At 45.2% G+C, this 142330-nt stretch overlaps 6 protein-coding genes, 3 long non-coding RNA genes and 1 pseudogene across 10 annotated transcripts in view; 6 read left to right on the forward strand and 4 right to left on the reverse strand.

The window, feature by feature from the left end:
• Nucleotides 1-8936, reverse strand: part of LOC121835030 (serine/threonine-protein kinase ULK3-like) — a 26306-nt gene extending 17370 nt beyond the window's left edge. Inside the window, exons 1-6 of the mRNA XM_042288935.1 lie at nucleotides 8775-8936; nucleotides 8502-8642; nucleotides 7567-7687; nucleotides 4480-4584; nucleotides 2778-2921; nucleotides 2055-2137 (exon numbers count right to left, since the gene is read on the reverse strand). Coding sequence (XP_042144869.1) covers nucleotides 2055-2137; nucleotides 2778-2921; nucleotides 4480-4584; nucleotides 7567-7687; nucleotides 8502-8642; nucleotides 8775-8870 — 690 coding nt within the window. The 5' untranslated portion in view covers nucleotides 8871-8936. The remainder of the gene's footprint in view (nucleotides 1-2054; nucleotides 2138-2777; nucleotides 2922-4479; nucleotides 4585-7566; nucleotides 7688-8501; nucleotides 8643-8774) is intronic.
• A 373-nt stretch (nucleotides 8937-9309) lies between these two features.
• LOC121835029 (elongation factor Tu 1-like) lies at nucleotides 9310-11418 on the forward strand. Its single transcript, XM_042288933.1, has one exon. The coding sequence runs from the start codon at nucleotides 9339-9341 to the stop codon at nucleotides 10725-10727; it is 1389 nt and encodes a 462-aa protein (XP_042144867.1). The 5' UTR covers nucleotides 9310-9338; the 3' UTR covers nucleotides 10728-11418.
• A 1981-nt stretch (nucleotides 11419-13399) lies between these two features.
• LOC121835031 (mortality factor 4-like protein 1) lies at nucleotides 13400-34433 on the forward strand. 2 transcript variants are annotated; one of them, XM_042288936.1, is made up of 13 exons: nucleotides 13400-13442; nucleotides 14712-14758; nucleotides 14840-14907; nucleotides 20612-20698; nucleotides 22775-22804; nucleotides 24948-25042; nucleotides 25650-25771; nucleotides 27002-27103; nucleotides 27662-27753; nucleotides 28071-28173; nucleotides 28727-28796; nucleotides 30567-30651; nucleotides 33852-34433. In XM_042288936.1, the coding sequence occupies exons 1-13, from the start codon at nucleotides 13415-13417 to the stop codon at nucleotides 33931-33933; spliced, it is 1011 nt and encodes a 336-aa protein (XP_042144870.1). In that variant the 5' UTR covers nucleotides 13400-13414; the 3' UTR covers nucleotides 33934-34433. The 2 variants fall into 2 exon arrangements, with proteins under 2 accessions (XP_042144870.1, XP_042144871.1); XM_042288937.1 differs by lacking the exon at nucleotides 22775-22804 and having other exon boundaries at nucleotides 13406-13442.
• Nucleotides 34434-38899: 4466 nt separating this feature from the next.
• Nucleotides 38900-90384, reverse strand: LOC115308870 (peptidylglycine alpha-hydroxylating monooxygenase-like). The gene is made up of 11 exons (XM_042289010.1): nucleotides 90292-90384; nucleotides 86995-87052; nucleotides 80698-80919; nucleotides 77966-78049; nucleotides 68617-68677; nucleotides 63516-63580; nucleotides 62415-62495; nucleotides 57803-57879; nucleotides 57648-57698; nucleotides 56799-56848; nucleotides 38900-39232 (listed from the first exon to the last, which is right to left on the reverse strand). Exons 1-11 carry the CDS (start codon nucleotides 90382-90384, stop codon nucleotides 39052-39054), a joined length of 1023 nt encoding a protein of 340 aa, XP_042144944.1. The 3' UTR covers nucleotides 38900-39051.
• Nucleotides 42137-45818, reverse strand: LOC120849501. The gene is made up of 3 exons (XR_006077453.1): nucleotides 45734-45818; nucleotides 44259-44386; nucleotides 42137-42374 (listed from the first exon to the last, which is right to left on the reverse strand). It is a non-coding gene; the product is annotated as an uncharacterized LOC120849501 (long non-coding RNA).
• Nucleotides 90385-94719: 4335 nt separating the features above from the next.
• On the forward strand, nucleotides 94720-103044 carry LOC121832939 (annotated as a pseudogene).
• A 342-nt stretch (nucleotides 103045-103386) lies between these two features.
• On the forward strand, nucleotides 103387-104111 carry LOC121835139. The gene is made up of 3 exons (XR_006077490.1): nucleotides 103387-103467; nucleotides 103525-103593; nucleotides 104053-104111. It is a non-coding gene; the product is annotated as an uncharacterized LOC121835139 (long non-coding RNA).
• A 216-nt stretch (nucleotides 104112-104327) lies between these two features.
• LOC121835140 lies at nucleotides 104328-104671 on the forward strand. The gene is made up of 3 exons (XR_006077491.1): nucleotides 104328-104408; nucleotides 104466-104540; nucleotides 104597-104671. It is a non-coding gene; the product is annotated as an uncharacterized LOC121835140 (long non-coding RNA).
• An 849-nt stretch (nucleotides 104672-105520) lies between these two features.
• LOC121835074 lies at nucleotides 105521-106286 on the forward strand. Its single transcript, XM_042289011.1, has 3 exons — nucleotides 105521-105707; nucleotides 105811-105919; nucleotides 106145-106286. Exons 1-3 carry the CDS (start codon nucleotides 105521-105523, stop codon nucleotides 106209-106211), a joined length of 363 nt encoding a protein of 120 aa, XP_042144945.1. The 3' UTR covers nucleotides 106212-106286.
• A 15024-nt stretch (nucleotides 106287-121310) lies between these two features.
• LOC115308867 (peptidylglycine alpha-hydroxylating monooxygenase-like) overlaps nucleotides 121311-142330 on the reverse strand; it is a 30895-nt gene continuing 9875 nt past the window's right edge. The window contains exons 5-11 of the mRNA XM_029966973.4: nucleotides 139123-139183; nucleotides 128295-128359; nucleotides 127216-127296; nucleotides 124849-124925; nucleotides 124694-124744; nucleotides 123763-123812; nucleotides 121311-121491 (exon numbers count right to left, since the gene is read on the reverse strand). Coding sequence (XP_029822833.2) covers nucleotides 121311-121491; nucleotides 123763-123812; nucleotides 124694-124744; nucleotides 124849-124925; nucleotides 127216-127296; nucleotides 128295-128359; nucleotides 139123-139183 — 566 coding nt within the window. The remainder of the gene's footprint in view (nucleotides 121492-123762; nucleotides 123813-124693; nucleotides 124745-124848; nucleotides 124926-127215; nucleotides 127297-128294; nucleotides 128360-139122; nucleotides 139184-142330) is intronic.

Consider the following 142330-nt stretch of genomic DNA (forward strand, 5'->3'; position numbering starts at 1 on the left):
GATCTAGCAAAATGCCAAGATGCGTTGACAACAACATTGTCATTTTTTTCTCTCGTCTACTTAACCTGTACCTAGATATATCTCATTCATCATTTTTAGATGTTTGTGTTCATATTGTTTTGCAGTCATACTTATACATTATTTACTTTCTGTATTCTTATGCACACCCCCCCTTTCCTCCTATGTAATATTCTCTCTAGGAGTGCCATTAGGAGTAGGTATTCTGAATAAATAAACAACATTAACATTACACTAAAATATACTATATCTATAGTTTTTTTTTTCTTCTAGGGAATGTTTATTTTCTGTGATGCGTCCCATCCCGATGCCTAAAAAAAACGCTTTTCTTTAGTTCCGCATTTCTTTTGGGGCTCATAACGAACCAGCGCAAAGGTAGACAGTTACTCAAAATCCAAACACGCAGAAAGATACACTCACACAGCGCTGAACTATCAACCCCCCTGATTTGTATTTCAAACTTCCTCTTCTTCGACCCCAAGGAATAGGTTGCCAAGGAAGAAAAGGGGAAAGACAAGGCAAAGGGAGGAACGCAAAAGAAGAACAGAGATGAATAGAAAAACGAAAATAGAAGACAAAGAAAAGGAAAATAAAGGAGAAAAGCAGAAAGGAATCATCTCTGTTTTTCTTCTTCTTTCGCCTTCCTCCCTTTGCCTTGTCTTTCCTCTTTTCTTCCTTGGCACAAAGAAACTTGAATGTCACTGGGTTAACTACACTAGTCTTGTCAGCTTTCAAGGATCCTGGTGGATGCCGCCGGAAAGTATCACTCCCGTAACTGAAGTATATTTTTTTTCTTTCCGGGATAAATTATTTTTGACATGCCGGCACCACCTAAAGTGCAGCTTTCTGAACTTCCAAACGCATTTATCTCAGTTTCACATATCTGCATCGTCTTAGTTCAGGAAAACAATCCTTTGATAATGAATTGATCTGTGGAGCCACTCTGAGCTTACTTTCTGCATTTCCATGGTCTTTTGTCATAAACACCTGCAACACCTTCAACCTAATGCATATAAAAATAAGATTTTTTTGTCACTTTTTTTTAAAATTATAACTGGTATAATTTCTGTGATTTCTTTTCAAAACTGCCGCGCGACACGGTTGTTATAATGAATGTTTCCCCAAAATACCTCGCCATTTCCATTACCTTTCTTAAATGATAGATTTCCCTCGTGGTTGCAGTGTTTATTTGATGTGCCTTTACGTTACTCTTTGAAAGATAAACCTATGAACTTAAAACTCTGCATGTCAATCTCTTTCCCAGCTATGAATATGGCCTGAAAATTTCATACCAATAAGACCGGTGGTTCAAAAGTTTGCCTTCCTAAGTGGGGATCCTCCGTAAACCTTAATTAATATAATTAAATTGCATATTAATAATATTGTTAATAAGCAATATACTAGGCAAAATTTAATAGGACGAATGGGGCAAATTTAAACGCTTGCATTTTTGTTTTTTTATTATGGACGATTTTTTGGGGAAACGAAGGCCTCCAGTTACAAGGGACGACAGTACCGATTGAGCAAGCGAGGCAGCGGAGGCGACCTCGAATTCAGCACCCAAGCCTCCTGCAGTACTGCACGGGGAACAGGAAGCATAAAACTTTCAGCCTTTTTACTTTGGTGAAGAACGAAGAGCAGCGGAGCTGTAGCTCCTGTTCTCGAAGGTGGCTTTCCAGGCGAGCGATCTGCTCTTCTTTCGCAAGGTAGTCTGAAGCGCTCGATGCAGTGAAACTTAATTAGATAACGGCCTCGCAGTGGTTGCGGAACCATTCGCGCTGCTGCGCACATCGCCACTCGTTCCGCTCCCTTTCTTTTTCCTCTGAAGAAAGGTTGCCACCATCTATAAGCGACGGCAGCAACCAATTGTCTGGTTGCCGCCATCACTCATAGATGGCGGTAGCTGTCCAGAGTTCGCGGTGTCATCATTTCTTTGCTGGTAGACACGATCCTCGGGAACCTAGCCCCTAACAGCTCCACTGTAAAGATGCTTAAAGACCCAACGAGATCAAGAGGAGAATGCTATCAGTGCTTGCCTTAATGGGCTCGTTGGTGCGGATCTTTGCGGCAACCTCTTCGAACGTGGGGGACGAATAAGGGGCACTTCCAAAAAGGCATTCTGTAAAGCAGAGGAGAAATCAATTGGGGTTCCTTGGAATCGGGCAACACATGCCTCTCTCCAGAATACTGGCTGTACATATATGTATGCAACACGCACAGGGAGAAACTAATATACGAAAAGGCCCGTTTGTTTCCGGCGTTTGAAGTGAATTCCCTCGTTCTAACTCGTCGAAAATCGATGAGCCTTTTCGTCCCATACCCTTTCCAGGCTGTGCCTTTTTTATGGTTGTGGCTTTCATTGTGCCATATTGATGAGAGTGCAATTATCAAGCAAAACAAAAGTGACCCATAGTGAGATCCATATTACGAACCAAACTACATCTAGCTATTCCCAAACAGACACATAACTTGCGGTGCAGAGGCGAGTTTTGGCGTCCAAGGCTGCGCTCGCACCCGCGAACAACGAAGCATGAAAACATGCGCCGTCATTCTCCAGAAGACGTACCAATTCATCCGTAAAAAAACCCATTGAGTCGATTCACAAACTTCGAAATTGACAATGTCGTAATAAGTGGGAACATCCACAAAAATATCCAACACACACTCGTAGGAAGCCCATCAAGCCGTCTCACATGCCTCGCAAAACTGGCACGGTCGTCGTAAATGGGCGTTGTAGTAGAGAAAGCTTTGCCACTCACCATACATGATGATGCCGACCGACCACAGATCCACCTTGTTGTCGTAGTGGTCGCTAAGGAGCATCTCGGGAGCCATGTAAAGCGGTGATCCCCTCAAAGAACTCGCGAAGTCGCCCGCTCGCAGGTACTGGGCAAAGCCGAAATCTGCAGAGGAGAGTCGTTCCGGAAGAAAAAAATGACCGCATCTCCACGTGGTGAATGATGTTGATTGGGGCGAAACTCTGGTGGTGCTGATGATACTGATTTTGTTCATAGGCAGTGCTGATGGTGCTGATTTTTTTTTTTATAGCTCATAGGTAGTGCTGAGTTCTGGGTTGCGTTTCGACTTCATTATTACTGCTTTATGGTCGGTGAAATGCAAAGCCAGTGGTTCTTCTAGCGGATCAGCTTGGATCCGCTAGAAGCCATGGGAAAGCATTTCCACCGCTTAAGTCGACGGTCCATGTCAGAAAGAGAATGTGTGGTATGGATCGTGGTTATAACTACGATCCATACCACGCATATATATATATATATATACGCAGTTGAGCATTTGACCGCAGCGCCCTCTTGTCTATAAACGTTGAGCCAATGCGTGCAAAGTTTAATGCGACTATATATGCATTTGACCGCGGCGCCCTCTCCTGTATAGACGTTGAGCGGCCACATGCAACGTTTCATCCATGACATCCGCAGCTCTTGGGTTACTACCACATCTCAGAGCCCTCTACTCGTCCCGCAGTCGTGGCCGAGTGGTTAAGGTGATGGACTAGAAATTCATTGAGGTCTCCCCGCACAGGTTCAAATCCTGTCGACTGTGCAAACATTTTTTCGTTTTTTTTAAGAAGACAGATGGGGTGGCAATCGATGTGAGCACGGGCGCTGAACGAAGAAGGCTAGACCCTGAGGAGCTTCGCCCCTAAAAGGTGACTGCATTTAGATTTTCACATCATCATCACACCGTTTGTGCAAAATCTGATGCATGAATGTTTAAATAGCTGGAAGTTAGCCTGTCTCCTCGCTATCTCAACCTCTGTGCAACACAGTTGCTCAATAACAACTTACCGAAGCTGTTTCAGTTAAAATAGAAAAAAGCTGACGAGCGTCTGACAGCTGCAGAAATGCGAAAAGCGAGAGCGACCTTGAACCCTGTACTAGACAGATTTCAAAAACAGTCACCATATCGTTTGGGTATGTCTCCTATAGGCAAACTTTAAGAATTTATAATAAAATGCGGTAAATGCATGTACAGTAGCAGACAAAAGACACTTTAATGTACGAGCAAGCAAATGAAGACAGGTAAACCTTTCGCACCAGGTTGCGGCCTACACTATGTGGCGAGAGTTTTGAAGTCTTAAACCTTTCACAGGGTAAAAAAAAAGTTATGCCTTATAATGAAAGTTTTGTCTTTTACAGAATACATGTTATTCACGGTGAATAATGTTATCAAAGGCCATTTTTGCCGTCTTTATAATTCTAGCATTTTTTTTTTTAATCCATATATTACTTGTATACAAATATAGCATGTTTTTTTTTTAAATAAATATAGCCAGCAAAACAACACGGAATATCCGCACTGTTGTTTTGCAATCAAAGAATGCCCTATCATGCTGGTTTAGTTTCACATTTGGTCCGTGGACTAAAGGCAACCTGATCTCCAAGGAAGCTCGGAAGAAAACAAGAGCCATGCAGGATCCGGAAATACCAAAATCGTGAAACTGACCAGCCAACTTCAAGAGGGGAGTTCGCACAGACGACAAGAGTATGTTCTGGGGCTTGAGATCCATGTGGGCAATGTTGTGTTCCTGCAGAACCTGGAGGGCCTTTGCTGAAACAGGCACGATAGAATGCACCACTAACGTATGAGCTGTACAAAATGCGTTTGCTTAAGAACTTTGCATGGGGGGGGGGGGGGGGTAGTTTTTTCCTTCTGCCCCACCCAGCTCGATGGAGTCGCTGTGACCCTACCCTTCCTACGGAACTTCAAATCCTACTGAGGAGGCACCTCAACCCTTCCGAGTTGGCCTCTTCACTCCGGGATCAAGTTGGAAGACAATTCCAGACTAGACCGCAGGTCATGAGGCCAACTGCCAGCAAAAACTTGCGCAGAACGCCTCTTCCTCTTGTCAGTAAATTACTTTCTATCAACGAGCGTTTATTTATTTATTAATACTGCAATTTCTCGATGGGATTTTTGCAGGTGGGTACAGCGGTAAGGAAAATACAACAAACTGGTAAAAAGAACAAGAATGAAAACAAGTTGTAGTATGCACTAGAGCAAATATGGTACAAAAAGGAGATAATTTAAATTAGATATAAATAATGACAACGATGGCTGCATAACAACACGCTCAGCAAGGTCATTCCATTCATTTATTGTTTGTGGGAAAAAAGAACACTTAACCTTTAGGGGTCATGTGAGTTTACTCATTCTAGGCCCCCTCTGGTCAAAATTGAAGAATCAGAATTAGCGAGAATAGATCAAATCAATGAGTGATCTCAAATTCAACATCATAACATTCTACGATCAATATGTTCAGTTCGAAATAACTCTGCATTCTCCTGGATATTTTCATTTGAATTACTAAACTATACTAGCGGTATTTGTGCCACATATGACACTTCTGAAGCAAATGCCCGGGTGCAAGGCAGAATGTCGAGTGCAGGTCTTAAAGCTGAAAACAGTGCCACATTTTTGCCCTTCGACTTTCCTGTCACTGCAGACTGCACAGTCTATAAAACGCGGACGAAGTAAAGGCTGCCATGATGAACACCCAAAGCGGGAGCAAAATACCCACTCGTGAATCTAGCAAAACAAAACAAAAAAAGTTTCGCGCCTCTTACAGTATTTATTAGAGGGACAAAAAAAAAACTAAGTATGCATACCCGACAAGAGATGGCGCAAGTTGAAATTGTCAGGAGGTGTCCGACACTTAACCACAAAGGACAAATGGGCCTGTCAGAAGAGCCCCAACACTTCTCCAGAACGGGAATATTTATTTGACGGGAGATCTCCGATAGATGACCCCGAAGGATTAAAGCAAATATTATACGATTGAAATGGAAATATTGCTAAAGCATGCCCTTGTCGAGTAGCATATCCTGACGAGAAAGTGATTAATTCGGACAGGTCTATCCTATAATACCCATTAGATAATTGGTACAAATATTTTAGCCGAGAATGCCGATTTCATTCAGAGACAGTAAATTAGCTGTAGTTAAAAGTTTGGTTACGGAGGCTTGTGCAAAGTTATCATAATTAAAGCGAGCGGCCTTTTTCCATACTTCATCAAATTTATTAATGTTAATCTTAGTGAAAGGATCCCGAACGATTGCAGCATAACCTAATGTTACGACTGCAGTTCTATGTGCGAGAAGATGCTAGGAAGGGGGAGAAAGCTTTAACGTTTTCCTAAGGAAGAACAGCTTCCGTAGGGCATTAGACGTTACATAGCCAATTTGTTTTGTCCAAATAAGATTATTAGTGATACATAGTCCAAGGTATCTATATTGTGTGACCTCTGACAGGAAGTTATCAATAAGATTGTAAACAAACTTGAAAGGACGTTTTCTGTTAGTAATTCTCATAAAAATTTGTTTGCAAAGTTAATGGTCATTTGCCAATCTGCGCACCCTGACGCAATATTTTGAAATGCCTCGTTTAACAAAAGTTGATTTGAGTAAATTCTTTAGTCATCAGCATATAATTTGATTTTTACAGGAACATCCTCGACTATGTCATTAAAATACAGCAAAAAAAGAAGAGGGCCCAGCACAGATTCTTGGGGAACGCCAGAGTCAAGAGAAAGTCGGTTAGAACAATGCTCATCAAAAACTATGCACTGTTGACGGTTTGAGAGATAAGCTGAAATCCATTTTACTAACTTTGTGTTCTTACATATTTGGTCTAATTTTTATATTAGTTTCTTATGGAAAACCTTATCGACTGCTTTCAAGAAATCTATAAAAATACTCGTATCAATGTTTTTTGTTGTTAATTGCCGAGGAAAAATCGTGAACTGTCTTAATTAGTTGAGTACTTTTGGAGAAACTTTTTCCGAAGCCATGCTGATGCTTAGACAAAACGTTATGTTCATCCAGGAATGCTGATCAATGAGTATATGCTCATTAAAGAAGTTTACATGCAGTTGAAGTCAATAAAATTGGATGGCAGTTCCCTATGCACTGTCTGTTTCCGTTCTTATGAAGTGGTTTGACTCAGCCAGTTCTCCAGTTGTATGGAACCTGGCCTTCGTACATTGATTTTGAAAACTAAACGAACAGATATTTTGAGACCCATTCAGCATACCTTGATAAAAATGCACTGGGAATATTGTCGGGCCCAGAAGACTTTTTAACATCAAGAAATTTCAAAAGCATATTCAATATACCGTGTTCCGTAATTACAATATTAGGCATAGGAAAGTAGTGTGCATGAAAACTTGGTAACACATCATTGTCTTGTGTACCCAGGTATATTTGTGAACTATTGAGGACAGCAATAGGAGACCTAGCAGGTCTATAAAAAGCCCTGACAGTAACCCCAAAATCGTTTTGAATCAACCTACCACTGTTGGTTTCAATGGGTACACTGGCAAACCTTTTCGGTTGTGGAGGTCAGAACAGTTGTTCAGGGTAGCTCAGGCAGAACTGGGAAGGGTAGCATGATCGTGCTCGCATGCAGCTAGGAAAGTTCTCAACGCTCGTAGGCGAGAGCAAAGGTTGCGAAGAAGATGGCTCTCTACCCTGACCGAGGCTGAATGCACAGCTCCAACTTGACGACCGGTGAAATATATATATTCATACGCACCGAGCTGCTGCAGGAATTTGCGGACGATCGACTCTCGGAGACGTTTGTTTGCCCGGATGTAACGGTGAAGGTCTCCGCCCGAGCAGTATTCCATGATGAGGTAAATGAAATGTTGGTTCCACTGGAATTAGATTGCGCACAAAACAGTGACCATGAGAATACGACACAGTCTTTTATTTCATCCCTTGTCTAAAGTTCTCTATCAGATTGAACCAATGAACGCCAAGTATTCAACATTTACTGGGACGATCGGTTCTACCGAGCCAGCATTATGCAGAAGCATGGGTGTAATTATCTATAGTGAAGGTGCCCCAGTATTAAATTTTACCTTTTGCTTTTGCAAGGTTAGTGTTCTTTTCTCTCCTGCGAGCAGGAAAATGAAAACCAAAAACAAGGAAGCGGATACCAAGACGTGAACTTTATTAAAACAAAGAATGTAAAGAGATGAAGGGCAAGGTATGCATCCCTTGTTTACATGTCTATATCAACAAACCGGATTTTGGGCCAGCTTCTTTTTCCCACCCGAAATAATTAAAAAAAAAAAAATTATCCTCAAATAAGATTTTGAAATGCTGGCTATGCCTGACGCCATACAAGAAAATTTTTATTTGCTCATAGCTCCTGAACTAATATCAGATTTGCAACCACATCCTTGTGTGTTCTGTTTGATATATGATAATATGGTTACAAGGAAAAAGTTGCCAATAGATAGCTATTGCAGTATGCCTTGGGAATAAATCCACCACATGGAGGATGTCAAGAACGCAGAACTGCCTGGAAAAATAAGCAGCTGGATGCAGCAAGCTAAAACTCTCTCAAATGTGATTTTTGCCTATTCAACTGCCACTAAAATTTCGAGTATCAACTCATTCTCGTAAGCTTGCTTTAAAGGCGTTAGTCGGACCTCTGGGTGAAACATCCAGCGCCCTTGTTACCTGAAAGTCGATGAGTTCTACAATGTGTTCGTTTTTTATCTTCTTTAAAATAGCGATTTCCGTCAGCAGGTTTTCCGTGGCAGACTTGGTCAGGGAACTCTTGGAGATGCATTTTATGGCCACTACCCGCCTAGCACCCGTCTGGGGAGGGAAAGAGCACAACGTGTCTGTTTATTATATACATATGTTTTATAGCTGCTGCACAATTTTTACGAAATAGCAAACCCGCAGCAGCCTTCAGCTAATAGCTCAATGAATGGTCCGTCAGCTTACTTTGTGGTAGGCTTTAAAGACGGTGGCGTACGTCCCTTGGCCGAGTTTTTCGGTAAACACGTATTCTGGAAGTTTGTGATCATACAGCTGAGCCATTACATCTGAAACATCCGAAAGCGAAAAGGAAGACCAACGTTAAAGAAGACAGCCGCCTGCTATTTCAGCTGTATCCTGCTGTTTACTTACTGCTGTTGTTTCATAGTAACCACCTAGCGGTGTCTTTCTGAACGCCACATAATAATAAAAAAAAAAAACCTTAACGCAATATTTAGTCATTTATATTAGAAAATTCAAAGCAACTCGTTATGAAGTAATAACATATCTAAAACTAAATTTTTAAGCATTAATTTACTCAAATTTACAATTAAAAAAAAAGAGAAAGCTAAAAAGAAACTGCTTTCATAAAATCAAGATTTGCTTATCACTTTTTGTTTTGTATTTAACTCTAATGAAATAACTTTAAAGAGATCTAAAACCCTAATTTAATCATTTTTAGATGTCTGACACTCGTGGTCTGACATACGGCACTGTCAGTTGTTTACCAAACACATAGCAGCCGACAAAATGGCGGCGGCCATGTTTATGTTCCGCCACTTGCAGCGTGCAACAGCTATTCATTCCAGTTTCTCGCAATCCCTCGGTCTACTGGGCCGAAATGGGACCGAAGTCGTCGCGAGACGCGCCGCCACTCAAAGCCAAAATGTGGAAAAGGCCGCGAAGGTATCTACGGACGATAGGCCTTACGTGAACGTCGGCACGATCGGTCACATTGACCACGGCAAAACCACCCTCACGTCCGCTATCACCCGCGCCTTGTCCCTGGACGGCAACGCCAAGTTCATCAAGTACGACCAGATAGACCGCGCACCCGAAGAAAAACTACGCGGCATCACCATCAACGCCACGCACCTCGAGTACAGCACCCCGACACGCCACTACGCGCACACCGACTGCCCGGGCCACGCGGACTTTATCAAAAACATGATCTGCGGGACCAGTCAGATGGACGGCGCCATCTTAGTGGTCGCAGCAGACGACGGCTGCATGCCGCAGACGCGGGAGCACTTGGCCATCTGCAAGCAGCTCGGCGTCTCCCGTATCATCGCGTTCGTCAACAAAGCCGATATCGCGGACGCGGACACGTTAGAACTGGTCGAACTCGAGCTGCGCGACTTGCTCGATAGCTACAAGTTTCCGAACGTGTCCACCATGCCGGTTATTTGGGGATCGGCCTTGCTGGCCATGGAAGGCGACGAGACACACGAGTACGGGTTGCAGTCCGTCCGAAAACTGATCAAAACAATGGACACCTACTTCGAGCCTCCACAGCGTGACGTCACTGGACCTGTCTTGGTACCCCTAGAGGGTGCCCTGAACGTAAAAGGCCGCGGAACGGTTCTGATTGGCACCCTCTACCGCGGCACGCTCAAGAAAGCAGACGCTGTAGAACTCGTCGGCTTCGACAAAACCTTCAAGACCGTCGTGACGGAAATACAGCGGTTCGGTAAGACCATCGATGAGTGCCAGGCCGGAGACCATGTCGGACTGCTTGTCCGTGGCGTGAAGACCACCGCGGTTGAGCGAGGAATGAGCCTTGTCGCGCCGGGCACGGCCTCTTTGGGGAATCGTTTTCGGGCTCAGCTTTATCTCCTAGCCGAAGCCGAAGGTGGACGGTCGAAGCCGATATCCAAGAAGTACATCATGCCCATCTTCTGTCGTACCTGGAACATGCCCTGCCGGGTTGATGTCGTTGGCGGCGGCATGCTGATGCCTGGGGACTATGCTGACGTGGAGCTGACATTACCCAAGAAGATGATCATGACGCCCGGACAAAGTTTCTCGATCCGAGAGGAGAAACGGACTGTGGCCACGGGTGTGGTCAGCGAGATTTTGCCGAGCATCGTGATTACGACGACCCAAGTGGGGAAGGTGGACCTTCCGAGCTCGCAGTAGATCGATGGTCAGTTTTGTTTGTGAACACAGTGTTGCATCGGCAACAGAGATGCGTGCCGACTGGACGTTTTCGGCTGTGCAACAGAACCATCACAGTCATTATAGCCAAGACTGCGATAACTCACAGTCTTGGCTCTATGAAGTCAAATAGGACCGTGTGAATGGTCCTCTAGATTTTATGTGGTTACCTGCCATGCTAGGGTAGATATTGCAATGAGATCAAACAACTGATAATGATCCACTAAAGCTTAATGTAACCAGAAACATTGTGTTTCATGTGGCTCCGAGGTTCATCAAATTAAATAATACATAGAATAGAATAGCCTTATTTGCAGCATATAGCTCTTTACAACCTACACTAACGAGCTGGTTTAATTAAGTCTCGGGGGCTCCTGGCTTAGCAGGTGGCAAAACAAAAACAATGCAAAGGTGACATGTATGCTGAAACTACTTAGTACATAAAAAATTTACGCAATCACAAAGTGACACCATAGATAGGTCATGGATAGATTAAAAACAACAGTAGCAAAAATAAAAAAAAACAGTGAGTGTGCAGTCAAGCTGGTGATATCATAATGTAAAACACGAGACTGTGGTGCGGAAACATCAAGGAACTTTCAAGTCGAAGGAGAAAACAACAGAGGAGAATGTCTCTTATTGTTAATACAACCTCTGGTCATTATGTTAACCATCCCTAGCTCTAAAGTGCATATTATTTTATGTGCATTATCTTTATGTCCCAACACACTCACATTACTACGACATATCTTTCTGCTAATTGAGTTCTGATTGTAAAGCCCTGCTACCCATGCCATGACTTCAATCTCGCACATACCCTGCATTTACCAACCAGGAGTAGTGAAAGCAAGGAGCTAAGGAGCTCGATGAAAAAATTCTGCAGACTAGTCCCCCACCTCTCTTAGGTTTTTAGCCAACACAGCAACAATTAAGAGCAGGCCTTTGATGTTGCAGCAAATGCTGAACTAGTTTATCTTGATGCCACTTGCATTATGCTCCTCCAAAGCAATGAGGATGACTGTTCTTGAGGAAGTGGCATCGCGATGGGGAATGAATGGGTGTTGCTCTTGCCTTGGTGTTCTGGCAGCTATGAAGCAGCAACTCTGAATGCCATCAGTTAACAGTATCGCCATATTCTTGGCAATGTCGTTAACTGGTGGCATCCAGGTCAAGGGTGTCGTCGATAGAAGGGAGTGGATAGACATTGTTCATTGTAATCTTGTTTAGTTGCCTGTAGCTAGTCCACACAAAATCACAGGGTTTCCATCCTTCTCGACCAACACCGCTGGGGATCGTTCGAAGCCAGGATGACTGAGCATTTTTTGTACCTGCTGTCATCGTTGGTGATGATACGATGTTGGCAGTTGTAGTCTGCTGAACCCCTGATGCTGCAGCAAAGCAGTCATGGAACTTGCGAAGTAGCTCGAGGAGTTTGTGCCTTTGCTCCGATGACAGCCTCAGGTTAGCGTTGTAATACATGGATTGCTGAAACTAGTGCCACTAAATAAGCTACGCTTCAGAGTAACGACACTTGGCCATATTGTGGCTTAAAATCATGGTTGCCAGTTATCTGAAGCTTTATCTGAAATCACAGGAAACGCTTTTCCGTCCTGCGAAAATGGTTAAACAGTCCCCGACAGAGAAAAGCAATATTACATGAGCTTCCTAACACCGAATCGAATGCTGAGGAAGTCGCATTTTTTAATCATGAGGATCTGCAGTTGCGTCTGCTCTGCACAAGCCCCAATATGGCGGCGCCCACAACAGTGTCGGGGAACGGAGTGCCGGTACTCTAAGCGCAGCTCATTTAGTGGCTCTAGCTGAAACCTTACGTTTGTACTCTGTGTGCTTGGCCACAGCGGCCAAGGCAGCTTTATACAGTGTCTGGTAGTGTCATGCTGCAGGGACTGACAAACCCCCTACTAGATTACAAACAGTTCAGTACCTCGTAATGGCGGCCGGTAAGCGGGAATAGGAGAAGTGACGTCACGTGAAAACTATGTATAAAGTTATCTATCTCGGCTGGTGTCACACGCCTGCAAGCACGTGTAACCTATACACCCACGCATGGAAGTATTTAGCAGGCTTGCAAGACCCCTATAATTACAATGTAGCGCAAAGACAACACAGGAAGGAGACAGAGATAGGAAATAAACCAAAACGACGCACGCTCGCACACCTCCCACGCAAGTGTAGACACATGGCGGCGGCCATTGCCTTCCCTAACTACCGAATAGTTATTACTCTATTTGTAAGCATCAAGTTTGCACCGTGCACGTATTTTCGCCCATTGGGAGAGTTACAAGCGTTACTAGGGTGACAGTAGGGTTGGTAGAGTCAGTAGGGTTGGTAGGGTCAGTAGAGAGTAGAGAGAGTAGAGTGCGCAGCTTGCGCAGTGTGGCTTTCGTGGCTTTGGAGTGGTAGAGTCAGTGGCCGTGTTCCAAAATTTACTCGATCTTACTCCAGGGTAAGAGTTTAGAACCTTGGCGTTTCAAAAACTACCCGCGTCCAGCGTTCTTCAATCTGTGTTGTCACGTGACACCACCCGCCGGAGTAACTCGGGTCCATTTGGGTAAGATTTGGAACACAGCCAGTAAAGTTCGTAGCGTTCGTAGAGTCAAAGCCGCCTGTATACAGGCGGCTTTGGTAGAGTCGACATAGTAAACAACATGGCGCCGAAGGCGAGGTTTCAAGACGGTAAGCGGCCAAATTTCGTTAATATTTGGCGATAAAGGTCGCTTCCCAATATTCTGATCAGTTTGAGAACCGATAAAGGATAGGAGAACTATTCTACGGAACAAAATATGTTATAAGCAGCGTAGTAGTCTTCGAATAAACAGAATTCGTGGAAGCCGGTTACCTTTGACAATGGTGGAAAAGAAGCCGCGAAACGCCGCCGATATTTCCAGAAGGGTCGCGAAAAATAAATACGCAACATCGAATTTAATATTTTTGGACGGCGTAAAAACGGTACGTGATTTACATTTGGTCAAACTTCAACCGCATAATGTTATTCGCGTGCTTTCGATATGAACACCTCCTCCTTCGTACTAAAATGCACTTGTATCTCTTTTTTTTTTTTTTTTTTATTCGAAATTCGTGGGAAGTTTATTGCTCGTTTAAAAACAACGCAGAGAGCAGTAATAATCCAGTTAGGTGTCGATATCTGATGGTTGCATACTGAGTTGTGTGATGCACTGGCTTAAAGGGGTCATGAAACGCTTTTCCAACTTTTTCCTGTTTCGCTTTCCTCCTCAACTCATAAATCGCGTATTCCACCAAACAGTTAAAGAAGACGAAAAGGGGGAGTCCCCTCTTGCTCGCACTCTCGTTTATGTAATCCCGGACACATCCATTCTCCCCCTAGAAGATTAGCCCGTCGCTCAAAATTCAGACAAAAGTTGCTTTCCCCACCCCGTTCATTCCGAAGCTGACAGTGCTGTTGAAGCTACGTGCTCGTTGGGCCAGCCACACTTGCCACGTGAGCGTGGCAAATGTGGCTGCGGAGAATGAAGTCAGGTGATGAAAGGGAGGCGGCTGATTGGTCCGGCAAGCACGTAGCTTCCACCACAATGTCAGCTTAGGGGTGAAGGGAATAAGTGAGGTCCGGTTGCGTGTGACGTCAGTTTGGACCCGATAACGCGCTTTTGGGACCGCGGTTGTATCACAGTGAAAAGGCAGAGAGGTTGCGAAGGGGAGGAGGTACGAAATAGTCCGCTCTGTTTTCAAATTTTCGCACTGAAAGTCAGGCTTTTGACTTTCTACCTTTTTCTTTTGGTCCACTGAACGATGTGCTATTAGTAAAATCCCAATCTAAAATGATTTATCCCAACCCAAAAATCGTTTCATGGGCCCTTTAATGATATGAGCGTCCCTTGCTTGCGTAGGTTTAGATTAGGTTATCATCTAAACTTCTAAAGTATGATTTAAATATGATTATGTTCGTTGCTTATATTCTCTTTGTAGGAGAGAAAGTTCTGTGCTTCCACGGTCCACTGCTCTACGAGGCCAAGGTAACCATCAACCTTGTTATTTAACCTGAGCAATCCTCGGATGCAAACCAAACAAAGACGACCTTTCTTCCTTTAACAAAGTGCATCAAGGCCCAGGTGAAGGATAAGCAAACCAAGTACTTCATTCACTACAGCGGATGGAACAAGAAGTAAGTCGCCCGCTCTTCTTTATAGCAAGAAAAATCTTAACATGTTTTTCATGTGACCACCTTTCAAGCTTGCAAAAGCTCGCCATCATATCTGGGTCTAGACCGAAAGTTCTGGATGGTGACCTGTGACATTTAAAGCTTCCTTGGCGGCTCCGAGGCAAAGCACCCGGCTACAGACCCCCTGGGCCGGTTTGCTCATCTTGCGGCTGCGGACGCGGCCGCGGCCAGGAGGGATTTTTACGTCACGTGACCAGCTCCATGGGGGACAAGGAAGTACCTAGCGTCCCTGCCTAATGGCGGAGAGATCCGCATCGCTTCAAGCACAAAAGCCTAATTTCGTTCGCAGAAACTGATTGGAGGGACTTTCAACTGGAACCTAATTGACCGCCCCTTTATACTGTAGGAGCGACAGGTAAAGTTATGGCCAGGTAGGGCAAATAGGAGCCAAAATAAAGAAAAACCCACACGAGATAAAAGCGGTAGCAGTATTTTTATATACCTCCGCCGGCGCCGCGCCTCCGCGCCTTCTGTTGTGGTCGAGAGGTTAAAGCGCCGGTACTTGTCGTCGCAGCGTGAAAGTTCCAAGTTCAAACCGCGCGAGGGACTTTTTTTTTTTTTTTTTTTGTATTTTGCGCGTGTTTTACTTTTGAACTGTGATCCTTTTCTTGGAAATCATCCACTTGCACTACTGCGCCTTACACACTTTTACTGTTAGTCCCACCTGTTCAATCGAAACACCGGGAAGAAGAAAAAAAAGATCAACGCAAGTTAACGCGCTAGTGCAATCATTTCGTAATGTTCATTAAAAGGAAACCAAGCTAATAGCATCAGTATGGCTTTCACACAAGCGGAGCCGAAGCAAGCATCCTTTCCCCAGCGTTTACAATTTTATCTGTTTTCAAATAACGCTCTTGCTACGATTCGTTTCAATAACAAGAGACGCCTATTTAGGACTAATAAAAACTGCAGTTGTAGCAATTAAAAAAAAAATAAATAAAACAAGCAAAAAAAAAAAAAGACTAGCAGCTGTGGATACATTGATTGAGCAAAATCCTACAGGCAAGGCAGCAGGTCAAACGTCTGAGAAAGTAGTAAAACTGAACTAAAAGAGATCATACTTTTACTTGCATGGAATGAGATAAAAAGTAGATTTATACTCTTTACATTTTGTTGTGGCAATCGTTTTGTAATATTAACACATTGTTGAATTTTAGTTAGACTAGCAGACGATCACAACCAAATGCAAAAATGAATCAGGCATCGACCATCGCAAACCCTCTCTCTCATGCAAACACCTAAAATGACTTTGGATCAACAAATGGAATTAATTAATTAATTCCATTTGTTGATCCAAAGTCATTTTAGGTGTTTGCATGAGAGAGAGGGTTTGCGATGGTCGATGCCTGATTCATTTTTGCATTTGGTTGTGATCGTCTGCTAGTCTAACTAAAATTCAACAATGTGTTAATATTACAAAACGATTGCCACAACAAAATGTAAAGAGTATAAATCTACTTTTTATCTCATTCCATGCAAGTAAAAGTATGATCTCTTTTAGTTCAGTTTTACTACTTTCTCAGACGTTTGACCTGCTGCCTTGCCTGTAGGATTTCGCTCAATCAATGTATCCACAGCTGCTAGTCTTTTTTTTTTTTTTGCTTGTTTTATTTTTTTTTTTTTGAATTGCTACAACTGCAGTTTTTATTAGTCCTAAATAGGCGTCTCTTGTTATTGAAACGAATCGTAGCAAGAGCGTTATTTGAAAACAGATAAAATTGTAAACGCTGGGGAAAGGATGCTTGCTTCGGCTCCGCTTGTGTGAAAGCCATACTGATGCTGTTAGCTTGGTTTCCTTTTAATGAACATTACGAAATGATTGCACTAGCGCGTTAACTTGCGTTGATCTTTTTTTTCTTCTTCCCGGTGTTTCGATTGAACAGGTGGGACTAACAGTAAAAGTGTGTAAGGCGCAGTAGTGCAAGTGGATGATTTCCAAAAAAAGGATCACAGTTCAAAAGTAAAACACGCGCAAAATACAAAAAAAAAAAAAAAAAAAGTCCCTCGCGCGGTTTGAACTTGGAACTTTCACGCTGCGACGACAAGTACCGGCGCTTTAACCTCTCGACCACAACAGAAGGCGCGGAGGCGCGGCGCCGGCGGAGGTATATAAAAATACTGCTACCGCTTTTATCTCGTGTGGTTTTTTCTTTATTTTGGCTCCTATTTGCCCTCCCTGGCCGTAACTTTACCTGTCGCTCCTACAGTATAAAGGGGCGGTCAATTAGGTTCCAGTTGAAAGTCCCTCCAATCAGTTTCTGCGAGCGAAATTAGGCTTTTGTGCTTGAAGCGATGCGGATCTCTCCGCCATTAGGCAGGGACGCTAGGTACTTCCTTGTCCCCATGGAGCTGGTCACGTGACGTAAAAATCCCTCCTGGCCGCGTCCGCGTCCGCAGCCGGAAGATGAGCAAACCGGCCCAGGTGTCGGGTTTGAATCCCTGCCGAGGTACCCGCAATTCGGCTGAGGCTTATTGCAAAGAAGCTGCCATGCAACCAAACTTTCGGTTGCACGTCCAAAAATCCCCGGGTTGTTGAAATGAATCCCAAGTCCTCCGCTGGGGGATGCGCAGATGTCTATCGTTGATCTGGCACGTAAAGACGTCAAATTTGGCTCGGCTTAAAGGGGCCCTGCAATGACTTTTTTACTAATTTTTGATTTGCACCGAACCCGAGCTCACTGAACGTAGTAATTAAACAAAATCTTTCTTTTCTCGAATTTTGCTTTATTTTCAAAGTTATAGGCAAATTAAAATTACAAAAACAAGCAAAAAATAACCTCCTTCATGACGTCCTTGGTTGCTTGAGTGGACCTGAACTAGAGGAGGGGTAGCGAGCTATGCGAGCGCTCACGGCTGCCGCACTCCGTGTCGACGGCGTGAGAGGGCGCCACTAAAGCATGTTCTGGATAGGCTGATTGCAGCGGGCAGCCAGGGCAGCTCACATTGCATTTGCTGCGCGATTAAACACTAATTCGGCATGACACTTCATTGGCCACAAACGACAGCAGATGCGGGGTAATGATCAGTTCAGAATGGGAGCCACTTCGCGCTGTCATACCGCGAAACGGCCAAACCGCCAGACAAAGCTGCTCGCCGAAGGCCTTCGGAACGCGCGGAGCAGGTCGGATCCTCCAGTCCCTACGACCGCAGCGCCGCCGCGTACAAGTGGTACCTTTCCGTTTCGGCGCCTGATCCCACTACTTTTTTCTAGTATGCGCCGCCTTTTTCACCGCTTGGTGGCGGGTATGTCGATGGGTCATTCCTTGTTTCCATACTTTATAAACTGCATTTGTTTTTTTTTCTGATCTAAAATACTGAACAAAAACTACTTTTATACATAATTAAAATGGTTCGCGCCACTTATATTTTGTATTTCGACTAAAAAGAAGCTTTTAGTGGCTCTGACCAGTAGTAAGCCCAGGACCAAAGACGTCACATGTCGTGCGCTTTCGGTACCGTGGGTCGCCCTCGTCGGTGGAGCAGGTTTCCGCGTTGTTCGGTTAAAATATGATGCACTGATATTTAGTTACTCTCCGTGCCCGCTGGCTTGCCCGAACCCCAAGAGACGTGGAAACCGCAAAAAAAGTAGACGCTTAAATATGATTGCAGGACCCCTTTAAGGTGCGCGGGGCGCGGCGAGCCCCACGTATCTTATTACCGCTCCGCAGTGAAGGAGAGTGCAACACTACACGATGAAAACACCGAAGAACCAATCGCGAAGCGAGAGTGAACGTGACACGGGTAGCAGGCCAGAGAAACGCCTAGCTTGTCACAAGCATGGCAATCCTAGGTAATCCTGACTTTGGACTTACCGTAATATCCCGAGTCATCGCCCATCCCCGAGCCATCGCCCACCCCATTTTTTGGGCCAATATTGATTTCCGAAAAAAACACCGAGTCATCGCCCACCCCTTCAAATACCCCAGCGCGGACTCTGCGATCCGCGAACACTCATCCTACCCGAATGACGCGGTCGCGGACCTTACAGTTGGAGGACGTCCGTGACAAAGTAAAACGAAGGAGGGAAAGACACTTCTTTTTGTTTACGCATTTCCTCCGTGAGCGACCCCAAAGTGGTCGTGTATCCGTGCGAAAAGAAAACGATGGAGATAACAAAATAAGAGTTTGTTAACGTAACCGCGGAGTGTTAGGTCAAAGTCTGTCTCCGCCGAAGGTCACCGCGAACCCGCTCCTTCTTCCTGCCCGTCGCGACCGCGGTTGTGCAATATTTTAGGCAAAGCCAAAGCGTAAACAAAGCTTTGCTGGAACGTCCTACACAGACGTTTGCAGAGCGTCCCAACCGTGCATTGATAGCCCGCTGTGGACGGACGCACGTATGTACGCACCAAACAAGTTGCGCAAGAACTTGCAATTGACAAGGCGCCCGACTTGGCCCGACGCCAAAGTATTTGCCAACGCGACCGCCGGCTTTCCCGCTTTCCCAGCATTGCTCTTGGTCGCTTCTTTGGTCCGCTCGCTCGCTTGCTCGCTCGCTCGTTGCGCCTGGTCGGTTTTTCTATTTGCTTGTAGACTTTTCTTTGTTTTTTACTAACTAGGAGAACATAATGGTGACATTCTTTCACGGAACAAACGTTCGCGCTATATGCAGATCGGCGGTGTTTCTAGCGCGTATGCAAGCAACGGACTTCGCTATAGTAAAATATTCTTTCGTGAGCATTTTTTCTATAAAACAATGAAACTAAATCGAGTTTTGAGTTTGATGTACCTCTTGTGCATCAGCGCTAGATACGCAGAGAAAAATAGGCGGTTTTTCCCGCTTTTTTTCAAGTGTTTGTGCTCACCCACCGAGACATGGCCCACCCCACTTTTTTAACGAATTTCAGGCGGTAGGGGGGTGGGCGATGACTCGGGATATTACGGTATGCATTATTTTGCTTTGAGAAAATAGACCCTTTCCGAAATTGTGAAATGATGCATAAATTATGCGCAGCCGCCATTAGTTGGTCTTATCACTTTCAGCGTGAAGCCCATGATTGGTTCCGAGTTTGCACCCAGTACTGACACAGCACTCGTGTGGAATGCGTTTTGATCCATGTACACTCCGAATGCTGACAAAGCGCTCGTGTCCAATGCATGCTCACAGCGCATGACCAACTAATGGCGGCCGCACATAATCTATAAATCATTTCGAAATTTTGAAAAGGGTCTATTGTTAGTGCCAAAAGACTTTCCTTTTGGGTTTTTATGGGTTTTTCCCTAATTCGCCACGCAATTTCCAAAGTGGCAGACTTGAGCCAAGGGTGCAGTGTATGAACCGAAGAGCCAGCGGTGAAGCCTAAACCTCGCATTTGTTTTGCAATTTAGGCCGAAAGTTGCCAGATGAAAACTGAGCCGGAAGTAAAGCCATCACTGGCACTTGTTTCGCAATTTAGACCCAAAAGATGCCGAATGACAGCCAAACGACCAGCAGTGAAGCTTGACTTTGGCACTTGTTATGGCCAAGGTGTCCAGACTGGCCTAGGAAGGTCAAATGTGATTCTACCTTGGGGTTTCTCTGGGCTTTTTATGGCTCAGAAAAAGACCATAGTAGCCATCTGAACTCGTAAAAGTAACCCACCTAAACCTAAAGGAAAGTGTTTCAACCTCGTAACATTTCACACTTTGTTTTTTCTTCTTCTTTTTGCAGTTGGGACGAATGGGTGCCTGAAAGCAGAGTGCTCAAATTCAATGATGTGAACCTTCAGAAGCAGAAGGAACTTGAAAAAGCGCACCTGTGAGTGTCATTCCACGTGTGTCGGGATGATTCCCGTGGGACTTGCACGCCCAAAACGTTGGTGCAATATGTCGGGGTGATGCGTGGTTGCAACGTAATCGTGACGTTTGCTCAAACGTTGTTGTAGAGTTACCGTCTTGTTGCCCCACACCTCCTTCTTAGCTGGTGTCCTGCCGTGACGTTTCCGCCACTTTCGGCTTTTTGCAAGTGATTTGCTTCATTCATCTTCCTTACGTTCCTCTCATTTCATTTCATTGAAAGTGACTGTTCATTTCATCTAATTTCACTTGAAGGGACCATGAAATGACATTCTCCTGTCTTGAGAGCATCAAGCCTTGTAAATGTCTTATTTTTTTATGAAATTAGACAGAGCAGCAGATGGACAAACTAATTTGTTGCAAGAACGTTTTTCAGTTGCTGTAGACCACTCCAATGATCACCTTCTGTATACAGCCATCTTCCTTTACTGGGCTGTGGAGTGCCCAGTGTCTCAGAATTTTTTAGCTGGGTGATGAATGCTGGAAAGGTGTATAGCAATAAAACTTTAGGAGTTTTCAGTTCAAATTTTGACTTGATAGTTTTAGCTCCTTTGGACAGGACATCGTCCAGTAGCTGTGTCGTAACCTGCAAAATTGACATAAAATTTGCAAAACACTCGACGAAAGAACAAAAGCCAGAAGTGAGGGCTGCAATAATTTTCTCGCGCTCCCTGCTCAATTTGTCAATGTATCAGACGAAAACCATTTCATGGTCTCTTTTAAACAAGCCGGCCGTTGCTCGAATCACACCATCATCCCAGTTAAACTGTATAAGACGCAGTCATCCCAGGCAGCATGCAATGAAATTTAAAATGGATGCAAACTGACTTTCAATATTTGCAACACCGGCGATGGTATGTTCTATTTTGTGGAAACATATTTCCATTGCTGAGCCGGGTTTGGACCAATCAAAGTCGTGTATCGGGCTTCTCGGGGGAAAGCAACGGTGTTTGCATCTTGGGCTTGCCGTATTAACTCCATTTTAGGAGTTTGATGCTTGCACCGACTGATAGTGAACTGTTTCGACGTGAAGGTAGCAGCTGGGAATCATGTGGTCCATGTCTTCACGTGCGACCGTCTCATCATGACGCGCCGAGAAGAAAACCGATTCACATTCTTAGCTTCACGAGTGTGAAGCACTTTCACAAGTACAACTGTAACGCAAGAAAAATTTGGCAAATTGCTAGATGCGAGTGTTTAGACAGCGCGAGGTCGGTCTACCTTCGAGGTATGGTGGCACTGGTTCACTCTGTAGACTGGCAATGCGGAGAGCAAGTCGTCTGCTTGCGCAGGAGTTGTGGTGACGTCAGAACGACGCCGAGCTCTTATCGGCTCTGATCAAAGAAAGCTTCCTTGAGATCTACCCCCATCCTTTATTCATAAACAATCGGAGCTTGGTGCTCTGACTTCACCACAACCCCTGCAAAAGAAGCAGACGAACGTGCGCTCCGCATACTGTCGCTATATTGTGACCGCAGATGCGGTGTCTCGAACATGCAACAGTAGCCATACACAACGCGTTTCGGTACAACGATCGCCCCGAACGAAACGCATATTTGCGGGGTTCGAAACCAGGAACACCGACTGGGTTTTGCAGCGTGAGCTTTCACTCCTCATGCTGCGAGCTGCGCCGCACTAATGTTCTATCGTGGCACTAAAATTGCATCATGAGCAAACGTGTTGTCTATCGATTTCAACACAGTATTTGATAGGTTCAGACTCTGGACTCGGTTTCACCCAAGACGAACTGCAGACGCCGCCGCTAGCCAGTGCAGCTAGTTCAATGTTGCACGAACGTCACGTGACCTCGAGGAGGGGTACATAGTCGCTCGATACGTTCGAAGTGTTGAACCGGCTAAAATGGCTTGTAGCGTTCGCCGTGGTCCATTGTAAGGTGAAACGGAGTAGAGCATCACCAGCGAGTTGGGTGCCGCCTGGCGACTGCGTCTTCTCGCGTGATCGCGTGGTTTTCGGAACCCCCTCTTTCGCGGGATTCTCTCATCTGCCCTGTGTTATGTTCTCGTTCCGTCCGGCTTAGGTCCTCAGCCTCGCAATCGCACTCTGCCCCGTAAGTACCGCCCCTCACCATTGTGACACCCTTCCCTTGCACCTGCACCCTTGGCACATTCTGATCGTTCTATGACAGGGGTGTGCCTGCCTGCCTGCCACCCCTCCTCCCCCCCTTGGCCCCCCTGCCCCACAATGCCGAAGGGAAAGGCTTTGGATTCATGAGCCCGGACCTTGTAAAGCTTGGAACATCCATGAAATCTATGTCTCTCAGTCTGTTAGCCTTTAAGTTGCTGCAGTCGAGCTCATGCTCGCCTGCAGAAACAAATAGTGAATCTCTCTGCAACACCGAAAGGCACGGCTGATGCTCCTGCTTTTGCGAAACTGCGTCATTTTAGGCATGCCGCTGCCACAAACGCCAGGCTTCTGGTGACGAGCCGAGGCAAACATTTCGCCGTTTTTCCCTCCCACATTGTTTGGGCTACGGCCTTTGTTTCTCCCTGCGCTCCCCCGTTGTTATCCCTCTGCATGCCTTCTTATACACTAACAGTCTCAATAAGAATTCGGTTTTCATCGTAATGCTTGTGCTTGCTGCAACATTTCCTCTACTGTAGGCTCACGTCAGTCATGACTTGTTCACTAACTGTGTTGCAATCCTACTTTTGTTCACGTTGAACTTTTTTTTATTGATTGTGACAGTGTTGCTTGTATTTTATTGCAAGGTTGTTCGTTGACCTCATCGACATTTGCCATAGTTGGTTGCTTGTGGATTTTCATCTCGCACAGGGATCCAATTAAACTGACCCACTTTAAATAAATCGCGATAATTCAGTTTTGCGTGCTACGACGCTCTAATAAACTATGGAGACATGGTTAGAGGATTAGTCTGTTACCTGGAAGTATCAAAGGAAATAATTGCCTCTATTGATGTTAAGAACGGTCCGAACAAGCTCGCAGTTTGTTCTCGGGGAGGCAGAAGTGTGCGACGTCGCCGGTGAGTTCTTGCATTTCAGGTTCTGCGGGCCAAAATCGGAGTTGGTTATATTTAAGCTTCCGAGTGCCTGCAATGACCATCCAGGAGCTGGAAGAATAAGGCACTTCTTGCTTCTCACGGACTCTACAAAAGGGCAAAGGGAAGGCTTAAGGAGCAGTTTGTTTTGTTCGACTTTACTCCTCAAAAGTTAGCTGGCCACTCAAAATTCTCACAATAGGAGCTTTTTTTTTTCCACTCTCCCACCCGTGGCCTGCATACCTGCATAGCACTGCACATTTTTCCTTACCTGATGCGGCCAGCACAATAGATAACACCTTTGACCCCCCCCCCCCCCCATTAATTTCCATTGGCCGTTGTTCTTGACATTACACACATTTTGATCGGCCTCCTGGAGAACATCTGTGATGTCACTTTCTTTGCTGCTCCGGCCGTCAGTGTGTTGGTTCGTCAACCAATCGCAAGCGCACACTTTCGGCCCGTATATAATAGCCATAAAAAAAATTTCCGTGCTCAGCTTTTGCTCAACTACATGCCGGAATCTTGTCTGGTTTGGACCGCCCTTTAGGCGTCATAAACAGAATTTTTATATTGGTCGATACGGACTTGAGCGTCGTTTGAGTTCCACTGAAAAGAATGTTGTTTGGGCCTTTGGAGCATTTGTTTGGAACAAAACGGAGAATGGCAATGGCTCAACTCGGCATCAGTCTACGGGAGAATTCTGGCACCTATTTTTTTTGAGGCAAGTTCTTTTTTCTTTGGTCTTTCCACAAAACAAATGCCCCACCTAGCTGGACCTTTGTGCAAAGTTACACTGGTTTAGTGTGCAGTACTGACTTGTAAATTTATTTGAAGTGGGCTAGGTTCATTGGGACTACGTTGTATATTTTCATCTTGTTGGATGCATATATTTTTTCCGTATGCTTGTCTTGGTCACCGTTGTACGAGCAGTCAGCTCTTTAAATGGCCAGGCTTTTCACCGCTAACTCTGTCGTACAGTGCTCATTGTTTGTAAAGGGCCATTGTACGACAAACTTTGCCAACAACCTATTTTAACGCATGGCTGAAACGCAGACCCCAGTTTTACTGACGAGGTTACTGTCACTGCATTCAACTTATTTCAATTGGTTTTGATTGAACGGTTGTGACACTAGCCTCATGGGCTGTCTGCTTCTCAAATTGCTTCTGTACAACCGATATCATTGTTTTACAGAAAAAACAAGAAAAATAAGGCAGTGAAACCTAAAAAGGAAGCAGAAAAGGAGCGGTCGTCGACTCCCTCCCAGGAGAAGCCCCAGAAGCAGAAGGGTGTGTCTGCCGAAAAAAATTCTGTTTCTTGAATAGGATTACAAGCAGCTGGTCGATTTGCAGTCAAATTTTTGACTGAAAATTGAATATGAATACTATTAAAAATCTGGCTGCAAATCAAACTTAAAGGTTTTAAAGATTTTCCTCGCGAATGTTGTGGATGTATGCAGTGGAACATTGTTGGCACAAACAAATGATCACGGGCTTTCCGCTTCTTTTTGAAATTAGACAGCTTTTAAAAGGCTACTTGTGTGCCATAAGGTCCCGATTCAGGGCAGTAACCCAAGCGGTGAAGTTGGCCGCTCGTGAATACTTTGTATAGAGTAAAACGCAGAAAAGTGCCAACATCGTGTTCACGCCGACGGCGTGGTGCAGCACACGTGAAGATGTTGTCTGGAAAAGGGGAAACTTGTAGATAGGTTGCTTCGTAGTAGCACTGTTTAGTTTGTACGGAGTGCCAACTCTATGAAAGATTGCGGTTGCCCAGATAGCTTTTAAAAGTGCTGTTACAACCAGAAAAATCTGTGTGATCAACTGTTATAGTTTGTTTCCTCACCTCCTAAAAAAACAGTAAAGCAGTCCCACTGTTTTCTCCTTTTTCATGCAGCAGCAGCAAGTGGAACGACGGGCACCTCGACTCAGTCGACCCCTGCTTCGAGCCAGACACAAGAAACGGGAACCGAGAGCCACCGGAAAAAACGCAGCCGACTCGACCCACACGTGGAGTCCGTGAGTTTGTGACGACAACCTCTTCGTCCTAAGCCAAGACAAAACGAACGCTGGAACCAGGGTCAAATTGTTCTCAAGTTTGGGAGACTCTGCATTATTTGCTTACATGGAAGTGGGTATTGCATAATGACGAGTAATCCTTTAGACTTGGGAGGATCAAGAGGTGGTTATTTCGGAAGTGTTTACGGGCTGTGTGGTTCGGTGATATCGTGGTATTTGTCATGTGCACACAGGCTGTCTCAAGAAAAAGAAGGCGGGTTTTGTGTGTAGTTCATGCGCTGTGCAACATAGTTCTTGAAAGATTTGATAGTTACAAGAAACGACAATGTCTTTTGTGTTGGAAGCGTCCTCAGTTTGATAAAGTAATGAATAACTGGTCCTAAATGCACATGCAAGCTCTTAGCAAAAAAAAAAAAAATGGTTAAAGTGCAGGCAAGCTGGTGTGTATCAGTCACAATGCACAAACCCTGAGACCGGGAAAGAAGCTTGAAGACAAAGTAGAAGGGAAACAAGGAAGTGTCTGTCCGCATTCTTCCGTCCCTTCTACACTTCGTACCTTGAGACATTGTCTGTCCACTTCTGTCTCTTCTACTTTGTCTTCAAATTTATTTCCCAATCTTGGAGTTTAAACATCGTGATTGATACAAGTCTCTTAGTTCACCACATAGGGACAGAAATTAAGAACACTCCACGGAAAGCCTGACTTTCCTCGAGGTGAAGATGAGTATAGCAGATTGTAAAAAAAAGGGGGGGGGGGGGGGGGGTGCCTTGAAGCAAGCAAGGGATTACTTTTGGACGACTGCGGGGGACATAAAGGCACAAGCATGGCCTGTTAATTAGCAAACATGTTACCTAGTAGTAGTTAGTAATTAACCTTTTAAATATTCCTCTTAGCCTGCATATTCCAGTCATATTCATAGCCCATTGTCGAAATAGGCTAGCAGTATCTAGATGGGATTATTTGGTGGTGAATTTCGACTTTCTAGTGCCCCCCTTACCTAGCCCGAGGAGAAAGAAAAGGGAAAAAGCAGTGACCCTGTGTTTGAAGGGACATCAGGGTATGACATGCTGTTTCTTCAAGCTCGTTACCGAGGCTTTTTTAATTCTTGGGCATCTTTAGATATTGACAGCTTGGCTTTCTACTGAATAGCCTTAAGTGTGATTTCATCCTCTATTTTATACTCCTTACTGATGCCATTGAAATGATTTCAATGATTGATTGATTTACAGGAAGAGGCCTTCCTCTCGAGGGTAGAGATCAAAGTCCGCATTCCGGATGAGCTCAAGCCGTGGCTCGTCGACGACTGGGACCTAATAACACGCCAGAAGAAGGTGCGCAGCTTTTGTGGCTGTTTTTACTTCGGGTCAGAGTTGTATGGTGTTTTTACGGTACTACCCCATTTTCCAGAATGTAGTCCGCGGGCTATGCGTATGTTTAAATCTGTCGCAGTGCAATCTATCTACACTCTCCGTGGGTTTTCTCTAGATCGTTTGTCATCGCAAGACATGACGGACTTTGCGAATAAAGGAGTATGTTGACTAGGTTTTATGTACGATACAAGCTTTGTGAGCTAATAAAGCAGGCACTTTTAAGGTGTGCTGTGATGAGAATTTTTATGTGCGAAATAGGCAACAAGTGTAGGCTATAAAATCTAGTGTGGACTATGCTTTAGGTGTGGACTGTGCGCCAGGTGGGGACTATGCAGAGAGTGTGACTATGTACTAGTAGGTGCTGACTATCTCTTTAGGACTTACTTTTTGCTAACCGAACTCTGCAAAATATGCACCAGTGCGGTCTGGAAAATACAGTACACATCACGCTATAGCCTGGTAGCATATGTGATGACAACTTTGCTGCACTAGTAATCTATGCCTTTGCATGTGTTCTAGCTGGTGCAGTTACCGTGCAATGTCACTGTGGACCACATCCTAGCTGATTACGTCAAACAAAAGACTTCTGTCAAAGGCATCTCCTCTAACAAGTGAGTCTTGCCATTATTATATCTTAACTGTCTCCTGCAGTCAACGTATTGGATTATCAGGAGACTAGTATACAAGGTGATCATCACCTTGTAGTAGTGCTAGCCCATCGATAAGGTTTTTCGGTCTCGAGTCGTTATGTGCTGAGCAAGGTGGTAAATGTGTGTTTTAGGGCTATTTCAGTAAAATAAAATGATGTCTCTCTGCAGTGTCCTGTGTAACAGTGTCAACTGCTTTGGGGGCTTTTGATTAGTTTGCTACATTGTTCACCTCGATACAGATGAAGTTGTTAAGAAATACTGCATGTTGTTGTTGACAGGGAAAGTGCTGTGATTGAAGTGACCAATGGCCTGAAAGAGTACTTCAATGTAATGCTGGGGAGCCAACTTCTCTACAAGTTTGAAAGGCCCCAGTATGCAGATGTGAGTGCCTCCCTCACCTTTGCGGGACAGTTATGGTAATGGGCTCTGACACCCTCATATTCCATTATTATATAGTGTTTCGGATGCTTCAAGAGGGTGTTATAGTATAACAAAAAAAGCTTGCAACGCAAAACAAGAGGTATTTAGTGTGCAAAATCACTTCTCAAACTTCCACGCCCTTCCGTTTTCAAATGCCGCTTTTCAGTAATTGCTATAGTAAAACATATTTTTTTATGGCTAATGCAACCACACTACAATACTCATTTATAATTGTATCAGAATTGGTCCAAAAAAGGAGCGCACCATTTCGTCATCAATGACATTGACTCGTTTAGAAACTTCAAATTTGCATTTTTTAAATTTATTTTATTTGGCCAAGGTGGCAGTCTTGTATTGTTTCCAGTCGTGTGGGATAATAATAGAAATTAATTTCGGCCTGTTAAGGCTGCTTCAACGTTAAGGGGGCAAAACCGAGTTGCAGTACTTGGCACCGTAACATTTGTCACGGCGCTGGCGCTTGACTGTGAAAATTTCGTGCTACCCCAACATGCAGGTCCTGAACGAACGCCCAGAAACCCCGATGTCACAGATCTACGGCGCAATCCATCTGCTAAGGCTCTTTGGTGAGACTCGCTGCATCGTTCTGTTTTACTTTGCACTGAAGCACTATATACCGTAATATACCGAGCGGGCGCCTACGCAAAAGATGGATAGAATCACAAAAGAATGACGATGTATGTGCTCAGTAGGTCCGAAAGCAGAAAAGCAGTAGTGGCGCGTGGCAAGGTAGGCCCTCGTTTAATTTAATGGATCTGCGCAGCTGCTTAATTCTTAATCCAGCTGCACAGATCTCATTGAACTTGCTTTGTGCCATCATTACTGCTTCGGGCTTTACTGCTTCGCGTTGACGCACGCAATTAAAGCTTCACCACTTCGCACCGGCTTCTTGGAGACGCAGCTAACGCAGAGAAACACCTCACTTTGCTCAACGGGCACTGAAGTTTGCTGGGGTGGGCCCTTGATGTGTCCTTTGCCCATGCTTCAAATGTTTCAAAAGCACATTGCGATGTGGATGTGTGCTCAGTATTTTATGGTGAGTGAGATTCCTGCATTACATTTTGTTTGAGTGGAAGCATCAACAGTAAACACAGTTGATGCTTCCATCAGTCTTTAAATGTGCATTAACACGTCAAAATCATTTTTTTTTATTATCCGAAACGATTGAAAACAATGCTTTTACATTACCCTCACAATTTGAAACTTGGAAATTCAGTATTTGCAAAGGGAAAAAACAATTTCCGATTGCCGAATCTGAAGTTCCCGCGCGATCCGCACCGGTGCAGTGATGTCAAATACTAAGGGCCAGTTCAGACACTTGCGTTTGAGTGCGTTTGACTGCATTGCGTCAAGAACCGAAAGCGAGTAACCGGCACATCTGTGCTTCGTATGAAGCGTGGAATCCAATGCAAGGAATCACTGTGGCATGTGATATAAGCAGCAGGGATGTCCTGGTTTCTCGCTGCCGTAACGCAGTCAAATGCAACTGTCTGAACCAGGCTTAAACGGTCCTGCAACTTGAGTTTCTCTGACGCCTCCGTACCGCCGCGACCCGAAGTCTCGTGTTTGCCAGCGTCCCATGAACAACTGGTTTCCTCTGAGCGTGACGCCTATCGCTGCGAGCAGACGACGATTGACTTTCGGGTTGGAAGTTCTTTTAGGGCCCTTTCAGCGATTTCGAATTCTTTGAAACGGTGTGAGGTTGAAGAGAATGTGCGATGGACTCTTGTGAGCGACGTGGAAGGCATGTTGCGCCGGTTCTGCGTGAAAGGCTGCCCCGACGGAGTCACCACCGAAACTACGGTGCACAGACACCAAACCCAGTTGTCGTGACAGTTTGACGATTTCCTTTTCGAAGACTGAGAGGTCGTCGGGACCCTAAAAGTGACCACTTCGTCCGATTCCCGGACTCACCGATCATCTTCTGCTACATGGGTCGAGCGCCGCCACGTTTTCCGAAGGAGGATAAAAAGCCAGGAGGTGACATCACTCCGGACTCTGATTTTCGGTATTCCAAAAAGAGGGGCCGTAGTGCGTTCGCAATCACGTGTGTTTTACGAATGCCGTTATTAGATGCCATAGAAATGTTGCTTACAAAGCTTCTAAATTTCATAATATTCGACGTCACAAATCAAAAGAAGCGAGGAGGTGAAAAGAGAAAGGTAACAAAAATGAAAAAAAATGGCGCGTGCGCGTGAGAAAGTTTTTTCGTTGTTGTCGTATTGTTTTGTGTGTCTATAGCTACAACTTTCAGTGCTTAAAAAAAAAATGAACGTTTAGGGTGTCAGTGCCCCTTTAACTGTTCCTTTTTTTTTTCTTTCCGTTCCGGTTTTCAGTAAAGCTGGGCAGCATGCTTGCCTACACCCCCCTGGATGAGAAGAGCACTCAGCTTCTCTTGAACCACATTCACGACTTCCTCAAGTGAGCCTCGACATTTCTGTTCCTTCCTTGAGTGCCGTAGAGTCACCGGATAGGTTGCAGAGTACCGACACCTACCTTTCTTGAGCAGTGCACAGCCATATTGGGTCCATTTCCAGCATAGTTTGTTTATGGCCTCTCTACTCAGAGTGAGCCAATCCAAACTCGCAATGACAGGCTGTTTTATAAACACAATTTCTTCTATGCAGACTTTCCTCACACCTGCATTTGATTCCTGTATCCAAGCACCAATCCTTCTTCATTGACCTCTAGCAACAAAGCTTATAATAATCTTCTTGCACTTTTGTTTTCAGACAAAAGAACGTTTTTTGAAAAGGTCATTTAAGTGGATTTTAGGAGTGTCTGTTTATGGTGATAACTCAATTTACAGGCTCTAAGCATCCTCGAAAACCCAAATTTACGCTCATTGGCTGCAAGTTTGTGACGTGGGGGGGCGCTGTCGAACGGAGTTTTCAAGCACGAATTGCTGTATCACTTCTCCTGCACCCAAGAATTTGACGTTTTTGTCAAAATATAATGCGTACAACGCGCCTAAAAAGAGAAATAATAGTAACGTTAAGAATCTCAGCGTAATTAGCTATTTTCATTGGTCAAATTTTATTGATGTAGTAGAGACCTCAGGATGCCCCCCCCCCCCCCCCCCCCCCCCCCCCCCCTTCCCCCTTCAAGAGAAAACAGTGCCCCTGTATTTCTGTCGTTGCGAGTTTACGAGGACGTTTTGTCATCTGGAACTGGTCATTTTTATAGACTGAAGCTAAACAAACAATATGCCATCAAAAATGAGCTTCTACAAAAAGCACTCGAGTGCCCCTTTAAACGATAAAGAGCTGGGCAAATGACCACACAGGCTCGCAGTGCCTCCACTGGATCCCACCACTTGCAACACTGCATTTTGTTGGTGCTAACAATATCGAAAAATAATGTTTGATGCCATAAAAAGGAATGAAACATAATTTCCTCTTTTGAGGTTGCTACAGATGAGAGATGTCTGTTGTCCGTTGCAACTCAAGGAGCTAGGGCGAAAGTAAGATGGGCCGGGGACGAGGAAGCAGACAAAATGATAAAGAGAGGAGGAGGTTTCCCCCTCTCTTCTCCAACGTTTTGTCTGCTTCCTCCTCCCCGGCCCATCTTACCCTCGCCCTACCTTCTTGAGTTGCAGCAAGCTATAAGCAGTTGACTGCACACACAGACTCAGAGACGCCGACGCCTACGAGAAACTCTCTTGGTGAGACGACGCGTCACCGCAATTCAGGTGTCGCCGCACCGCGTTTCACCTTACGGCGAACTGTGGAGGAGGCTCAAGCCGTCGGGAGCCGATCCAAAGCCGTGCAAGTGTCACATAACCTTTGGGAGGGGCGCAGCGGGGCACGGGGCACACGGTCACGTGATATGTGCACAGCGCTGGACTGATCTGCATATCTTTATAACTTGTAGCGCGACTGGGACAAGGACAGACAGAGGACAAAACATAGGACAAGCGCTGAACTAGCAACTGCTTTGAAGGTCCACACTCATCGGATAGCAGGACAAGGTGTGCAAAAACGGAATAGGCACATAGTGAGGGGGGGCCCATGGGGCCCAGGTCGCCCCCGAAATTATTTTGCTGGGGCCTCCTTTCACCCCTCCCCCTCATATAGCATTTTGTCATAGGCCCCCCCCCCCCCACACCCCCTGAATCAAAATCATGGCTACTTGCCTGGTACAGAAGTCCGGAGTATGCATAGGGTCGACAGTAGTCTCAGTGCTCAGTAACGTCTACCTAGGCAGGATTGATTGGGATCTAGAACCGTGCTTAGAGAAGAACACCAAAAAAGTGTTTAGGTACTCGGACGATTATTTAGTATTCGTTGAGAGGGCCGATTACCATCAGACGCTTGATGACGTGCTGAAAATATTCACGGAAAAAGAGGTACGACTTTGATTCACCTATGAAGCCCCAAGAAAGAACCTTATTCAGTTTTGGATCTCCTCGTCGAAGGGGGGGGGGGGGATCATGTTTGCTGGTCTTACAGTCCCAAAACAGCGAAGGGTCTTCTCAACTTTCAATCAGCCCACTCCAAACTCTTCAAACAAGGCATTGCTTTTTCCTGTCTGAGGACTGCTTTAACAACCACATGCATCTACAAATTGAATTCGAGCTTCAGGTCCCAAATTCAGTAGCTCAAGGATTTGGAATATCCCAATTCGGTCATCTCTTTAGCTTGTGAAAAAATGGTGGGACATTTTAAAACAGGTCCAAGGATCGAGCAACGTGACCCCGAGCAGAAAGAGAAGAAAGCTTCAGTCATACCGTACACCCGCCGCCTTTTCCACGACTCAAAAAAGTCGCCTCGAGATACAATGTGAATGCGTTTTTTTTCACCCGCCACAAGCTCAGCTCAGTATGCTGCGCTGTCAACAAACGCGCGAGAAAAGATGCTCCAATGTCTCGCAGTGGGTGCAGCATCAAACATGGAATGCAGTTTGTTGCCTGCGTAGGAGGCGTGGTATACAAGATTTCGTTTTCTTGCAGGCGTGCGTATGTAGGATAGACTGGGCGTTGCCTTAGTATACGAATATGAGAACACCACAGTTCTTTAAAAGGAACTGCTTACTCACCTTGCGATGCATTGCTGGGATTGCGGATTCCAACCCCTTTTCACCAACACGGCAGTGATGTTCTGACACAAGGACAATCTACCCCGGAAATGATGGAGACATGCTACATAACACAAGACGGATTCTCGTGTGTGAGCCACCCGACAGCGACTTTGACGAGCAGCGAGATCAGCTTTTTGGATCATGGATAACTCGGCCAGTTTTGTGTAAACTGAAAGAAGAAGCGCCAGGGCCGCGGAAGGGCATGCCTGCACGAGCAGCAGCAGCGTCATGTGTACTTTTTCGTTTCAATAGAATCAGTTTGCTAGTTCAACGCTTCTCCTGTGTTTTCTCCTCTATATGTCTTTGTCTCAGTTGTGCTGCAAATTATGATGAACTCGTACCTAATCTCCCAATTGTCCATTTTGATCTGAATATCTCATAGTGCCTGTTGCAGTCCATCGAAAAGTGAAAGAGTGTGAAATTCAGACTGGGTCTGAAATTTCATGACCCGTAATGGCGGTAGCTCTGCCAGTCGCAACAAAACAGAAACAAAAAGATTGTTGGCAAGGAGGAAAGGGATGTCTGTTTTCTCCTTCCAACAGGTACATGGCACGGAACTCCCAGCTCTTCAGTCTCAGTGACTACTCTGTTGCGCCCCCAGACTATCAACGAAAAGCCATCTAGGCAACAGCGCATTTAGGATGTGGCACAACCGACGTTTTAGATACCACGTAAAGTGCAGGTGACGGTACCCTGCAGATCACCGGTTGTGCGAGCCAACTGAGAAAATGCGGCTGTCGCCTCGACCATTCCCACATCATTTAGGCGTGCCTCAACCCGTAAGGGGTAGACGCCATTTCCGACGGATCTCGAAACGTTTGCCCCACAATTTCTGTAAGCTTTCTGTCGAAATTTATGTTCAGTGTAGAGTTGTGCAGACTCACACATCTGGAAAAATAGATTGTGCTATAGTGAAGGCGTTTAAAAAAGCTGGGTTAAGTCAAAAAAAAAAAAAAAAAAGTTGAGTGAGATCACCTTCTTTTTGTTTTGGTCATTGGGGTGACGATGTTGTGTGGTAATTTTTTCGTAGGACTTTTTGAATGAACAACTGAATATGGATGGTGACTCTCAGTTTCGACTGTACATGTGTTGGACAGTATGTAATAAAAAAAAATCCTTTTGTATTTTGTATAATTTTAATTTCATCTCAGACGTAATCTTCATTAAGATCGGACTACGGTACTGTAGAATAATTGAAAAAATAGAGGGACACCAAGGTGAATTTCCAGATCCTCTTTTCGTGGCACAAACTCGATCTACCCACCCGAAATATAACAAAAAAAACATTTTTACAATTGCACGTGGCCTTTTTCGCCCTTAAAAAATCGATCAAACACCAAGACATGTTTTAGATACCTCAGAAAAAGGGGCATGCTGCAGTGTTTGATCGCGTTTTTAAATGCCAAAAAGGCCATGCTCAATAGTAGTTTTTATATTTTCTATTATATGTAGGGTGCATAGATTGAGTTTGCACCATAAAGAGACAATCTCTAAATCAACTTTAGTGCCCCTCTTTAGTTAATTTCAGCTTTCAAATTGCATATTTGTAAAATTGTTAAAATTGTATAACCTCAAATATTGCAGGATTGCATAATGATTGTTTCATTGGAAGCCCAAACCTTGGGGAACTAACTAAACAGATGGACAGATAGAAATTTTAAATGCAGTTGAATGTTGAATAAGATATAAATACACAAGGTAAAATAGTCACGAAGCATCAAGATAGCCCCCCCAAGAAAAGACGGAACCTAACCCACCATATTTTTCCCAGGCTCTGGAGTTTCTTTTAAAGGGGCGAAGCCACGACTTGTGCGCTTTGCGCAATTATCACTTAGAACGGATCCGTGACTTATAATGACCTGTGAAACACCGCTTCTTTTTTCACCACATGCAATGGAAGTTGCAGAAAAAATAAAGAAAAACAAGCAGCGTTCGCCCCCTCAACTCGCAGCCAGAACAAGCGGCCACACGATCCGGAGCCGATTATATGCCGCCAATGTTGATCATAACCACGTGCTAAGGTTGGTAAAGCACAGGACACGCGCTGAGTTCCAGACATTGTTATGGTTCGGCTATTGTCGTCATTGCAGCGAATGGACACGGACCACTGCACGAATGCTTCTCGAGCTATTGATTATCATGACCCCAAATCGAGTGACCACGCAATGCTCGGGTCAGATCTATGAGCGGCATTCGAATATCGTCACTGTGCGGTACTGCTACCGCCCAGCTATGTCATCAAGTTTTGCGAAGGAGAGGTTAAATGAAAACGCTCACTTTTGTCCTCGAAATTATGCAGCAGCAATGGAGCTTTTTGGCCAGTGGCGTTGCATGCAAGTATCCTTGAGTCGCATTAGTGCCAGTAAGCTCTTGTAAAGTGAAAAAAACATTCCAATTGAATATTGTTGCACCGCTCATTTAAAAAGTGTAAAACATTTCTGCCATTTCGAACCGCTTGTTTTTCTCGATTTTTGTTAAGCAATCATAATATAGAATAATAACAATGTAACACCTAAAACTGTGGTGTGAAAACAAAACAAAAAACCTTTATGTCGAAAAGAACGACAACAATAGGAGAATGTACATATAGTCTTCGTTTTCTTCAACTTCAGACTCATATTTTTTTATGTGCCACAGTCTCGGGTGTTAGATTACGATTATCACCAGCTGACCTGCGCTCTCACTGTTATTTCATAAGGTAGAGCTGCTTCTTTGTGTCGTGGTTGGCAAGAGCGGCACTGTTTAGTCCTCGGCTGACGGTGCAATGGGAGCTACGTGTTACCGGATCAATCGGCCGCCTCCCTTTCACCACCTGACCCTGCCTTCTGCACGTGGGTTCGGGCAGGAGGTGTGATCAACGTGGGCAAGCGGTCACTCGTCCGAAGGGGCACGTAGCTCCCACTGCACTGCTACCTTGGGGGTGAGCGGAATACTGGCGACGTTGGCGAAATCTACGGCCCCTAGTGGCTAAGACAGAAAGCTCTGGCGGGAGGTTCGCTTTTGAGCCTTCTCGAGCGAATTGGGTATTCGCAGCGCCTGGTGGCCAAAACACACAGCCGTGAAAAGGTAGGTTAAAAAGCATGCGATGAAAGTCGCCAATCGTGTCCATACATCCTCAGATTGGCCTTTCCTTTCACCAGCTGCCAATCTCAAATGTGGAATTGGCACTTGAATTTTTTTATGGGACTGGCCATTGTTGAGTGTAGGCCGTTGCTGTTTCATGGGTCTTGAAAAACAAAAGATGCAGCAAAAAACACCTTTTTGCTGCATCTTGTGAAAGTGACATACAGTATTCGCGTCTCCAGCTCGACGCTGGCCCTCCCGCGGCGGAAACTGGAAGCGCTCTAGTGAGGGTCCCCCGATTCTCCTGCTCAGCGGGCATGGCGGAACTGCTCGCGATCATGGCTCGCGAAATGTCGTTTCCGAATGCAAACAACACTCTACACTGTCCCAACGTAGTGCTGCAGCCGAAATGGGATAGTACCTTACTGGAGAGTTTTAGTATTGCGCATAGAAGCAAACACAAGTGGTGTGCGTTTGCGTTAGAGTTGCGTGCCCCACGTTGTGCGTGCGCCTCATCGCCACGCGCCATCCAAGACCGCAATTTCAGGCTCCGCGCACGCGCAGTGTGTAACGCGCAAAGCTAACGCAAACACACAGGGCTTGAGTTCACATGTATGCGCAATATTAGAACTCACTACTGTTTCACCGGCTTCCAACGACAACGAAACGTGCTGCAGTGAGCAGACGTGCAAGCAGGTAGGCGTTCCTTCGATCTGGAAAGGCTGAGATTAGCAAAACGACGGCGAGCAAATACAAAAGTAAATAAATGTTATGAAAAAACTAGTAATTAAAAAAAGGCTCTTTTTAACTTTTGGGCATTTGGTCTGGAAGTATATTGGCGGAGACTTTGGACGTTTCGCCGATTGTCAAAAGTTGCGACTTTGATAGCACAATATACTTTACCCACAATTCATGTAATTTTACATGGATTTCTCACATTAGCTGGAATGTTTTCATTGATTTTAGACTATTTTTATTTTATTTGCAATTAAAATGCAGCAAGTGGAACCAGTGATGATAATTAGCACAGTTTTCATTGTCATATTTCTCCGCGCGTTTAAATTAGATCATAAGCAAAAAATTATATTGGAGCTTGAATAATTACTTATTCAAATAAGTGAATTTTAATATTATTATTATAATAAAAATCGCGGCAATGTATGCCTCTAATTAACGCCAAGATCACGAGAATACTCTATTTAACCATAGTAGTCTTTTCAGAAAGGTGTAATTCTGTTTTCTTTTTAGCATATGAAAAACTCTGACATAGTTATCAAGATAGACAAACAGTTAAACGCTGGATGTAATATGAAGTCCTACGCGTCACGCGGTGCTATAAAAACACACACACACACACACTTGAGCTGCCTGACTCTTAGGCTGTAGCAGTGAGAGCAGCGTTTATTAGTTTATGCGTTTCGTGGACATATTGTAAAAATTTGAATTATTCTCTTAGTCTTGTGCTGGGATAATTGTCATTATTTCCCATGACAATTATCTGAGCGAAAAGGCAACGAGAACGCTCAGATATCAGCACTGATTTTTTCAACAACGACGAATATCAGCCTGGATCGAACAGTATGTCACAAAATAAAGTTTCCGCGAACAACTTTCCTAAGTAAATAATTACGATGTGAGACACTTCTTGAGTCATGAAAGAATCCGAATTTAAGACACCTGTCGAGAAATTAAATTCAAAATAGAGGTAAGTTTCGGTTTCACTCCAGAATTAAAATGTGCATCCTTCCGTAATTAATACGCTAAACACCGTTCTTGTTTTCAGGTTAAAGAGGTGACCTGCGCTCATAAAACGTTAGCTTCCTCGTATTACCAGAAATAATTTATGTCGCTCAGTGAAGCCAGCACACTAGACAGGCTCAGCAGCGGCACGCATCTCCAACCCTCGCTAAACCCGCCATCTTGGAAAATGAGTGGCGCCACCTATAGTTAGTTGGAGTCGCGAATATGTTTTAATTACTATGCTTGGAAAGAGCACATTTATTTATTACATCGATTTAAAATTCCATATCCAGGTTGTTACGAGCAGGTTTTGGGAAGCTTTTCCCGATTTCAGAATTAACTTTTTCATTAAACTCGAAGATTTCTCCCGGTGTCTTTGAATTTTTAATTTGGACCTGAATACTTGTAGAGGGTCAGAGACCTCATAAATCAGAGTGCAACATGACTAAAATTTCTGGAAAACGTTGGCTACAAAACTTTCCAATTACCTAGGCGAAATAGTTATTGTCGCATTTTTAATTACCAGTAAAATATTTTATCAAGTAATAGCTTTTTTTTTTCTAGAATGCTGTTACAATTGTAATAGTACTTTTCTTCTACAGTTTGTAAACAAGCACGCATGGGGTGTATTACAAAAAAAAAGTTGGTTAGAAACATATGTCATAAAGTTGAAATGTTCTTGAGAACAACGTGTGTGTTTAGCACAACAAATTACATTAAGTGTCAGAATTTAATATAAATTGGACGAGAAACACCTTTATTACTCGGTCGAGTCAGTCCGCCAGAACATGTCCTGCATGAACAAAGTCATCATCTACACCCTCTCACCAGTTCAAAACGAGCAGACAAATAATACTGACACTTCCCACTATTGAATGGTAAAAAGGGACACTACACACAAGGAAGTCCTAGTTGTTGAAACCTGGTTAGTTCCCCGCTTCAGTCAGGGGTGCTGGCATCTTTGTCAATATCCGATGTGATCAGGTTCCTGAGCAAGGGGTCCTTTCGCCAGTAGTACGATGGGGGTCCCTGGGAGCGGCACTCTTCCATACTCGTTATCTCGTCCCCTTCCACGTAGTACATGAAATAAAAGGCGCACATCTCGTCGTCGTTGGTGGGGCTGGAGACAGGACCAGAGGGAGCTGGCGTAAGTGTATCTGGGAGGCACAGGGGCAGTTCAGACGGAAGAGGGAAAGGGGGGGGGGTATCTCTCTTTTGTCCGGACTTTCGAGCTATTTCTATGTAAACGTACGAGAAAAGGGGCGGAAATCCTCCTCTACAACTGCCGACCCCCCGCCTAAAGCCGACGGACTGGAGGCCCGTTCACACACTTGCATTTGACCACGACCACGGTGTAAGATAATACTCTTCAGGTGAGGATAGCGTGCTCCTTGCACAGTGCAGATAAAGTTCGCTTTTCACTCTCTTTCTCTCTCTCACTAAGGTTTCAAGCGGCGCCGGCAGATGACTCGTCGACCCGTGGGCACGGCATAGACGGCTCGTGCCGCCTCATGCTTCACACGCGCAGACCTTCAGCGAGGTTGTCGCTCGTGCTGAAGGGCCACAGTGTACCGGGGTGTCATGGCAAGGAGATAATTTTTTTCGCTCTCACACAGTTTCGCCGTTTGGCCACCGGCGACACTGTCAGCCGCGGGCATGGTAATGGCTAACAACAGGACAGAGTTGCAGGAATTAATGAGCATCTGTGGTAGGGAAGGAGAGGAATTAGGTTTAGAATTCAGTAGCGAAAAATCAGCAGTCATGATTTTTAACGAGGATGAAGTTGAGAGGCTGAAGATACAGAATATTACAGTTGAGAGAGCTAGTAAATACAAGTATCTAGGAGTATGGATATGTGATGGTGCAGAATATCTCAGAGAGCATGAAAAGTATATAATAGGTAAGGGCAACAGAAATGCAGCTGTAATGAAAAATAGAGCACTTTGGAATTACAACAGGTACGAGGTGGTGAGAGAGATTTGGAAAGGGGTCATGGTGCCTGGCTTGACTTTTGGAAACGCAGTGCTATGCATGAAATCCGAAGTGCATGCGAGACTAGAAATAAAACAGCGCGGAGTAGGTAGACTGGCTTTGGGGGCACATTGCAAAACGCCAAACCAGGGAGTGCAAGGAGACATGGGATGGGCGTCATTTGAGAGCAGGGAAGCGGTGAGCAAGATAGAATTCGAGGATAGGTTGAGGCAAATGGATGGGGAGCAACGGGCACGAAAGGTTTTCAGCTATTTATACATGAGGAGTGTAGACACAAAGTGGAGACAGCACACTAGGAAATTAAGAGGAAAGTTTTTGGGCTATAGCGAAGATACTGAAGAGCAAGTCTCAGTTAAGAAGAAAGTTAAGGCCACAGAAAGAGATCGGTGGCTAGAGGGAATGCAGAAAAAGACGGCTCTGGAAAGCTATAGATTAAACAAAAGAGTTATTGCCAAAGAAAGCATTTATGACAATTCTAGGGGAAGCTCATTCCCAAGTAGCACAAAATGTGGCTACAACGTTACTGGAATGTTGTCAGGTAACGTTGCCGAACGCTGCTAACGACCGCGGATTCTACACTCCAGTAACGTTACACCACAATGTTACAGTAACGTAACTGCATACGTTACCTGGACATTACCCAAATAACGTTACTGGAACGTTGTTAGATAACGTTGCCAAACGTTGCTAATGGCCACCAGTTCTACCTTCCAGTAACGTCACATCAAAATGTTGCAGTAACATAGCTCTCTATGTTACCTGGATGCTAGATCAGTGATGTTACTAGGACGTCGTCGCTAACGTTGCTAGTTGTTGTTAATGGCCACGAATTCTACCATCCAGTAATGTTACACCAAAATGTTGCACTGACATTACGGCTTACTTAAAAGTGAAGGAATAAAAATGTGAAGAACATACACAAACGACCACTCTTTTATTTCGCAACAACGTTTATTTTTTGAGGAGCAAAGAGTCGCATACAGGTCGAGATCAACTAGATACCGAAGGTGGAGTGTTACTGACTCATCCCTTATCTCCCTAAAGTTCCTTTGATCAAGCCTTCCTTTTGCAGTTAATCTTGACCTGTGCGCGAGTCTTTGCTTCCAAAAAACGAGCGTCGTAACTAAATGAAAGAGCGGTCATCTGTTTTTCCTCAGTGCTTTTATTCTGTCAACTTTCAGTAAACGTTTTTACAATATGCTGGCACTGGCCAGATATTACTGCATGTGTTACTTGGACATTACTGAACAATGTTATCCGAAAATACATTGACAAGCGCTGCCAGGAAACTGCATTTATGGTTGTCATGAAGTCATTTTTTGAGCTGGTGCCTGATATGAGTAAATGGATGTGCATTACAGGCCATTAATGAATCAGCATTTTGAAATCCTAGAAGCAGGACTCCGGAAGAAAACAAGAAGTTATTGGAATAAATTTATTTCAAAAACGAAACCAACATTACAAGTACCAGAGAATTCTTCTGTTTCTTACAAGCTATTAGATCTACAAAATTGTAAAGAACACACTAAATTACAAGGCTGATCTGCATAAAAATAAAAATGTAAAATATTAAAACTCCCAGTAACATAAAGCAAGTAGCCTAAAATAAAATTCTAAATATATCTCAAATTACACCCGATCTTGGGCTAGGACATATAAATAAATAACGGAGGCAATAAACCAAAAATGACTAGAAAAAGAACATAAATTTTAAATCTTCTAAAAATACCACACTAATGTGTACATAAATTAAATAAAAGAAACCACTAGCTGGGGCTAAAATGTATGCATGAATAGAAATTAAAGGTAACATATGCATATTACAAATTGACATAAAAAATTCAAACAACAGGGACTCTACTCATGGGATGGCTGTAAAAAAAGAGAAAGAAATCATTAGGAAAAAAAGCATTTTAAATGATTTAGAAAGCATGAATTTTTTTTTTTTTTTTTCAATTCTATGCATTTAGCACGGTTAACCAATTCCATGCTTCCAACTGGGATCAAAGTAACCAACTACTAACATTTAAAACTAACAGAAAAATCAAGGCAGAAACATGCTGAAAAACAGCGCAAAATGCACGGATAAGAAAACACACAGGACAAGGTACTGTGTGTTCTGTTTCCTTTGTCTGGTTTTCGCACCGTTTCTCAACATGAATTCTTACCAACTAGCCCAGCCCAACTGTCCATCCTTGTAATCAGAAACATGCTTGCCTTCTCCCCTTGTGGCAGCCCCTCAGTCACTCCTGAGAAGAGGCACACTGCTCCTGCAAAAAAATAACACAAAAAAGTTGGTTGCATTCAGAAAATGGGTGCCTATTTCAGGGCAAAGAGTGTCATCAAGATAAAAAAAGAAATGCCTACATCTGTCCTAGCAGTTTCACCACAGTTTCTTTGCATGCACAAGCCATTCTTTTCATCCAGTTTAGACTTTTACCGCAAAGTGTGACCTACCCACAGAAGACAGTGGATACGCGACTTATTCTTTTCTGGCAAGGTAGGCGGCTGTTCTCGGCCACTCACTTTTTCCCACTTCAACCTTCTATTTATTCATGCGTGAAAGGCACTTTCTTAAGAGGGAAACAGCTATTTTCCGCAGCGCCTTTTTTATTTTGTATTTGTAGATTTAACTTTGTTTTCATTTTATCCTAAGAGAATAGCTTTCTTTTTAAGAACATAGATGTGCTTAAAAAAGACGTGCCTGCCCTCTTTGTCAATTTTTTGTAACCGACAGAACCGTGGACCTGTCGGATCTTTGACATGCAGTATATTACTGTATGTCGAATATCCGGCAGGTCCACGGTTCTGTCGATTATAATAAATTAACAAAGAGAGGAGACACGTCTTTTCTTTTCCCCGTATCATGGGCCACGGAGACAGATCACTGCCTCAAGGATGGCTTCATCTTGAAGCAGAATAGGTCTCTTCAAGGATGAAGATATATACCGTATACGCTTTTGAATGGATGTGCATTCATCACTGCACCTGATGATCACAGCTTTTAAAAGTGTCGTTAGTGTTACCGTGTCTTATTGGCCTCATTAACAGAGGTCATCATTTACTAAAAAAAAAAGAATAGAAGGTGACAAAAAAAGGTTCCTTCCTTTTATAAATATATAAGTTTATAAGTTACAATAAATATTAAAACACTGCTATCCTCCCGGCACTAAAAAGAAAGAGTAAAGCTATACGCACTCCGGAGTGCGCTTCGCGCGGAAATGGCTATACGCACTCCTCCGAGAGATCATGCCGCTCGGGCCACCCTTTTCGAACGGCGCGCGAATCACTGGGGCGCTCGTTAACACAGCCCCCCGCCTGCGTTCACGCCGCTTCGCGGCGACAGTATCGGCTGCTAATTACAAAGCGTAACCAGTACACGCCGCTTCGCGGCGTCCAGCCGGCAATCCAAGCCCCGCTGTCCCCGATCGCACCTCCGGAAAGGGAGTCCGATACCATTTAGTTCTGCAAAGTTTCTCGACAACATTCCATTTTTTTTTATTTTTTTTTTATTGTTCATTGCAAAAAAGGAAATGTCGTAAATATCGCCAAATGTCTCGACAAAACAAAATGTTCGAGGAAAAAAAAAAAAAAAAAAAAAGTAGGCCCACCACGGATCGAACCCGCGTCTACGTGCGTATGAGGCGGACACCCTAACCCCTATGCCATGGCACCGCTTAGGAAACTCGTTGTGTCCACTCTTTTTATACGAGAAAAGCGGAGTGCGTATAGCCATTTCCGTCCGAAGCGCACTCCGGAGTGCGTATAGCTTTACTCAAAAAGAAAAATATTTCTACTGCTCAAATAAGCTACGTTCAATGAAACAACTTCGATGAAATGGCGTTCAATGAAACAGCGTTCGATAAAACTGTGTTCAATGAAACAGCTTCGATGAAACAATGTTCAATGAAACGGCGTTTGATGAACTGTCCGGACCCAGGGGCAATGTCAATGAGCATCATATTTTCTACAATGTCAAGCTCATTGCAGACGATGTCATAACATGGTGTTCTTTCATTGGCTAAATAAATTTCTTAATACTTAAAAATGTCTTTATGTAAAGTGGACTAATGCCTTTGTTTGAAATATGGGCTTGTTTTAGGATGCAAAAGTATTTTTCGGGAGTTTAAGCAAAATTAGAAATATCATATTACCATTTTCTTGGTCCTAGCTGGTGCATGCCTGACCGATTCAGCAGCAGCCCATTTGGCGTCGGCTTCCTGCACGATGATGGCTGGCTCATTGTTTTCTGCCTTCTGTTTAAAGCAGGTGCGCACAGCTCCTGTTTCAAAAGTATATAATTACAACACAACGTCAGCTACCACAGTGAAATATCGACAATTTCATGCCCTACGTCAGGGTATTGATGTCGCTGGCCTGTAATAAGGCGGAGCCTCCGGGGCAATAACGGGGGCGCGCGTTAACCCATCCGCCGCGCTGCGCTTTACGCCGCTTCGCGGCGACAGTCTGAGGCGGCTCATTACAAAAAATGTGAACCCACATGTCTGTTTGTATTGGCCCACACGTAAACGCCGCTTCGCGGCGCCCAACTATTCGCTAAAGTATCACTTGGTGAACCGCCCCCTCAGGAGGCTCCGCCTTATTACAGGCCAGCGACATCAACACCCTACTTCAGCATAACTAGAGCACTATATAGCTCCTTCGGAGCAGAGTAGCGCAATCTAGAACGCCGCCTCTCGGCGACTAGTGGCAAACGCCCAGAGGTTCCAACTGCGGTCAGAAATGCATGGAGAACGTGAGAAAATCGTTGTTTCTTCAGTATTGTGGGGATGTACGGAATGGCAATCGTTTTTGACATAATAATGGAACATTTTAGAATAATTTTCGCTAAGTTTTGTGCCCCGCAAGGACGTGACTTTTTTTTTAAAAATTGCCTGAGCGGCATCATGCAGCAGACGACACGGCGACGTCACACCATTCACGTGACCCGCTCCGGCCAACCCGAAAAGCCCATCTCCGCTGCGAGCAAAAATCGTCTGCTTCAAACGCTATTGACTTGGAAATAGCCTTCTCAAAATTTGCACACGCATCCGATATTATTAAAACTTTGATAAAATGTTTAGTGCTTTACTAAATTCACGACAGACTAGTTTTGAAAAGTGTGACCTTGGCGTTCATTTTTTAATCAGCCGTGTTGAGTCGATCTCCATGTATTCTCCCATAGGGCTGGCCGCCTCCTGGAACCCTGAGTACCACGTGACTCGCGCCGAGCCGCTCTGTCGGCCATGTTGTCGGCAAAACACGGAGTTCAAAGGAATGCGCTACTCTGCTCCGTAGGAGCTATATAGTGCTCTAAGCATAACTTGGCAGACATCGGTAACTATGAAATCAGCCAGGGTGTCTAGCAAATTCCTCCTTCTAAGTTCCCCAGCTTTTTCAGGTTTTAAATTCCCTCTCCATTACAGAAGTTTGGAGATGTGGTACGAACTGCTACTAAACACCTCAGTGTCCACCGACTCCTCACTGCTCGTACCGCAACTTTCAAGTTCCTTGCGAACACTTTCGGCTACTCTATGTCTTTTTTGGCGATCGGATAGCTCTGATAGCGAACGCTTCGCCCGCTCCATTGTTCAGCACAAGTAGTAACAACAACGAAAATGAAACATACCTTTGTTTACGTTTCCTCCACGCCGAGAGATCGGCAGAGCGGTCCGATGAAACAGGCCTTGACGGTCCGTTGACATACGGTGATACGGTCATCCGAATGCAGCTCCGGAGTTCCCGGTTGGGCCGATAGGGGCGCCGCGTCGCTGGCTTCTCTCTTGTACGTCCATCCAAAGAGCAGATTCGTAGGTCTACCCAGCCGACTCCGACCAAACTGTTATGCTCATATTCGCCGCTATGATTTTCAGCGCAGGCGACGTGTATATGATCTTCGCTACCGAAAGCGAAGCACTCTGGGCTCTTCCGACCAATCAGGAAGAGGGAAGGGAAACGACCGTTTTTGTCTTTTTTGTTTTGTTTGCGCTCGCTCGTCACTCCAAGCTTTCAAACCGTTCCGCGCGTGCTAAAATCGAAAGTGCGGTGCGACGCTGCTGCGCGCTTATAATAATTAGAGATGTACGTCTCTAATTTGACAGAGATTCTGTCGAGTGTTTTGCGTGCCTCATGACGGCGTATTACGGAGTCTACAGCGCGGCGAAGTAACCTCGGAGTGCTCATTCCGCTTTCCAACAGACGACAGGTGAACTTCTATATCAATTTTTTTTTTTTGTCAGCGTTCGAAACTCGACTTTTCCATCAGAGCATCGAAATGGATTGCGTATGCAAATCGCCAGGACTTTGGAAGCCTGCCCGGCTTGCCGACGAGCAAGCTGCGCCAGCGTCGTTTGTGCAGCGAGCACTTCGGTGCTACCGTGTTTGAAAGTTGTGGGAAGATACGTTTGTGGAAAAACGCGTGCCCCACCGTTCTTGTTACGAATCCGTTGCTGCAAGGACTTGCTCCTCTGGGTGAGTTGCTGTCAGAGCAATCTTCAGTTAATTTGACAGCTTCGTGTTTATATGTTAGGATAGAGTACCGATAAAGCACCTACAGTCAGAGATGTAGACACTCCAAAACAGTAGTTCTTTCTTTCTTAATTGCATTGCCTATTAGCGAGTTTGTTTATGGTTTATTCATCGTTTATTCTTATGCAGCTCACCTGCAAGCCTTTTCCTTTATTTCGGTGTTGATTTGTTTGTTTGGGTATTCAGAAGTTTAGTTTGTGGGAGTTGTTTATAGAGCATTTAGATAATTCGATGATAAGTGCTATTCTCTTAGTTTGTACATTAAAGTAATTAATTTCGTTTTACAACTTTACTGTGTTCACTGCCTACTACAGTTCTTGGTTCCCCTTTGAGGGCGGTGGACTGCCAACGGAGTTTGTAGATGCGTGTTTGAAGTACCGCAACTCATTTGAATGGGGTTCAATAAAAAAATACATTTCAATGAACGTGCTGTTTCTGTTTGATTGCACTGGTAATATCACGTGAAGCGCAGTTGTTGTGAAGTATATCGCGCGCGGCTCGTCTGCTAGACCGGTGCCGTGCTGGCCGCTCACAGCGGTCGGCGCGGCACCAGCCTCGCAAACAAACCAGAAAAATAAAAACAAAAATAAGAACCCCAGGGGGGGGGGGGGGGGGGGGGGGAGGGAGGGAGGGAGGGGGAGGAGGAGGACGGAGGGCGCACGCCAACGGCAGTGGTGGCGCCATCTGGCAGCCTTTGGAGACCGATTTTAATCTCCGACCAGACGTATGTTCGCCTTTCTGCCACTAGCGCCTCGTGGCGCTAGTTTTTCCTTACCATGGTGGAGGCTACAGCTGCACTCGGCTGATACGGTCACGTGGTCAACCTGGCTTCGACCTTGCTTGGCTTGAGCTACTTGCACTCTTGGCGTCTTGGCTTGTCAACAGTGTGCGTAAACGAGTAAACGACTAAACATGAAGTTTCAAGTAGGAATAAACCACTGTCATAGAGATCAGTGGAATAAACTGTGGAAATCTGTCTGACAGTACTAAAATAAGTTTTTTTTTAAGAGTTATAAAACATTACATCGATTGGAGAAATTGGAAATTGGTATAAGCCGTACAGCCATAACCGTGATGCCGTACTAGTGTGCAATCATGGCGGACGATGGCGATCTTGCAACGTCTTGCAGTCCTTGCAGTGATCAGTGGATGACCTCGACCGTAATATCGGTAACGATAGTGAACTGTTAACATCGAAACGGTAGTACCGTGGCTATGCGACTGTGCTGTGCCATTGTGATGTGTCCAGATAACAAATGTAGGCAAAGAGTGGTCCACGCAGAGCGAGCTTCGAAGCCTCAAGCTCAAATATGTTCTCGTGTCGACGGCTCTTTGGCGAGAAGTGAACGGGGGCTAACAATGTGTGTGCGATTATACTCGTTTCATTATAATTAGGGTCCATATTAGATGAGCGAATGACGTTTTAGCGAACAGCGGCATTTGAGCGAATCGACGTTTTAGCGAATAACGGGGGCGCGCGTTAACCCATCCGCCGCGCGGCGAGTCTGCGGCGGCTCATTACAAAAATGTGAACCCACTTGGCCCACCCGAGAACGCCGCTTCGCAGCGTCCGAATTTTCGCTAAAGTGTCATTCGGTGAAACGTGGACATTCGCTAACACGTCACTTGATAAAGTGAGTGCCTCCCCCCTTGGGGCCCTTCATTTTGAGTGGTCGGCGGAGTGCGTCCTTGTATCCGTGGCCCTTGATGCTAGATCTCCTTCCTACCTGCCCCTCCCCCCCCCCCCCCCCCCCCCTCTCACTCACTTTTCTTTAATCTCACCCCATTCCCGTCCCATCTCTCCTATGTTGCCTTTTCTAACCTTTCACTCCTCATTTCCTCGCATGATTTAATGTTTGTGGCCCCCCCTTCCCCACCTTCATAGGATTATATGTTCGTTGCCTTTGACCTTTGATCTCGACTTCGGACCCTTGACTGCTCCTCCTCGCCATCTCCCCTTCTATCTCCTCGGTCTCCTTATTCCTCCCTCCCCTCTTCCTCTACTCTCTTGTCCACCTTCCTCTTCCTGCTACCCATCCTACTCATCTTTCCTCCCCTCTTCCCCCTTCTCTCTCGTTTGAGTGATTCTATGTTCATGGCCTTTGACCTTTTCTTTTTGGTGGCAGCTGCATATGGCTCTTCATTTTGAGTGGTCGGGGAGGTGTGATCTTGTGTCCATGCAACAGGGGTGGAACGGCTGCGCCATTTGCGCCATTTTGCGCCAGACGCATTTGTCTGCGCCATCCTGCGCCATGTTTCGGAAACTGCGCCACAGCCAATACCTCGCGCCATTATGCACCAAATTGGAAAACGTGCGCCAAAAAAATTGTATTTTGTCTTGGTTTCGGTTTCTATCGACTCGATTGGCAACAATGATCGCGTTTAGCTTGGTCGGCCTTGCAATCCTTTTTTTCTCTTTATTCTCCCTGTGTATCCCGAGTAGGAAGTGTGCGAAAAAAATTCGGGGTTCGGATTCCAAGCGCTACACCATCTGCCTCTGGATTGTTATTCTTCAACCATAAGCGGTTAAACAAGTCGGTCGAGGTGAGGTCGAGTCGTTAAGCGTCAGATTGCCTGAGGCTCCGCAGCCCGGGATCCGGACGCCAGTCAGTTGAAAACAAATGAGCAAAAGATTCCTTCTAGCACTTCATCGTTAGAAGTTGGAACCGCATTCCTGCAAGATAAATCGTGATTTGATAGATCTGAAACGCAGTCCGATCCGAAACCTTGCCGGCCAGCAGCTCTCACGCGAGCGGTCGATCTGCTCGGCATTACCTTGCTCCTGCTTATCGCTTCGAATACGATAACTCCGTTAATCGTAGTCTGCTGCTTCGATATTGAGTTGCACAATAGGATAAACTCGAATTTTGTTGCGATATTGAGTTGCGCAATATGAGAAACTCGAAATTTGTTTCCCTGTTCTTCCGCGCAACTGCACGTCCGTTGCTTACGCACGTCACGTGGTTCGCACATAAAATCACTCTGTCGAGGACGTGTGGACTGTGCGATAAGCGGTGCTGGTTTGCATTTTGAGCAGCTGAAAGCCACTCGGAAAATATCAAGGCTCACAAAGTTCCAATTTTTCGCATCTGTTACACTGTTATCCCATCTGCCTAGGTCCCTAACCACTCATGTTTATCTGGGCTGCTAAGCACAACTGAAATTGCTCCCGTGCTTGTCTAAGACATAAGCTGGAGTGCAATGAAAACTGATTTGAGCTGCTCCTAGCCTGCTCCAGAGTGTAGTTTTAGCTGCTCCCAACCTGCTCCAAAACAGCTGTTTTAGCTGCTCCCGTGGCTGCTCCCAAGCACATTTCATGAGTTCCACCCCTGATGCAACCGAGGCCTATGACCTGCGATGTTTTACGTCTTACCTGGCCCCACCCCGTCCCATCTCCTCATTCCCCTCCACTCCTTCTCCCCCATTGGTCTCATATTCCCTCTGTGTGCTCTTCCTCCCCTCTTTCCTCTCTCCTCCCTCTGATCTTGCTCCTCCCTGCCCCACTTCTCTTCATCTTTCTCTTCATGCTCCCTCAGCCTCTCATCCTCATTCCCCTTTTCCTTTTGTCTCCTCTCTTCCTTGTGTGAGCATGTGTTTTTAGACTTCGAACTTCATACTTGACCTCTTTCTTCCTGCCTCTATTCTCCTTCCCATCTCATCGCTCACCTTCCCCCTCAACCGTCTCCCTTTTCCCCTCCTCTGTCTATGAGACAATGGCTACCGCCAGTCGTCTCACTTGCAGTGTGCTGCAATGAGCCGCCACTTTTTGAGTTTTCCGAATAGAGTGCTGAGCTGTAAATTGGACTGAAATATGAGCTTCTGCATGTAACTATTTCAAATTTTCAACCAGGGTGTATCTTATACTGCACGCTCCAAGATTTCTCTAAATCTCTATGGCAAGCACTGGCGCAGACAACCTAGACAGGGCGAGAGTAAGAACCACCCAGTCGCTCGATTTGACCCGAGTCCGTCGTGAAATTAGTCCTCGCTTCTATTTTAAATAGTAGAAATCATTTTGCAGCAAGCTCGGGTCGGATAGAGCAGTCGGTCGACCCCAAGAGCTCTCTGCGACCTGGCCGTAGGGTAATCATGTTCGTATTTTTCACAGAAACAGAGCTACGCTTCGAAAATAACGCAATAGAGCACACAACTAAAATACACTTTTGGTGATAATTTTAGCTAGCTACATGTTCCAAATTAATTTACAGGCTACGACTCTCATGCCATCCTATACATGTTCGGGAGGTCTTTGGGTCGTCGCGTCACCAGCGCGAGTTTTCCACCTTTGATAACACAATAACACCCCATGACTTCACCCTCTTGTTATCTTTAGCATGCGTTCCAAAAGCTGGACATTCGAATGACCTTAACCTAAAAGCTATGATGAGGGTGCATGCTAGCTCGTGAATATTGGAAGCAAGGAAATGCCATACACACAAATGAATTCAATTTTATCATAAACCTTTTGGACAGATATTTTTTTAATTTTCTGCAATCTTTCCAGGGTACATTTTGAACATTTGTTTCAAACACGCCCGTCACAAGCATTAGAGCGGTCTTTCTGTTTGTAAAAAAATAAAAATGTTTGAACAAGAGAATCAACATTGAACTATTATAAGTTTGGTATCTTCGTGTATCCTTGACCAGCCTCCGTGTGATGTGGTGATGCGTCACATTTCGTCACATTAGGCCAACATCGCTGCATAACATTGCCCGTATGTCAGGATGGAAATGTTACCAAGAGGTTATTTCTAAACGTTGCTCCAATGTTGCTTCTCTAACATTCCTGGAACGTTTGCCTATGTGATGTAACGTTACATGACGTTCAGTGACATTCAAACAATGTTACAGGAGAACGTTTCTGTTACGTTAGTTTTCAAACATTGCTATAACATACCCAAATGTGCCCCAACGTTACATTACATTTGTGACATTCCAGTTACGTTATGGCAACATATGGTGCTACTAGGGTTGCTGTTTGAGGCGAGGACGGGTGTTCTGCGAACCAGAACATACAGAGTGAAGTACCAGGAAATTGATACAGTGTGCACTGTTTGTGGAGAGGAGGACGAGACGGCTGAGCACTTGATACTCTACTGTAAAGGGCTTCACCCTATGCCTACCGAAGACAACATAGATTTAATAAAGTCATTGGGTTTTAGAGACAGCGAAGGGAGAGTGGATTTCAAGACTGTAGAGATTACCAAGCAAACATTAAGTGAATGGTGGCAGAAATCGAGAGAAAACTAGGTATTTTCTTATTCACTGATGGCAAGGGGGTTTCATAGCCTCACTTTCTTTGCACTGCGGAGTGAATATAGATTTCACATTTAAATATTCTAAGCTTAAATGGTAAAACAAAATGGCTAGGTGGCGTAAGCTACCGCCCGATCCAAAGGGCTCAGCCGTATTCATCCATCCATCATCCATCCATCCATCCACGGTGGCCGCGGAATAATGCAGCCTTTCGGATGCCCGTCGAATGAACACTATCTGATTCTTCGCACCGCGTGTCCAGCCCACGTCATGTCCTCACCTAAAGAGTGTATCTTACACCGTGACCACGACCGACTGAGACAAGACCGGTTTTTAATCCTCTTGTGACGGCTTACAACCAGCTCCGCAGCAGCGCATCCGGTCGTGAGCCGTCGCAGGAGAGGCGTAAAAACCGGTCTTGTCTAATACCCCATTTACACGGTCGTGAAGGTTCCTTTTGCTAAAGGACCCTTATAATGAGCGGTGAATCACTTCTCGATCTTCCGCGCGTGACAAGTGCTCGCGACCCAAGAGAGTGGGCTGATTCAGCGATTGCAAAGGGATCTATGTTAAAGGTATCTTTAGGCTGGCCGTGCGAATGGGGTATTAGTCGGTCGTACTCGGCTGCAAGTGTGTGAACGGGCCTCGAGACGAGACCAGTTTGGTGACTGCCTGCGATGCAGCAATGCAGCCGGTCGTAGGCTGCCCCACAAGGGGCTTAAAAAACAGGATTTTCGCATCGCGACTTCTGCAGCTCTTTAAATTTCACTTCATGGTACGCAGGGTGACCATGTCACACTGCTCAAACATCTTTGCAAAAGACACGGCCAAGCGTGTTTGATTCATACACATGCGTGTATGCTTCGGACATGTCTACGACACTATCTGTATAATCAATGTGACAGGTCTGTCGTACAAGGAAGAAATACGGCACAGAGAGTGTGTGCACACTGTCTCTTGTATGATGTATACATGACTCGCACATGGTGTCATTCAAAGAGCACTTCGATAACGACCAGAGAATAGGGGAAGAAGGAGCTCCCCTCTTATCAGGATTCTCCTTTGGGACTCCCGTATTTGTGCAGACGTCGCTATTTTCCTCCCAGAAGATTATACATGCCTTGCAAGTGACGTCACGCTAGCGAAGGGCCGTCGAGTCAACCACCAGCATGGTGGATACCGGTGTTCGACATCATCATGTGACGTAGGTGCAAGGCATGTATAGAAGATTAACCCGTCACTCAAAATTCTTACAAAGTAGCTTCCCTCTCCTCCTCTTACATGGTGGTCAAAAGTATGTGATGTGACGTCAGTGCAAGCCATCTATTGGCAGTGCAGTGACCTCTGGAGCGGCAAGGCCGGTAGTGCTGATGTTTTCGACGTCAGATAAAGAGGCCAACCCGGAGCACGGTTCGGCGACGAGTGCTGCGTCAGCGTTGTTCGGCTCAGACTCGGGTCCTCACTGATTAGACACGAGTTCCGGCCGAACGCTGACGTCACAGTCGCATCCGGTCCGTGTCTCGCGCTGGCCTCCAGTAGTTGACGTGGGAGAGTCAGCAGTATGGCCTTGTTGTGCAGGGTGTTTTAGAGCGCAGCTCTTAGGGGCCCGTTCCCGGCTTGAGCGGCGTCGCCGTCGGCGTCGGCGTAACCAAGGTCATCCCAAGGTCACGTGGCCCCAAGGTCATCCCAAGGTCACGTGACCCCCAAGGTCACCCTAAGGTCACGTGACACCCAAAGTCACGTGACCCCCCCGAGGTCACGTGACCCCCCCCCCGAAGTCACGTGACACCCCCAGGTCACGTGACTTCGGGGGGCATCCGCATCGTCATCATCACAGATGACGTCATCAGTGACGTCACTGATGACGTCACCGACATCCGCATCGTCATCATCGCTGATGACGTCATCGGAGACCGCATCGTCATCGTCACTGATGACGTCATCAGTGACGTCACTGATGACATCATCGGCATGGTCACGTGACTCCCCAAGGTCACGTGACCCCCCCCCCCAGGTCACTTCACCTCCCAGTACCCTTCCCTCCTCCTCCTCAAGAGCTGCGCTCTAATTCGGTGTTACAGGAAGTTCTAAACGGCTTTCACTTTTTTTTTTAGGCTATACAGATTTGTTTTTAAAATAATAGCCATAGAAGCTACACTGATGCGGTTTGTACAGATGAGTTTAGGGTGACCACCCGTCCCGTACTCGCGGCACTTTACCGCATTGAGGGCTCGTGTCCCGCGTCCCGCGAGAAATTCCCAAATCTTCTGAATGTCCCGCATTTCACAGTGTCATATAATTCACTCTGAAACTCGTGCTGCCGAAGAACGGCGCGGAGGTCGCTGGGTGATCGTGCGAATCGCAATGGTACGCCATTTTCTCTCCAAGCATTGCGGGAAGCGACCGTCGTTTTTGTAGGAGACCCGACGCGCATGCGCCGTTCTGCATCTCCCCTTGGTGGCAAAATATTTTAAAAAAGAAAATTGCTCGCTAAAAGTTTAAATATAAAATATTGTAATTATTTTCAAACCGCTGTGTAAAACGAAAGGAGGTGCTGCGTTTTTTTTTTTTTAAATATTGAACACAATTACACAAGGCAAAAAAGCCTGCAACTCACAACAGTCGAAAAGTAACAATGTTTAAAATTTGCATATGAACATGTTGATAAAAGTCAGCGTTTACAGGAAACAATAACCTGAAAAAGATTTACTGTCTTATTTCCATCTGCGTTGAGTTCTGCTACAGTCGATTTTTATGTTTTCGACTTTCAGCACATTTAATAACATATTTGGCATAGAATACATATCACTAGGAGTGCGAGGTACTTCAGCTTAATTGCTCCAATAGAATTAGTAGGTGTATGAACACCACATGATATTAAATGTGTTAACATAGGCTCGGTTCGTGGTGTGCGTGTTAATAAATTTCCTCTACCTTACCTCCCCCCCAGCCCCGCTTGTCCCGCATTTCGCTAGCATGAAGGTGGTCACCCTAGGTGAGTTATACGGCCACGAAAAGTCAAATAACTAGCTAAAATTTGTTAACTTTTAAGTAGGTGAAATTGAACTTTATGGTTAAAATTAGAAATTTGCTGAGCGTTGTCGATAACCACTCACTACGTCGGTGATTCGAAGACTTTGAGCTCGTGGGAAGCACGGGAGTTATACTCCTGCTGCGCGAGTGGTAACTTCAGCGCTCTACCGTGCTTACCACGTGCTCCAAGTCCCCCTACAAGTGAACAATTTAGTGGTTCTCGATAACGCTCAACAAGTTTATCTTTGGAACCATACGTATATTTTCACAAAATAAATTTATTTAACATATCTTAGTTAAATAGCCTACTTATCATGACAGTTAGAGCTCTACATTATGTTCCCCTGACCAGTGGCGTAGCCAGGGAAATAGACGTAATACGGGGTGTGGGAATTCGCGTACCGCCGCCGATTCGCCGTTTCCCACGTGGTCCGTCAACAACCCGAGTCCAGCCTGGTTCTTTCACGGGAGCGGGATTCCGCTCCCAGTTTATTGGTACAATAAAACACAACACTACAAAACACTCAATCTAAACTACAAATACAAGCTACATTACACAATTATTTACAAATGCACGTTAAGCCTAAAGCTAAACACAACGAAGGCCCTTAGGCCTCGCGTCCCGCGATATCCTAGAACCGGTCGCCACCCACTTGCCTGCCAGTGCCTGCGTCTCGGTCGCGTCCGGAGTTCTTAGAGGCCTCTCGCCCCCTGCCCCACCGAGTATATCTATCGATGGGCGAGGAGGTTTCTCCTCGTCTGCCACGGGGTAAAGTCCCTCGATGGATGGATGGATGGATGAATACGGCTGAGCCCTTTGGATCGGGCGGTAGCTTACGCCACCTAGCCATTTTGTTTTACCCTTTAAGCTTAGAATATTTAAATGTGAAATCTATATTCACTCCGCAGTGCAAAGAAAGTGAGGCTATGAAACCCCCTTGCCATCAGTGGATAAGAAAATACCTAGTTTTCTCTCGATTTCTGCCACCATTCACTTAATCTTTGCTTGGTAATCTCTACAGTCTTGAAATCCACTCTCCCTTCGCTGTCTCTAAAACCCAATGACTTTATTAAATCTATGTTGTCTTCGGTAGGCATAGGGTGAAGCCCTTTACAGTAGAGTATCAAGTGCTCAGCCGTCTCGTCCTCCTCTCCACAAGCAGTGCACACTGTATCAATTTCCTGGTACTTCACTCTGTATGTTCTTTTTTTTCACTTGTTTTTTCACTGCAGCGCCCTCCAGTGGCTAGGAGAGAAAGCGGCGCGTCGGGAGCCGAATTCGAGATCCCGATCGGCCCCGCGGCAACACGACCATGTGATTGTGTCGCGGCCAAGATTGGCCGAATGGTTTGATGGGCGCCCTCGTGAATTCACGGTGCGCCATAAGGGGGCTGCCTCCCTCCCTCCTCGAAAAAATTCTGCCCGTGACCATATTACTCATTGGCTCAAGCGGCATTAGTACAGCTTTCACGGCTTTTATTAAAACAAACCCATGAAGCCTAAAAATAAAATAAATAAATAAATAAATAACGCCCCGTAGGAGGCGTTGCCCTAGCAAACATCAAAACTACGCAGAAGTATCTATAAACCTCGAATATTTCCATTAAACTCGAAAGCCCAGTCAAATTGAGCACACTATTATTTGAGTCGACATCAATACCCCTGTTTTACGGGCACGTAAAGAGCTTCAGAATGAACCCATTTGAAGAATCGGCGAAACAGTTCTCGGTCACTGCTCTGCTGCACACGTGTCCATCGCAGTGCGCTAATTTGTTAAATCTTTAAAAAAAGTAATGTTTAGTTTTTTATGGTTTCCTGCATAATGAATGTCAAAAGGCACAGCAGGTATCTGCGTAAATCAATCAACAAATCATTACCCGTCATAGGTGTCTCTGCTCCTATAATTGTACATGGAGCAGCGTGCTGCCTGCAATGAGTAAGTTAAACAAGTGAGGTCATATATTCAATTTTATTTGTTCTAATTAAAGAAATGTCAGCTGTAAGAGTAAAGCACTCCAAAGAGCAAGAAGTACAGCCTCGGTGTCACCTGCCTCAGACATACAGATGACCCTATAGTCGGTGGCAGGTTAGGAGTTCGGGGGAAGCTCTGCCCACCTCCCTTCTAGCGTTCGCTCTGCTAAAGTGGAAAGGGGTGGGAGGAGTTCCCCTGTCATTTACTATGAAGTCCCCAGAGAGCATTCTTAATATAGAGGTAGGTATAAGCAATGTCGCAAAAAAAGGCTAATAATTTTTTTTAGTTCCATCAAGTGCAATAATGCCTTGAAATTCCTAAAGTAATCAATGATATTCTCACTTCAAGCAATAATACTTGTTCACATATAGGTTGTTTGCACATGACGTCAATCCGCCATTTTGTTGTTAGTTTATTTTCTCAAACAAATTTACTACGTTGAAGGATTACATCGTAACCGGTTGAAATAGCGTCAGCGGCGCTCTACGCATTTCAGAAGGCATGTAAATCCTTGAAATGCTCGAGTTTGGCACACGCCATACAGTTCGCAACAACAAAATGGTGGACGAAATTACGTCAGTGATAACACCCTATTGTGGACAAGTGAATTAGGAAATTATAAGAAAATAATCCCCTCAATTGTTTGAGCTTACAATTTGGAAACGCCTTCTTTTAACTACAGCCACTGTGACTCGACAATCGAGGAAACAAGGACTAAAAATAAAGCAACAATGTCACGCTACAATTTCCTTACCAAGATGTCTCCCCTGACAATTGTTACGGCACTTTTAGCAGGATAAAACATCTGGAAAAGCAAGTAAGCACTTAGAAAGATACCTTGGTGACTTTCTTGCATATGCGCAGAAAATTCTATATCATTTTTACGAATAAAAAAACGAATGAATTCACTTGGGCTTCGAGAGGATTGTGCTTGCCGATGTTGATCCAGGTCCCGTTCTTCACCACGTAACCAGTCACCAATTTCCCTAGAAATGACGTCATCGTAAGATTTACTATAATAATGACTACTAGATATGCACCTCTCTTTGCCCTTCAAGTCCAGAAGGTGAGTACGTTGGTGCAATTGCGCTTTACCGAAAGGAGGAACATACTGACGGACGGGCGACTTGTTTGGCGTGTCATCTCGTCCGTCCCTATGTTTACTCTGTCAGCGTGTCCTTGACCCTTTTACAGCGAAGCTGTTTATGGCTAGGGTTCCGTGGATTTTTCGTGTACGTCAACGGAAATCGCAGCGCCCTCTCTCTGTCGTTGTTCCAAGCGCTTGCCTGCCTAGTTCCTTCCGTTCTCCCGGAGTGGCGGTCCCGTTGCGCGGTCTAGGCGGTCTATGGATAGGGTTTCGTGTATTTTTCGTGTGCGTCAACAAAAACTCGCACCGCCTTCTCTTTGTCGTCGCTCCAAGCGCTTGCGTGCATGGTTTCCTTTTCTTCCACTCTCCCGGTGTGGTGGTCCCGTCACGCGTGTCTAGTTTCCTCTGGCTCCTCGGGGAGGCGATAGTCGTCAACGCAAATTTATATGAAGAACCAGAAAGACAAGTTTCCGTTCTCTATTTTCAATTTCACTTCCCTCGTCGTAATGGGGAGGCCGCGTATAGTCCGGACTCTCGAAGAGCAACGCGCCTACGAAGAGCAAGGGCGAGAACGGCAACGACAATGTCAGCGGCGGCAGCGGGCGGCAAACACTAACGCCTGTGTCGTGTGTTAAACAGCTTCGCTGGTCATCTACCTTCACAAAGTGGAATGCCTTGTAATTTTTTTATACTTATCTTTTCCTGAATGCATCATATTCTTTTTTTAATTTATCGTTTCTGCTCGCTGGAGCCAATTACCAGGTTGTTACAAAATTAAAACATAAATTTGATTTCTTTTTTTCTTTAGGGGCAGCAGGTTTTCTTTCGTGTTGAAGTTGTATTAATCTGCGACTGTCAGTCATGGTGTTTGTCTTGACTATGGAAAGTAGGGTACAGTGCAGTGGCTATGCCATGATCATTGGCATTCAGCTTTGCCCCTGGCTTAGATAGGAGCTGCGAACATGAGGTTACATCTTTAAGGGCTGTCTTCATTGTCCGACTTATCATATGTTTAGGTTAAGTTTACTAATGAACCGTGGTGTAATATAAGGTGTTTTTTTAAAGCTTAATTAACAGATTTGTTTTAGGAAAGCCGTGGAAACTACACTTACGCGATTTGTGCAGGAGAGGTTACGGCCAGGGGGACATAATATACGGGGCTAATCATAACGATCAGTCGGCTAAAGAGGTAAATTTGTTGAATTAACTTTTTAATTAGTGAATATAGGCATGTGGTTCCAATTAAAAACTTACAGAGCGTCATCGAAAACCACTAAATCAATACTTCTAGGAAATACTTTGAGCGCGTGGAAAGCGTGGTAGGGTGCTGAAGGTACAGTGCTAATCACACTTGTTTATAACGCGCGAGCGTGCGGCTTTCTCCGGGGAGCGCTAGACTGGTGGCATTCACGGAAGCAAAGCCAATCACGTGGCGCACCATGGAATGGCCCGCTCGAGGGGTGTCCTGCCCACTCTATCAGCTGGCGGCGAACGCGGAAGGCTGCTCGCACGCTTTTTACAAACATCATTGCTCGAACAATAAACACACCAAAGCATGAAAACGTATCAACGATGTCGTCATCAAAAAACAAAAATATATCATAAAGCACTTTACTTTTATCGCTTATCAAGCTGATAGAGTGGGCAGGACACCCCTCGAGCGGGCCGTTCCATGTTGCGCCAAGTGACTAGCTTAGTTTCCGCGAATGGCACCAGTCTAGCGCTCCTCGGAGAAAGCCGCACGCTCGCGCCATTTTGAGAGCGAGAGAGAAAAGGGGAAAGGGCTACCGGCGCTTTCCCCCTTTCTGATTGTGTAGAAAGAGTGGAAGTCCTGGATGAGAGGCATGGCCGGTGTTGGGCGTCTGCAGTGCTCCAACTTTGTTCGCGCTTTCTTCTACGTTTCAAACTCCCAAACTTAATTAGAGCCATGGTCTTGGATGGCGACAGTCCCCCGGTCATCGGGACACCATTGCTGGGTGATAGGGTGCACGAATAACGACAGAAAGCGTCGAATACTGTCCGAGGGCTTATATGTAGCTTGCATGGAATCCGGCAAGGCAAGTACGGCTGGAATGTTTTTAAGCTCCGTTGCTTTCCGCATGACTGGAAATGATGAACCATTTATACATTTTTGCTTGCAATGGGCCTATTTCAACGGAGCCGCTTTTAGTTGTAATCAACAAGCGATACATGAAACGGGAACCTCAATTAACTTTGTAAACGCCCGGAGCTGCTACATATCGTCTTGGTGTGCTGTTTTTATCTTCGTGCCCCTGTTCTTATATTTCCTTGTGAATGAACGACGAAGACGCTCTAGATGTACTTTTATCGAACCGCAGAAAGCCTCGAAGCAGCCACGAATTATTTTACTATTTGATGCAATATTTTGGGTAGTCACCTCCAATTTCTATAGCTGGCACGTTCGCTGCCGCTGCTCCCCCCGTCGCCACACTGGCTGATGCCATGACTCAAACAAAGAAGCGTGCACACTGGGCTTGAAAACGCAGATCCCGGCGGCGGAAATAAGCCTTCAACTAAGTGTTGTAGATGATAAAATCGATTCAGTCACCACTGCAAATTATCACTATTAAGATAAAATTAAGTTACGAAATTTTACAAGCTGAAACAGCAGTTATCATGAGAAAACTCGCACGCACATTGCGAGCTTACCCCATGTTCATCGGTGGTACAGCGTTCGGTGCGCGCTCCATTCACGAAACGTTCCGAGCGAAGTCGAGAGGATGGCGTTGAGGAAACGCCTTTTCGGTTTACGGACGCAATCCACTGCCCCCGGAGACAGGGGTCATGTGGAAAGCGATGAAGCCCAAAGACATTGCAGGCGCTCTCGCCTTGCTGGATTCCTTGCAAGCTATGTCCTCGGACAGTATTCTATGCTTTCTGTTTTTATTCCTGCACGCTATGACCCAGCAATGGTGTCCCGATGACCGGGGGACTGTTGCCATCGAAGCCTCTGGCTCTAATTAAGTTTGCGAGTTTAAAACAGGAAAGAAAGCGCGAACGAAGTTCGCGCACAGCAGACACCCAACAGCGGCGAAGCCTCTCATCCGGGACTTTCACTCTTTCTACACAATCAGAAAGGAGGAAAGCGCCGGTAGCCCTTTCCCCTTTTCTCTCTCGCCCTCTTTCAGTAAAACGGTCTATAGACAAGTGTGATTAGCACTGTACCACTCGTGGAGCAGGCACAAGGCTGGGGCTGCGATAACAGACGGAAAAATAGCGCGGGCGCCTTATCCCACCGGTAGTTTCGCTCCCGCTGCACAAGTGGTAACTTTAGCGCACTACTTCTCACGCGCTCAATGTACTTCCAAAGATTACTGATTTAGTGGGGAGGAGGTGGAGGGAGGAGGAGGAGGAGGGAAGAGGAGGAGAGATGCCAGCTACCCGTTGTGCAGGCAAGTGATATCACCACTCATAAATCACAGAGAGGCACGCATGAAAACGTGGTGTACTCGTTGTCCAAGTGGCCATCTACATGGGTAAGGGTTTGTGCCCATCAATCTCTGTGGCACGTCAGACGAAGTTGGTGAACTTTGTGCCGCCAAGGTCGACAACGGCTTGCTCATGGTAGCTCTGTATCTCTCGCTTATGGCAGCTCACCGAATATTTCGTGCAAGACAAAGAAGAACTTCATACCGGTCCTGCAGGAAAACATCCCATTGACCCCGAGGGACGTGCATTCGCTGTTCTGCTGTGCCATCTCGGGGAAGCACGCTCAAGACTAATGCTGAGGAAATCAAAAACCTCGGGCAGTCTTCGACAGAGCCGACAGCAAGTAGGATGACATCGAGAGAATAACGTGCTTTGTCAAAGTGTTGACTTTAACGGTGTCTTGTTCTCCCGTCTGGGTCCTGCTGTCCTGTTTCCTGGCACCGGCAGAACTTAGACAGAGTAAAGCTTCCAGATGTGAGAACTACATTTCCTATCTCCGGACAAGCGGTCAGCGAGAATATCAGAATATATACATCTTTCTCCGATTGTTTAGCACGGTATATCGCAAAATCGGAATACCTCAAGAGAGGATCAGGAAGAGGAAGGGAGGGGGAGGAGCAGGGGTCGAGGGGAGAAGCACGCGAGGAGGAGGAGGGGAGGAGGAAGGGGTACAAATGAGGAGGAAGGGCATACTCTCCCCTCAGTACCCTCCCCTCCTCCTCAAAAGCTGCGTTCTAATGTGGCGTTACAGGAAGTGGTAAACGTCTTTCATTTTTAAAACAAATCTGTTAGGCTTAAACAAAAAACAGAACACCCGGAATAGCCGCGACATATTTTGTTCACGCTTCTTGCTTCGTTCCTCGACGTTCTAAACGGCTAATGTAACAGTCTCATGAATCAGGGGTGATAATGACAATCTGTATCTTGCTACGCCCTTTGTTTCTGAAGTTGTCAAAGTGTCCAATGTGCTTTCATCACACTCACCGAGCGAGTGCGTGTGGGTCCGAAACGCAAACGGGTATAGGGTTATGTTATCCTTGAACTGGCAGGCAACCTCCATGTTTTCTGCAAACAAGAGAGTCACTAGTGAATCCAATTCACGAAATATGAAGCACCGAAGTCACATGGTTCCTCCACGGGAATGTAGCGCCATTGTCTTCCCTGCCTGCTAGCATCAGACATTCAGCTCAGTTATATTACCTCAAACATGCTCAAGAGAGCAAGAGAGCTCAATAGAGTATTTACAATATAATGCATAACAATAAAAACAAAAGCAAAAAAAAAAAAAAACTACAGATTTTGCAAAAATAAATAACACATTTCACGATTTTCTTTTCTTTTTTTTTCAGTTTTGTGGACAATGTGCGTGGGCAATGAGTTCCAGTCGGAAATGGCGGGAGAGAGTGGAGAGTCTTGAAATATGTTAGTTCTGGAGAAGTTCTGTATCTTAGTATCACAAGCTGATACTAACATACAGACGATCAAAACCTCGCAAGGCTGATCGGTCCCTCTTCATGCCATGGCAATCGCCATTTTGGTTCCTTAAAATCTTGGAAGCTTTGAAAGCGTCATCCTACCAGTCATGCCTAGATCGCTGTGGAACAACACTTAACTGACTGCTTTCCTCGCCAACGTAAGCGTCTGTGAAACTATGTATGCAATCAACTTATCAATCATGCTTATCTCCACATATATCTTACAGTAACATTGGTACGCTTGTTTCCCCTGTCTCTGTAATAGACTTCTCTATAAAATTACCCGTCGTCACCAGCGAATTCAGACCGGCCCATCAAGGATGGAGAGGCCCTGGAAGAAACTGCTCATTCCATGAACCAAAATGGCGACCATACAGGGAACTTGGCGCTACTTTCCCCATTATCTAGTGGCTTTATTAAGCGCTATAAACTAGTCACCGACGAGATAAGAACGGCGCCTCGTGAAACCCGAGCGTGCACGTGCAGGCTAAGCACGATGGACGTCAACTGGCGTGTGTGCCGCCCGCAAGAGACATCCTGCCGCGTTCTTGCCTCGACAGTGATCATAATCGATTAAATTCGATTCTACGCGAACGATGTCTTCTCTCACCCCAATGCCTGGCGGGAATCATGCCTCCTGCCCTTATTCTTAAAACTCCCGCTCTCCTCCTCACCCTAAAAAAAAAAAAAAAAAAAAAAAAAAAAAAACAGGAGAACGTGGTCAGTATGTGACTCACTAAATATGCGGGTTAATTTATTATTTAGCGACCTTGCTCAGCATTGTGGAAGTGTACCTATTACATCTGGGCCTGCGTCAAAGGGGCACTGAAGTCGATTCTGAGATTGTCCTTTTGCGGTGACAGCTCAGTCTAGACGCTCTAAGCATCCCAACAAGCCCGAAATCACAACCGGGCGCAGCTTATTTCCTCGTTAAAAGCGTGTTCAAAGATGACGACACGCCCTTTTTGGGAACAATTATCTTTCCAGTGAAGTGGTCGACGAAGGGCGCTTGTCGGCGAGTTGGAAGCGAAGGCTTCGCCCACGGTGAAAAAGAGGAGTCTTATCTGAATGTGTACCTATCAGACTCTGTTCGAAACGATATAATACACCCATTCGGAGTCTGCGCGTACTGTCGGGCTTTCATTCGTCCACCCAGTGTAGTTCGTGAGAAAAAAGAGTTCACATTTTTTTCTCTTTTTCCGAGATGAATAGGCGGTTCTGTAATATAGGACTTGGTAAATGCGAGAACTAACAGATTTCAAAGAATATAAGATCAAAAACGACCTTTTCCAGAATTGACTTCAGTGCCCCTTTAAATCCGTGTGTAGCAAGGTATACCCAAATGTTGTAGTGACGACCGAGTGACATTGTTGTACTATTTTGTTTCAGCGTTTTTGGAATTACAACAGAGATAGAAGAGCAAGTTAACTACACGATAAAGCACAAGAGAAATAAGGCCGGTTCTCACATGCAGCGAAGCGCTAATGTAGCGCTACTCACGTGCCGTCAGCTACTTATCGTCTGCCATGGGCAGCAGTTTTGACGGTGCGATACAAAGCTGGTGAACGCTCCCGTCGGCACGTGCTTAGCGCGAGGTCAGCGCTATGCTTGTAGCGCTCCGCTGCATGTGTGAACAGGCCTATAGTCGCACTGAAACATTTTCAAGAATATAAACGCAAACATTAAGGCCGGTTCTCACATGCAGCGAAGCGCTGATGTAGCGCTCCTCACGTGTCGTCAGCTACTTATCGTCTGCCATGAGCAACAGTTTTGACTCTGCGATACAAAGTTGGTGAACGCTCCCGTCAGCACGCGCTTAGCACGAGGTCAGCGCTATCTATGTTGCGCTCCGCTGCATGTGTGAACACGCCTTTAGGCCCAGCTGAATATCGATATTCACTAAATTAGTGATGAAGTACATCTATGTAATGAATAAAAATTAATAATAATAATAATAATAATAATAGCAATAAAAATTATTTAGACTTAGAAGAATGGATAGTTGGGCGAGTTGGTGGGGATTCATCGTAGGAAATAGCGCGAAAAACAGACGAGGACCAAGAAGAAACACACGGGACGAGCGCTGTTTTGACAACATCAATAAAACTATATGTGTTGGGATAGAAGACCTCAAACCGACTTTCCAACCATTTATTTTTTCTCTGTTAGCAACATTCGTTTTACAAGGTGTCCCTCATAAATATTTAGTGTTTTTTCATCGCAAAAGTAAATTACACAATGCCAAACGCTCATTCTCCTCCAAAATATGGCGGACCGAACAAGGTGGCAGAGTTTCAACATTAACCGTTATGTCATTTAAATAACTCATAAGGGATTTTTTGAAAATTCTCCCGTTCGGGTTTTCGTGTTCAGCGCCGTGTATTCGAGAGCTAATTCGAGAGCTCAGTCAACCAACATCCTCTAAAAAAAAAAAAAAAAAAACGTATAATTTTTGCGTAAGATAACGTGTATAGTTCTGAAACTGGGCACCTGGTTCAGCCAGCTAGCGCTACATTTGAGCGAAGAATGACCCTTCGGCACTACGTAATCTGTGTTTGCCAAAAAAAAAAAAAAGTCCGAGGACACCTAAGCACTTCTTATGAGTTGTGAGTGCAAAAGCATGCTGCCTGCGACGTATTGCTTCCGCCTCCCATTGTCGAAGGACCTCGTCCTCTTGCCGCCTGAGACGCTTTGAATCGCGACCCGCTTGCGCCTCCCGACGGCCGAGCGCGCGCTCTCGTGAAGTGGCCGCGCCGTGCTGAGCTCGGCCGTGCAACCTCCCCGGAGTCTGCCCGTGCGAGCTCCAGGCTCCGCGGCCAGCCGCTTTCTCTTACCGGCGGCCCGGCCGCAGCGCCGCTGTAGAGAGAGCTTCTCTGGTGGCGTTCCTTGGAACTACGCCGCTTGAGAGCCAATGGGAGCGTCGTTCCTCGAGACTATGACGCGGGCCAGCCATTGGGAGTCTATCCATCAGATTTCTGCTACAAACGACAGGCTTCGCTCCATTTGGACAGGGAAAGGTGCCGTTTGGCGCAGCTTTAAAAGCTGATGACGTCGGTTCGCTTCATGGGACAGTTAACGCTTTCGCAATAAAAGCTTGTCAGTGTTGTTTTTTTTTTTAGGGGGGGGGGGGGACACCTTTTTTGCTAATCTAGTAGGAATATGCAGTAAAGGCTACGTATGCACGTAGTTTTAAAGCTTTGGCAATGCGTGTTTTTTCTTTTTTTTGCCGTTCAAGTGTTTTGCTGTCGCACGTACCTGCACCAAAACCGAAAGTCTCGCGCCGTCATTTTCTTACCTCGCCCACACCATGTGCACTTTGCACCGAGATTTTTTGTTTTGTTTTGTTCTGTCGTACACTTTCCTGCCGGCTTCCCTTCATGATGAGCATTGCGTCCGTCGCAACGTCACCAGGTACTAGCGTTGTGCAGTGTCTCACGAGCGAAACGCTACAACGAACGCGTTTGCAGCTTCTGTGCGGCGCGGCTCTCGTTTTCAGCCTGCTTGCCGCTAGGGGCGGGCAGAGCCGTATGTACAGAGTGTTTGGTCATTCATTGGGAAGTATAGGTGTTAAATGAGGAGACGCCATTGGCTGAAAGCGTGCTGGGCGTGTTCCAGGGCGTCTTCAGAAGTTTGAATGCGGCCAACCAATAGCCGGAAATAATACCCTGGCGGTGGTCGCCAAAAACAAACTTAATAAGTGCGTCGGAGTAACTATCGGTTACTGAAAATGTGGTGCACGTGATGTTTCCAATCACGGTCGTCCAAAATCACGGTGGAAGAGTGCGACTAGCGGAATGATCGACATAATCCGTACGCCAGGCGTCCAGGAATCTGCCGTTCGAGCGGTCACACTCTGAGCAAAACAGAGTTTAGTGGCACATTCGTTTCTTACATCTTTCTGCATGACCAGGACCAAAACATCACGAGCACCCTATTTTCAACCATGAACGGTTACTACATTTAACTCTTACGCGCTTATTAAAACGATTGAAACTGTTTCTCGCTACCATTGCTAGGGGATTCTTTTCGGCTTCTGGTTGGCCAGGAGAGCATGTCAAGCCCTCTTTCCGCGTCTGGTGCACGCCCTGGCTCTGCCCGCGCCTCCCATTGACCGAACTCTCTGTATATATACACAGCTCTGGGGGCGGGTCGGAGATCATCTAAAAGCATGACGTCATGGGCAAGCCTTTTCTTCTAAATAGTATTAATAGCGCGAAAGAATAAAAAAAGTGACGAAAAATTTACGCATATTAGATCTATTTGATTTAAACCAGGTTTATCTGATTTAAATACGATTAATTTGATTTAAATCACTCTAGCTCGAATATAACAATTTTTATCCACTATATATGTATTTTTCAAAATGGCATTGATAAATTCGTCCGATCACCGATAACAATGCGGAAAAAAGATTACTGTAAATGTAAAGTGCAGTTTAATTAACAACTTTCTATTGCTATTCTTCCAGCCATACACAAAAAAAAAACTATTGTTTTAAGTAAATTAAAAAGACACTTCTTTATTTTTTTAGTGATGATTTCATTGCAATGGCATAATTTTTTTTATATTTTGCTTTTTCGTTTTCCTTGTGATTTTTTTTTTTTTTTTTTGCAACAGGACGGCGTTGCTTAGCTGGCGGATGGAATGGAAGGCAGAAACCGGGCTCAACGCTTAGATTTGCCTTAGAAGAGCACTTTTTACTGCGGAGCTGTTAGGGGCTAGTTTCTCCAGTATCGTGTCCGTCAGCAAACAAATGATGACACCAAACTCCGGACAGCTGCCGCCATTTATGAACGACGACGGCCACCAGACAACCGGCAAACCGGTTGACTGGTTGCCGCCGTCGCTTATAAATGGTGGCAACCTTTCCAGCCTTTCCACCCTTGGCTTGCCGACTTGCGGCCGGCCATTACTTCATTCCCACCATAGTACAGCTTCGCTGGTCTTCCTTCTTCCCCAGAGTGGAAAGCCTGAAACTTTTCTTTGTACGTGTTAACCCTCGTATAAATCTTTCTTGCTCAATGATTTAGATCATAATTTAATTCTTAGAAAAAAGTAAAAGTACAGGCAAGCTCGTGAATTGCAGACATAACAAAACCTGAGACACTGGAAGAAGGAAAAAAAAAAAAAAGACACAAAAGAGAGGACGAAACACACAACGTCTCGACGGTGTGTGTGCCGTCCTCTTTTTTGTGTCCTTCTTCTCCTTTTCTTCCGGTGTGTCAGGTTTCGTTATGTGTGCAATTTAAGTCTTATTGATTTTTATCCTCCAACCTGGCTAGCACACCGCAGAATGCTTCCGCGCTGCAGGACCCGGGGATATTTAGTTAAATCCCCACCCCTGCCAGTTTCGATCTCTATGAGCATCACATTAAAACGGCAACTTGGGCCAGTTGGTTCATGATCACGTAGATAAGTTGAAAACAAACAATTAAAACATGGGAACAAACTAGACAGACAAGAGCGTGAGACAAGAGCACTGTACGGACAAAAGCACTGTGTGGTCTTGTGCCATTTCCGCGTGGTGCACTCTGAAGTAGACCCCAGGCTGGCAGTGGTACTGCAGTGGCTAAATTTCTCATCTACAGCGAAGACACCAGATGCCCATTGTGATTGGCTAACGTCCCGCTTTCTAAACAAACACACAACACAAACATTACGGGTGAAAGCTTATTTTTTATGGAAGCGAAAGTTGAGAAATAAACTCATACTCATTGGTGTCGCCAGACAACAGCGAGAGCACGATGCCAGAGGTGTCCCTTGTCACTCCATCTGGAAAGATAAAACGGTGATGATCTAGTAATTTCAGACTAGCAATGCCAGAAATGCGGGAGAGGAGTGGCAACCATCAAAACGTAGGAAATTAGGATGATGACTAATTAATTTTTTTTTTTAAATTAGCAGTGATGGAAGCAGGATTCGACCTTTTGTAGCAGGTTGTGTAGCAGGCAAAACATTTGTTTGGGGCAGTCACTGATCATTTTCGAGAATATGCCAACATCTGTTAGCACGTCACTTGAAAATGAAATGTGATTGCATAGGTCAATGAGTTCATCTTTGATAATGACTGAGGTTTCCTCTTTGATACTGGAGCATATTAGAGCTCAGCTCTTAGGCGCCCGTTTCTCACTGGAGCGGTGTTGCCGTCGCCGTCGGCGTAACCATGCGCTGAATTATGGGACGTTTCCCATCATGGCGTCACACGTGACGTCACACGGTGCCTAAATTTGGCGGGAAATATTTCCACTCAATTTGGTGGAAACTTTTCCCACTAAACTTAGCGGGATATTTCTCCTGCCAAATATAGCGAGAAATTTTTCCGCTAAATTTAGCGGGAAAAGCTTTTGCTAAATTTAGCGGGGAATTACACCGCCAGTTTTTCCGTTAAATTCAACGGGAACATTTTTTCATCAATTTTATCGGGGAAATTTCACCGCCAAATTTAACGGGAAAATTTTTCCGCCAAATTTAACGGGAAAATTTTTCCGCCAAATTTAGCGGGAAATTTTCTTCATAAATTTAGTGGAGAAATTTTCCCGCCAAATTTAGCAGGGGAATTAAGCAGGAAATTGCCCCACAATTTCACGGCAAACTCCTCTCCGTACCCTTTTCTCCTCCTCCTTAAGAGCTGCACTCTAATTCTGCATTACAGAGAATCGTAAATGTGATTCATTTTTTTTTATTTATTACCTTTTGCAATAAGAATTGACAGGGCGCCCAAGGAACACCAAGCGTTCTTTTTAAGAATAAGGCTCTAGTCAGGGAAGGTATAGTTTACAATAGCGACTGAAAATTCACGAAAGATGAATAATAGTGCAACACATCAGCTGGGATAAACCTTATCTCCCCTCGCATCTTCAAAGTTGGTAGTTTATTTAGACAGTATATATAAGTTGTGTAAAATGCCTACAAAATCAAGCTCGTCGATCAACAGAAATGCATCTCCCAAGTCTTACGAATTTAGGCAGTGACTATTTCGACGTCCACGATTGAAATACCTAAAAAAATTATTTAGACGTCTGTGACGTCACTTCCGTAAAATGTCAAAATAGTGGCTTTATTATTTGGACGTCCCCCGTCAATGAGCCGTCGCTGGTTGCATTGACGAGTTTCGTGGTTTCGTCCTGTCTAATTTTTGATGGTGTTGTAGGTGTTGTGTTAACATGTTGACGGGGTCATGTGTTGCGTGCCTAAGAGTGGCGTGCCGAATAAGTTTCGGACCTAATTGGCAGTGAAAATGTCTTCTTTAGCGCGTGTGGGGGACTGGCTCGATAGGTGATTCTTTCGGACGTGACATGCCTCGGAGGCGATGTTCTAAGCTCTCGCACGTCATTTCAGCACGCACCTTACTCAAAACTTTGAATCTACAGCAAAGGCAAGCTGGATATCCTTCTGCCTCGCCTGCACGTAACAAATCTAAAAGCGTAAACTACGCAACACTTGGAAATTTGACACAATTTTTATACATTCGTATCGTGCGGGAGCGTCTTCGTAAGTTTGCAGATTTTGTTTTGTCTGGCTCCCGCCCTGTTTTTAACCGGGGTTTGTGAGTTCATTGTTTAGTTCAGATCTTCGCTTTGGCTCGTGTATAACGAGCGGGTTTAACTACGAAACGATCGGGATGTCAAATAAAAGGTTGTGAATGCAAACATTGCCTCCTTGATGTTTCTTGACCGGTGCTAACGAACAAACGTTCTGGCGCTGTGGTACAAGGTACACGCATTTTCCGATCAACTGTAAATTTTGTGACCAGTCATTATAAGCTCCCTTGTCTATATAAATCACGTGAAATAAATCACGAAAAACAGCGGTGCCTCCTTCTGTGGTGCTGGGGCAACCAAGCAAACGTTACGAGCGGCTTAAATAATGTACTTCGAGAATTTTTTTTTATTTTTTTGGCATCCCACATTATTTAAAAGTTATAAAAACTGCAGTCGACTGCACATATGTTTTTGTAAAATGCGTGTTGAACCGCGACGCCGCCTGCGAGCAAAATGATATTGGCGTGACCACCACTTTCAATCACTTTCCAGTACGAACTTTGAAGTTCCAAAGTTCTAAGTTTGAGATGTCACAATGAGCAGAAACAATTATTTTGAAGGGGGACAGCAAAAGGATTTCTGAAAAAATTTCACATCTTCAGGAAGTGGCGTTACGGACGTCAAAATAATATTTAGAACCTATTTTGAGCGTGGGCGTCGAAGGAGTCACCGCCATTTAGGCACCTACCAAACTCAAGACTTTTGTATTATGAACTGCCAAAGCAACCACCCCCCAAATATTGTGAAAACTTAGACTTGTGCACGTGACACTGCTCCTCAGCGGCGTTCGACCCAGGGTGAAGTCAAAGTTCGCTGTTCTTTCGATCGACGGCTGCACAGGAACAACCTTGACTACCGTTTATTCAAATATAAACCCACATTTGTTTTCTCTCTTGGCGCAGATTTTTAAAATTAAAGATCAACCTACCAAAAAAAAAATTAGACCTGGAATAGTACTGAGCATAATTAATAAACCTATCGAGCTAACCCAGGCGCTCAAGCGGCCTCGGTAGCTCCGAGCAAAAGAAAGGCGGCCTGGGGTTAGTAAACGCTGAACTTAAGTTAAAAGTCCACCGTTTTATGTTTTTCAGAAGTCAGAGGAACGACATTGTTTTATCCTGCTTCAGAGTACTCGGAGGTAATTTCATAGGACAGTGGCTAGAAGGTGAGGCTGGGTCTTGCCGCTCGCGGATCTTAAAATTCTACAAAGAAATTGAAGCAGCGATTAAGTTTTTTAAGGACCGCTTCTCTGATGAGTACCTGGACAAGGTGAAACAAAAGACCCTGTACTAGGACACGCTCGACATGCTAATTCCTGTCCCACTGTATCGGATGTGGGAAGGAACAGCAGTGGAATCGGATGTTTTCAAACGGCTTTGACGCTATCCCGTAAGAACAGCTACAAAAAAAAATTTTCTTGCGTCTACATCTGAGAGTTCTCCAGGTCAAAACATGGTTGGTGAAAAAGGTTTTTTTCGTACCGTGGTCCACGAATTGCGCACTTTGTCCTTTTCCAGAGACGCTTGAACATGTTATCCTAATTTGCACAAATGCTGAACTTTTTTGGGCACAGCTGCGGGCGGCACTAGAAGCTGATCTGTATTTGTCGTGGCGAAGTGCAATGTTTCTTGAGTGTGGGACGGGAAGAGATAGTCGAGCCTTTGAGGTTCTGACCATCCTTGGTCTGCACGCGTTGTGGAGGTCAAGAACGGAACACCTTCATGTTGTCGAAGGAAGGAAACCTGCGTGGAGGCATTTTTTGGATTTGTTTTGTGTATGCCAGCTCGCTGATTTCGACGACAGAGCAGGAGGGGCTTGAGCGTTGGGAAACACTGAAGGCTCGACTCGGAGTGCGCGGGTTCTCTGCCATCACCAAGTAGAGGCACGCCATGGATTTGCCTTGCGACGGTCTCCAGGGTTAGTACTGCCTATGCATTTGCGGCCTTTGAACTGCGGATTAGACACGTGAACTGTTGTGTCGCTTTGTGTTACTTTGCACGCTGCACACTGTGTTATGCTGTTTTGTGCTTTTTCTGCACTTTGATTGCATGAGGAAGTGTGAACGAATTTTTTTAAACATGTACATAAAGATCAATATTAAATAAATAAAAAAAAAAAGCCTCGGTGGCTCCGAGGTGAGAGCGTTGGCCTACGGATCCCCATGTGGCGGGTTCGAATCCCGGCCGAGGTGCCCGCAATCTGACGGAGTCTTATTGCGGAGAAAGCGCCGCGTAACCGAGCTTTCGGTTGCACGTCAAAAGATCCCCAGGTGGTCCAAATTAATCCTCAGTCCTCCGCTGGGGCCTGCCAGATGCCCGTCGTTAGTTTGACACGTAAAACCCCACAATTTGATTTTAACCCATGCGCTCACCCATGTCAGCCGCTGCACCTAGCACTCCGGTGCAAGGTGGTGAAGCTCGACACGCGCGGGTTTCTGAGAGGCGGCTTGGAGGCAAGTGACATACACGATAATTATATGATCTCGCCAGGAGTGCAAGACCCTGGTTCCGTCTTATCGCGGTAGCCGCCATCCTACGATTTGGCAATGTTTCCTCGCAACATTTAGCTCCTCACATCGCCGACATCGTCTGGAAATGTAGACGATGTCGGCGATCAATCCGCCAGCACATCGACCAACCATCGCGGTTGACGAGCAATCTCAACTCTTCGTTCACCTTAATTCAAAGTGCAGCTGCTGCTACGAGCGAGCCCATGGGACCAACCAGCGTCAAAAGCGCGACTTCATGGCATTCGCCCATCTTCCTGTGCGCGGTCTTTCACCGATTCAACGAATCAAGTGCAGCGACTGTCTTGTACCTTGCGACTTCAAGACTTCGACTGTACTCTGACCTAAGAAAAGTCGAACTAGTTGATGCCTAGAGACACTCTGAAATAAATGTTTGTACCTTTTTTTTATTACTTCTCTAAATATCGAAGTCAACCATAATTATATTAATATATTTTTTAGTTTTGCTTATTTTGGCACACGGGTGGCGTAGTTTTTAGCAAAAATGGCACCTTGGTACAAGATGTTGCTTAATTTCGTTCATGGCCGCTCAAAGGGCGCAGCACTTCCATGACTGAATTAGTGAAAATAGACAGATGGTTTCAATTAGAGACTCGCTGAGCATCATCGAAAACCACTAAATCAGAAATATTTAGAAAGACTTTGAGCGCGTGAAAAGCGTAGTAGTGCGCAAAAGTTACCACTCGTGGAGCAGGTACAAGGCTGGGGCTAGATAAGAGACGGAAAAATCGTGCGGGCGCCATACCGCAACCGCTAGCCTTTTACCTGCTGAGAACAAAAAAGGCGGAAATACTCTTGTATGGTAGGCCTCTGTCAACACTCTATGGAGTTGTTGTGCTAAATTGTTTTTATGTCTTTTGTAAACAGTCGCATTTAAACCATCAGGGCCAGGCGTTTTCCTTGATTGTAGTTCATCTATTGCAGCACCTATTTCACTTTTTTTCAATCGGCTGTTCAAGCCAATCGGTCGTTTCTTCTTTTAATCTTGGCGTCAGTTTTAAAAAGGCGTTATCAAACGACGTCAGAATAAGAGTTTTGCCTCGCTGAAATAGCTGACAAAACTCAACAGATGCCTGCACGATTGCTTCTTCGTTGGTACTTATTGAAATATGATACTGTATTTATCAGCCATGGAGACTTCTCAGTCTCCATGGCTGATAAACTATATTTTGTCATCCTAATATCATTAATGAATTTATTAGGACTTTCACATTCGAATGTGAAAAGCCTTCTTAAATCAGCGTGCAGCAGTTTCTCCTCGGCATCGTTTAAACGACAGAGAATTTTATCGTTCTAATGCTGCTAACTTTATTCCTTGCTTCATCATTTCCCATGACCCAAATGAGCTTGTAAGATAGCTACCTGTCATTTTCTCCAGCAAGGTCTCCAATTTCTTAGTAAAAGTTTCATCATCTAGAAACTTAACGTTTAATTTCCATAAATCCAAATTGAAGCGATACTTTTGTGCTTTAGCTTTGTCCAGAGTAAAAGTCACCAGTGCGTGATCACTAAATATGATTGGAAGAACCTTGTAATTGTCTGCACCACTCACAAGCTCGACTGATACATAGGCTCTGTTAAATCTAGCGTTACTAGACAAGCACAAGCGTGCAGTGCGGCGTTTCAAGTTTGATCTGGTAAGTGGCAACATCGTGAAAGTAATGATCGTCAATTTGGTCTTTTAACATCAGTGCACTAGCATCCTTTTAAATATTGTTACTTGACCTGTCATTGGGCTCACAAACGCAGTTAAAATCACATAACAGTTCTATTTTTCGTGAGCAATTAAGAAATTGGCGAATGGTATAAAAAGGTTATTTCCTCCCTTTTACCTGATTTGGACAGCCAACGCAGATCACCCGCCAGCTCATTTAAAGCATCGAAAACTCACACACGTTAAGTCTACGATTATCATTAACAGTTATAGCATAATCATTTGGATTTAAAGCCCTTCTAATAAATGATAGACACCCCTGATTACTAGCTTGACTGACACAAACATCGAAGGTAATTTCAAAAGGCTGCACTAGCTTGTCGGTCTCTTCCTTAGTATCTGTTATGTCCAATAAAGTGCATATGTACAAGCTGGGGCGTACCGCCATCTGCCGTTGTGACAGTCACCACAAAACCCTGCGCGTTGCGAAGACAGCGCGAGCAAGGACACGGCCCGAGCATCGCGAGACGAACCCACTACACCGCAATGGCAGATGGGCTACCGAACTAATGTTTCCCCTTCACTTTTACTACTAGAAGTGCTAATTAAACAACTTAACATTATCTGCTTTTGTTTCCGGGACTGCGAAGATGTCAAGCTCGTTATCCTCCAGAACTCTCTGTATCTGATGCTGTTTGCGACTCGTGGACATGCCACGAACGTTCAGAGTCCCGAATTTAAGTGAACCTACGACCTGTGCCATCTCTTTGCAGCACCACACAACTGACACAAACAAGGCCGTCCTCACAGATTACGAAGTCCTTAGCTTACGCCCCCCCCCCCCTCCCCCCCCCCCCCCCCCCCCCCCCCTTCTCTGGAGGTACTAGAGGGGCCTCCAACTTCGGCTTGCCATAAGGGGACCACCCGGGTACCGGCACTTGCTCTGTCGCACATGACCTTTTATCGGCCTGGGCGCCAGCGTTGGCCATAGAGGTGCCCGCCCTTTCCTCGATGTCCATGCGGGCCGATGATCCCTCGGACCCAAGGGGTTCATTGCTCGCGCACTCATCTCCACCAGGGTCGCCGACAGTTAAGTTCATAACTTCAGGCAGTCCCTGGTGAACGTAACCGGAGGTTGCTTGTTTAACACGTTCGGTCGGTTGTGGTGTCTTTCCGAGGTCCTTCACCCCAGTGGCCTCCGCGTCAATGGCGTCCGCCTTCGTCCAGGATAAGACTCGGCTCTTTCCTCTTCAGTTAAGGGCCCAGCAATGGCCGCGTACGTCACTACACACTGTTCAGCTTCATGACCAAAACGACGGCATTGGTTGCAGCGGGTACCCGGCGATCCCGACAAATATGGCCAGTACGATATGGCACCTGAGGCAGAGTGGCACGTGGCCTGGCGCCACCCCCAGCGTCATTCATTCAGCCATTCGCACCTGGTGTGGTAAGTATTCCACAGTGAAGCCTGCCTTCAGAGTGACGAGAACGGTCCGCGTGTTTGACTCGATGAACTCACATCCTTGGACGCGCCACTTTTCAGTACTGCGCCAAATTGATGCGCACCTCGTCGTCCGGCACATGATATTTTATCACCACGGCCCTACTGGGCCGTTATGGCCGCTCCAACGGAGCTCGACATTCAGCGTCCGCACGCTTCGGTGTCTGGAAGTGGAATCAGGTCACGCAGACACGCTTGCAGGGCTTGGGAACGAGCGAGGATATATTTGTTTAACTATCGCGTTCCACTCTTGAAGGTGAAGATCAGTTGTTAGGAACAGTCACACTTCCGAGTGTGCACAACGTTAAAGCCAGACGCCACAAAAAAAGGGAGGTGAGTATAAGTCAAAACAACCCATCGTACACATATATGACATAATCTCATACACAAACTTTGCTTCACAACATTCGTCACGAATCGAGATACACTTTTATGTATTCACACCAGTTCTCTTGTTTCCGTCAACATAGATCCTAGATCGAGCCAACTACTTTAAAATGGGCACTTAGTTACAGCTACATTTCGAGAAAAAGTTTCGAAGTTATCGTAACAGATACCGCAAGGAAAAAACAACTCGCTACAGCTACAATTATTACACTGACGGTGTTTTTTTAGTGACTTTTACATAACATAATAAATACCCCCCCCCCCCCCCCCCCCACCCCCGTTTATTTTATGACGCGCAAGTTGGCGCAAGTCGCGAACGTAGCACTCGAAATGTCGTCACAGATAATTTATAAAGTGCGAGAAATGGCTATATTGCACAGGTTCAATTATAAATGTTTATCCTCAAGAAACTGTTTCGATGAATGTAACGTCGTTACATTCATCGAAAGCAACGCCGCGCTGGAGAAGCTGCAGTTCCAAGATGTCTTGCCTCATTCACCTTACAGCACGGACCTCGCGCCACCCAACGTTTGGCTGTTTTCCTAGATAAAAGAACTTCTGAACCTCTGAAGGGTACACGGTTTGCGAGCGATGACCAGGTTACCGATGCAGTGCACCGCTGGTGTCGTCAACAGCCTCCCTCAATCATCTACGACGGCATGCGGAGAGTAGTCCAAAGTTATGTGTTCCTGGGCAAAAAGGAGATTCCAAATTTTTGTTTGAATGTAACATATCTTCCAATTCCATCCTTGAATAAAAAAGTTACAGCCTAAGAGACAAAACGTATTGATCATCCCTCGCATTTTCATACACGACACCAGTTCACTTCTTTTCCTGGTCTCGGCACTAGCGTGATCGAACATCACCAGCTCGCTTCTGGCATCCCATGTCAAGTACTGTACATACCCTCACAACACCACCCAGGCTAGCAAGTTCAGAGTACTCCGAGCTGACGTCATCTCACGACTCCAAACAGGCCTCTGCTCCAACGGCCTGTCTAAACAAGTTTCGCTATGTCAGCCATTAGGAGACTTTCTTCTTTTTTTTAATATTTTTTTTTAGTATTTGCGCAAAAACTCAATACGGCCAATTTCTTTTTATTTTTTTTACTCCAATTTCGATGCTACAGCGCTTACGTCGTTGCTTTCTGCCGGTGTGACGCAGCAAAAATACAAAAAAGAATTTAAGATACATGTATTCAGATTTTCTCACTCGTGGAAAGCATGGGTGACTTCTGTGGCGATTATTCTTGGCGCAAGAAAACGCGCCGACAGAATACTTGGTAGTTCGCTGGTTCTACCCTGACCCGGCAGCTTTGACATAACCAACGTAACCAGCGGGAAGGTTAAAGGGTTGGCATAGCACATGTCTGTTGAAAAGAAACACTGCGGAGTATTAACCTTTGGGCGAAACCGATGATAGTAATACACATCAAACTGAATGCACTCACCGAGGAATGGGGTTGCATCGGCGTAGTGCACTTGAAGCACAAGGTAGTTAATGCCGCTGTTGCCTCCGATTTTAAATCCGACACCTGGAAGTTTCGACAACAGTGTTAAAGATACATTTTGTTTTTTTCCCACATTGCGATAGACCAGCCCATAAAACGCAAATCGGACAAAGGGGGAGACGGGTACACTGGGAAGAGGGATAGCTTTCATGATCAAGACTTATTTGCCACTCGATAAATGGTTTCAAACCAAACAGCACAAATTCTGTATTCACTCTTACCTAAAAAAAAAGATGGCAATAGAAAACAGTGTTGAACTGCTTTTCAGGGGTAAAAATATCTCAAGCATATATGGTTGAGATATTATGATAAGTTCGAAGCAGGGTATTGAATTATTTCGAAAACATCTATTTACATTTTTATTTAATACCTTCGTGGCATTAGGTAGCCCTAGTCTTGGGGATGTTTTACCATATTTAATTTCCACCTGCTTCGCCTCACTTGCGCTGTTCTTACGGTGTTTATTAATACTACAGAAAGGGCGAAATAGATGTAACCCACTTTAAATAAATCTCAAAAATCAATTTCGCATGCTCCGCTGCTGTAAGTTACCACAAACATATAGCTAGGTGGTTAATTTGTTTTGTGCAAATATAAAAAAAAAACATAATTTTCGTGCTATATGCAGCTAGGTCTTTTCCGTAAATATGTGAGAAAAAAATGACGTTTTTGTCGGCGTTTAGGACATCTAATACAACAAAATCAAAAACGAGAGAAAGGGAAAGAATACTATACTGATTTTGTTGTTGTTCCCTATTTTTGTCTATTATAAGATGCCCAATAGCCCACTATAACGCTTCTTTGTCAATGTTTAGTCCAGACAAAAAAAAAAAAAAAAAAGACAAGGCAGCCATTGCTGCTACGACCATACGACGACTCCACCGCAAAGCGGCACCGCCGCAGCCGCCGGCAGCCGCCAGCAGCCGTTCGGTGCAGTCCTCCAATCAGAGACCGGCAACGTGACGTCATTCCAACCTCTGCTCTAGGAGCAGACGTACTTGCTCGCCGTATAAACCTTTCCATCGCTTACCATTCCGGCGAAAAATGTCGCGTCACTGAGCTGTGTACGCATGCGCGGTGTCTGGTGTTCATCAGAAGACAGCCACTGCATGAGCACGCTCAGAAAGACTCCCACAGCCCGGTGGACCAAGATGGCGGCGCGCAAAGGGCGATCATTGCAAAGTTTGTATTATCATAAACAGCTCTACTCTATACTTCGTCTCATCCTACGATGGACTAAAGGCCAAAGCCACGGGCCGCCAGGTCCAATCATGTTCCACGCTAAACTATGACACGCTTAGCATCGATTAGGAGTGGGGGAATAATGCTCCGAATTCAAAAACCCTGCGTCATTTTTATAGCTTCGACACTGCACGGAGCCAGTACGTCGTGGCTTTCTTTGCAATGTAAAAATGTTGAGTCACTCATGGCTCGATCCGAACCACTGTCCGCCCATTCCCATCAGTGATCCGAGACGCGGGCACCGATACGTTCATCGAAGCGAAATACCACGCAATGTCTAAGTGGCTCGTGATTGGATCTGGCGGTTCGTAGCTTCTGGCTTTAGTCCATCGTAGGGTGAGACGAGGTATATACAGCTTCAGCTCTACTGGGCGAGTGCCGTATTGCCCGAAAACGAACCGTTTTTCGCGGGTGGCTTTTGGCGCTGGGAGAGGGCGAGTGCAGTAGGGATACCTGTTGAAACCATAAAGTGCAAGGGGGGCAATATTACCAAGCACCCATATAGTGAGAAGAAAAGAAGGTTCGCACGCCGAGATCGAGGGAGAAAGAGGAAGAAAGGGCTCGGCTGGAACGTGCACGAAATTACGGAACGATGGCGTCGCCACCTTCTGAGCGCTTTAATTTCCTTCGAGTGTTATTTACCTTTACTTTAGCAATTAAATGTTTAACTATCCGTTGTACGGTGTGGGCTCCCCTCTGCGATTTCAACAATATCCTCGCCCTTGAGTTCGACCAATTGCGATTGCTCTGGGGGCCAATTCCGATTCCATCGCCCGTTCCCTCGGCGCACTAACCGTGCGAAAATCGGGCGGCCGGAGAGAGCGGCAGCTGTCCGACGGCGTAAACGCGCCCGTGAGAGAGAACATCGTCGTTGTGTAGGCGCCGAGGGTCTCATCTTAAGCGTTCGGATAGAACGCATTCAACGTCTAGATCATGCCGTGCGTGAACGTGAAGCGGCACGTGTAGAAGAAGAACGTTACGGTATGAAGAATGGACACGCTGTTCCAACCGAGAAATTCGTGCAGCGCATCCGCGAGGTCGTGGTTGGTTGCCAGGGGCCCTAAACTCGTCATACACGAAGTCGAGGCCGAAGTTAACGGAGCGCACCGTTTGGACAATCACGACGATGACTTGGCGTTTTTGTCACCGACGTCCAATCCACGCGTTCCGCGAAATTTCGGCACCAACCTTGTGTTTGACGAGTTTAGGGCCCAAGGCGTACTGTGCGTGATCGGTTGTGTCATACGCGAGTCACCGCGCAACGCAACGTCACCAAAACATTCCAGTCAATCAAGACGCAATATCATCGAAATGTTGCACCAGCTGACGCTGTCCGTTCGGATCCCGTCGCGTGATCGTCCGTGTAATTCGTTTCGGTATTTCGTCCCATTCCGAGCTTCAACTTTGAAATCAACGACACTCTCACTTACCTTCGGGTAGCTTCAGTGCTGGTGCATCTCTCGCCCAAGCATAGACGATACGTTCCTCCTTTTCGCATGTCGAACGCTTTGGAAAAGTAGCACCAAAGGACTCCGTCTCCCCACAGTCCCAGACGACCCTCGGGCTATCCCACTCACGGTAGCCCGGTGTCGCGCACCCGTAGATGAGAACGTGGTGCGCGACGTGCATCGTTGCGTTGGGCTCGAATGACACTGCAAGTTTCAACGTGAATGAAAGCACACCAGCGGCTAGCTAATAAAGTGAGAAGATATAAATGAGACAAATCACTATGATCCGGTATCGGAGATAGATTGCTCCAGTCAATCGAATTACGGTCGCCGGCGCTTCGGCGGCCGATAGATGGCGTAAGTAGTGGCGGCGCGCGCGTGTCCCGAAATCTTGGGGTTGACTGACAAGTTGAGTACGGCAGGGCGTCTCTTTTGAACGCCCGAACTCCAGTACGCGCTTGCTAACTTCCAAAGGGCTTTGTCTACGCGTGCATACCCGAGGCTCTACGAGCCGCCGAAGCATCATCGAAGGTTGGATGCCCGCGCTGGAGGCGGGGCAATTGGAGCTCCTCCCTGCCACTCTCATCCTGCCAGTGACAATAGGTAATGTCACCGATCCCTGGGAATGTAGCGCCGCCAGTTACCGGCGCCTCATCAGGTGGCGATGCGAAGATGTACGCTTGTTTCGCCGTTGTGTGCATATCAAAAACTTTTGATATTCGAGAAATGTCTTCATAAAGCAATCTGTCACCAGATAATTTAAATCGGCTCACCATGAATGGAGAGGCCCAAGAAGAGACCGCCCATTCTACGAACCAAACCGGAGACCGTATACGGTGACCTTGGTGCTACCTTCCCAGGACCTGACTTTAACAGTGGAGAGATTGTCACTGACAGGAGCTCTTTCACATGATCGTTTTTTCATGCCGTCAAAGTTTAGCAGAATGCAATACGCAATATGCAGAAACAAAGTCCAGTAGGAAAATAAATCAGTACGATATTACCTAACAAAGGTTGTATTAATTATAATGTATGAGCAAAAAAAAAATTCTAGATGTCTTGAAAGCAAAAAAAGGAGAAAACAAGCGAGCGTCCTTATTGCAGTGATGTGATTGCTGCGCCAATTAGGCCAAACTGCGCCATTGGGATAACTCTGCTACATCCTGCTACATTTCGCCAAAATATGGGTAATCTGCGCCAAGCCTGCGCCAAAGAACCAATTTTGGTCTCTTTTGAAAGCCGAAACTAAACTGAGTACCGTAATTGAGCACACATGAGCTAGGTGGTGCAAGCAGCCGTCCGATACAAGGTACCCTGCATCAATTGTTCATCCGGTCTTGCATGGCTTTTCCCCCCGTCTCTCCTCTCGCGTCTTTAAAAAAATAACAACAAAAAAACATTTCAATGATAGACGTGGGTGTGTGCGGACGCTCCGACGCTAGCGTGTTGGGTACCAGCCGTGCAGTTTGGTCCGATATATTTGTATCACTTAACTGAAGCATTGCAAATGTGTCATGTCATTGGCATTTCAGTTACATGTTGAAAGACTCCCAGGTTGTCTATCTTGACAATAATTAGTTGATTGCGGCGAGCAATGTGTCCTTCGTTTGAAATGAAATTAATATCTTTTTTTTTTCTAAGAATATCTGCTCCAGGGGCAACTTTCGCTGCTCCGAAACACTGTTTTAGCTGCTCCAAAAGCCAGTTTTGCTGCTCCAAAACTCTGTTCTGGCTGCTCCAGAAGGTGCTCCAAAACGGCTTAGGCCAATCACATCACTGTTATTGAAAAAAAATTACGACATATGACTGTTATATGATCTTACATGAGAACATATAAGATAATATCGGGACTTATATTCGTCATATATAATTTACCTAAGTTCTGATTTGTTTATTATACAAACCACATATGAAATTTCTCTTTTCAATAGGGATGTCCCATTGAAACATTGTAGCGAGTAAATTGAGGCCAAACAAGAAAGTCTATAAGTTGCACTCTAAAAAGAGTTTGTGCGTCTACTTTCACGCACAACACTCGGAGTGCCAATCAGAGCAACTTACGGAGGCAGCTAAGCGAATGACGATGCAGAAACCTATGTTTAGACCAGAAAACGCAGACTGAGTTGTGACATTAAGCAATGCAAGCGTGACGTTTTGCATTGCTTAATGTCACAACTCAGACTGCGTTTTTTGGTCTAAACACATGTTTCGGCATCCTCATTCGCTGAGCTGCCTCCGTAAGTTGCGCTGATTGGCTCTCCGAGTGTTGTGAGTGAAAGTAGACGCTCATACTTTTTAAAGTGTGTCTTTTAAGTTATCTTTTTCATGAATATGCAAATATTGTTCCAATTTGGGAGACAATGAACTTCTATCCCAATTTGTCTATTGTTCTCCAGCACATATTCTCTAAACATTCTGCGCTGGGTGTTTGCAACGTTTAAAGACCAGAATGTTAATATCATTGTGACAGCATACCTAAGCGAGAATTCGTAGTACGCATTAAGCATATTTCGGTGCACAATCATTACAACATGATTTAACCAGCCTATTGATAACGATCAAGTAAAGATTGAAAAAAGTAAGGGATTATGGGATAAACTTGAACTTTTCAATCGCGCATTTGAGACATCGTGATCATGAACACATTTGAGACATCGTGAACATCGTGAACATGAACACAGATCAGGTTGGCACAAATGACTTGAAACACTAAAGAATAAAACACATAGGGACGCACACACACAGACAGGACAGTTTTCTCAATTAGCAACCGACATTTATGATGCCTCCTCAATAGGTCAGCGCTTCTCTAACCCATCCTCGGATAAAAGAGGAAGAAACCCGCAAAAAAGAGAAGATAACCCCATTGAAAAAAAAAAAAAGAAAGAACCAAGGTACTCAAATTAAGATTAAAAGAAAAAGAAAAAGAAAGAAAAAAATGAGATTCTTATCTCTTCTAGAAAAAGAATAATAATAAAACACCGCCAAAAAGAAAAAGAAAAGCTCAGAACCAGCTTGTGCTCACCGCTCGAACTCCTCTTTCAAAAACTCAACCTCTGCCTTGGTTAACCTAAGGCAGGGTGAGGCATAGTTCAAATCATCCCCGGCAATTCTAAAGGACTCAAGAGGAGAGGTATATTCACATGATGCATCTTGTTGGCGAATCTTGTGTCGCGAAACTAGGTTTCGGGAAACAGATTCCCCGTCTGAACGCGACCGAGAAGGTGGAGCGCCTCCGAAAAAAGTCGCGCGTGTTTCTCGCTTCTGGAGCAATTTTTCGCTGAAACCTCACCGTCGCCAAGTCAATCACCCGAAGGAGAAACGCGGACGCTGCCAATGGCCGCTCGACTTCGCTATGACGTCTGACCTTCGAGGAGGAGCGAGCTTTTGGAGGAGTCTGATTTTCGGCCGATTCCGTATTCGAGCCGAAGCCGAAAGAAAACAAACAAACGAGCGACAAGCGGAGAAGCGGTGCGTACGGGCGAAAAGTTTTGGTTCTACTCGGTTGCAGGTGTGTGAACGGTGCCTACAGTACGGATTGGGGGCGCGGTGCAGACTCGTCAACAGTCGCGGCGGGTGCAAGCACTATATATAGACATGATGACTGGGGATAACGTTCTTTATTAGAGGTGCAAAAATGCCCGAAATTCTTCGAGATCATCTCGCGGTTTTTCCCGGGTTTGGCAGGACTAGTAAACACAGTGAGCCGAATCTGACGAAATTCTTTGAGTGGCATTAATAAAACAGGCTGTCTCTTTACACTGTGCGTACTTCATATCATTTTGATGCGTATTCCCGGTGCAGACGACAAGGTTTGGCGCAATTCTTGTGAGTCAATACGTCACAAGTTTTGCGCGTCAAACTCCACGTGTGAACAGGCCGATTTCGCGAAATCTTGGTTTCGCTAAACTGTGGCGCGTTGAAAAGATGCATCGTGTGAATAAGCCTTAAGTTCTCGCCCTAGTCTGTCTTCCCGTCAGTCATCGGGGCAAAATTTTCCCAGTGGCATGATAAATGGCACAGTCTATCGTTCCACCAAGCCTGACGGGAGTGTGTTCCTTCTACCCTGAGTAAATCTGCCTACTCTGCCCAATTGCATAACGAGCAGCGCGCGATCGATTCCATCGACAGTAATGACTTTGGAGCATCGAGATTTTCGCACACGAACGCCTAAGTGGCACGAGGCACCTCATCGCGACGATTGGCTTGGCGTGAATTGTGGATTTGGTGTTGACCGCTGACAAAGCTACAATACCCTTTTGACCTACAGTGCCACGTGAATCGGGGGACCACCATCGGCTCCTATCAAGCAGAAAAATTAATGAAGCAGATCAATTAAACCAACCATGATAGCCAAAGACATGGTGCAAGCGATTTGGGGTCCCGTGGGACTTGCCCGAAGGACTTACGGGGGAAAGGAGGCACCAAAGGACAAACAAAAAAAATATGTGATGGTCCGGAAGGAACTGAGTCTCTTCAAGGTTAGCCTCGTCATAGCATAGGTGTATGAGTTCAATCTGTTCAATCATATGACTGTATCCTCATGAGATGTCATTATATTAGTATTTTTCTGTTGTCGTTGAAGAAACAGTGCACCATTGGAACACCAGAACAAGGCGCCTGTTCAGCAAGTCATCACTAACATGTCGACAGTCCTGTATCAAAAGATCCAGGACTCCCGAAAAGCTCTGAAGCGCCTGGGTGTTGAGGATGTTTAATCTTCATCAGCCGAAGTACTTAATTCTGCCCTAAAAGCTTTCAACTGCAAAATAAAAGTAAGAAAGACTAACAGCTGATTTTGTTTTGTGCATCTATATGACAATTTACTGTTTTTAAGTGGTACAACTAGCAAGTGGTTCCACAAGGGCTACAACTTGCAAGCGGTTTATTAAACAGGTACCAAATGCAAGTCGTACCAGTAGCAATGGTACCACTAGCAAGTGGTACCACCTGCTACTGGTACCACTTGCTAGTGGTGCCTGTTCAATAAACCACTTGAAAGTGGTATCACTTGCAAAACGTTTTACTTGGGACGTGTCACCTCGAAGAAGTGCACACGGAGGCGTGTGTTGACGCACCTACCCGTCTGTCCGAAGCCCCTATCCCCGCAGGTACAAGGAATGCGGTACACCACCTTCTCGTCGCAGGGGACAAATGGGTTGGCATGCTGGATGGAGAACTTTGGGGGCACTGCTGTCACCGACCTTTTGGAAAAGTTGTTTTAGGCGTGTCTTGCTCGAGAAAACAACGGAAGTACTATACCGCGCTGCGATGTTCTTCAAGCGGTGAGAGATGTTATAGACGTAGGGTAAGTAACTACCTGAGAAGTCCTTCTTAAGGGAGAGCGAGAGCTCGTGAAACCTAAAATTAGGCGAATAAGGGTGGTCAAAAGAAGATCTTTAGGGTACCTAGCTTTGAGGAGGCGTTCTTGCTGTGTTGATAAGCTGCTTAAACAAGGTGGACACGGGACTTCGCACGGGAGGAGAGAAAGAGGGACCGGACAATACCATGCTTAACCATTTTAGAGTGCGAACTACAGAAAGGGAGTACTGGTTTTTTAGAACGTTGTTGGAAAGCCCAACATAAACCAGAAGGTAGAGGATTTGTGTTGATGCACCTACTGGTTTGCCCGACGTATACGCCGGACAGACCGGTAGGTACGTCAACACTCGCCTCCGTGAGCACTTCTTCGAGGTGACACGTGCGTCTCTCTTCACCCCGTTGTGGAGCACAATCGCATTTGTTCGAATTGTGAGTTGGACTTCTATGCTCCGCGAGTCATCGGGAGACACAAAGACAGACTAGGGCGAGTAATTATCGAGCCCTTTAAAATTGCCGGGGATGATTTGAACTATGCCTCACCTTCCCTTAGGTTAACTAAGGCAGAAGCTGAGTTTCTGAAAGAGGAGTTGGAGCAGTGAGCACAAGCTGGGGGTTCTGCGCTTTTCTTTTCTTTTCCGGCGGTGTTTTATTCTTCTTTTTCTAGGGGAGATAAGAATTTCCCTTTTCCTTCCTCTTTTCTTTTGCTTTTACTTTTAATTTGAGTATCTTGTTTTTTTTTTCCTTTTTTCAACAAGGTTATCTTCTTTGTTTTTGCGGGTTTCTTCCTCTTTTATCCAAGGGTTGGGTTAAAAAAGTGCTGACTCATTGAGGAGGCATCATAAATGTCGGTTGCTAATTGAAAAAAACTGTCCTGTCTGTGTGTTTTATTCTTTCGTGTTTCGAAATATCGTGCTTCCCTAGAAATGGTAAATTGCGGGTGTTGTTTGAAGAGTTTACCAATATACTTATGCTGATTTGGTGCAAAGTGGAAGGCAGTGCACAAATATGTTTCGTTCTGTAAAAAAAAAGAAAATTAAATCGTAATTTAAGCATCACATAGCGACGCAGCTAGTCAATCACAGTTCAGGCAATAAAGTTTTTATGGTTGCTTTAGCTTTTAACCGTAATATCGTGTGTCTAAGGGATGCTAAAATTTGCTTAATTACTCCTACTGGATCTTGAAAATGAAGTGCTGGTACGAGATTTTGAAACAAACGCGTAAAACTAGGAAAAATAGATTGTATATGCAATATTTTACGATTACCTAATCTTCGCAGCTTGCCATTCAAAAACAACTGCAACAATCGCCAGTTGATCCTAAGACGATAACGTTTTTCTGCTTCCATTTGTTCTTGTAACACGGATGACAGCTATTCAAAAATAGTTGTAAGGCGTTGCAGTTTTACGCCCAATAAGAAATTCTGTCATTCGAAGTACTGATAAAAAATTGAACTGTGGAAAATTTCTTACATAGCAGATTCAGCCTGTATTTAAGTCTAAAGATACATACGCAATTTTCAGACTCGGTGGTTGAGTTACACTTTTACCTAACATAAACGAATGCTAAAGATTTGTAAGCTCATTGAGACAGGTGTAACACAGAAATAAATAAGCTTTGTAGCCAACATCCTAATTCTGCAAAAGCCGTCCTACAGCTTTTGTAGAATGGGTCCTACAACAGAGTTTTACACTTTTGTTGCGTCTTTTGTGCTCGACATTCTATTTATAACATCACTAGCCTTGCGTCTTCAGTGCTAGTTCAGATGTCTGGAATTTCATTCTAATTGCACAAAGTCCCCTTTTCCCATCCCCTTACAGTAAATCGATTGTCAATCAAGTTTCAAAACAATTAAAGCGAGTATGCACCTGACCCTTACGAGTTCAATTCTCAAAATTACAAAAGCGGTGTTCACAACTATTTGAAAGCCGTTAGAGATACAACTGAATCGGTTATAAAAGTCACACAAACATAATTAGTAACCTTTTGAAGCAACCCAATATTGAGGTATACGAAAGTACACACAAAGAGACGAGAAGGAGAATGTCTCAAAATCACAGTTTTTAGAAGTAAAGGAGTGAGCCACCGCTCCCTCGAATTAAATGTAAACATTTTCTCGTCTCGAAATGATACCCCCTCACAGCCCTCGAATTGTAACGTGTACCGTAATCTCCAGGTAGTCGTCAAGTTATGGCTTTTCAATTATGTATATACATTTAACTTCTACTAAGACAATATCAGTACGAACGATAGTCTGTGACAGGTTTAGATTTCGGGGAAAACTCCTCCCATCTCTTTCCACTTCAGCAGGGCGAACGTCGGAGAGGAGGTGACCTCCTTTCCAGCCTTTAATAATAATAATAATAATATTGTTTATTTAATGTACCCCAAAACAACCACGCGGGTCGTCACATTGGCGCACACAAGACAAAATAAAGAAACAGCACCCGCACAGCTTCAAATGCAGAAATTAGAATGACTAGAAATAGGTTGCAAACTTCAAACAAAATGTAATACAGTTTCAACTTTAAAATAGACTTGCCAAGTTCCGGCGAAAAACTGGGAGATCTGTGAAAATGTACAAGCTAGAGGATGCGATTCTATTAAATGAAATTTGCATACGGGACAGTGGTGAAAGTTTGGACGTGAGTTCAACGTAAAAGACAGTAAAAGTTCTGGTAACGCGACAAGGAACATTAAAATCGACAAAATTCAGAAGTAGGTTAGCATCAGTCCAACCATTTACCACCCTGTGCAAAAAAAAAAAAAATCAGATCATGCTTTAAACTCATATTTGACAAAGACCTAAGTAAAAACACTATTAAGAATAAATTCAGAATCATAATAAAAGCGACGCTGAAAGTGTCTATCATATAAAACGCGTATCAGTCTTTTTTGCACTGGTTCAATGCTTAAAAACTGTGTACGTGTTAGAGAATCCCAATCAACAGATACTAATTCAGGCCGTGAACGAACTAAAGCACAATATAAACGAATCATTCAAGCAGGTCGTCTGAACGTTTGAGTTATACGAGATATAATACCAAGAGTTTTCATCGCACGGTCAACAGTAAAACAAACATGAGTATTAAATGACAGGCGCTATCAAGGCACACACCGAGATCTTTCGTCACAGTCACGCATTCGATTGGAGTTCTTCCCAAAGAGTAAGTAAAATTCATAACAGTCTGTCGTCTGCTCAAAGAAAGAACGTTAGTTTTAATAGGATTTAGGAGCAAATTATTCGCCAAAGACCATTGCAGTATCTTGTTAACTTCGTGCTGAAGAACATTACAATCAAGAGGAGTAGCAACGCGCATAAAAATCTTAATATTACCCGCAAACATTAGGAGCTCAGCTTTTTGACACATGAGGCTATATCATTAACAAATATCAAAAACAGAATAGGCCCAAGAAGAGACCCCTGGGGGACACCTGAAGTTCAGTAAAATAGTTTAGAAGGGACACTAGAAATTCGAACATGATTCGTACGACTTGACAAGTAGCTTTGAAACCAGCGAAGGTGTTCATAACAACAACCGTATAACAATAATTTGTGGACCAATCAATAGCTCATCATCAACTTTATCGAGTGCACAAGTTCGTTTCAACTGACCGTCCCGTAATGAACCCGTGCTGCGAAGTCGTTATCGTTAATTTTTAATGAAAGTAATGAGTTAATCGTTTATGAATAACTTTCTCAAACACATTAGAAAATTAAGCCGTACAACAAAGAAACCGGTCGATAATTACTGACAACCAATGAATTGCCCCCCTCCCCCCCTTTAATATTGGCACGGCAACCGCTTTCTTCCCTAACGATGGGAACAAACCAGAGTGAAGTGACAAGTTGAAAAAGGTGTTTTAAAATCGGGGCAAACAAGTCATCACAAGCTCTGATTATAAAGCTCGGAATACAATCTACTGCAGTAGATAACTTTGGTTTAAGGTTTCTGATACCTTCGTCAATTTCATCCGTATCTACTCTAAAGCCCGATAAAATATCCTGGCAGTTTACTTTCATGTAAATGGGCTTCGCTCTGCTAAAGTGGGAAGAGGTGGGAGGAGCTTCCCCTCAACTCCTAACCTGTCACCAACGATAGTTCAAAGGAGTGTATGGGGCACAGTCAGAGAAGTGACAGATAAGTAGGTGACACCAACACCTGAACTAACATGTCAAAACATCGTAACATATGTAGCACACAATCCACAAAAATAAGCGCAAAAAAAATCACTATTTTCAGGATGACAGTTACCTGCATTGGCTGTACACCAGGCATCGACAGTGGAAACTGAGCGGCTGCCGAAACGAATGAAATATTTCCCACGAAAACAACATCGATAATCATCGCGATAACGCAAAAGTAGGACTTCATTCTGCAAACGGTGAACAGCAACTGCACCATCGATGTATGGCCACGTGTCACGGAGAGCTGCGAGCTTGGCAGGATATGTCTCAACAGCCTATTTTTTTATATTTCGGCATTTTTACATAGTTTATTTAGTTTATTCAACCCTATACGGACAGTGCGGTGGAACTTACGAGCTCGCCGGACGAATTCACCACCTCCCTCGGATCACTTCACCCCCCTCTCTGTGCCCGGGTATGGGTGAGCGCCAGATCACGTGGCGGAATAAAGGCGTGTGACTGACTCAGCAATAACGAAAAAACAGTTAGGGCGCAGGCGAGCTGGTGTAAGTTTACCATTTTTTACCACCCGAGACTGGGTGGAAGAAACACGACGACGTCAGCAATAACGTAGTTTCCACTGCATTGTCAGTTTAGGGGTGAAAGGGTAAAAAAAAGAAAAAAGACATTACGTAGAAACACAGCATGCCTGAAAGTTATGTCAATGTGCTTTGGACGTTCTGTAAACATGTACTTTGCCTTGTGTCTGAGCGAGTGGTATGGCTATAGAAGGCATTGCACTAGAGGAAAGGGAAAGAGAGAAATAGTCGTCTGCTTCGTAGACTGAGCGGTACCTAACATACGGCTAGCATGCAAACATGTTTTAAAGTCACGTCATTTCGGCGATTTCCGGCGCAAATGCACCTGTGCGGGTTATCGTACAGTATTATACACGATAAAATGATTCACCGAACAAAATCTTGCTGTCCCCCGACGTGCAATAAGAAATAGATAAAAAATGAGAACAACTTTGTAAACAGCAGATCGGTATAGGACTGCCATTTCCGGCGATTAGTAAAGGCAGCTGCAGTAGCTTTTCACTTGATGGTGTTCTAGCAACTATAAATTAAAGGCCTGAATTAAAATCAAAAAGAAGACGGCCTCACCAAATAAGTGACAACCGCGTGTATTTTCTTTTTTTTGATAGCAAGTAATTTGCACAGAATTTGTTGCTTCTAAGCCTTCGATATGGAGACTTTAGAGGGCTTACATTATCGTAGATGTTTGTAGTGGTCTATTTACAACCAAAATACCTTTTTGTGAAGCTTCGATGGCGCTTGGGGAATAAGCTACCATGGGTACTCGATTGTCTTCAATGCGCCGCCGAAAACCAAACGACGCGAGTACGCCGGCAGCGTGTTGTGTAAAAAACGTTCATTGTTATTTATAAAAAAAAGTAAAGTAGCTAACTTTAACTTGATGCGATTTCTTAACAAAATTCTACCAGTTATTGAGGATTTCCTTACGCACTTACGTGCGTAAAGAAATCCGCCTTGCGGTGTATTGTTTCTAACCACGGAATGTTTTTCTTCAGTGGTTGCTGGCCCTTCGCCCCGGTTTTCCGACAGCGTGAGCGGAAACAAATTCAGTTTCCCCGATAAATTTAGCGGAAAAATTAACGTTACGTGACCTGGCCACCCATTCAGTCTCCCCGCTAAATTTGGCGCGAAAATCGTTGTCACGTGACCTGACGTCACGGGACCTACAGACGAATTCAAGTTCCCCGCTAAATTTAGCGGAAATACTTACGTCACGCAACCTATGAACCAATTCAAGTTCCTCGCTAAATTTGGCGGAAAAACGTGGCGACGATATGACGATCGTCATAGTCATATCGTCGAATAAGTGGCACCATTGTCTCAACGCATCATGCCGCACAATGATCCCCCATCTTTTGTTGATTTGTTTTGTTCGTACGACGTTTTTTTAAAAAAAAAGCGAGGCTTTTTCGATCTAGTTCCTCCTTCCTGCTGACGCAGTAGACGCCGCAGCTGAGGGGGTAGTACTGCCGGTGGACGTGCTACTGATGTAACCGAACGAAGTACTCTAGCAGCACATTTACTGAAATCAAAACAACAGAGCACTAAAGGCTCTTCCTGGAACTGCCGTCGGCTGCACCGAAAGCTATGGCTTTCGGCGCAGCCGACGTGCAGCGGACGGGTACTGCCAGAACGGCCTGCGGTTTGTCGTCTGCTATCGAGATCGGACGCGTGCCCTCCAACTGCCGAGCCCGTTAAAATGCCCGGATGTATGAAGACGGTGCAGCAGTCCAACAAGATGCAGGGAGTGCAAGATGGCGCCGGCCTGGGAGACAGATTTCGATAAATGCCACCTAGGATATCCTCTTTTTTTTTTTTTTTTTTGTCTGGTGCAACCACAATATAAAAAAAAGCTAAGTAAGATGCAGGCACCAAACTGGTAGTTGGTGCTCACTCACAGATTAAGAAACGAATGGGCGTGGCTCGTTATGTCAGTTCACGTTTCTCGCTACGTGATTGGCTCTTCGGCCTTCTCCTCGGATAATGCTGTATTCTCATTGGCTGCGGAATAATAATGAGATGTTAGGAACTCGTTACGTCCCGTGTTTTTGAAGCTCTCAGTGACCTTTATTTTATACATATGTATAGAATGCCGCAGGCCTGAGCGGTGTCGTAATGCACATATGTAGATGGGGAGCGAGTGTATCTCAACTTTCCCTTAAAGGGGTAGGGAAACGAAATTTCAGCGCTCATTTTCTGGCTTTAATGTGTTGCATGTTGCACCCTAACCTCAAAAACACCAGTCCTCCGTTGAAAAGCACAAGAAAACTAATTTTAAAGCTAAATAAACGATCTTCAATGTGCACCTGGTGGATGCATGCGGAGCCTATTTGGGAGGTAGTCTAGCAACGTTGTGGAAACTGCTACGTAGTCGTGACGTAGCAGTTTCCTTCGGAGCAGCGCCGCTCTTTGGTATTTCAACATTTTCCTTCTTAGCTTTCCTCCTCAACTCACAAGTCGCGCATTCTACCAAACGGTTCAAGAAGACGGAAAGGAAGGACTCCCCTCTTTCTCGGACCCTCGTTCGTGCAACCGGACATAGCCATTCTCCCCCTAGAAGATTAGCACGTCGCTCAAAACTCGAACAAAAGTTGCTTTCCCCACCTCGTTCAGCCCTAAGCTGACAGTGATGTGGAAGCTACGTGCTCCTTGGGCCAGCCACACGCTCGTCACCCCACGGGCACTTCGAGCGGCTCGGTTGTAACGCGCTGACGCTATTGACACCATCACAACGCTGACAACGCCACCAAGGGCAAAGCTCATAACCACGCCTGCCTTGCTACTCCACGAACGCGGGAAATCTTTTCTTTCTGTTTTTGTTTGCGCCGGATATCCCATGACGCATCGCGCTCTCCGTTCGCTTCTCTTCGAGCGCTTGCTCGAGTGCACCGTTTGGAACGAAAAATATGGCCAATCGTTCAAAATACAAACGCGCGATTATCATTTACGGTTATTATACGTCATGCTTGACTCATTTCCGAACGAAATCTGAATACTTCAATTTTTGTTTCCGTACCCCTTTAATTCGTTTCCTTGAGCAACCACGAGCGGAAAAGGCTAATTCAAATGTAAGTATCAAACTATCCACCTCTCCTATAAGTATCTCCCTCTCTCTCTCTCTCTCTCTCTCTCTCTCTCAAAAAAAAATAAAAATAAAAAAAATAAAAATTTTGATGTAGATTTTTGAGGCACAGTTGTGCTAGGTGGCCAATGGGAAGAAACGGACTAGCCAACGTTACTAGAAAAATTCAGTTGGGAAACTGCCATAGAGCCTGCTTTCAAAATGTGACTGACGGAACGCTAAAGAGAGAAGGAGGTTTCCCCCTCTCTTCTACAGCGTTCCGTCTGCTTCCTCCTTCCCGGCCCGTCTTACCCTCGCCCTTCGTTTTTTTGAATGTTTGTCGAACCGGATTTTAAGGTCCAACTTTCGAGAGTCGACTGGTTCGACGAACCTTCGAACGTTTAACCAGAACCGACCGGTTCGACTTTGTGGTCAGTGTGGCCAGACCTTGATACAAGCATGTCGAGGTTTGGAGAATTTTTTTTATGCAAACGGCTATTTTAATTTTATGAACAGTTGCAATTAAAAGAAACTAATTCTGATCACCGAAGAAGTTAATAACTTAATTTTTTGTACTGTATTAACTGCAATAACCAATCAGTGCTGCCCTTAATTCATCCCTTAGCCATCACCATCAAATATGAAGCCAACTGGCCAGCCAACCTGTCGCGCATGCGCATAGCAGTCGAACTTGAGTCGAACCTTTGTCGAACTTATTACGAAAAGCTCGAAAAAGTCGAACCTTGTCAAACTCGAACCTGGACCGGTTCGCGAGATTCCTAATCGCAACGCCGCCTTTCTCCTAGGGTGACCACCCGTCCCGCGACTCGCGGGACTGTCTCGTAAGTTGAGGGCTCTTGTCCCGCGCCCTTCAAGGAATACCAAAATCTTCAAAATGTCCCGCATTGCATGGCTGTCCCTATCCGCACCCGAAGTGCGAATAAGGGTGGATCCGCACCCGAGGTGCGAATTAGGACGCATTTTTATCCGCACCTGAGGCGCGGATAAGGGTGATTTCTTATCCGCACCCAAAGTGCGCATACGCACGAAGTATTATTATTCTCATTGTTATTATTATCAGCAGTAGTATTATTAATTATTCTTCGAGTAATTTTAAGTCAACTCAGAGTGCGATTGCAGCGCCACAAAATGCGGAGCGGCTTTATTTGCTTTGCTTGGTGTCACCGTGCCGCCGACCGTGCTCAGGTGCGTGCTTCGTTTAATCGCCGGTTGGCAGCCTGTCTACGGTTTAAACACTCTCTAATTTATTGTTATTTTCGGCATGTGGAGTCTATTAAAGCAGTTGAGCACGTAGTCAAGGCGTCAAGGTCTGTCGAGGCAGTACCTACTGCAGTACGTTACAGCCACGCTGGCTGCGCCGGCCCTATCCGAGTCGGGGTCTTCGGACTTTCCTGAAGACGATGTTTCTGACGTGGTACAAGTTGGAACTGCCTTCGATGACTTCAAATCCTTCGAGAAGGCCTTCAAGGATTACCAACAGGCAACGCATCAGCTCTTCGTGGTGCACAGGTCGAATTCTGTTGAAGTGGCGAACAGGGGCTTGGATCCCCCCAAGACGTTGAAAGCGGAACTCGTTTACGCCAACGTTACGTACAAGTGCAAGCATGCAGGGATGCCACGGCATGAAGGAAAGGGTCTTCGGCCAAATCAACGGTAGTTTGGGTTATTATGCAGTCTTCATTCTTGTGTCATGAAAATGCCGAAAATAAACAGCTTAGCACAGAGAAATCAGGAAATCTCGTTAGGGACACTGACAGGGTATTTATGCTCGCAAATGTTTTTATTTGTACATTACGTATGAGAACCCCCAGAACAATATTCGTGGCTCGAAATTCGTTTTCTTTCCGCCCGAAAACCGCCGATCGAGAACAGCCGATTTGAGTCGCGCTCACTCTCTTCTCCGTGGTCCATAGCCGTGGTTACTTGCAGTTTTCTACGGTTTAGACACAACCCCACCAAAAGTCCACTTTCGATTTCGAGCAGCTGCGTTTTTCTTCTTTTTTTTTAATTAAAAATAGGCGTGATGTTGCAAAATATTGATTGGGTAGTCTTCTGACACTAATAAATCGCAATGCAAAAAAAAATGGAGGTGTCAGTGTCTCTTTAACAATAGAAATGTTATTTAAATTGTTAATAACATTTATCTGTTGTCTTCTCGTTGTCCATGTTTTGCACAGTCCTTTGCATTTGACGCAGCTGCCTGAGGGGAAATGATAATGCAGGTAGTTCTCTCTTACTGGCTGACAACGAATGGACATGAGAAAAATGTTTAAAAAATGCTGGCATAGCTCGGAAAAAAGAATTTCGGCAGTGCTCGTTTTTTGCGTGTAAACTGATACCAGTTACATTCAGTTAATCCAAATGCATATTTGCCGTGGTAATAGTGCAATGCCTTTGGAAAATAGATGTTGGCAGGCCACAAAGACCGACATATGCTAAAATTCATCTGATATGTGTATTACCGGTGTCGGATACAATTTTAATGCAAGCTTCTGTTTCGAATTTTATTCAAACAAATAGACGGGTGAAATGCTTCCATTATAAATTTTGATCAATTATCATGTTGCTAATACTTGAGTTGTATTGGTTTTAGACATTGCAAAATAACCGAGATAATTAAAGTATATATACCTAGAAGTAATTTTTTTAGAAAGCCCACGTAAATTAGAAAACATTTTTTTTTTGCTGAATGATTGACTGCAGCTCGTACAATATCGCACCCAAAGAATTGGTACTGAGGTGCTGTACCGTGTCTATGCGCCGAGAAGGTAAGGAAGGAAGAGATGAGGGCACGCGGGGACGTCAGTATGCTGAGCTCTGGTTGGAATGATTAGTGGGTACACCTAAAGCTAGCAGCCTTTGTCTCCATTGCACTTGTCAAATGCGTTAAAACACGGAATGCAGGCGTTCGCCATTTGGCTCTCGCATTCGAACGGGTTCCACGAATGCAGTGAAGATAAAGGCAGCAAGCTTTAGGTCTACCCACTAATCATTCGAATCAGAGCTCAGCATTCTGACATCCCCACGAGCTCTCGTCTCCTCCTCCCCCTCACTTTCTCAGTGCATTCTTTTGATAGCCGGTGCAATATCACCTCGACAAAAATGCCAGCAGTCACGTGATTGTTAACAGCCAATGAGAGCCAATTCCCTCTCCACCGATGCTTAGAACCCTGCTTAGTGTCTCCTCGTCCTCCTTCGCTCCCTCTCTACTACTGTTGTTATTCTCCTCATTTGCTCTCATGGTCACTCAGGTGTGCAGTAGCTCGGAGGGGTTTGCATGTACTGGTTGTCGCCTGTTTAACGCGCTGGAAGCTTTTGCTGTTATGTAGCGGGCACATAGAATTTTCTTACGGGGGGGTGCCCGCGTAGGTCAAAATGCTCTGGGTAGAAGAGGGGAAGAGGAGGTGGCAGCAAAACTGAAAAATTCTGGGGGGTGCTCGGGCCCCCTGGGCACGCCCCACGGATTTGTGCCTGTTATGTAGTATGATATGGACAATATTCCACAGGCCAGTAAGGCATGGTCCATAATAGTCGTCTGCTGCTGCCAAATATGGATGGACAGAACAGGGTCTGCTGGCATCATTTCACTCGGTCAGCTTTACGTCACAAAGAGCGTTCGATAAGACTCTGAGAAGCAGCCAACGCTTTATTAGGAGAAGCTAGGTCTCCCAGTGAAAAGTCTGCTGCCCGTCCAAGACTTATCGAACACTCTTTTTTACGTTGTTCTCATCAGCTTCGACCTGCTCATGTTTTGTTTGGGCTTCAGTCGGCTGCCATCGAAGCCCAGGCACCAGGATTATGGCAAATCAATGTTATGTGAATATCACCTATTTGGGTCACTGATCATTTTTAGAAATTACTTTTTGAGAAGGATGGGCTCAATTTATATAGTACAACAGTCGAATCTCGTTAATTCGAACCCGAGAAGGACCGAAAATTTGTTTGAATAAAGCAAAGTTTGAATTACCAGGAGTTTCCTCCCATAGAGACACATAGGATGGGACCTGCATGTTAGTATGAATTATCCACAAATTTGAATTAAGAGTGTTTTAAGTAACAAGATTCGACTGTAATACTCAAAACAAATATAACTACTATAATGATGTTGTTTCACCCATACATTGTTTGCAACTTTATCTGATAATAAACTTGCTTTCATTTCAGAACAACAAAAGTTGACTGTACAGCGTTTGTCAAGTGCAGCGCTAAGAAAGACATTCAGAAGCTCGTAATAGTTGATGTGTGCCTTAAGCACTCGAATCTCGAGGTGAGTGAGGCCGTATTTCGGCACTACCCACAAAATCGCCGCCTGACTGCTGAGGAAGCACTTCTCGCCGCAGAACCTGTGAATGAGCTTCAATCAAACCCCTCACTTCTGCGAAGTTTCCTCCAAAACAAAACTTGAAAACCACTAACAGCAAAAGACATCGAGAATGTTGTTGCACGTCTCAAAGGAAGCAAGAAGCCAGATGTTGACCAACTTGCCGAAGAGATCAAAGAAATCTTCCGAAAAGATCCCACAGCAGCGGTAACTCTCGGAACAAGTGAATCCAACGAGATGGAGCTTCTTTTTATTCAAACTACCATGATGGCCCAGTTTTATGAAAAGTTTCCCGAAGTGTTGCTCCTCGACGGCACCTACAGGACCAACAACTTGAAAATGACCCTCTTTGTTTTTATGGTGGTCGACGGAAATGGGTGTAGCCAGGTTGTGGCTTACTGCTTCGTAAGCAGCGAGGGTCTTGCCCACATGGACATTATGATGAGGACCTTTGTGGTCCTGCAGGGAATGCAGAAGACAAAGTGTGTCATCGTAGACAAAGATTTCAAAGAAATAAGAGCCATCCGTGACAACTTTTCGCCAGACACTGTCATTCAGCTGTGTGAATTTCATGTGAAGAAGGCGTTGAAGAAGGCTGTTGGCAGCAGCAAGACGGACAATGACAAGAAGATGCTCAATGGTCTTTTGGAGCGGATGATCCATGCCCCAAATAAAGAGGCATACCAAGATCTTAAAGCAGAATTGGACCGCACGGCCAGCAAAAGCTTCACAGAGTATTTCAACAAGAACTGGGATGGCATCCAGGACATGTGGGTTCGCTATCGTTGCGACAGACACTTCAACCTCGGCAACAACACCACGAACCGAGTTGAGTGTCACAATTCAAAACTGAAGGCAGTCTTGAAAGCAAATGACAAACTCCATGCAACTTTGAAGTCTATGCTGAAGCTCCATAGCACCAAGATAATTGAAGCAGAGCACAGGCATGCCCTCGATGCCACCACGACGTTCTTCACGTACAGGAGCAGCTCTGATCTAATTCACCAATGCTCCTCACTGTTGACGCCGTTCGCTACACAGGCAGTAGTATGTGAGGAGGAACGAGCAAACAAGATGGCTGGAGCATCCATTGCAAATGATGGAGAGGACTACTCTGTCCCAACCCAGAGAGGCGTGTATGAGGTACTCTACACTTTGGCGAGCTGCACGTGCAGAACTTTCACCACAATGGGAGTAATATGCCGCCATATAATTTTCGTATCATGGCAAACAGGGCGTGCGATTGACGTTGCTACGGCAACAAACTCCAGGTAGAAGAAAGCGTCGCAGCCGTACCTTCCTGCAGAAATCAGCAATCGGGGAGCACCACAGCTTCAGTGCATGCAGCTGAAAGAGCCAGACTACAGTACCGCTTCAAGAGGAGCGAAGTACAACCATGCTCTTTGTCTGCTGAAAGACATTGGGGACCTGGTGGCAGAGTGCGGTTCGAAGAGTTCAAGTGCAGAATTAATCTAATCAAGAAACTAAAGGCCTTGTGGATGAAAAATAAGACTGTAGAAATTTGGTGCAGCAGTGGCACCGAAAGTGATGAAGATGCCTTCCCAGAGGACTGCAGTGACACAATTGCAAGAATCTCAGAAGAATCAACCCCTAGCAGCCATGTCCGCACATCATTGTCATGCTTGCCAGACTATCAGGTACCAAGTCCCCTTCCATTGCATCTGTTTCATTTTTTTAATCTATGTCCCTTCATCCAGTCCCCTGGTGCAGAGCCGCAGTCTCATGCAGAGCCTGTAACCCACACACCAGAAATAGTTTCTCGGCAAAGCCCTCAGGTACTTGTCATTCTCCCCTGCTTTTGATTATTTTTGACCTGTGCTATTTTATCCAGTTCCCTGGCACAGCACCACGGCCACCTGCAATGCCCGCAGCCCAGCCTCTGACACCAGTGTCTTCCCAAGGCTACCAGGTAACTGAGTCCTTCTCCCATGCCTTCGAATGTTTTTGACCTGTGCTCTCATCCAGTTTCCTGGCACAACACTGCGACCATCTCCAGTGCCTGCAGCTAAGTCTCCGGCGCCAGTGTCTTCCCAAGGCTCCCAGGTACTGAGTCTTCTTCCCATGCATTTGAATGTTTTTTACCTGTGCTCTTTCATCCAGTTTCCTGGCACAGCACTCCGGCCATCTCCAGTGTCTGGAGCTAAGTCTTCAGCAGCAGTGTCTTCCCAAGGCTCCCAGGTACTGAGTCTTCTTCCTTTGCCTTCGAATGTTTTTGACCTGTGCTCTTTCATCCAGTTTCCTAGTACAGCACCGAAGCCACCTCCAGTGCCTGCAGCTAAGTCTCCGGCAGCAGTGTCTTCCCAAGGCTCCCGGGTACTGAGTCTTCTTCCTTTGCATTCGAATGTTTTTGACCTGTGCTCTTTCATCCAGTTTCCTGGCACAGCACTCCGGCCATCTCTAGTGTCTGGAGCAAAGTCTCCAGCAGCAGTGTCTTCCCAAGGCTCCCAGGTACAGAGTCTTCTTCCCTTGCATTCGAATGTTTTTGACCTGTGCTGTTTCATCCAGTTTCCTGGCACAGCACTGCCGCCATCTCCAGTGAATGTAGCTAAGTCTTCGGCAGCAGTGTCTTCCCAAGGCCCCCCGGTACTGGGTCTTTTTCCCTTGCCTTTGAATCTTTTTGACGTGTTCTCTTTCATCCAGTTTCCTGGTACAGCACTGAAGCCACCTCCAGTGTCTGGAGCTAAGTCTTCAGCAGCAGTGTCTTCCCAAGGCTCCCAGGTACCGAGTCTTCTTCCCTTGCCTTCGAATGTTTTTGACCTGTGCTGTTTCATCCAGTTTCCAGGCACAGCACTCCAGCCATCTCCAGTGCATGTAGCTAAGTCCTCGGCAGCAGTGTCTTCCCAAGTCTCCCAGGTACTGAGTCTTTTCCCCTTGCCTTCGAATCTTTTTCACCTGTTCTCTTTCATCCAGTTTCCTGGTACAGCACTGAAGCCACATCCCATGCCTGCAGCTAAGTCTTTGGCAGCAGTGTCTTCCCAAGGCTCCCAGGTACTGAGTCTTTTTCCCTTGCCTTTGAATCTTTTTCACCTGTTCTTTTTCATCCAGTTTTCTGGTACAACACTCAAGCCACCTCCAGTGTCTGGAGCTAAGTCTTAGGCAGCAGTGTCTTCCCAAGGCTCCCAGGTACTGAGTCTTTTTCCCTTGCCTTTGGATCTTTTTCACCTGTTCTTTTTCATCCAGTTTTCTGGTACAACACTCAAACCACCTCCAGTGTCTGGAGCTAAGTCTCCAGCAGCGGTGTCTTCCCAAGGCTCCCAGGTACCGAGTCTTCTTCCCTTGCCTTCGAATGTTTTTGACATGTGCTGTTTCATCCAGTTTCCTGGTACAGCACTGAAGCCACCTCCAGTGCCTGCAGCTAAGTCTCCGGCAGCAGTGTCTTCCCAAGGCTCCCAGGTACTGAGTCTTCCCTTGCATTCGAATGTTTTTGACTTGTGCTCTTTCATCCAGTTTCCTGGCACAGCACTCCGGCCATCTCCAGTGTCTGGAGCAAAGTCTCCAGCAGCAGTGTCTTCCCAAGGCTCCCAGGTAGCGAGTCTTCTTCCCTTGCCTTCGAATGTTTTTGACCTGTGCTGTTTCATCCAGTTTCCTGGCACAGCACTGCGGCCGTCTCCAGTGTCTGGAGCTAAGTCTCCAGCAGCAGTGTCTTCCCAAGGCTCCCAGGTAGCGAGTCTTCTTCCCTTGCCTTCGAATGTTTCTGACCTGTGCTGTTTCATCCAGTTTCCTGGCACAGCACTCCGGCCATCTCCAGTGTCTGGAGCAAAGTCTCCAGCAGCAGTGTCTTCCCAAGGCTCCCAGGTAGCGAGTCTTCTTCCCTTGCCTTCGAATGTTTTTGACCTGTGCTGTTTCATCCAGTTTCCTGGCACAGCACTGCGGCCATCTCCAGTGTCTGGAGCAAAGTCTCCAGCAGCAGTGTCTTCCCAAGGCTCCCAGGTAGCGAGTCTTCTTCCTTTGCCTTCGAATGTTTTTGACCTGTGCTGTTTCATCCAGTTTCCTGGCACAGCACTCCGGCCATCTCCAGTGTCTGGAGCAAAGTCTCCAGCAGCAGTGTCTTCTCAAGGCTCCCAGGTACCGAGTCTTCTTCCCTTGCCTTCAAATGTTTTTGACCTGTGCTGTTTCATCCAGTTTCCTGGCACAGCACTACAGCCGTCTCCAGTGTCTGGATCTAAGTCTCCAGCAGCAGTGTCTTCCCAAAGCTCCCAGGTACTGAGTCTTCTTCCCTTCCCTTCGAATGTTTTTGACCTGTGCTGTTTCATCCAGTTTCCTGGCACAGCACTGCGGCCATCTCCAGTGCATGTAGCTAAGTCTCCGGCAGCAGTGTTCTTCCCGAGATTCCCAGGTACTGAGTCTTTTTCCCTTGCCTTCGAATGTTTTTGACTTGTGCTCTTTCATCCAGTTTCCTGGTACAGCACTGAAGCCACCTCCAGTGCCTGCAGCTAAGTCTCCGGCAGCAGTGTCTTCCCAAGGCTCCCAGGTACTGAGTCTTCTTCCCTTGCATTCAAATGTTTTTGACCTGTGCTCTTTCATCCAGTTTCCTGGCACAGCACTCCAGCCATCTCCAGTGTCTGGAGCAAAGTTTCCAGCAGCAGTGTCTTCGCAAGGCTCCCAGGTACCGAGTCTTCTTCCCTTGCCTTCGAATGTTTTTGACATGTGCTCTTTCATCCAGTTTCCTGGCACAGCACTACGGCCGTCTCCAGTGTCTGGAGCTAAGTCCCCAGCAGCAGTGTCTTCCCAAGGCTCCCAGGTACCGAGTCTTCTTCCCTTGCCTTCGAATGTTTCGACCTGTGCTCTTTCATCCAGTTTCCTGGCACAGCACTACGGCCGTCTCCAGTGTCTGGAGCTAAGTCTCCGGCAGCAGTGTCTTCCCGAGACTTCCAGGTACTGAGTCTTTTTCCCTTGCCTTCGAATGTTTTTGACCTGTTCTTTTTCATCCAGCTTCCTGGTACAGCACTGAAGCCACCTCCAGTGCCTGCAGCTAAGTCTCCGGCAGCAGTGTCTTCCCGAGACTCCCAGGTGCTGAGTCTTTTTCCCTTGCCTTCGAATGTTTTTGACCTGTGCTCTTTCATCCAGTTTCCTGGTACAGCACTGAAGCCACTTCTAGTGCCTGCAGCTAAGTCTCCGGCGGCAGTGTCTTCCCGAGACTCCCAGGTCCTGAGTCTTCTTCCCTTGCCTTCGAATGTTTTTGACCTGTGCTCTTTCATCCAGCTTCCTGGTACAGCACCGAAGCCACCTCCAGTGCCTGGAGCTAAGTCTCCAGCAGCAGTGTCTTCCCAAGGCTCCCAGGTACTGAGTCTTCTTCCCTTGACTTCGAATGTTTTTGACCTGTGCTCTTTCATCCAGTTTCCTGGCACAGCACTGCTGCCACCTCCAGTGCCTGCAGCTAAGTCTTCGGCAGCAGAAGGCTCCCAGGTACTGAGTCATTCTCCCTTGCCTTCTAATGTTTTTGACCTTTGCTGTTTCATCCAGTTTTCTTGTACAGCACTGTGGCTATCTACAGTGCCTGCAGCTAAGTCTCTGGCACCAGTGCCTCCAAAAAGCTAGGTATTCATACGAGGGAAATCTAACACTTCTTTCTGTGGCGTGCGTATCATTTGACGATGACGTCATGCTTTTCTGAGGCGGCGCGGTGACGCACAGCTCTGCGTCCAAGGGTGGAGGATGTGCTCACGCGGTACAAATGCTTCTCGGTTTCTCCGGCTTGACGTAAGCGGAGCTGTTGTGGAAGGGGCCCCACTGGCTGATGTCACACACATCTGTCCGTGAACTTTTTATTTTGTGTGATACCGCATAATCTTCTGGCACAAGAGCCTCACCAAGGCTCCTAAGTACAAAATCCTTTTCTTACCTTTGATTTCTCATTTCTTGCAGCTCCCAAATGCAGCAGGGCTGGAGGAAGGGGTGCTGAGGAAGTCTCTTTCCATGAAATTAAGCCAAGGTTTCCAGGTCTGGAGTCCTTGGTTTTGTGTTTGAAAACTTTGTTAATTTTCATTATTTTAACCCTGGAGAGTGGGGACAGCAAGGAAAACACAACAAAGATCTGTGTCGTGTTGTACTTCTTGTCCCCACTCTCCAGGGTTAAAATAATGTCTAAACTCAACCAGCTCGCATGCGCCCTTGCTTTAACTTTGTTAATTTCTTATTTCTTGCAGCTCCCAGATGCAGCAGGACCAGAAGAAGGCTTGCTGAAGAAGTCTTTCTCTATGGAATTAAGCCAAGGTTTCGAGGTTTGGAGTACTAGGGTTTGTTGTTGAAATCTTTGTTAATTTTTTCATTTCTTGCAGCTCCCGGATGCAGGAAGACCAGTGAAAGGGTTTCCGAGGAAGTCTCTTTCCATGGAATTGAGCCAAGGTTTTGAGGTCTGGAGTCCTTGGTTTAGATTTTGAAACCTTTGTTAATTTCTCGTTTCTTGCAGCTCCCAGATGCAGCAGGACCAGAAGAAGGCTTGTTGAAGAAGTCTTTCTCTATGGAATTAAGCCAAGGCTTCGAGGTTTGGGGTACTAGGTTTTGTTTTTGAAATCTTTGTTAATTTCCTTTTTCCTTGCAGCTCCCAGATGCAGCAAGACCAGAAGGCTTGTTGAAGAAGTCTTTCTCTATGGAATTAAGCCAAGGCTTCGAGGTCTGGAGTACTATGTTTTGTTTTTGAAATCTTTGTTAATTTCTCGTTTCTTACAGCTCCGAGATGCAGCAGGACCAGAAGGCTTGCCAGAGAAGTCTTTCTCTATGGAATTAAGCCAAGGTTTCAAGGTCCGGAGTCTTTGATTTAATTTGTTCTAGAAAACTTCGTTAATTTCTCGTTTCTTGCAGCTCTCGGATGCAGCAGGACCAGAAGGCTTGCCGATGAAGTCTCTCCCTATGGAATTGAGCCAAGGTTTTGAGGTCTGGAGTCCTATGTTTTGTTTTTGGAATCTTTGGTAATTTTTGGTTTCTTGCAGCTCCCAGAGTCAGCAGGACCAGATGAAGAGTTGCCAAAGGAGATTATGCCTGTGCAACTTAGCCAAGGCTTGGAGGTATGAAGGACTGGTGCCTTTCTCTCAATTGCTTTTTAACAATTTTTGTTTTGTTTAGTCTTCTGATACAGCAGTAAGTGCAGCAGTGAACAATGCCCTGCAAGGCGTGAGGCTGTCAGCTCGCAAGGGACCACGTGGAAACCCCTGTGGATCCAAAGACTCCTGCACAGGAATTAGATTTCCTTCTAGAAAGAAGGCAAACCAGGCTTCATTAAATTGTTTATTTGCAGCGCTTCCCACAAAAGAGAAGACATTGCGTAAGTGCATTCATTAGGCATTTCATTGGTGTAACTTAGTTGCATAAATAAGTGTTGTGGTAATTTATAGCTATGCTGCACTGGTTCGTCGATGGTGAGACTGCATCCGACACATTGAAAGATGGGTACTGCATACAGGAACGGGATATCTCTGTCACCTCTAAATCATTGTCAAGTGGTGCCTTAGACACCCGAGCACCAATTCTCACATTGAAGAAGTACTTCTCTCGAGCTGCTTGGTGCAAAATCAACGAACTTCGTACATATAGGATCTAGCTTTAAAATTTGATGTAGTTTTTCTACTGCACTTGTGTTTTTGACTGTAGAACAGAATCCTGTTTTTATTTTTTCTAATGTTTCAGTGAAAGAAAAGAAAGAGCAAGGTCTGTGGTTTTGCCATAAATGTGACCTCGAAGATGACCACACCATCAAGATGATAGCGTGTGACCTGTGCATGGAGTGGTACCACTGGTGAGCTAATAACTCTACTTAAAACTGTATTTTAATGCAAGCTAAATATAAAACTTACTCATGCAGAGCACACTATGCACAAGTGGGGAGAAAAGCTTCAGCTCAAATTTTCCAAGAATGTAGCATAGAAAATGCTTAAAAAGGAGTTATTCTCAATACTTTTGTTGTGTCTTAACCTTGCAATGTGACCGCCATCTGAGCAAGTGCTTTTTTTCTTTTCTGAAGGCCTTGCGTAGGTATCGGCAAGAAAACTGTTCCCAGAGGGGATTGGTTCTGCTACAACTGCAAATAGGAAAACAACAAGGATCTAGACACTACAAGTCACGGACAAGAAAATGATCACAAGAAAATAATCTCCTGAGCCAGACGGTCAACTTGGAGTAATTTCTCTATTTCCTGTGTATACCGTGACTCAACGTGTGGATCTTATTTTTCTTGAAGTAACTTCAAGAAGAAGGTTTCCAGAAAGAAGATTGATTATATTTATATCGCCTATGGACCGTTTTGTTGGTCTTCAAGAAGTTTTTTCGATTGTTAACATAATTTTGCATCTTCCAGATTTTTTAAAATGTATTATTTTTTTTAATGTTTCGACAAGCTTTACATTCTTTATTTTTCAGTGATATCTACTGCATTGCATGTGTCATGAGTGTGCTTTTTATTTTTGTTTTGAGGCGTTTTTTTAGTATATGCAATTTGTGTGGATTATTCTTAACATTTCTTAATGTTAATTTTGGTATGTTTCAATGCATCTTGTATAATTTTTAATGATTCATTTATATTTTCTTTGTCATGTGTCAATTCTTATCTTCAACTGTCTTTAGCAGTGTGGCAGTATTTTAATTCAGTTTACCGTTTTAGCATGTCATGGAGTCGCACTCAAGGGTTTAATTTCGCTCATTGTTTACTGTACTGTACATTTCAATGCTAGACTCACTATTACAAACAATTATGCACAGATGTTGGGACATATCAGGTCCTGGATGTCAAGTAAGCTTCTAGATGTACCACATTTTGTCATGTGAATCCTGCATTTCATGTTCTTGAGTTTTCGATTTTTATGTCTTGACCTGTAGCACATTTCAAACGATTTTGACTTTAACTGCTGCTGTTTTTCTTCCTGCTTTTCCTCTGAACTTTTTGAAATATGGTTTCTTCTTGATACTTGAAAATAAATTGTACAATGGTCCAAATAATGCCTCTCTTGCCATTTGTATCAATAAAAACATTTGATAATCCTCAATGTACTAGTTATTTTGTGCAACATGAGCCATCATTGCATATCTGGAACAGGATTGACCTTCGGATACATGCCCTTTTGCATAAGGGCACTGCTTTAACCGTTTTGCTTAATGCACAGTTAGAGAATTCCACATGCAGTGTTACAGGGAACTGACATGGTGTAACACATCCTCCAAGAATGGAACAGGAACTCGGTCTGCTCCGATCTGCTCGCTGAGGCTATGGTTTTTTTCTGTTTACTATGTTATGCTAAAATAGAGTATTGTCATAGTCATTGAAGTTCCCTCCTAATGACGTTTCCTCTAACTTTCTTTTGTTTTGCTGGATGATGGATATTCTGATACAAGACATTTCTTCACAACACATTTCGAGGAAAGGCACCAAGGTAATGTATTTCCGCTTCGTCGTGTTGTTGCTCGTGCAGAAATATGGCTGTGCTTCTATACAGCGCGGTGCCTTCTGTTCCTGTAGTTTCTAAGAGTGAAGAAGCCAAGAAAGTACAGCGGTGCAGCAGTTGCATCTCTTAGTAACAGTGTAAATTTCATGTCTAAATTCTGCTTCAAAGTTCTTTTTTGTTTTTTTTCTTTCTTAATGCACAGTAACTGAATTCCTTTTCGTTTGCTAGCCAGATTTCATTGAGTTTCTAAGTTGCGGCATTCGATGCCAGTTATTAAAGTTGTTGGCGAGGTTTAAATGCATGTCATAACAGTTACAAACCAACATTTTTCGACAAGGTTCCATCGCGAGCGGCTTTGCAAAATGCTTTTTTCGCGAGCGCTCGCGAAAGCATCCAACAAAGCCGTGCTCCCGCGCTCAAATTAATCAAGATTCTAACAAAGCTCACATTATCTCGAACAGCCAGGAAGCGCGAGACTCTAATCCGCACCGTCCACCCCGCATCACAGCCCCCCAACTGCAACAACCTCGCACCGCTGCACCCCTGCACTACCCACTGTGGCGCTACCACACACACACGCCAACGAAAAGGCGTTGCACCATCGTTGCGTTGCACACACACACACACACACAAATTAATAATAAATTTGCGCGTATTCGCACTTTGGGTGCGGATAAAAAGTCACCCTTATTCGCACCCTGGGTGCGGATAAAAATGAGTCCTTATTCGCACCCCGGGTGCGGATAAGAATGCGTCCTAATTCGCACCTCGGGTGCGGATAAAAATCCGCCCTTATTCGCACTTCCGGTGCGGATAGGGACAGCCGCATTGCACATTGTCGTAACATTCACTACGCAAATTATGGCGCTTCCGAAGAACGGGCCACCGGGAAGCGCGGAGGTCGCTGATGAACGTGTGAATCTCAATGATATGCCATTTTCTATCCAGGCACTGCGGGAAGCGACCGTTGCGCCTCTCCCCTTGATGGCAAAAGATTGCAAGCGAAAATTGCTCGCCAAAAGTTAAAAAAATGAACTATGTAATTATTGGCAAATCATGCTGTATCATGCAAAGTGGGTGCTCTTGGAAGCTTTTTTTTTATTTTAGTGAAGACGGCCATACAAGTAAAAAAAAACCTGCGACTCACATCGGTCGAAAAAACAACATAAGGGTCTAATCTTGTGTAGAAGCATGCTATTATAAGAGTAAGTATCGACAGAAAATAATAAGCCGAAAATATTTACTGTTTCTTATTTCATTTTGATGCATTAGAGTCTGGTGCAATCGATTTTTATGTTTTCAACTTAGACACTTTTAATACAATATTTACCATACAACTAGACCAAAATATATCACTGCTAATGAAAATTATTTTTAAATTAATGGCCGCACGTGTATAATATGCTTTCGGACAGCACAAGATTTCCGGGTGTGCGTGTTGGTAAATTTCCTGTAATACTTTTTTCTTGAGTCGTAAAAATACCGTCGTCCTCCTTTTACTCCCTCCCCCCCCCCCATTCCCCCCCCCCCCCCCCCCCCCCCCCCCCCCCCGGTTAGGGTGTCCCGCATTCCACCGGCAGGAATGGTCACCCCAATTTCTACCGCAGCGGCCACTCCGGGAACGGCACGTCTGCACATATCCGTTCAGGTCGAGTCGCGAAAAGGCCGGAGGCGCCATGTCGCAGTGCCATTTCGCAGTAACGATATAAATGAACTTTCATCTGTCGACCAGTCACTAAAGGGCGGCGGCGCTGTTATCGTATTTAGTTTAGGGAGCCTTCCTACACAGGCGTCAAGCCTGTCTTAGGGTGGGGACATCTCCGCCATTTCGGTCCCCGGAATGCAAGAGCTTCGGTCTCGTTCGGAGCGAGCGCTTAGCTCGGGTCGGTGCTTTGGCGCCATTTTGAGGGCCATTTCGCACGCGCTGGTAGTTTTCTATACTACGATGGTTGTCTTCGCCCTGTGGCAGAGGCACATCGAGACACCCAAATTTAGTTTGGTTTTGTCTCGGCAGACGCGAGTGGTCCGGGTTTCAAGGTTTGCAAGTGAACGTTTTAGTAGCGTTGGGACTATAGCGGGGCGCAATCAGGAACTTCAACCGAAAAATATAATGTTTTGGTTACAGTTACGGTTACCGTTTCCTGTTGATATCGGTTTCGTTTCGGTTTTAACGGTTTCGGTTACCGGTTACAAGTTCCTAAAAACCGGTTTACTTCGGTTTCTTTAATAATTTGCTTTATTGAAAGGCTAGACGGCCGCTTTATAATACACGATTTAAAGTAGTCCCAGATATCCAACAACAAAAATTTCAAGGAACTTAGAAACGTCTTAGTACTTTTAATAGGTCAAAAGTTTCACACGTTTCTAGCTCAAGCGCTTGCTCACTATATCCGAAAAAAACAGTGCACCCCCCCCCCCCCCCCCCAAGGGAAAAAACAACAACACGGGGACGCAGACGAAGGAAAACAGGACAAGGCGCCTTGTGCTGTATCCGTCCGTCTGTGTCTCTGTGTTTTTTCGGCGCTTTTGCAATGAACCAACCAGCTCAAATCTCCACTTAATTTCACTACATATTTTTGCGTTATAAAGTTTGATTCCCCGAGCATACATGTTACTTCTGCTACTTGGGGATCATCGCATTTTATACAATAAAAATAAAAATCAACATCGCTCCATTCCTGTTCGGCAGCGTTTGTAAACGACCCTCAGAAAGTTCCCACGGGGTGCTGGAGGAACCATTCGCACCTTCGCGTCGCTTTAGTTTATTGCAATATAAGATATGCAGAAGAGTCTCGGCCACACGAAAGGAAGGGTCAGAACTCTAGACCTCCTCTAGTAAATTACCGCTACGTGGAGTAGAGTAATAAAATTGAGAGCTGGGTGGTTGGTGAAAATCAAATAATATTGTAAATGGAATAGCATGGAAAACACAGAAAGCTGTAAAATATGTCCTGTGCTGTTTCTTTCCTTCCCTATATATTTTTTTTATCGTGGTTAGCGCCATTTTGGGTGAGAGAAAGGGAAGAGGGAAAATGGCTACCGGCGCTTTCCCCTTGCTGGCGCATTAGAAAGTGTGAAAGTCCAGGATGGAGAGCATTCGTCGGTGTTTGAACTTTGGTGCATGCATTACCCGGACCTCGTTCACGATTTCTTCTTTGTTTTAACCTGCCAAACTTAATTAGAGCCACAGGCTTGGATGGCGACACTCCCCCGGTCATCGGAACACCATTGCTTGGATATAGGGTGCACGAATAACGACAGAAAAAGTCGAATACTGTCGGAGGACCTATGTAGCTTGCACGGAATCCGGCAAGCGCTGCTGCAGTGTCTTTAAGCTCCATCACTTTTCCCATGACCCCAATCTCCGGGGGCAGTGGGTTGCGTCCGCAAACCGAAAATACTTTTGCCCAACGCCGTCATTTCGACTGTGCTCGCAACATTTTGTGAACGGAGCTCGCACCACCGATGAACATAGGCTACATTTTCAAGGAGCGTGCAAGTTTTCCCGTGATAATCGTTGTCTCAGCTGGCAACGTTTCTTAACTGAATTTATCTTAATATTGATATATTGAAGTGATGACACTGACTCGAGTTTATCATTTACAACACTTACTTGAAGGCTCATACCGCCGCCGGGTGTGGCCGGAAATCGTCGAAAAGTTAGTTCTATCGGTTTTGTGAATCGCGATCTCCTGCGCGATACCAGAGCCGCGAACATACGTGGACCGTCACAACGCGACTAGATTCTTCTTATTTTCGAAAGTAGTACATAATGTAGCTGGAAAGAAAACTCCCATTTTTGTTGCTGAAAGTTGAAACATGCTCATGCGTCGATTTCGAATCGCTGAATCATTGATCGACTCGCGCCGGCCATAGGCCGCAGCGCCAGAGCCAAAGCTCTGTCGTTGTGTAGTTTCCGGAATATAGAGCCAAAGCGTGTGTAGTTTCCGGAATATCGAATTTGTCCACTCTTCGTGGAATACCCCGTCCGTCCGTCCGTCCGTCCACCCACCCGCCCGCTCGCCTGCCCGTCCTACTTTCAAACATACCTACTACTTTCATACATAATTGAAACGGTTCGCGACACTTATTTTTTGTATCTCGACTAAAAAAAATATATTAGCGATTCTGACCAGTAGTAAGCCCAGGACCAAAGACGTCACATTTCGCGCGCTTTCGGCAACGCGGGTCGCCCTCGTAGGTGGAGGAGGTTTCCGTTTCGTCCGGTTAAAATATGACTCACTAATATTTAGGTACTCTCTCCGTGCCCGCTGGGTTGCCCGAACCCCAAGAGACGTGGAAACCGCAAAAAAGCTAGGCGCTTAATTATGATTGCAGGGCCGCTTTAATGTTTCTTCAAGGCCCACACATAGGACGTTCAGAGAGTTATATACACTCCAAGAAATTTGGTGCGTCTACTTTTCCCGCACAGACGCGGGAGTGTTAATAACTGCAGTACACGAAGAGAGCTCGGCAGATGACGCGGCTAAAAGTATATTTAAACATTAAAAAAAAAAAAAAAAAACTGTGCGCGTTGCCGCATTGAACGTGACCAACATATTCAGCGTAAAATGAAATTACTTAAAAAAAGAACATGACACGTAATGCAAATTTAAGGTCGCCGTATGTATCAAACGATTTCACTGTATAAAAAAATTATTCGCCTTAAAAAATTGAAAAATTTTAGGCAAGATTCGAGCCCATGACTCTTCGGCTGCATGCCAGACACGCTACAGACTAGGCTTTTTTTTTCTTCTTTTAGAGCACAGCTCTAAAAGAAGAAAAAAGTGGCGTCGCCATCGTCGTTGGCGTCGCCATCGTCGTTGGCGTCGCCATCGTCGTTGGCGTCGCCATCGTTGTTGGCGTCGCCGTCGGCGTAACCCCGTGGTTTATTGTGGGAAATGTCCCATAATGCAACGCACGGGACCCTCCTGACGTCACTCGTGACGTCATGTGCGACGTCGCGAGAATACCGCGCGGTGCATTATGGAATATTTCCCATGATGCAACGCGCGGGGAGGAGGAGGAGGAGGAAGGAGGAAGGGAAGAGAACGAGAGGGAGTGGAGGAAGAGAGGAGGGGAGAGAAGGAGGACGAGGGGCGGGGAGGAGGAAAAGGAGGACGAGGGGGAGAGGAGGGGAGGAGGAGGGAGGAGAGGAGAAGGGAAAAGGGGAGGAGGAGGACGAGGAGAAGAGTTGAGGAGGGGAGGGGGAGTAGCAGAGAGGGTGAGGAGGTGAGGCGGAGGGAGGAGGGGTATACTTTCCCTTCAGTACCCTTCCCTCCTCCTTCTCAAGAACCGCGCTCTAATTCGGCATTACAGGGTGTTGTAAACGTCTTTCATTTTTTTCCTTTTTAATTTTTTCTTTCGTTTTTTGTCCGCTACCGGCTAGGCCACGCAAAGAACTTTTTTTCTTCTTTAGTACTATATTTTGACAGTGAACAAAGATCCACAATGCACAATAAATTTTCACTTGAGCATGTAAACTGATATATTGAGTAAAGACGACGTTAGTGAAGATAACGATAAAACGCCGCCTGCAAGGTTTTGAGAGGTGGTGAGAATCGTTCAAACTCTCTGATCATCGACAGCTTGAAAAAGGCCGGCAACCACTCTAGTTCCGGACATATTTTCGGGTAAACAGCTCCTATCAAGTTCACATTTTCAATGAAATCATCCCGTACTGGAAGGGCATCAAGATCCTCATGACGAACTGCCATCCTACATCTCCAGTTCGCATGCAGGCCCAGTAAAAATACGAGGTCACACGGGAAAGGCGTCCCCTCCACAGACAAGAAACGTATTCTACGAGCTGTGAGTGGTAGCTAGGTCGTTTTTGAGGGTGCGTTGGAGCATATCTCCGAACAGGATAGCATCCCAGCAGTCCAGGAACACGTTCTCCACGGTCTCGGGTCTTTTGCACACAAAACAATACTCGCCCCATGGTACAAACATGGCCTTTTTCGCTAAGCATGTCTTTACTGGCAGTGTGGTGGTGTGCAGTTTAAAATAACATTTTTCCACAGATCCGGGAACGAGTTGCACGACTTGGGAACGAACGGGACTTTATATGTTTACATGTTTCGCTGTGCTCCCCCCCCCCCCCCCCCCCACACACACACACACACTCTTATTTAGGTCTAAACATAATTTCACATTTGCCGAGCTCTCTGTATACCCTTTCTTTCAAGTGCTTGGCGGGAAAAGTACACGCAGCCAACGCTCCGATCTCTTCTATGCGTGATTTGTTTATCCGGTGAGGGAAAACGCATAAACACGACGCGAGCCGTGACGGAGCACTTTCTTTTTTTGGCGGTGATTCGTCGGCTCCGTCGGATCGTTAGCGTCGGCTGCGGTTGCACTTTATGTTGAACGGGCTGTATACGGAGAGCAAGTTCGTCTACTTCTTGCGCAGAGGTTGCAGTGACGTCAGAACGCCGAGCTCTGATTGGCTCCGATTGGAAGGATAGTGGGTAGGCCTCAATGCTAGCTGCCTTGAGGTCTACCCCCTATCCTTCCAATCGGAGCCAATCACAGCTCGGCATTCTGATGACACCGGAACCCCTGCGCTAAAAGCAGACGAACTTGCGCTCTCAATTGGGCGTATCAATCGAGAGTGCTGGCATCTTCGTTGATGGCGGGCGTGACGTGGTCTTTGAGCATCGGATCTGTTCCCGAGTAGTAAGTTGGGGACGCTTCGGAGTAACACAAACTCTCTTTTAGAATCTAGTCTCCGTCTGAGTAGTACATCGCATAGAAGTCGCACATCTCATCTTCCGATGTGGGGTTGTAGAGGAAAATATAGAGATCGCAATATAAACCTTGGTGAAACCCTTTCAACACATGCGTAATAGAAGTAAAAAAAAAAAAAAAGCTTTGGTGTTTGACAAGAAATCCGTGTTTATTGGGCCTTGGAAGTTTGGGGATGTTTTTAGCAGAGGAAAACTCCAGTTTGACGTATTGTTCGTTTTTCCCGACTTTGCTTAAAACGGGCTCGGGGGGTTAATTTTCAGTGTTTGTTGATATTTAACAATAACACGAAACCCTAGCTATAACTAGGGTTCGTTGTTTTCGGAGTTTATATTTTGTGAAAATCAGAGGGTGTCCTTTCGGAGTTTATTTTTCGCTGGAAAATCGGGGTTTATGGGAATTTATTTTTGTGAGATTCTAATATTCTTCGAAATTCAGAGTATATTTTTACTGTGATCCAGTTTTGGAACCCTCAATATAAAAATAAATGTTCGGACAAAAACGTTGCCTACGTTTATAAAAGCCCTCACCGGTATGAAAATACATTTCTCCAACTGCATGCCACATTGGTTCCCTTGCGATTGACAGTGCTAACTGTCCCACGACAAATCTTGCAAACAAGTATGGCTTCGGTAAACGTCGGCACTTTGAAAGAGCCAAACTCCTGGAGGTAGTCGTCCGGTAGTCACCTTCTTTCCGCTTGTTTTCTCTCTCGGCATTTCGGGCGCGTTGAGGAGAGGTGGATCGGCTTGGCCATTACGTTGAGGTGGAGAGAGTGAGTGACCATCTTGTTGAGGTGGAAAGAGCGTATGACCCTTCCGTGACGTCGTGGACTTAGTGCGAAGAATTTCAAATAAATCTCTCACCGTCAATATTCCTCTAAATTTTTTAGAGTATTATTTTTTTTTTGCCACGTGCGTCCCAACCAAGCTGATTAAGAAAAAAAATCTTTTTTTTTTTCAGCGGTTCTTTAAGAACCTCTTTTTTTTTACACAAACGCAGCGTACCCACCCTAAATATAACAAAAAAACATTTTTGCAATCGCGAATGGCCTTTTTCGCTTTTAAAAACTCGACCAAACACCGTGACACGTTTTAGATACCTCAGAAAAAGGGTCGTGTTGTGGTGTTTGATGGCGTTTTAAAGGGAGCTAAACGATAGTAGTCTTCGGGTTTCTGTTATACTTAGGGTGCGTAGATTGAGTTTGCGCCATAAATAGAAAACCTCTAAATTAACTTTAACGCCTCTTTTCAGTTAATTTCTTCTTTAAAAATGCGTGTTGGCAAAATTGTGTTAAAATTATATGACATCAAAAATTGTAAGATTGCATAATGATTGTTTCAATTAAAAGTAACAAAGCGGGCGAGCTGGTATACGATTGTGGTGGAAGCCCAAAACTTGGGGAAATAACTAAACAGATGGACATACAGAAATTTAAAAAGCAGCTGAGTGTTGAAGGGGATATACACCTGGGCTCATATAGCCACGAAGCACCAAGGTAGCCCCCCCCCCCCCCCCCCCCCCCCCAGGAAAGAAACCTAACCCTGCATATTTTTTTAGTCTCTGGAGTTTCTTGTAAGGAGTGGAAAAAAATTAGCCATTTGGAAGAGCTTTTTTTACTCGGTTTTTGTCGAACAATCATAAAGTAGAATAACAATGTAACACCTGTAACTGTAACCCAAAGACAAGAAATGCATCAACAGCATCAACTGTTTTGTGCTGTGTATTGAAGCAAGTGTTCTGTAACGCTTTTTTTTTTATGCGCGTGTTTGTGTGTGTGTGTGTGCTGGTTGGTCGTGTCAGGCCTGTGCTCTTACTTCGTACTCATTTCTTTTCTTCTTTATTCATTACGTTTTTAGGTCTTAGTTCATATCACCTTCAAGTTTTGGAGTAGCCGGCGCCATTTCAAGGCTGCCAAATTCTCCATAGCACCATTTATCTTCTTCTTCTTCTTCTTCTTCTTAGGTTGAAAAGAACGACAACGGTAGGAGAACACCTATACCGTCGTCTTTTACTTCGATTTGAAACTCTCTTAATTTTTTTCCGTGCCACAGTCTTGGGTGTTACATTATGATTAATTATCACCAGCCCACCTGCACTCTCGCCGTTATTTTGTGACGTACAGTTGGTTCTTTGTGTCGCGGTTGGTCAGAGCGGCATTTGGAGGAGGTGTACTCTGTTCAACCCTCGGCCGACGGTGCAATGGAACCTACGCGTCACCGGACATATCGGCCGTTTAACTTTCACCACCTGACCTTGCACTCTTCGCGTGGGTTCGGGCAACACCATTTAGACAGAAGGCCTCCGCATGGTTTCCTCTTCTTCTATGAAACGTCATCACAGTCGGATCGCGCTCGGTCGGCTATTGGACCCGAGCCCGACCTTCGACGCGCTGATTGGCCACGAGCCGCAGCCGAACACTGACGCAGCACTCGTGCCCAATCTCTCGCCTCGATCGATCTGACTATGATGACGCGTGTGGAGGCCTTCTGTCTAGGTGGTGTTGGTTCGGGCGGGAGGTGTGATCACTTGGGCGAGCGGTGACTTGTCTGAAGGTGCACGTAGCTCCCACTGCAGTGCCAGCTTGGGGGGTGAGCCAAATATTGATGATGTAGGCAAAATCTACGACCCCCGGCGGCTAGAACAGAAAGCTCTGGCGGCAGGTTCGCTCTCGAGCCTTCTCGAGCGAATCGGCCAGAGCCTTTTATACTGGGAGAGTTCGGCGGATGGGAAGGGCTTACGGCCCGCTAGGTTTAGCGGATTCAGCGAGTTCCGCTCCCGCCATGATGTGCCTCCCGGCAAGTGGGTCCCCATTGACGTGCGATGTATACGCGTGTAGGTTTTGCCGTTCGCGCTTTTGTTGCCGTGAGGAGAAAGCAAGAAACCAACCATTTTGTAATTCGGTACTTTATTCATGAAAACATTAGCAAACATACCGCCCATTTTCGAACGGCACTCATTTATAAATGGCGAATCGCTCAAAAACACCCGACGTCCGACACAGCTCGGCGGCCTTGTGCGCATTTTTCAGTGGATAAAGCCGGGAACACATTTGCGAAAAAAAGCCGAATTTTGTGCGAAAACCGCACTCGAAAATCGCACGGCAGCTAAGCTCCTCCCCTTTTCCGAAAATCGGGAGCGGTTCGAAAGATCTGCAGCGCCAGATGTTTTCGCACGGCGCTTCCGAATTCGGGGCGGAGGAGCTCGGTGAGCGAAAGCCCGGAACAGGACGGAACGAAAAGATACGATCGGCTCGCAACATGGCGGCTCACGCAGCTTCGAAAGCAGCGCAGGCAACATCGTATGCCATCCCTGCGTTCTCGTCTCAACCTTCGTAGAAAACCCCTTCTGTCTTTATCAAAGGGTGGTGGTACAAAGGCTCGCGTGGTATTCAACGAGGTTTTAATAGCTGAAGTTTTTAAGAGGCGCGAAATATGGGACGCCAGTTCGCCAGACTACCGCACAGCCTCCTGAAGTCGGAGCACGAAAACCGCAGTGCATTGCGATTTCCGCGCCGCGCATTCCACCTCATGTGGCTCGTCTTCCGAAAATCGCAAGCTACGATTTTCGCAGCCTCCGATTTCTCTCCGATTTTCGGTTTGTTTTTTCGCAAGTGTGTTCCCGCCTTAAGTTCGATTGTCTGGATCGCTCCCCGACTGTTTACCACATCACAAGGTTTCTGCACCGTTGTGCGGAATACGACGGACCGATCGTGATTTTCCGCCGTGCTTCTTCACCTGCCGGTCTTTTGGGTTTTTTTTTGGTTTTTTTTCTGACATTGTTTGTTTTGCTGCGAAGAAGCAGCGTCGGCATCGCGTTGTGCTTGAGCTTTTTGAAATCGACAACCGCTTTCAAATTCACTGTCTGCGAAGTGCACCTAAAAAAAAAAAAAAAAAATCATGACAAGTAAGAATTTACTACGCGTATTAAAAAAATAAAAGTATCGCTAGCGAAACAAAAGCGCTTGCGAGACGGCGAAGCGGAGCTACGAGGACTAAGGCCCCTCGATGTGTTTGCGTTTGTCTTGCGAGTAGCGTCAAATGCGCGAGTGCACGAGGCCCATGTCTCGAGCGGCCCTTGGAAGCAAATGGCGGCGCATCACTGAAATGAGCGGGCCTTGGAAGCGAATGGCGGCGGAGCACCCGCTCATGGCACGTGTCTCGCGCGCTTCCACAACAATGGTTGGCGGTACTTGTAAAAAACGCCTTTATCAAGGGGCTTTAACGAGGCCGCTTCTAAAAACTCGAGCGTAGAGAAAGCTACGAGAGCGAGATGAATGCTTTGAATGTGCCGAGGGAGCGCGTGCGCTCGTACAGTGCACGCGTGGTTCAGCGCGACGTGCACGCGCCTGCAGCGTTCGGCGTTCAAATTTGGCAAGCTGGTATCAGGTCTTGCGCGGCAGGAAACGGCTTCGTGATCAACGGACACTCTCACCCTGACGCTGCTGCGTCAAGTTGCTGCACAGTTTTAGTCAAAATAAAACGCGTTTAACTCAAAAAATAAATTAATCGTAATATTACCTCGCACCATCGAGAACTCGAAATCGGCTTCTACTTAGCCCTCCTTGTTTTGGCCTCCCGGATCTTGTGCCTTGCACGGTTTTCTTTTCCTTGCGGGAACCGGTACATCCTGAACCCTTTTTTTGCGCTGTTCGAGCACCCAACGGCACTGCAGCACCCCATTACGTTTTCTTCTAACGTCTCGCGCAGCGCAGAACGATCATTATCACCGTCGTCTCTCGGTCCAGCCTAGTCAGACGGCTGCCGGCTCGAGACGACAAGGCACATCATGGCGGACGACGAGACTCGGAATGCGATGCGCACAGTTGCCAGACTGTTCAATCAGTGCTGCCAGACTGGCGGCTGGATGAATAGACCGCCGAACTCTCCCAGTATAAAAGGCTCTGGAATCGGCTATTCGCAGCGCCTGGTGGCCAAAACACAAAGCCGCGATAAAGTTGGTTAAAAAGCATGCGATGAAAGACGCCAATCGTGTCCATACTTCCTCACAATGGCCTTTCCTTTAACCAGCTGCCAATCTCAAATGGGGAATTGAAACTTGAATTTTTTAGGGGACCGCCAATCGTTGAGCCTAGGCCGTTGCAGGACGTTGCGGTTTAATGGGTCTTGAAAAACAAAAGATGCAGCAAAAAACACTTTTAGGGGCGAAGCTCCTTAGGGGCTAGCCATGTCCGTATGTCCGTCCGCCGTCCGGCGTGCCCCTGCTGGTGAGCTCACGAGCAGGAGCTCACGAGCTCGTGCTCGTGAGTTCAGCAGCGAGAGCAAGAAAAAAAAATGAAAAAAACGTCCGGCGTGCCCTGCTCGTGAGTTCAGCAGCGAGAGCAAGAAAAAAAAAAAGAAAAAAAAAAGATGAAAAAAAAAAAAAGAAAAAGAGGAAAAAAAATAGGGGGCTCTGAGATGCAATCCCATCTGTCCTCTTAAAAAAAAGAAAAAGAAGTAAACCACACATTCTTCTACTACTGGCATGAATGAAAACGGCACCATCAGCACTACTTATGACCAAAATCAGTATCAAGAGAAAGAAGGAAAAAAACAGTAAGGGTTCCGAGTTGCCATCCCCATCTGGCTTCTTAAAAAAAGAAAAAGAAGAAAGCCACACATTCTCCTACTGACATGAATGAAAAGGGCACCATCAGCACTACATATGACCAAAATCAGTATCAGCAGCACCACCCGAGCTTCGCCCCAATCAACATCATTCACCACGTGGAGATACGGTAATATTTTCATTAAACTTTTTCTTAATCTATGACTGATGTAGAACATATGTTTTAAACACTTCGCTTGGAAAGTGCACATTTATTTAGTTACATCGATCCAAAATTCCATATCCCGGTTGTTACGAGCAGGTTTTGACAAGCTTTTCCTGCTTTCAGAATGGTACCTTTTTCGTTACACCAGGAAGATTTGCCCCGGTATCTTTGAACTTATAATTTGTACCTGATTACTTTTGAGGGTCGGACACCTCGGAAATTAGATAATGCAACAGGACTAAGATTCCTGGAAAATGTTGGCTACAAAACATTCCAATTAGGCGAAATAGTTATTGTCTCATTTTTAATTATCAGTAAAATATTTAAACAAGCAATAACTTTTTTTTCTAGAATGCTGTTAAATCTGTAATAGTAGTTCTACCGTTTGTAGAACATGCAGACATACTTAGTGCCATAGCTCCCGAGGGGGTATTACAAAAAAAAAAAAGTTAAATAGAAACTGATGTGACATGAAACATGCAGCCAGCCAAGTGCCAGGGAACGGAATGAACTTTATTCTCTCGAGTGCCGCGCTAATCTATATTTTCCAGGGCGCACGATAGCGGCGCGTAGCGGCGCCATGACACAACAGAAACAAATGTCATAAAGTTGAAATTTCGTTAGAACAATGTCTGTGTTTAGCACAAACAATTACATGAACTGTCAGAATTTCATATAAATTGGAAAAGAAACACCTTTATTACTCTGTCGAGTCAGTCCGCCCGGAACATGCCCTGTAACAGTGGTGCCCAAATAGGGGTCCGCGAAGCCACTTCTGGGGTCCGCGAAGCCACTTCTGGGGTCCGCGAAGCCACCTCTGGGGTCCGCGAGACCCTCAACAAAACTTCTGGGGTCCGCGAGTGTGCCACGTATTGATGAACTGACCAGAATGAAGTGATGTGGCACCTTTGTATTATGTTTGTTTTTCTGCTACGTAGCAATAAAAGGCACCTGTTTCATGCTCCAGATGTGTTAACTTACTAATTCCCCCCCCCCCCCCCCCCCCCCTCCGCTGGAAGGGGTCCCCCATCACTGCCAGCGGTCCGCAAGGGGTCCCCGACACATCCATGGCTGAGAACCACTGCCCTGTATGAACAAAGTCATTATCTACACCCCCTCAACACTTTAATAGGAGTAAACAAATAATACTGACACTTCCCAGTATTGAATGGTATAAAGGGGCACTATAAACAGGGGAGTCCTAGTTGTTGAAACCTGGTTAGTGCCCCGCTTCAGTCAGGGGTGCTGGCATCTCTGTCAATATCCGATGTGATCAGGTTCCTGAGCAAGGGTTCCTTTCTCCAGTAGTACGACGGGGGTCCCTGAGACCAGCACTGTCCCTCGCTCGCTATCTCGTCCCCTTCCACGTAGTACATGAGATAAAAGCTGCACATCTCGTCGTCGTTGGTGGGGCTGGAGACAAGACCAGAGGAAGCTAGTGTAAGTGTATCTGGGAGGCACAGGGGCAGTTCAGACGGAAAAGGGGGGAGGGGGATATCTCGCTCGTCCAGATAAAAGATTCGAAGTAAATAATCATAATAAGGCTTTGACGAACGAGCGTGCAAGACAAAGTTCGTTTTAGACTTTTTGCTTTAGAACAATTACTACTGCAGACGCCGGCACATGCAAAGCGTGCAACTACACTCGTAGCATGCACCTAGGTGCTTGGAAAATTTAGAAAAAAGTCTATTGGGACGCTGTCTGCTGTTGTGTTGTATCAATACCTGGCCGATTGAGTGAAGGCAATCCACTTTTCAAAGACGTTGCCATGCCGACAATTATCGCGTTCATTTAGGCTTAGGAATGTCCAGAATCGAAAGTCTATCTAAAAAATGCGGCGAGATCATTGCTCATGCTTTGCAATTTAAGTCAGATAAGGAAAAGCGAAAGCCTCCTGCACCGTTCATTGCTGACGCCCGATATTGCAGCTACAACGACATATTAGTTCCAAAGCGAGCGGCGCTCGCTCACCGGGGCACCGCCATGTTTCCCCGCATCCCTACCGAGCCCAGTCACATGATTTCAAAATCCCTCTCCTAGGTACTGCGGCTAACTTTGGCCGCGGTTAGCGCTTCGAGCAAACGGGCCCTGGTTTTTATGACTGCCTGCGACCGGCTGCGCAGTAGTGCAGCCGGTCGTAGGCCGCCCCACAAGAGGCTTAAAAAAAGGTTTCTCGCATCGCGATTTCTGCAGCTCTTTAAACTGCACTTCGTGGTACACGAAGTGCTAGAGAGACCACGTCACACTGCTTATACACGGTGTTCAGGGCAGACATGATGCGAGAACACTTCAAACATGTGCATGACACTCTGTTCGACTAATGTGCCAGGAATATCGTAGAAGGAAGAAACACGCCCAAGGCAGTGTGAGCAGACTGTCTCTTGTATGATATGTTGGCCCTGTGACCTCCGCGGCGGCAAGGTGGGTGGTGCTGATTTTTTCGACGTCAGCTATAGAGGCCAACCCAGAGCTTGGATTGGCGACGAGTGCCGCGCAAGCGTTCGGCTCGGATTCGGGTCCTCACTGATTGGACACGAGTCCCGGCCGAACGCTGACGTCACAGTCGCACCCTGTCCATGTCTCGCGCTGGCCTCCAGTAGTTGACGTGGGGAAGTGAGCAGTATGACCTTGTTGTACAGGGCGTCTTTTTTCAGGCTATACAGATTCTTTTTAAATACTAGCCATAGAAGCTTCACTAATGCGGTTTGTAAGGGAAGTTATACTTAACTTTTCAATCAGGTAGAATGAAAGTGTGGTTAAAATTAGGAACTTGCATGAGCGTCGCCGATAATCACTACGTCAGTGATTCTTAGAAAGACTTTGAGCTGGTAGGAAGCCACGGGAGTGCGTTACTCTTGCTGCACGAGGGGTAACTTCAGCGCTCCACCGTGCTTACCACCTGCTCCAAGTCTCCCTACAAGTGAACGATTTAGTGGTTTTCAACATCGCTCAACAAGTTTATCTTTAGAACCATATGTATATTTTCACTAAGTAGTTACTTAACATATTTTAGTTAATTAGCCGACTTATCGTGACGGTTAGAGCCCTACATTATGTTCCCCTGACCAGTGGCGTAGCCAGGGGGATAGACGTAATATGGGGCTGCCTCCCCCTCCTCGAAAAAATTCTGCCCCTGACCATATAACTCACCTGCGCAAGCGGCATTAGCGTGGCTTTTACGGCCATTTTAAAACAAACCTGTGAACCCTATAAATGAAATAAGTAAATAAATATCGCCCTATAGGAGGTGTTGCCCTAACAAACATCAAAACTATTCAGAAATATCTATAAACCTCGAATATTTTTACTAAATTCGAAAGCCCCGTCAAATTGAGCACTCTATTATTTGAGTCGACATTAACACGGGCACGTAAAGGGCTTCAAAATGAATTCCTTTACGTGCTTCGTTGCGTTTCACTTGTTCCTTGTCTGGGTGTTTTTTTTGGGTATGAATGTTTACCAGCTAGCTTGCGCCACAACTCTTATTTCAGGCTTCAGAATGAACCCCTTTGAAGAATCGGAGAATCGGTTCTCGATCATCGCTCTGCTGCGCACGTGCCCTTCGAAGCGCGCTTATTCGTTAAATCTTGACAAAAAAAGAGGAACTGTTTAGTTTTTAAGGTTTTCTCCGTAATGTCAGATGGCGCAGCAGGTATCTGTGTAAATGAATAAATGAATCATTACCCGTCATAGGTGTCTCTGTCCCTATAATTGTACATAGTGCAGCGTGCCGCCTGCAATGAGTAAGGGGTACAAGTGAGGTCATATATTCAACGTTGTTTGTTCTAACCCTATTGAAAATTTCCATTTGTATGGGAAATATTTCTGTCCATAAACACATATGAATCGAATCATAAAAGATATATAAGAATATGTAAGAACCATATAAGACATGAGAGAAATTTCTTATATGGTACTTATATATGTTGCTATATGTCTTATAGAGTTTTTATATATCTCGTATGATCCATATGTGCTATTGGACACAAGAAAATACTCATGCAAATGGCTTTTCACTAGAGAATTAAAGAAATGTCAGCTGTAAGATGGTGTTAGTAAGATCAAAGCACTCCTACACCTAGAAATGCAGCTTAGGTGTCACCTGCCTCAGACACACAGGTGAACCTATAGTCGGTGGCAGGTTAATATTTCGGGGGAAGCTTCCCTCTCTTCTTTACACTTTAGTAAAACGAATGCAGGAGGGGAGCCGACCTCCTCTTCAGCATTCGCCCTGCTGAAGTGTAAAGGGGTGGGAGAAGTTCACCTGTCACCTACTATGGAGTCGTCAGAGAGCATTCTAAATATAAAGGTGGGTGTAACAAAGTCACCAAGAGGGCTAATACATTATAATTTAGTTCCATACTGTGTATTAATGCCTCGTAATTTCCAAAGTAATCAATGCTATTCTCAGTTAAAGTAATAATACTTGTTCACATATTGGGAAAACGTGAGTTGGTAAATGAGACGAAAATAATTCCCTCAATAATTTTAGCTACAATGTGAAAACGCCCTCTTTTAACTACCGCCATTATGACTCGACTTTGAACGTATTAAGCTTCGAGGCAACAACAACTAAAAACAAAAAAGCAAAAATGTCAGGCTACGATTTGCTTACCAAGATGTCCCCACTGACAATGCTTACGCCACTTTTAGCGGGATAAAACATCTGAAAAAGAGAAACAAGCACACACTCAGAAAGGTACCTTGTTGACCTTCTTGCATATGTGCAGAAAAGTCTATAACATTTTCACAAATAAAAAAGAAATTCACTTGGGCTTCGAGAGGATTGTGCTTGCCGATGTTGATCCAGGTCCTGTCCTTCACGACGTAACCAGTCACCAATTTCCCTAGAAATGACGTCATCATATAATTTACAAAAATAATGACTATTAGATAGTGCATCTCACATGGCGCTTCAGGTTCAGAATATGAGTACGTTGGTGCAATTGACGTTACCGAAAGAAGGAACATACGGACGAACCCGACGGCACATCTCTCGCATGTCATCGTGTCGTCGTGTCCGTCCCTATGTTTACTGTTTCAAACGCTTGTTCCTTGACCCTTTTTACGCTTTAGTCTTTCTCAATGCATTATATACACTTTTTTTTTTAATCTAACGTTTCTTCTAGCTGGAGCAAATTACAAAGTTGCTACACAATTTAGAACATAATTTCATAGTTCTTTTTTTTTCTGTAGTGACAGCAGGTTTTGTTCGTGTTGAAGTTGGAACAATTTATGATTGTCAGAAGTCACGGTGTTTGCCTTGACCAGGGGTTCGCAACATACGGCACGCGAGCGGCATGCGACCCGCGCATGCTTTTCTTGCAGTCCGGGGCCCGGGTCAGCGCAGAAAGTTGCTTGCTGTGCCATTCAATCCACCAAGCGCCCGCTCCGCTTGGCAAGCAGCAATGAAACCCTCTGACCTCCTTTTGTCGGTCTTCGGCGAAGAAACGCTGATTTCTCAGCTCAAATATTCCCTCCCCACTAATCCAGCTGACAACAATAAAACAGGGTGTACAGCTTTCCCTGTCCATGTTGTGGATCTGTTTCAGCATGTCTGTTCGCGGAACGCGAAAACTTCTCGCTCTCTCTCAACAGATCCCCTTCCCTCTTTCACCACGGAGGCTATTCACCCTCTGCCTTCCTGTTGGCACAGTTATGGTTTGCATCGTCGGATCAGAGAACTCAGATCCGACGATGGAACTGGAGCTCATCAACCTCCAATGTCCTCCAGCGCGGTAGACTATGCATCGCAAATCCCTGCTGCATGATTTCTACAAAACCTGTACAAGAACAAGCACGGAAACCTGGTGGACCACGCCTTCAAACTGTTGTCACTTTTCGGGAGCACGTATGTTTGTGATCAGACCTTTTCACTGATGACTCTCAAGAAGAACCGCCTTCAATCTGCCTTGACGGACATGACATTGCGAGATGTGCTAAAAACGGCAACGAGTGCAATGACACATAATATCGGACGCCTGACCACAGCTAAAATGTGCAACACGTCGCTCTAGGTGCGGCCTCCGATTCTCAAGAAACGTAATTTTGGCCCGCATAATTTTTTAGTGGTGCTCCCCTGGTCTTGACAATGGAAAGTAGGGGACAATGCAGTAGCTGGGCCATGACTATTGACAATCAGCTTTGCCCCTGGCTTAGAAGCTGCAAACATGAGGTTACATCTTTAAGGGCTGTCTTCATCGTCCGACTGATCACAGGTTTCGGTTTTGTATACCAGTGTAGACCATGGTGTTATATAAGGTTGTTGTTTTTAAAGCTTAACAGATTTGTTTTAAAAAAGGCGTGAAAGCTACACGTATGCAGTTTGTGCAGGTGAGATATACGGCCAGAGGGACATAGTATAGGGGCCTAACCGTAACGCTCGCTCGGCTAAGAAAGAAAAAACATTGTTAATTGACTTTTTAATTAAAGAAAATAGACATATGGTCCCAATTGAAAGCTTGCAGAGCGTGAACAAAAACCGCTAAATAAATAAAAAAAAATACTTTGACCACGTGGGAAGCGTAGTAGTGTGCTGAAGGCTGAAGGTACCACTCGTAAAGCAGGCACAAGGCTGGGGCTACAATAAGAAACAGAAAAATCGCGCGGGCGCCTTATCCCACCCGTAGCCTCGCTCCCGCTGCACAAGCGGTAACTTTAGCGCACTACTGTACTGCGCTTCTCACGCGCTCAATGTATTTCTAAAGATTACTTACTGATTTAGTTATTTTTGGTGAGGCTCAGCAAGTTTCTCGTTAGAACCACACGCCTATTTTTACTAAATAAAAAGTTAATGAATTTTACTTAATTAATTTACCGATCGTTACGATTAGCCCCCTGTATTATGTCCCCCTGACCGTATAACTCTCCTGTGCCAACCTCGTAAGTGTAGCTTTCACGGATTTTTTCCTTTTTCAAACAAAACCGTTAAGCAAAAAAAAAAAAAAAAAAGAAACTTTGTATAGTCGCGGCATATTTTGTTCACGCTTCTTGCTTCGTGGTTCGTTCCTCGACGTTCAAAACGGCTAATGTAGCAGTCTCATTTTTAAAGGGTGATAATAACAATCGATCTGTATCTCGATACGCCCTTCATTTCTGAAGTTGTCGAAGTGTCCAATGTGCTTTCATCACACTCACCGAGCGAGTGCGTGTGGGTCCGAAACGCAAACGGGTATAGGGTTATGTTATCCTTGAAGGGGCAGGCAACCTCCATGTTTTCTGCAAACGGGAGAGTCACTAGTGAATCCAATTCACGAAATATTAAGCACAAAAGTCACTGGTTCCTCCACGGGCATGTAGCGCCATTGTCTTCCCTGCCTGATAGCATCAGACATTTTCAGTTCAGTTATATTACCTCAAACATGCTCAAGGGAGCACTTTACATGAAAAGGGGCAGCAGGAGTATCTACAATACATCTATACATGACAATAAAAACAAAATCAAAACTCGAAAAAAATAACACTGTACATACTTTGCAAAAACAAATCACACATTTCACAATTTTTTTCCCGTTTTGTGGAAAATGTGTGTGGACAATGAGTTCCAGTTGGCAATGGCAAGAGAGAGTGGAGATCCTTTGAAATATGCTAGTTCTGGAGAAGTTCTGTATCTTAGTACCACAAGCTGATACTAGCACACATACGACCAAAACCTCGCAAGGCTATTATTGGGTGATCGGTCCCTCTTGTTGACAAAGCAGTCGCCATATTGGTCCTTTAAAATCTTCGAAACTTTGAAAGCGGCATCCTACCGGTCACGCCTGTATCGCTACGGAACGATATCGAACTGAAAGTGTTCCTCTCCAATGCAAGCGTCTTTGGCACAATGTACGCAATCAACTTATCAGTCATGCTTATCCCCATAAATCCCTTACAATAACATTGTTACGCTTGTTTCGCCGGTGCGTGTAGACGTCTCTATAAAACTACCCGTCAGCAGCGAATTTAGAACGGCCCACCAAGAATGGAGAGGCCAAGAAGAAACTGCGTGCTCATTCCATGAACCAAAATGGCGACGATACGGGGAACCTGGCGCTACTTTCCCCTAGATCCAGTGTTTAGCGCTATAAACTAGTCACCGACGAGATAAGCACGACGGAAGGCAACTTGTGCGTACTGGAGGCCAGGCGCCCGAAAGAGACACCGTGCCGCGTTGTCGCCTCTTCAGGGACCATAATCGACTAAATTCGATTTACGTGAAAAATGTCTTCTCTCACCCCAATGCCTGGCGGGAATCATGCCTCCTGCCTTTATTCTTAAAACTCCCGCTCTCCTCCTCACCCTGAAACCAAAAAAAAAAATGATGAGCCATTCCGCTCTGTGGAGGTGGATGACCTGCGAAGCTGTTTAGCACACGGCACAGAATTTTCAACAAAGGTACGAACATATTTATTGTCTTAGTCGGTAGACATCGTGCCGAAAGGTACCCACAAACATGTCGAGGACTATCGCCACCCCAAGGAACCGGAGGAAACTAGACACGCGCGACGGGACCGCGACCCGGCGGGAGAAAAGGAAACTAGGCACGCAAGCGCTTGGAACGACAACAAAGAGAGGGCGATGCGAGCCCTCTCTGAGTTGGATGAAACTAGACACGCGCGACGGGACCGCGACCCGGCGGAAGGAAAGGAGACTAGGCACGCAAGCGCTTGGAACGAGGACAAAGAGAGGGCGATGCGAGCCCTCTCTGAGTTGGAGGAAACTAGACACGCGCGACAGGACCGCGACCCGGCGGAAGGAAAGGAGACTAGGCACGCAAGCGCTTGGAACGACAACAAAGAGAGGGCGGTGCGAGCCCTCTCTGAGTTGGATGAAACTAGACACGCGCGACGGGACCGCGACCAGGCGGAAGGAAAGGAGACTAGGCACGCAAGCGCCTGGAACGAGGATAAAGAGAGGGTGGTACGAGCCCGCTCTGGGTTTTTGTTGACGCACACGAAACATTTATGTAACCCTAGCTATATACAGCTTTGCTGTAAAAAAAAAAAAGAGAGCGCTGTGAATGGTGGGATTTACTAAAATGTGCGACCTTACTGGGCATTGTGGAAGAGTACCTATACTATAGCTATTAGCCCCGAGAAGTTCGCGTGGCGCCCCCTTACGGCGAACCGGGGTGACGTCACGGCGAGGACGAATTTTTCCCCGACTCGCCCCGCTCGCCCTGTGGAGGCTGTGGCGACGTTAGCTGTCGGGGCGCTCGTTTCTATTTAATATTCTTGTGCTTGTTTCTCGTAGGGGGTGTAAATTTTCAAATGTGGCTTTATTGAGTATGGCCTGTAGCTGCAGGCGAAACTTCAACCAACATTTCAGGCATGGTTGACGGGGCAGGCAACGCATGAGTCGCAGCTGGTATATGAAAATGAAGAGCTATGCCCACAATTGCAGGAGTATCACTATAGATTTACATCTCAGACAGTAAATGCTGCTGATGGTGTGAATGAAGTGGCAGGTTATGTATACTATTCCGTGTTTTTTTTTTTTGTATCTCCGTTTTTAAACAAGATCACCGAAGCAGAAAAGCTGCATGCTGCTCGAGAAACATGTTAAATACAGTCTTTGCCATGGAAAGAGAATCAAAAGTAAGACAACCCAAGTACAGGGGCAAAGTAAAGAAAGAAGGAACATTTATTTATATGTATTTCTTGCATTTCACCTTCGCTGGATTCGGATAGTATTTCAACAGACTCCGCTGGTGGTATCTGTGGTTTATATCATTCCCCAAGTAATGTACGACAAACGTAAGCGAAGATGTCTAGACCGTTTGTCCGTTAGGCTCTAAAATTGAGATTTTAGCTAAATCAAATTGTTCTGAAGCTAAAATACCAGAATTTTTTCTCACGGAAACTGTCACCTTTCAAAGGTTGCACCTTTTCTTTTACTAGTGTAGCATCTACCACTAGACAGCCGTTCGAAGGCTTGCTGTTTGTCCTGTTTCCCTCTGTTGTCAGAGAGTCCAGCTGTAGGGAGTTTGGAGGCTGAGGAAGCTTTTGGGGACCTGCCACAATATCTCCTTTAATTGGATATGACAACTCAAACTAAACGGTGTATTTTCTGAAAACACAAGGCTGGAATAAAGAAAGACTGCCAGAGAAAAGTATAAACGTTAGAAATTACGGTACTATACTCCGTTTCACCTTATGATGTACCGCAGGAAAGGCTACAAGCGCGAGCTTATTGCTCAGGGCCAGGGTGTCTAACCGGAACCGAACCGAACCGAAAACCGGAACAGAACCGTCATTTTTAGCCGAACCGGAACTGAACCGAACCGAAATCTTCGCCGCCATCTTGGAACTGAACCGGAACCGAACCGGGAAAAAATATAACGGTAACCGGTTCAAAACGGTTCAAGGTAATATTTCTTTTTTTTCTTTTTTGTTAGTATCACAAAATGAACATATGGGAATAAAAAATTGGCGGCTGTATTTCTATCTATGGATCAAATCGTCATATACCGAATTGAAAAGTATGGTAAGTTGTGGGTTTCAATGGCACTATGATTAACCATCTGTCACGTTGTCACGTGACGCCATGGTGTCAATACATGTTGTCATGTGACCTCGTGACGTCACGTGACTCACTGCGTCAACTCGATTTAATTTGAGGAAGTCACTAGATGTAATAACATTGTTGCCAGCATGACGTAACATGACATCACGATTTCGCACCAAGAGTCATGTGACACCGTGACGTAAGCGATTTTCATAACCCCTAGTCGAGTGCTCGGGTTCATGACAATCAGCACCGCCAAACATTCGGGTAACGGCTCATGTCAATTACATATGATAATAGCCCAACTCTAACAATATCTGAAGCTCCAGCCCAAGCTTTTGCTTTCCAAACCCTAGCCGCCCTAGAGCATGACTGTTATGAACACTGGCGGCATCAGATCACGTGACCGCTTGTTTAAATTGCGAGTGGAGGAGATATCGACAGCTGTCTCTTTCCTTTATTTTTTCTGCATCTGCTATTAGGGGAAAACTAACGGATGTTTCCGCAAGCTATCAACTTTAGAAGTTATTTGTTAACACTATTTATTGAAAGTACAAGAAAAAATGTTGCAAGACCCATTTTACATTATTGAGGCACCCAAATATGTTTTCGTTGTTGCTGGACTGCATCCGAAAGATGTCCCTGAGAACAGAAGTACTGAAATTACTAAATGCAACTTATTAATATGGCGTTACATAGAACTACACGTGTGTACGGAAGGAATACTAAGAAGAAAAAAAAAGGATATTTTAGTGACCTCAGAGAGACAGCCGAACGTTGGCAGTCGCTGTAAGTCTCACACGAGCGTCGTTCTCAAGTTATTGCCCAAGTTTCGACTCCCTCTGTACTTTGCTTAAAGGGGCGGTGCAACGATTTTATGATTAAAAGAATTTGCATCTCGTCATTTTTACGTTGTTTATCGTGTCCCAGAGGATAGAGAAAACACTTCCTTCATATAAAAATGTCGCGATTCCGCTGCGTAATCGCAAAGCAAAAGTCGAGCTTTTTCCCCCACCTGCACCCCCAAGTGGCAGCCGAAGGAACTACGGCGGAAAGATTACGTGACCTCGCTCGGCTCTAAGCTGCAGCATAACACCCGCTAATGTACGCAGAGAGAGGGAGGGGAAGCGTCCTCCGAGATAGCACACGGGAAGCTACACGGCACTCCGAATGACGTCACTGGGAGTGCGACCAGGTGTGACCCTGAAGACTGGGAGTGAGTTGAGGGGTGCCCGAAATGCCAATCTTTATCTTTTTTTTACGCAACAACTAGGACACCCACTCGAAATCGGTTTTCTGTTCTTTACTTCAGAAGTGTCAGGGGGCAACTTCCAGCAATCTTTGACCGAAGTCCGAAAATCGTTGCACCGCCCCTTTAAAGGAGCTATAAAAATATTTCTATACATCACTAAATACTACTCAGGATCACTCCCTAACGTTAATAACTGCTTAAAGGGATACTGAACCAAAGAATTTAGTGCCCGTATTAAGTGGCGCACGATCTTTTCACGAGACAGCAGCCGCCGGTGTGCGCGAGCACACGCAACAAAAATGAGGTCACAGACCTCCATTCGCGGTTGAGATGACAGTGAAATGCATGGACTTCGGACCGAAGGAGAATAAAGACAAGTTTTCATCTACACGGTGGTGTCTGGTGTAAAAGGTAAGCGATGAATTGGTCTAACAAGCACGTAGCTTTTACTTGTAGAGATAAAAAGCCTGTTTTTATTCTCCTTTAGTCCGAAGCCCATGCATTTCACTGTCATCTCAACTGCGAATGGTGGTCTGTGACGTCATTTTTGTTGCGTGTGCTCGCGCACACCGGCGGCTGCTGGCTCGTGGAAAGAACGTGCGCCACTTTTTATGGGCACTAAATTCTTTGGTTCAGTATCCCTTTAAACTTGGCTTTGCTATTTTTTCTAGGCAATGGCAGTCGCCAAAAAATTTGACAAATATGAGCATCGTTCATCCCCTCAACTCGGAGCCAGAAGCGGCCATGTAACCTGGTGCCTATCTTATGCCACCAACGTTAATAATACCCCCGCGCTGGGGTTTTAAAGGAAGAAAACGCGTGCTCAGCTCCAGGCATTGTTAGAGTTCGGCTATTGTCATCACCGCAGTGGTTGGACACGAGCCACTACCCGTATGTTCACCGAGGCATTGATTGTTACGAGCCGATTTACGGTGCTCACGCAGTCCTCCTGTCCAATCCATGAGCCGCGCTCGACTGTCGTCAGGCGGGTGGTTTTGATCCTACAATTGCGACATCAATCTTTGGGAAGGCAAGACTAAAAGAAATAGTCTCATATAATCCTCGCAATTTCACCGCGACAAAGAAGCTTCTGAATTAGTGGCGGCCTGTGCGAGTATACTTGGCCAGGGGACCAGTACGCCTCGGACAAATCATGAACATTCCCACCCGATGTCGTTTTATGACCTATCTAAACTTCACGGGGAGCAAAATAAAAGCAATGAAGGGTTGCGGTTAACAAGTGTCAAATAAAATTGTCGAATGAACACACACCAACGGAGGAGGCAATTCCTCAGGAATACTTTCAGCCTTTCCACTCTGGTGAAGAAGGAAGACCAGCGAAGCTGTACTGTGGTGGTAATGAAGTAATGACCGGCCGCAAGTCGGCAAGCCAGAGTGGAAGGCTGGAGAGGTTGCCGCCAGAGTTTAGTGTCATCATTTGTTTGCTAACGGACACTACACTGGGGAAACAAGCCCTTAACAGCTCCGCTGTATAAAGAAGTGCGTGTGCGTGTGTGTGTGTGGGGGGGGGGGGGGGGGAGAATGGACTAGTTTTAAAAACATACTGTGTTGCAAAGGTTCCTCTTCCCTGCATCTTAGGCGCAGACCAAAAATCGTGACTCCGGAAGCTACTTTGCTTGCAAAAACGCTCTTACCAAAAAGCACGTTTTTGTCATGCCAGACGCTCGCGCCGTTCCTAGTGAAAAGCGTCTCACTCGCAACTAAAGGGTCGTGGGTTCGAATCCCGCCTAAATTCTTAATTTTTTTTTCTTTAAGGCAAAATAATTACTTTCAAACGTGAAATCATTTGAGACATATGGCGACCTTTAATTCGCATCACATGTCATGTTTTGATCACTCTCATTCTACGCGTGATGTCACGTTTCACGTGAGCATTGTGGGTTGCTTGAAATTCTTGCGCGAGGGTATGTAGCTCTGACGTCATGAACCTATCGACCAATCAGGATTTTCCAGTCACGCCACCAACATCGGCTTTTTTGCGACATGAGCTCCTTAACGTTATCGAGTTAAAATCATCAGTTAGCAAAGGTGATGCTCATTTCCAAATTAAATTGACCGGCATCTTGTCAAGAACAAACCTCAACAGCCAGGCTATGCCAGCTTATTCTGCATAAGAAAATGTTAACTTGGGCAAGCGCAATTTCCGGGCCAGATTCGATCTGAGTGCGAAGGTGCGTACAGATTTGAGTGAACAATTACGATTACTTCTTGCTGCATGGTTAGTGGCATGCATGCGGTGCTGAGTGTAAACAATGTTTGGTTAGAACAACAAGCATTTGGATTGCCGCTCGGTGTTTCTATAAAAAAATAGACTGAAAGGAATTATACTAAAACTTTTGTTACATTCTGAAAATTTCATTGCTTTTAGCTCAGTTGTGTCGTCATCATATACATATATATTGTGAAGTGTATTTCGTAAACCTTATTTCATAATTAAGATGAGCACGAGGTGTTCATTTCATAATTTTATGTGATGTAATTAATTCCTTAGTTCAAGGACACAATCACGATTTCATTTTTAACACTGCGACACAAAGTTGTACAAATCACGGGTATATTAGGCGACCTACCACATTTTGCGACAACATTTGATACCGTGTAAATAGATCAGTTTGAACTTTAGAATTTTACTTAAACGCGAAGAAAGCACAATGAAATACAGTCTAGTTCTAAATTTGAAGCTGATCTATTTGCAGGTATGTATACAACCAGCTCAACTCTTTACTCTTGTACTGAAACATTTTGATTCAGGTAAAATATATGTTACTGGTAAACAAAGAAATGTGGAGTCCTATGAACACGACGTTATGTGTGGTAATGTAGATTTTTTTCTACTCTTGCGTCGAAATTAAATAACTCAATTTAATATTTTGGTGCCTAAAAACAGAAGTAAATTGTACAGACGATCGAAGAAACTATATAGCTAATCGTTTCACGGCGTTAATAGTGTATATTGCCAGAACAACGCGAAAAATATATTCTCAATTTAGCCGTTCAAACCGGTTCGAACCGGTTTGAACCGTTATTTTGTGCTCCCCGGAACTGAACCGGAACCGAACCGAAAGCCGTGAAGCCGAACCGGAACCGAACCGATAAAAATTTCGGTTCGACACTCTGCTCAGGGCACAGTCTCAGCGGCAGAAGCTCTCGTGCAGTAAGGGCAGCTGGCAACGCTATGAGCTCGCGCTTCTAGTTTTCGCTGCGGTACAACATAAGGTGAAACGGAGTATACCTGTGCATATTTTTAGTAGTTCAGTACATCTCATACAGGTGACCGGGACAATTGAGACGTTTCTCCAGCTACCAACTAATTTCCAGTAATTGTGCATCTTCTAAAAAATAAAACGTGCCTGCATACATGTACGAACTATATCATTATTTCACGATGACGCTACATTTATGTATAACCCTGTTCAACGAGCAATTCAATCAAGACCCAGGGCTTTTAATACATCTACGAACCAGCGCATGTAGAGTGGCACGCGCAGAGTCGGGGGCACGAGCTAATGTGCCGACCGCCCGAAGCCCTTGATATAAATGCCATTTCAGATGCCTGCAAAGCGGAACATTCTCCTAAATCATGAACATGAAAGGAACACAATCCCAGCGTCTGCAACACACCGCTCATTCACACTGGAAGCGGATCCGCGTTCGCAAAGCGGTTGCGAACGCGGTTGTATAAAGATCCAGTGCAATTGCACGCGCGCTCGATGCCATCGATTGCGCGTGCAATTGTACTGGATCTTTATACAACCGCGTTCGCAACCGCTTTGCGAACGCGGATCCGCTTCCAGTGTGAATGAGCGGTTACGCCCCCGCTTCACCGACTCCTTGCAAGATTGCATTGTGTCGTGTGGACGGACGACGAGGTTCATCGGCGGAATTGCCTCCGCCGATAGCTTTCGGGATTTGTAACCCAATTATAAAGGTAAAAGGGACGAGCAGGCTTATAAAATGTACAGAAGCACGTCAATATCGGCCTAACCCAGCGTCTTGTACACCGAGTAATCGAGGTCCCGCTCCTCTAAGTGCCTGCGGCACACAACGCCAAACCAGGAAACCGGTCCAGGGAAGCGAGCCGAATGCGAGACCGCGGAGCGGAGTCCTTCCCCTCACGTCACGGTACACCTCACCCAATCAGAGCGCGGCGACCGCAGAGACGCTTGTGTTCGCTCTCGGGGCTAATAGGCACTCCCGAAACTCTGGGCTTGCGTTAAGTTCGTGTATAGGAAGGTACGTACATCCAAATGGCGTAGTGACAACCGAGTGACGTTGCTGTATTTTTTGTTTTCGGTACCCTCAGCGCTTTTGGCATTACAAGAGGAATAGAAGAGCAGGTTAACTACACGATGAAACACATTAGAAATAATCGGATTGGAACATTTTCAAGAATATAAAGGCAAACGGGTGCAGCTGAATATCGATGCTCTCCTCATCGATAAGTACACCTATGTAATGAATAATAATAATAATTTTAATAATAATAATAATAATAATAACAATAAAATTGTTTAGACAACATCATTAAAGAAAGTTGTGTCTGGAAATAGACTTATACAAGACATCAAACCAACTTTCTAATCTTTTCTTCTTTTAGCAACATTCGTTTTACAAGGTGTCTCCCATAAATGTTTAGAGTTTTTTCATCGCAAAACTAAACCACGCATTATGGAACGCTCATTCTCCGCCAAAATGTAGCGCTAGCGGACCGCACAAGATGGAAATGATTAAGAATTAACCGTTCGTTCATATAGCTTATAACTCAATTGTTTGGAAACATTAAATGGGAAAATTGGGCCCCCTTTTGCTTGTTTTCGGTTTCCGTGTTAAGCTCCGTGTATTCGAGAACTAATTCGACGTCGGCCAACCTGTTCTCATTAAAAAAACAACAACAACAACAACAACAAGAATTCTAAATCACGTGTATTTTTTGAGTAAGATAACGCAAGAAACGGGGCATCTGGTTCAGTTCGCTAGCGCTACATTTGGGCGAAGAATGAGGATTCTGCCAAGCGTACATTATGTTTGCAAAAAAAATTGTTATTGTTTTTTTTGGGGCACAACTTTGCTACTATTCTCCATGTCACTAGCTGCGTGCAGTACAGACGAAGGCAACGCCAGGCGAGGAGAGAAAGCGTAAGCACTAGGAAGGCTAGGGAAAAGGAGGGAAACCTCCTCTCCTCTCTAACGTTCCCAGTGCACTCCCTTTCTCCCCTTGCCCTCCGCTACCCTACTCTCCCGTCCCGCCTTCCTAGCGCTCGCCCTTTCTCTCTTCGCCTGGCGTTGCCTTCGCCTGCACTGCACACGAATAGTGACATAGAGTATAGTAGGAATATGCAGTAAAGGCTACGCTTGCACGTTGTTTCAAGGCTTTGGCAATTCGTTTTTTGCCGTTCAAGTGTTGATTTGCTGTCGCACGTACCTGCACCAAACCGAAAGTCTACGCGGAGAGCAAGTCGTCTGCTTTTTGAGCAGGAGTTGCGGTGACGTTAGAACAATGCCGAGTTCTGGTTGGCTCTGCTTGAAGGGATAGTGGGTAGACCCCAATGTAGATGCCTCGAGGTCTACCCCAATATTTTTTTTTTAATCAGCCAATAAGAGTTTCGGCGTTCTGACATTACCGCAACCCCTCTACAAGAAGCAGACGAACTTGCGTTCCGCATACCGCCCGACTCGTGCCGTCATTTGCTCACCTCGCTCACAGCATGTGCTGTTTGCACTGAGATTTTGTTTTGTACGTTTTTTGCTGCGTTTTCTTCATGATATCTGTCGTAGCGTCACCGGGTACTAGCGTTGTGCAGCGTCTCACGAGCGAAACGCTGGTACGCGGCGACGCGGCGACGAACGCGTCCGCTGTGCGGCGCGGTTCTCCTCGGGCTTCTGCCTGCCTGCCGCTAGGGGCGGGTCGGAGATCCACTAGAAGGATGACGTCATGGGCAGGCCTTCTCATCTCATTGGTATTTGTTAGCGCAAAAGTAAAAATAAAAATAAAATAATAATGATGAAAAAAAGCTAGCATATTAGATCTATTTGATATAAATTAGGTTTATTTTATTGCGATAAGACTAATTTTATTTAAATTCATTTAGCTGGAATTAAACGATTCTTAACCACTATATATGTTTCTTTTTTTTCAAAGTGGCATCGATAAATTCGTCCGATCACCATGCAATGCGGAAGAAAAGACTACTGGAAATGTAAAGTCCAGTTTATTTAACAACTTTCTATTGCTCTAACTCCAGCCATACAAAAAAAGGAAAACAGCAAATTGTTTTAAATAAATAAAATAACGTTTATTTTTATTTTTTTTATTTTTTATTTTATTGTAAGAACATTAATTTTCTAGTTTTAATTTTTTTTTTTTTTTTTTTGCCTTCTGATTTTGTTGCAACAGGACGACCTTACTTAGCTGGCGAATGGAATGGAAGGCGGAAACCAAGCTCAACCCTTAGATTTTCTTAGAAAAGCAATTTTTTGTTCGTGTTCAGCCTCGTATAACTCTTTCTTGCTCGATGGTTGTTTGATTTAAATGCAAAACAAACTCACATCGAAATCATCAAGGGATGGATAAACGGTAAATAAAAGAAAAATTAATAAGTTCGTGATTACTTTTTCTGGAAAGGTTTAACTTGAATCATAGTAAAACAGGTCCAATTTAAATCAATATTTTAATTCTGATTTAAATCTTATTTATTTTTATCCTCCACCCTGGTTAGCGCACCGCAAAATTGTTCCGCGCTGCAGGACCCAGGGATTTTGAGTTGATTTCCCGAACCTGCCCTTCTCGAGCGGAATGAGCATCGCGTTAAAGTGGCAACTTGGACCAATTTGTTCATGATCACGTAGGTAAGCGAGAAAACAAAACAAACACACACACGTGTACACACACAGGCACACACGCACGCACACTCGTTCGCACGCACGCACACCAGACGCACCCACACATACACACACGCACGCTCGTACGCACACACACACATACACACACACACGCACGCTCGTGTGCGCACATACACACACAGGGAGAAGTAGAAAGACAAGAATGCGAGACAAGAGCACTGTACGGGCGTGTGGTCTTGCGCCATTACCGCGTGGTGCACTTTGAAGTAGACCCCAGGCTGGCAGTGGTACTACAGTGGCTAAATTTCTCATCTACAGCGAAGACACCAGACGCCCATTGGGATTGGCTAACGTCCCGCTTTCTAAACAAAGACACAACACAAACATTACGGGCGAATGCTTGTTGTTTCATGCAGAAAGAAAGTTGAGAAATAAACTCATACTCATTGGTGTCGCCAGACAACAGTGAGAGCACAATGCCAGAGGTGTCCCTTGTCACTCCATCTGGAAGGATAAAACGGTGATAATCCATCAATTTCAAACTAGCAATGCCGGAAATACAGGAGAGGAGTGGCAACCATCAAAACGCAGAGAACGAATCTACTTTGGAAATTAGGATAGTTAGGGAAACCACGAACTGGACGCGGGGACCATGAAGAAGATCCTGTGTTTCTGCCCTCGGTTCTCTAACACTTTTTAACTATATATATATATATATATATATATATATATATATAATAAGTTCAACGTATCGAGCGCGGACCGCTCTCCGTCAGGATGATTAAATCTTTTGTGTCTCTAGGATTGATCCCGTCGTCTTCCATAGTCTTGCTGCCATTGCAGAAAAAGTTTCCTTGACGCATTTTCACTTCCACCACCAAAACACTAAGAACAAAATATTTATAAATAAAATACTATTTAAAATATATAACAATTGTTAGCGGGTTTATGTTGCTTGTTTCAGCCAGGTAAATACACCCGGATTGTTAAAAAATTTCTGACGAACGCACCGCTATGCAAGTGCTTAACTCGGGGGACGATATTACCATCAAATTTGTGGATAAAGGATTAGCAATAGTGATTCAGAATAGACATGATTGCTTGGATGAGGGATGCAAACAACTTAACGAAAAATGTTTTTATACAGAACTACAGGAAGATCCCACTGAAAGCTACACAAAAAATGAAAGAAACTCTAAAATACCATCTCAAAAACAAAAAAATTTCAATAGACATGTACAAAGTAATGAAGCTATTCAAAACGTGGGCGTTTCTACGCACTGCCCAAAATTTATAAACCAGGAAGTCCAGGTCGACCAATTGTGTCAGGAATCGACACAGTTACAGAATGAATTTCAAATTTTGTTAACTTTCTTTTAATGAACCTTCTAACCAAAGTTCCTTCGTTCATAAAGTACACAAATTAGCTTCTCCGCGAGATATAAAAACTAATTATTCCGACGAATGGTTTCTTGGTCGCCATGGACATCACGTCGCTATGCACAAACATTCCTCACCAGGACGGTATCGAGGCTGTAGTCAATGCTGATAAGAAAAGTCCACCAAAATATGTGTGAACAATCACGTCCTTGCAACACTGGTTCTAGAACATAACAACTTCGAGTTTGAAGGAAAGCAGTTTCTTCAAATACAGGCCACAGCAATGGGCACAAAGATTGCCCCAAACTATGCCATTCTTTTCATGACCGATATAGAGTACCACTTTCTCTCTAACCGTGAATTAAAGCCACTGTGTTATAAAGGATACATTGACGATATCTTTATAATTTGGCCACACGGAGAGGAAGACCTTTTAAAATTTATTAGTTATTTTAACGCCATTCATCCTAATCTAAAATTCTCGCACTCCTACTCTAAAACAAACGTAGATATTTTGGACGTAACAATGAATATGCATAGAAATAGCCTCTCAGCGAAACTCCACAGAAAGCCCTCAGGCCGTCGACAGTATCTTCACTTTCACAGTTCACACCCTAAGCATTGTAAAACCACGCATTCCGTTCTCCTCAGCTCGTAAGTTCAGAAGTTGTTCCAACTTAACTGATGTTGATCGTAACGCAGGAAATCTAAAAACAGTGTGAAGCGAAGGAAAATATCCCCTTGCAATTTTTGACAAGGCCATCAAAAAAGCCCGAGCACTTGATAGATCACAACCTATTAATCAGAGTCGTCCCAGTGTACCTAAGCATCCACAAACCAACCCTGTAGTTACTTATTCGGCCAGTCTCCCAAATTTCAATGATATTCCAAGGAAACACTTTAGGATCTTCCAGCAGAAGGACAAACTTAACACAATGTTTCCAGATCCACCACGAGTAGTCTGCTGACGAGGCAGGAACCCCAAGGACATCTTGGTACAATCCAAAAGCTCACCTTCACAAACTTTTGGTTGCCAGCCTTGCGGAAAGTCGCGACGCCAGGTTTGCGACCACATGATACGCACCAACCAAATTAAAAGCGCCAAATCAGATTTCTCTCTTAAAATTATTGGAACTCTTAACTGCGATACCGGAAACGTCACTTACGTGTTACGATGCAACCTGTGCGATATGGACTGTATAGGTCAAACCGGAACCCCTTTCAGACAACGATTTAACAATCCCAAATCACACGTCGATTCCCCTCCCACACCTCCCATTTTCAAAATACATGAACCTATCGAACCACAATGTTGATGCAAAAACAGTCATGCATGCTTCTTCAGTCTAGATTGAGTTCCGACCGCGGAAGAGAACTAAGAGAAACGTATTTTATTCCTAAATTTAAAATCACTAACCCACGGGATTAATGAAACTCCGGGGATACTTACTTGTCTAAAACAAGTAGCATAAACCCGCTAATCATTCATATATTCTTTAATATTTTAATGAACTTCTTTTTTTTTTGTTTATTTGTGATTATTTTGTTCTTAGTGTTTTGGTGGTGGAAGTGAAAATGCGCCAAGGACACTTTTTCTGGAATGCCAGAAAGACTATGGAAGACGACGGGATCAGTCCTAGAAAAACAAAGAAGTTAATCACCCTGACGAAGAGCGGTCCCCGCTCGATACGTTGGACTTAGTATATTTGTTTTTATTGTGCGTTGCATTTTAGGAAGACGAAGCCGAAATAATAATTTTGTTTATTGTTTGGAACAAGTCAGGCAACGTTTTGTATTTTGCCCAATTACCATATTCATTAAGATTAATTAATGAACTTTTGAACTATTCAATTCAGAGCAAAAGTTCCAATGACAAAGTTCTATGGCGTCCTCAGTGACATCCAATTTAGTGGTTCCCTAATCTCGGCAGTGACTAAACAACACCAGCTCGCTTCTGGCATCTCGTGTCAAGTACGTTCCCTCACAACACCACCCAGACTGGCAAGTTCAGAGCACTCCGAGCTGACGTCATCTCAGGACCACAAGGCCCCTCCTCCAACGGCCGTTCTGGGCACGTTTCGCCGTGTCAGCCAGTAGAAGAGTTGTTTTTATTTGTGTGTATTTTTCTGGTTTCTTTCCAGTACCCGCGAAAAAACAAATGACGGCATCTTCTTGTTTTTTGTGGTTTGGGGAGGTTTTGATGGTATCATCTCCTCGCCTTTCTCCAATTTCGATACTACAGCGCTTACGTCGTCGCATTCTGCCGGTGTG

Source organism: Ixodes scapularis, unplaced genomic scaffold, assembly GCF_016920785.2.
Source record: "Ixodes scapularis isolate PalLabHiFi unplaced genomic scaffold, ASM1692078v2 PGA_scaffold11__112_contigs__length_91849675, whole genome shotgun sequence".
NCBI classification, from domain to species: Eukaryota; Metazoa; Arthropoda; class Arachnida; order Ixodida; family Ixodidae; genus Ixodes; species Ixodes scapularis.

Excerpts from the sequence above, each read along its gene's own strand:
- LOC121835029 (XM_042288933.1), top strand. The coding sequence starts at position 9,339 with ATGGCGGCGGCCATGTTTATGTTCCGCCACTTGCAGCGTGCAACAGCT.
- LOC121835031 (XM_042288936.1), top strand. The coding sequence starts at position 13,415 with ATGGCGCCGAAGGCGAGGTTTCAAGACG. Across the intron at positions 25,043-25,649 it reads GAAGCCCCAGAAGCAGAAGG|CAGCAGCAAGTGGAACGACG; the intron begins GTGTGTCTGCCG and ends TTTTTCATGCAG. Across the intron at positions 25,772-27,001 it reads TCGACCCACACGTGGAGTCC|GAAGAGGCCTTCCTCTCGAG; the intron begins GTGAGTTTGTGA and ends ATTGATTTACAG.
- LOC115308870 (XM_042289010.1), bottom strand. The coding sequence starts at position 90,384 with ATGATTATCGATGTTGTTTTCGTGGGAAATATTTCATTCGTTTCGGCA. Across the intron at positions 78,050-80,697 it reads AGCACTGAAGCTACCCGAAG|GTGTCGGATTTAAAATCGGA; the intron begins GTAAGTGAGAGT and ends CGAAACTTCCAG. Across the intron at positions 39,233-56,798 it reads AGCAGAGACACCTATGACGG|CCCCACCAACGACGACGAGA; the intron begins GTAATGATTTGT and ends TCCTGTCTCCAG.
- LOC121835074 (XM_042289011.1), top strand. The coding sequence starts at position 105,521 with ATGCTGCACTGGTTCGTCGATGGTGAGACTGCATCCGACACATTGAAA. Across the intron at positions 105,708-105,810 it reads GTGCAAAATCAACGAACTTC|TGAAAGAAAAGAAAGAGCAA; the intron begins GTACATATAGGA and ends CTAATGTTTCAG. Across the intron at positions 105,920-106,144 it reads TGCATGGAGTGGTACCACTG|GCCTTGCGTAGGTATCGGCA; the intron begins GTGAGCTAATAA and ends TCTTTTCTGAAG.